This window comes from Esox lucius, chromosome 18 (assembly GCF_011004845.1).
Source record: "Esox lucius isolate fEsoLuc1 chromosome 18, fEsoLuc1.pri, whole genome shotgun sequence".
In the NCBI taxonomy this organism is placed as follows: Eukaryota; Metazoa; Chordata; class Actinopteri; order Esociformes; family Esocidae; genus Esox; species Esox lucius.
The window spans coordinates 273,186-390,803 of record NC_047586.1 but is presented as its reverse complement, the minus strand read 5'-3'; the positions used below and the strand labels follow the sequence as shown (position 1 = coordinate 390,803).

The following is a 117,618-nucleotide window of genomic DNA, read 5'->3' as shown; positions in this document are numbered from 1 at the left end:
GGAGAGTAATTACACAAGAAGGTCTCTCTCTCTCTCTCTCTCCAGTATGTGTACTACAACACCTGGTAGAAGCAAGCCGCTCTGTCGTTAAAAGTGTTTTGTGGAGCCACGCTGTTGGTTGATGTGTTAAATAAACACATCAGTAGCAAGAGGGAGTTTTGTAGTTTTACTGGTATGTATCCTATATTTTGAAATGGTTTGTGCCCCACCAACTTTTTACATAATAAAAACGCCACTGCCCTCATGAACAGATTATTGAGAACAGATTACACAGAGATTTTCTTCTGACAGTTAAACAAGACTGTTAATCAATTGACTGATTCAGTTACTCATTTTCGTATTAAATGATCTTGTACCCCTTCCATATATCTAGCCTGTGGATTAGAAGACACTGTGAATATCCAGAATGGCTGCATATGATGTGTTAGCAAGACTTTTTGGTGAGCTAAAGTGAAGATAATCAGCAATATAATGTCTCTGTCATCATTGCAGGCAGTAAGAGTTGTTGCAAAACAAAGTTCAGCAAGTCAAAACATCTGTTGCAAAACATCTCTAAAACATCCCATCCTTCCAACAGAGGAAATACAGCCCTGGAGTTACGAACAGAATTCCAGAAGAGCAGGTGCGATATACTGGAGTGAATTTAGGATGGAGCATCGGATTCCAAGTCTAAATATATTAAATTGGTCACTGTCGCTCTCTTTCCATAATTCCTCTCTGTCTCTAGTGTGTGTTTATAGGCTTTTAATGCATACGTGATGATACATGTGTTTATATGCTTTACTAATGCATATATCATAGTAAAAAATGCTTTGCTAATGCATACATCATAATACATTAGGCTTTGCTAATGCATGTTACACATATTTAAAGGCTTTGCCAGTGCATATGTTATAATACATTTACATTATGTTTAAAGGCTTTGCCAATGCGTATGATATAATAAATATACAGTATGTTTATAGGCTTTGCCAATGCGTTTGATATAATAAGTAAACAGTATGTTTAAAGGCTTTGCCAGTGCGTATGTTATAATAAATATACAGTATGTTTAAAGGCTTTGCCAATGCGTATGTTATAATAATAAATATACAATGTGTTAGGCTTTGCCATTTGATATGTTATAATAAATAGGTTAGCCTATAGTATGTTTGGCTTTGCTAATGCGTATGTTATAATAAATATACAGTATGTTTATAGGCTTTGCCAATGCACAATGTTATCAAACATGTATATTTTTCCACTACTCGGATGTACTGGGTTGCTTCAGTCTCCGGCACAGGCCGCGGAAAAGTTTTCTGACATCAGAATGTTGTGTGTTTTTGGTTGCTAGGGGCGGAGCGAACAAGCCTTTTTTCAATCAGGCCTGCAGTGTATTTCTATCCACGCTTACGTCTGGGACTTCAAGTTCCGCATTCCAGAGCCCTCCCAGATACCGATCACTATTTAAACGGGCTGATGCAACGACTTTTAGTCTAAAACAGTCAGCACGATTAACAAGTTGGGGTCACATTATATAACCACGGATTTTGGATCCATACAGGTAAATAACCGATTACAATGTCCGGTTTTGGCTATGCAACTCTGACTAAATCGAATCACTGTAGTTTTTTATAGATATTATTAATTGTCATTTGTTTGAAATCAGTTCTGTTTTCCTAATCAATATTATTATTTTACAAGGCTAGTTTAATTTTCAGCTTGCAATGGTTTGATATAGCACCTCCAGCGTAACTTTTTCTCATGGATTTTTATTTGATTGGGTTTGCACAGTAACTCTTTGTTACGTTGTTGGAACTGCACTTTTGTTCTTTATCATTAAATGGATTGGCCAAAACGTAGGCCCGCAGCTTTCTAAACTAGATCGGGATAGATTCGACAGACTGAGAATACATTTTTGCTGTTACATTGTTAGGGAGGTGGACGTTAATGTCATCCACTTGCCAGCTGCCAAGTTCAACGTTATGTAAGGTTCTTACACTAATTACATTGTGATGGACTGTATATTGAGAACATTGAAATGAGTGGACGAAGTTTTTCTGTTTTTTTTTTTTTTTTTACTGATCTGCGAAATGCATCGTGTTTTGTTTCACTTTGAGTTGGGACTTCAGCAGATTGGCGGTCAACTCATGTTTACATGATCAGACACATGTCGCCTTGTAATGTCTCTGTCTCTCACAGAATACTAAAACATACACCGCCTGACATTTTATCTGTCGATCTTGAATTTATGAGACTAATTAACTGAGGCTTAGGCCTCCACATAGTTCCCTCCTTTTAACATGATTAACAATTTTTGTTTTTATTTTTTACCACTTGTACCTGTTACGTTTACTATGAAAACATTCTAATTTACAGCAACAACCTTGGGCTCTATTAGGCGACAGAAGTTTCAACATGCAGTCAGGGATTCAAAAAAGCCACATTTCTCTTCAGATGCTCTGTCTGGAAACCTCCCACCACTGATGGTCTTCTACATCATTTAGAAAGTTAATACTTTTGAGATAATAATTCATATGTATGTTTTTACAGTGTCCAAAATATATTGCATCACCATTGGTAGAAGAGGATCGCAGTTCAATTAAAGTAGGTACCCTATTCCATGTTCATCATCTTTGTCTGGTGTGTACACATTTCTAAACTGGGCATTCTCTTGCTCTCTCTCTCTCTCTCTCTCTCTCTCTCTCTCGCTCTTCCTACTTCAAACCCTCTCTCACCCTGAGAGTTATTAATTCATAGTTCTACATGGTTTGTGTTCCATCAGAAATAAACACCCTCCAGGCAGATATTGCAATGTAGATCATGTAGATAATATTGTTAGTGCAGTCAATTTGCTAATACACCAGGTCCCTATAGGTCTCCTATGGGCTGTGGTCTAAACTAGGGTACTAGGAAGTGAACAGTGGGCCTGTTCTGTAGGCAACTGAGCTGCACTAGGAGGGACTGTCTCTTTAGACTGTATCATGTTCAGCATGTGGGCCAAGCCAAGCTCACATCACCAGACTAATGCTGTACCACCGCAGCTGTGAAGTCTGGTGGAGCTAGTGGATGTGTGTGTTTGAGACCAAAGGGCCAAGAAAAATCACAGATACATATGTGCCTGTCAGATCAATATGTAATTTAATATAATTTACTAAATTAATAAATGCTAAATTGAGGTATAAAAAATTTCTAAAGTTTGTAATTTCTATTTAAAATGTCAAAATAATATTACAATCCACATAACAATTGACATTTCATGTTTCTGAATATATTCCGCTCTGTTAAACTCTAAGTTACGACATCATTTACAGGGTTGCGAAGACCGACTTTCTCTCTGCTTGCTCACTGTTTCTCCTTTTGTATTGCTCTCACTCCTCTCTGTTTATTTTAACTAGAAATGCCTTCCAGTACCTTTTACTCAGGAGAGCTAGGGTGGCTAAACTGGTGTGTCCTCCCTATTCTTTCATCCAGCCTAGACACAGTGCAGTGCACAGGAGGCAGCTAGCCAGCTAACAGCGAGGCCTAGTTAACAGACAGGAGGCAGCTAACAGCGAGGCCTAGTTAACAGACAGGAGGCAGCTAGCCAGCTAACAGCGAGGCCTAGTTAACAGACAGGAGGCAGCTAGCCAGCTAACAGCGAGGCCTAGTTAACAGACAGGAGGCAGCTAACAGCGAGGCCTAGTTAACAGACAGGAGGCAGCTAACAGCGAGGCCTAGTTAACAGACAGGAGGCAGCTAGCCAGCTAACAGCGAGGCCTAGTTAACAGACAGGAGGCAGCTAACAGCGAGGCCTAGTTAACAGACAGGAGGCAGCTAACAGCGAGGCCTAGTTAACAGACAGGAGGCAGCTAACAGCGAGGCCTAGTTAACAGACAGGAGGCAGCTAACAGCGAGGCCTAGTTAACAGACAACATGCAGCTAGCCAGCTAACAGCGAGGCCTAGTTAACAGACAGGAGGCAGCTAACAGCGAGGCCTAGTTAACAGACAACATGCAGCTAGCCAGCTAACAGCGAGGCCTAGTTAACAGACAGCATGCAGCTAGCTAGCCACATAGTAACTAGGTCTAACAGGTGGGAGGCAACTAGCTACAGAAAGCCGCTAGACATCCAACAGTGAGACCTAGTTAACAGGCAGCAGGCATTTAGCTACACAATTGCTAGGCCTTGCTAACAAAAGACAGGAGGCAATTAAACATGCAACAGTGAGGCCTAGCTTACTGGCAGAATGGATGACTCTCATTTGGGACGTATCTTCTAGGGCAGTGGCTCCCTTTTCTCCATTTTCCCCAACAGCACACATTTCTGTTGTAGCCTATTCAACATTTCTGTTGTCCTGGGCTTCAATCAATATGTTCACATTTCGGGGTACTGGAGGACTGGACATGGGATCCACTCCACCCCTGCAGAGCATAAGGGTTTATATGGCTGAAGGGTTCTTTCTCAGTCTCTGAGTCAATCCACATGGTATATATCAACATTGTATAGCTGTTCAGACAGCCTCACCTTGCCTAGACTGTCAGTATGGAAGTGAACACCCAGAAGTTAGAGGGTATAATGAAAAAAAGACTAGGTAGTCATTGGAATAACATCTATATTAGAAGAGTTTTTTTTTTTAAACAAATAGTGACAAAGTCATTGAGGTCATTAAACGCCCAAGACAGCAGTTCTAGAGCTAGATGACTTCCAGATTTCAGAATTTCTTTGTGTCGAAATTCTGGAAGCAAAATGAATAAACTTTGTTCTCCAACAATGACATGTTGTTGGGTTGTTTCATAACTTGTGTGTGTGATCATGGCGTTCTCCCTGGCCAAAGTTACATAATGGACTGATTGCTTAAACAGAGGAAGAGCGAGGGAGACACAGAGGGAGGAAAAAGCAAGAGCATCTGTTTGGCTGTGTTCATTTCAAGCCTTGGTCAAAAGCTGCGTAATGTCATGGACCTAGAGAGATCACCAGGCATTCAGCTCCCGGCTGTCTTCCTGTAGCCTGACAGCTGCTCAGTGACCAGTCACTGCAGTGGGTCTGGCTACTCCAGGCAGGATTTGCATGCAGTCCCTCCTGGCTGCCTGTTGATTTCAGTGCTAAAGAAGATTCAGATGGATGCAAATTTCTAGTTTCTTAATTTGCTCCACCTTGAATCCAGTCTGGTTTCAGACTCTGGTTCTGTAACCTAGGGATTGTTTCACAGGAAACCTGAGATAAAGATGCAGGTCCCCTGACTAAAACCCTGCTTCAGGACCCTTTTTCCTACATAGGGCACTAGTGTTGGCTAAGGGCCTTAGAGAATAGGGGCCCATTTGGAATGCAGGCGTTAGTCTTTTATATGATGAGAACATAATTTCCACTGAAATTAACTCCATATCCTTCTACATTACTGCCACAGAGCCAGGCAGACATGAAGCAAATAATAGCTCACTAATAATGTCCCTAATTACCTGCAGAAACTGATCTCTGGGACTACACTGGGAATGAATAGTCATGACGGGAATGTTTTGTCATATTAAACACGTTTTTGAGAGGTTGCTTTCCCAACACTGGGTCTGCCAGAAGGGGTGTGCCGACAACATGCTCATAAAGCCTGCTGAATCCGTCAGAAAATGAGAAGGAGAACTGAAAGCTGTGGGTTAAGATCCGGTTTTCTGCCAAGAACACTGTTCTCACACGTTTCTATGAGTTAAATGACCCACCATGAACCACAATATTTCAAAGCAGAGAATTGTGAGGCACAACATAGCACAGCCTAACTCCACTAATCCCAGCCCTGTTAGGACCCCTGGGCTGTCATTTTTAGGTAATCACTTGGATGCCTGATGCTTATTCCCTCCAATACATCCGAAACCAAACTAAATGTAATTTTGTGTAGGGCCTCCTAAGGTCTTTGATTGTAGCCAGTGGTCTAGTTTAGTTTTCATGTTCATTAGTTTACCCAGCTTTTATGGAAAATGTATTCTAAGTATAGGAGATAGCAAGCCTGGACACCGGTAGGTCTCTCTCGCTGAGTGAATAGCTGTTGTGTATTGATGGTAGGAGAGTCCGAAGCCAGTCCCCATTGACACCCTATTCCTTAAACACTGGTCTGTTAAAGTATCTACAAAAGGTTTCTAAGGATTTATATCTATTCTTAAAAAGCCTGCTGTTTGGGACACAGTCTGAATTCCTGAGCCTTGGATTGGAGAAGCTAATTGACCTCAGGAATGGTGCAGGAAATGGCCCCATTTGGTGGACCTGAAGACAGATGATGTATGGTGGTGACCAGAGAACTACACACATACACAAAGCCCCAACTCATATGCGATTGGTTTTGGACGTGTGCCAGCTGGCTAGGACCTGCCTAGCCACTTCTGTTTCATAACTAATACTTGACATTTCCTCTCCACCCAGAGCATGAGGCCCGTCAGTCGCCTGCCGCTGTCGACTACCACTACTAGGGCCCCTCAGTCAACTACCACTACTAGGGCCCCTCAGTCGACTGCCGCTGTCAACTACCACTACTAGGGCCCCTCAGTCGACTACCACTACTAGGGCCCCTCAGTCGACTACCACTACTAGGGCCCCTCAGTCGACTACCACTACTAGGGCCCCTCAGTCGACTACCACTACTAGGGCCCCTCAGTCGACTACCACTACTAGGGCCCCTCAGTCGACTGCCCGTTTGTCTGGTCTCAGATACAGGCAGTCCGCTGAATGTGTTCGTGTGTATGAATGTTTGTGTGAGCATGTGAGTTCTGCTTGGTACTGCTGGGTTCCACTTGGTACTGTTGGGTTCTGCTTGACTGTGTGAACACAGGTGCCATTGCATCCTCTGAAATGGATCACTTACCCAGGCAACGCCTGGTGACAAACTCAGTAGAGGAACTTGTCCTGAAAAATAGCTTTGTTCTTCTCATATAGATGCATAGCCAACTGTTGCACTTACAGGTGTGTCTGTGGTTTCTTGTCTGTCGGTTGTTGAAAGTGTTTCAGTCTTTGAGGTGGATGTTTGTTGTGCTTTCCTGTAGGAGGGAGACTAAACAACTCTAACTGCATCTTTCTAACTCCAGTGGTCATCGGTTTGATACACATCTGGATCTAGTTTGAAGGATTTGAATAGTTTGGGATTTCTCATGCTATGCTGTTAACAGTTGAAAGGAGTGCTCCTGTAAAGTCTCTTCTAAGGAATGTAGAGGCATGAAATCTAGTGACGTAGTGAATCAGTTAAGCTGTCCCAGTGATTGGGTGATTCTAAATTCACAAGTGATTCTAAATTCACAAATCCAGATTATTGCAGCAAACCGCTCTAATTAAAAGAGACCACTTCCTTTGTCCTTTTCTTATCAGACCATATTTCACATATCCTTGATGAGTTAACCTGGGAGAAGTGCCTTTAATTGAGACAATTTAAAGACACGCTTCTTTCAACTGAGACAACCTGGAAGTGTATCTTGGCGGCTGTCACTTCATCCCTAAAACCAATCCAGAGTGAGGAGGAACCGAGGGGGGATTGTCTTAGTCAATTAGGCCCTTCATGTTCCTTTTCCTCCACAGAAACAATCTGCATCAGTGCTGCTTGCCAAGGTCCGTCAGGCCTATACAGTAGCCAGAGAGAGAGAGAGAGAGAGAGAGTGTGGGTGAGAGAGGTAGGGCGTTAGTAAAAAAAAGTCTGGATCGGTATGTGAGGAATGGGTGTAGGTGAGGGGTTCTGGAGACTGGATGGGTGTAGGTGAGGGGTTCTGGAGACTGGATGGGTGTAGGTGAGGGGTTCTGGAGACTGGATGGGTGTAGGTGAGGGGTTCTGGAGACTGGATGGGTATGTGAGGAATGGGTGTAGGTGAGGGGTTCTGGAGACTGGATGGGTGTAGGTGAGGGGTTCTGGAGACTGGATGGGTATGTGAGGAATGGGTGTAGGTGAGGGGTTCTGGAGACTGGATGGGTGTAGGTGAGGGGTTCTGGAGACTGGATGGGTATAGGTGAGGGGTTCTGGAGACTGGATGGGTATGTGAGGAATGGGTGTAGGTGAGGGGTTCTGGAGACTGGATGGGTGTAGGTGAGGGGTTCTGGAGACTGGATGGGTATGTGAGGAATGGGTGTAGGTGAGGGGTTCTGGAGACTGGATCGGTATGTGAGGAATGGGTGTAGGTGAGGGGTTCTGGAGACTGGATCGGTATGTGAGGAATGGGCTGAGATGTTCTGCAGCTGGTTTGGTTTGTTTGTTCTCCTGTCTGCTTCTGTGTGGGCATTTGACAGGCTTGGTTACCTGTTTTTAGAAATCATTGATAATTAAATGTTTTAGGGGAAAGGAATCTGACCTCTGTTTATAGAAAACATCATCATCCTCCCCTGAAAAGAGGAATCAGAATGGGTATGCGATCAACAGAACGGTCTTATCATTCAAAGCGTGATGAATTGATCTTGGTCCATTCGTCCAACAGTAACTAATCCCTCCCTGTACATCCTTCATGTCTCCCAAGTAAAACGCTAGTGGGCTGGGTGGAGCCCCTGTGAATAAACCTACATAACTGCTTTTTACTCTCTGCACCCCTTCATCCCCTCTCTTTCTCTCTCTGTGGCTCTCTGTTTTTCTTTCTCTCGTTGTCCCTGTAATAAGATCCTGTTTCTACCATCCACAGTTAAGAGTCTGAGCCCTAGTTATAAACTCTAGAATAAGAGGATCCCCGTCTTCCACTGTAGTTAGGGCCAGGTGGGCTCCCAAATGGCACAATATTCCCCAGATAGTGTACTACTGATTCAATTTTCTCCACAAATTAGGCTTTTCAGGTTTGGATTCCGCCTACACACTGTGTCATGGTGGTCTTCCCTTCTCATATGCCATGGTATTAACTTGCAGATTCAATGGTTGACATTATACATGGTGAACAATAATATTCAGATGGCATAACCCACTGTACAAAAAGTATCCAAATACAGTTCTCCAAAATGGATCTTCCCACAGTCCCTGTAGAATATTTGTATCTACAAAATGGTTCTCCATATAACCTCCAGAAAAGGGACACCTGAACACACTCTTGGGTTCATTTTGTTTGTCTTCGAGTGTCTAGAGAAAATAGAAAAAATTTAACGTGGTAGAGCCTATATATAACCGCAGGTATGCATTTCATCACCAGATAATTTTACTGTACTTTTCCTCTTAAACCCAGTCAGATCTGTTCCTCTGAGAATGCAGGAACGGTGAAAAGGAGAGTAAAAGAGTGAGGTAGAATGAGTGAAAGAGAGCATGCAGAATTCAGATTCTGGTTCTCTGATCCATGTTAAACATTTGTTTTCTATTTGACCATCAGGAGTTTCCCAGAGTCTCACTTCTAACAATCATTAGAGAAATGTCTTAATTCTACAGCTCTTAATAAGCTCTTTTCTTTCTCCTCCCTTTCACTTTCCAAATGTTTCCTTGATTGCAAGAAGTAATGTGGTCTAAGTCTTTAAAGTTGTTGAGAGGAAAGGTTTGGTATGATGACTAACATCTACTGTCTGAAACTACACAGCGAAAATTAACGTTCCACTGTACAATTCGACCAAATCCAGTCTGTCCATTCTTTTAAAAGGTTGTTGTTCTGGTCTAGGGTGCCAGTCTGTCCATTCTTTTAAAAGGTTGTTGTTCTGGTCTAGGGTGACAGGATGTGGAAGGAGAGACACAGGGATAAATCACATATGAATACATATAATGTACATTGAACAAAGTGAGAAATGGCACATTAAACTATTTAATTAAACTCTAATTTAAAGGTCATATAAGACAATCTGCCTTTTGAAATGAATGAAATTGGATGTAATCTATGGATTTGACCCCTGACGTGCCCATGGGTATACAAACATGTTACATTTTATTACTCATGAAACATGGGACCCACATTTTGCATGTTAAGTTTATATTTTTGTTCAGTATAGCTCGATCGGACCAGATCACATTATTGGATCAGTGACTGATTTTAACCTTCCACCTCTTCTCTTGTTCATCTCACCTCCCTCTCTCCTCCCTCACCTCCCTCTCTCCTCCCTCACCTCCCTCCTCTCTCTCCTCTCCCTCCCTAGCTGTGGTGCACGGTGGCTGGGTCTGACATGATGCCCGGCCAGATCCCTGACCCCTCCCTGACGGCTGGATCCTTGCCGAGCCTTGGTCCGCTGGCGGGCATCTCTGCCACAACACTCACCGATCAGCTCAAACTGGCACAGGATTTCCGGAACCTGGGTGCCATGTTGTCGCCTCTGCACTTCCTGGGACGGCTAGGCAAGAGGCCACTTACTGCTATTAAGGGAGAGGTGAGGAAGATGGGAAGGACAGAAGGGGATGGACAACAGGAGGATGTGGTAGATGTTGTCTTTAGTGTTTAGATTCTGTATTCAGCTGTACTATCCTTCTGACTTGTAGCACCACCTACTGGCCACGTTAGGTAGTGCTCATGTTACCCATCTAATCATTTTCATCTAGATGTCATGAGGCTTCATTTCTGGATCCAAGATGGTAAGGCTCTGGTAAATTGGAATGAACAGTTTCCTGAAATTCACTATCAATAATAACATTGGAAAAACATGCTGCACAGAACAGGACAGTGGCATGAAGAACCCAGGGTTGGAATTACAAGGTGAATACAATAAATAGAACATGCTTAGAACCTCTAACCATTCAGTAGCCTGATTAAATAAATTGACTAATTTGTAATATCTATGCCAAATTTGTACTTTGGTAGATCAGGTCCATGACCTTCCATTGTGTCAGTTCCATTCGGCTCTTGGTGGTAGATTCGTATGGACAAATTAAACTGAGAAATGACAGGAAATTGAAGTTTGTCAAGAGAATTTTACTCCAGGGTTAGCACAATAAGTTCCCCATGAGCTCTTTGACGGGCATAATGTTGTTGCCTGGTATTGTGATGCAATCATTTCCGTGGTTGAGTACAGTACGATGTTCAGTAAAACTATAATAACTGATGGAGATCAAAAGGAATGTATTCTTTTGTCATATCAGTTGAGTTGATAAAAAAAAAACCCAGAGCATAAATTGATTTGTTCACTTCCTGCTTTTACTCTGGGTTCAGATTACACATTACACCATCGTTCACTTGAATTGGGAATGCTGTTCCAATTCATTTTTCTAGTTCTATGTTCCCTTCCCAACAATAACGATGTCTGCCTCGAGGAGGGTCACCATTAGCTAATCCCAACACCTGTTGTCCCTACAGATGGACGAGGATGAGGAGAGGCGGAAACGTAGGAGGGACAAAAATAAAGTGGCAGCAGCACGATGTCGGAACAAGAAGAAGGAGAGAACGGACTTCCTTCAAAGGGTCAGAGTTTTACATTTTTACATTTCTTAAATGTTGATCTTATTTATGTTGCCTTTATATCTGACAGACTTCTGTGAGGATAGAAGAATAGCTAGGATGACTGCTGATAATCAATTGAGAAGAATGTATGAAGTGACATAGCATGTTATGATATGTTTTTGTTTAAAATGGTGTCTATTGTAAAACTGAATGTGAAGAATGTGTTTTTGACAATGTAACAGTATTCCCCATCCCATCTGTCTGGCCTCTAGGAGTCGGAGCGCCTGGAGGTGGTGAATTCTGAGCTGAAGGCCCAGATAGAAGAACTGAGGATGGAGAGGCAGCAGCTGATGGTGATGCTGAACCTCCACCGTCCCACCTGCATCGTGCGCACCGACAGCGTCAAGACGCCCGAGAGCGAGGCCGACCCTCTGCTCGAACACTTGGCAGCTGAAAAACTGTCCGCCTCCAAGTGAAAACACGGACGGAAAGTTAAACCAAAATGTGGGCAGGAAGGTTACCGCCAAAAAAAACAACTGTCCTCACCATGAATAGTGGACATTTTGAACAATTTAAAAACGCTGCAGTTTTTCTGTTGAGCACTGAGCTGGAGACTTTTGGAGACTCTTGACCCTCTCTGAGAACCTGTTAGGGTTCATCTCTAACGCCTCAGAAGCTGAGGGAAGGAACTGTAGCAGAAGCCATGTTATCTCTGCATCATGAACCCAGTCAGTGCCTCGGTTACCTTACTGCAGCCAACCAGCCTTAAAATACTGGACAGAGGAAGAAACTATGCAACCATGACATGAGGTCAAGGAGGAAACACTAAGATCAGTCGTTACGGTGCTTTTTACTGGTACTGAGACAAACCAAGGCCTTGTTGTTTTGATATCCTGAACATGTATATGATTCGCTGGGGTCAAGGCACCTGGTGCCGCCAACGTACTGTACACCGTGTTGAAACATGTCGGTCGACTGGTAATCTAGGATCTGTCTATTACATGCATTCAATGTATACCAAGTTGGAACATCAATTTTTGTATTTTATATTATATATTTTTTTTATATACTCTGCCCTGACGATGGCAGCATCCGGTTGATCCGACATGTGGTGACGCTGGCGTCAAAAATAAAAGCACATATAATCTTTATGAAATGTTTACACTCCTGTTATAAATGGACTTGTTACTGCAAGGTCTTTTTTTATTTGTTTTGTACCGCTTTATATATGAATGACATTATGCCCTGTTTGTTGTAATCACTTGAGGTGATTTTGAGTTTTACATCTCAGTCAGTCTGTCAAGTTCGATTGTTCAAAAATAATATTGCGCTGAGGAAATAAAACAATATTTCTCTACAGCTGAGCAATATCTCCCAATGACTTCATATTTCACATACTGGACCAACCTTTACACATTTCATTCTAAACCTTTGAGCATAGTTATGCCCCAAAAATTATAGATGTACCAGACATTTGTTGATGAATGTATTTGGCATTGCTCAGGTATTTGAGGATGTTGCATTGAAGCCAGAAAATTCAGGAAGAGAACTGTGATAACAATTCAATTATTGCAAAATGTCCCTTTATTCATAAGGACTGTTTATTTTAAATTTTTTAGTCTGATTGAGATAAAGACTTAACACATCCCTGCAATGATGTTCTCTACCATGGGGGTAATTATTTATTTTTTCTATGCTTTTTAAAAATTATATTTGTACAGTTTTATACAGGTGCTGTACAGTGGGGAGAACAAGTATTTGATTCACTGCTGATTTTTGCAGGTTTTCCTATTTACAAAGCATGTAGAGGTCTGGTAAGTACTCTTCAGCTGTGAGACACGGAATCTAAAACAAAAATCCAGAAAATCACTATGATTTTTAAATAATTAATTTGCATTTTATTGCATGACATAAGTATTTGATCAACTACCAACCAGTAAGAATTCCGGCTCTCACAGACCTGTTAGTTTTTTTTTTTAAAGAAGCCCTCCTGTTCTCCACTCATTAGCTGTATTAACTGCACCTGTTTGAACTGGTTACCTGTATAACAGACACCTGTCCACACACTCAATTAAACAGACTCCAACCTCTCCACAATGGCCAAGACCAGAGAGCTGTGTAAGGACATCAGGGATAAAATTGTAGACCTGCACAAAGCTGGGATGGGCTACAGGACAATAGGCAAGCAGCTTTGTGAGAAGGCAACAACTGTTGGCGCAAATATTAGAAAATGGAAGAAGTTCAAGATGACGGTCAATCTCCCTCGGTCTGGGGCTCCATGCAAGATCTCACCTCGTGGGGCATCAATGATCATGAGGAAGGTGAGGGATCAGCCCAGAACTACACGGCAGAACCTGGTCAATGACCTGAAGAGAGCTGGGACCACAGTCTCAAAGAAAACCATTAGTTGCACACTACGCCATGATGGATTAAAATCCTGCAGTGCACACAAAGTCCCCCTGCTCAAGCCAGCGCATGTCCAGGCCCATCTGAAGTTTGCTGATGATCCAGAGGAGGAATGGGAGAAGGTCATGTGGTCTGATGAGATAAAAATAGAGCTTTTTGAGGAAGAAGAAGGATGAGTACCATCCCAACCGTGAAGCATGGAGGTGGTAACATCATTCTTTGGGGATGCCTTTCTGTGAAGGGGACAGGACGACTGCACCGTATTGAGGGGAGATACCAAACTGTAACATGACTTAAACTATACCGCTTCCAGTCTTTCTAGTCTATAAACATAAATCAACTGACTCAGCTACATTATAAAATAATACCGTCCACAGTGGCGATACCGCGATGCCCTGCCTCTAGCTGGACAGCTAGAAGGCTAGCTCTCGTCATGGAAACCGCAATGTCGAACCGTGAATTCGGACAATTACCGAAAAATACATCACAAAATATGTTAGTCCATGCTAGCATAGTGCCTCTTCATATCATAAGAACCTAAAATATTTGGATTTTTAGAAATGGGTAATACATTTAGGTTTTCAAATAACCACAAGGACACTACGTGAAAACTGATTTGGCTGTTAGGGTGACCACATTTTCAAAACCCCAAACCGGACCCTTATGTAACCGCGCGTTAATGCACGCGCACATGTATGCGCTTATGCACCCCTTGTTGGTCGTCATGCGTGCTTGTGGTTGGTGGAGCGGGGGGCTCTTTGAGCTTTGATGAGAATTGTTGCTTTGATCCGCAGTTCTACGCAGTTGTTTGTTTGGCTCCGACTCATATGTGGGAACATTACAGTATTGTTATTATTATTATTGTGGTGAAAACCGGAACAATTTGGTAGTGAATCTCGGAAACCGGGAAATGTTTTATAAATATTTGTCGCGACACACAGCTTGAAACGGGGACAGTCCCGGGCAAATCAGGACGTCTGGCCACCCTATTAATAGTGCTTCTTTTGCAGATTTCTCGCTTTGCTTTTACCTGACATAACACACTATACCTAACGAAGTTTGTCACGGAAATACACCATGTTTAGTTGCAAGAAACGATAGCAATTGGAGTTAGTCATAGAATAACTCATGAACGAAAAACTCTAATACAAAATATATACCTGTAAAACCAACACATTCTAACAGTAATCTACCGAAAACGAAACGGTTGCAATGTTATTAATCACCGCGCGAGGGAAGTGCGGACTACAAGATCACTCATATGAAGCGTCTTTTGACGTCATGAATTTAACTTCAAATGCCCTAAAAATCCTCTTGTCTCTCGCCGGGTGCAGTGGCGTGCGCCTGTAATCCAAGTTGCTGGGAGGCTTAGGCTGGCGGATCGTTTGAGCTCAGGAGTTCTGAGCTGCAGCGAACTATGCCGATCGGGTGTCCGCACTAAGTTCGGTATCGATATGGTGCTCCTGGGGGAGCCCGGGACCACCAGGTCGTCTAAGGAGGGGTGCACCGGCCCAGGCCGGAAACGGAGCAGGCCAAAGCCCCCGTGCCGCTCAGTAGTGGGATCGCGCCTGTGAATAGACGCTGTAGTGCAGCCTTAGCAATACAGCGGGACCCAGTCTTTTTGGCAAGTTTTCTTCTGCGTTTATCCATTCTTATTTAAACGTATACAGTATGTTCTCCTTAATATTATGTTATTCTTCTCTGTCCTAGTTCTAGTCGTGAAAAACATTACGAAGATGTGCGCCACGCTACTGCCTGTTTCTGGTCATTTCTTGTAACTACAGATGTTTATTTGAACAGTTCTCGTAGCGATCCTGTAGGCGGCACTATCGTGGGTTATTTCTATTTCTGAATTCATCATTAATATTCTGTAATCATGCAGTGGCTTTTTTGTATTTAATAAAAAAATATATTTGTTAAATAAATTTTTTACTTGTAATTTACTAAAGTAAATGCAAATGTGTGTTCAGAATTATCTTCCTGAATTTGTCAAACATGACAGTGAATAAGGTATACATAGAATGGTGTTAAAACAAATCTATTCACCAGCAGTCCTGTGGGCAAAAACTGCTTGTCAATGAGATAAATAAAATTAGAAGAGTAAGAATCAACCAAACAAGGTCAAATGTAGCACACAATGTTACAGTACAACAGTGATGTGCATCTCAGAACATAGAACTACAAATGTAAAACATGTGAGGAGTGGGAAAACATTGGCTAGGTCAACAAATCCTGGTTCAAGTTTACCTACACAGTCCGTAGACCTCAACGTGCGGACCTGGTGGCTTGGTTAGGTTGTCTAGCTGGTGTCGGGTTGTAAATCATGTTATTCTAAATCTTCCAGTGTCACTTTAATGTTGTAAAGGCCTCTTTTCAATTACACTAATCTACCATGGAAGTAGAAAAAAAACCCACAAAGGTACTTTATGATGGTTTTTGCTTTCTACTATGGTAATATATTAGGAAAATACCATGGGAGTACATGACAAAATACCATAGTAATTTCAGGCCATGGAAGTGTCCAAAAATGAATATATGTATAACCTAGGTATTTGTTTAATTTTATACAACCAAGGAATTTTTCCAGTTGTACTATGATGCACATATTACGTTATTTTCCTACCATACTATATAGAGACCAATGCTTTTCATTGTACTGCCATGGTACTGGTTAAAAAACACCATGGGATTTTCCTGCCATTGTAGAGACCAAAATACCATGAAAGTACCATGGAAGTGTGTCCACTACCATCAATAGGTCTGTAGTAGCAATTATTAAAATCGGTTATCTGTGAAATTAATCACAACAAAAACTATCACTTTACAATCAAAGGAACCACACGTGTGGTTGGTATTATACATCCCATTAGATCTGCCAACTGACCTGGTACCAGTTCTAAAAATCATGTTACACTGATTTATTTTTATGGACAGCAGACACTTCCAAACAAAACTAAATGCATGAGGGATACTGATAAAGTGGATATAAAAAGTCTGCACACCCCTGTTAAAATGCCAGAATTTTGTGATGTAAAAGAACGAAACAAAGATAAATCATGTCAGAACTTTTTCCACTTTTGTGACATATATGTGACATAAATGTGAACAATTCAATTGAAAAACAACCTGAGGGGGGGGAATGACATTTTTTTGAGGGGGGGAAATGAAAAATAAAAACCTTACAATAACCTGGTTGTATAAGTGTGCACAACCTTAAACTCAAACTTTGTTGAAGCACCTTTTGATTTTATTACAGCACTCAGTCTTTTTGGGTAGAAGTATATTAGCATGGCACATCTTGACGTGGCAATATTGGCCCACTCTTCTTTGCAAAAGTCTCCTGTGCACAGCCCTCTTCAGATCACCTACTAACTATATAAGATAATGGAGCAGGGAGTATATAGTAACATGCCGCTTCGGAAAAAATTAAGAGACCGCTGCAACTTTTTCTTTCCTTTCCAAAAAAGTTGAAAAGGAAAGTTTTGAGTGAGGAACAGAAGCGTTCAATTTGCAGTGGTCTCTATTCCTCACTCAAAACCTTCCTTTTTGACTTTTTTGGAAAGGAAAGAAAAAGTTGCAGTGCTCTCTTAACCCTCCTATTATGCTAAAAAAAAATTACATCCATTATGTTATGGGTCAAATTGACCCGCACAGTTTAAACACACTCAAGACAGTCAAATAATTAAGTAAATACAGCAACAACTTTATTTTGTCTTATCAGAAATTTCAGAAAGTAGAAATACAAGACATTTAATTAAAAAAAAAATATTTATGAACTATTTGTTAAACATATTTCCTTTCTCACAAACAAGATTTTTCAGTTTCCCCAAGTAGGCTTTTCCCCCCCTATTGGTCAATATTATCCCTTCAGTCTTTCTCTCCACATGTTGAACACAATATGTGTGTGTGTGCTTTCTGCAGATGTATTTATTGCATTCTACCCAAGTGGTGCTTGTTTTACTGTCTTGTCGAGGGGGGCAGAGCTGGCATCTTTTCCGTTTCTTGCCACTGCCTGTATCCACTGGATCCATTTCTGGTTGATTGGAGGCATGTCTTGATGGTCCAGCTAGAACTTTCTGGATGGCAGATGCAGCTGCTGTTGACCGAGGAGGCCGGACTCTCCTCTGGATCTTGGGAGTGATGAGAGCTTTGCCAAGCTCCTCTAGGAAAAGCCGTCGTCAGTACAATTTGCCACCATTTCATTGCTGGTTGATTTCAGTCCACAGGACATAGGCATTGTAAGCAGACACATCCACAATGTTGTAGAAAATCACCAAAGACCAGCAGGCAGTCATGCGCTGACAACTATATGTTGCTGTGACTTTATCCAAATTGTCAACTCCTCCTTTGGTGGAATTGTAGTCCAGTATGATTTGTGGCTTGATGTCCTCTCTTGCGCTCAGCGATGCATCTTTGTGCATTGTGCTCATTACAAGAACATTCTTGTTCTTCGTTGGGCAGTATGAAACAACAGTTGCGTTTTCAGAGAAAGCTAATTTAGAGGAATGATCCGATCCAGTGGCTTCCAGTTCTCTTGAAACACACGACTCCCCTCCAAGTTGGTCATGTCCAGTACAATCTTCTCTATTGCTAGGGGTAAAAAGAGCTCAAAAGCTGATTGTATGTAATCGACTCAAGTGACAGCAAATCGTGTAGGTCCTGGAACCATATTTATTACATTGGAAGCTGAGTCTACCTTGACTTCGTTGTGGTGACGGTGACCATTCAATATGACCATCTTTAGACTTCCATATCTTCTCTTCTCTTGATGATGGTTGTTGCATGCTCTCTCTCTCATCTGATGGAGGGGATGGTACGGCAGACTCCTCCTCTGAATCCTCTTCACTGAAGACAAAATCTGGATCATCAACAGCATTGTCATCTATTTCTGAAATGTTCTGTCTCTGAAACCTCTTATTTTTCACTGTCAAAGTCCAGAATATGTGATAAGACTTCATTGATTGAAAATCTTTTGGAGGTCATTTTTGAGTGTCTGTGTCAGTGACCTGGTACTCTCACATTGAGGAGAAGCTTGGGAACACCCAAACACAATTCTATAAGTGCAACCAGGACCAGTCAAAACAAAATAAATCAAAGACACTTTTTTTATTTTGCACCTGTGCAAATATATATACACATGAAAGCCTCCGGGTCAAAATGACCCACAACATCATGTTTGTATACAAAATCTACACAGACATTCCACAACACATCAGTGTGTCCACATTTTGCAGTTATGTTCATGACCCTAAATGAGGAAAAGTCATGTAATTTCATGGCAAAAAATTGTGGTTAACTAGTATTTTAGACAACGCAAAAGTGGAAATGGGTCAAATTGACCCGCAACATAATAGGAGGGTTAATTTTCTCAGGAGCTGTATATTGATTTACAGCTGATGTACACTACCGTTCAAATGTTTGGTGTTACTTAAAATGTTCTTGTTTTTTTAATTAAAGCACATTTGTTTCCCATTAAAATAACATAACATTTTTCTGAAATACAGTGTAGCCAATGTTAATGTTATGAATGACTATTGTAGCAGGAAACATCTGATTTGTTATGGAAAATGCCACAAACTGTCTGTCCTACCATCAGGCAGGCGTTACAGGTCTTTTAGTTCCCACACCAGCAGGCTCAGGAACAGTTTATTTCCATGTACTGTAACCCTGCTGAACTCTGTCCCATCACTAACCAGACCCCACGGTGTGTTTGCTAATCAAAGTTAATCATTTGAAAAAGGCTATGTTATCATTAGAAAACAATTTTGCAATTATATTAGCACAGCAGAAAACTGTTATGCTGATTCATAAAACTGGCCTTCTTTAGAGTAGTTGAGTATCTGGAGCATTAGCAATTGTGGGTGCATTTACAGGCTCCAACTGTACAGAAACCAAGAACTTTCTTCTGAAACTCATCAGCCTATTCTTGTTCTGAGAAAGGAAGGCTATTCCATCCGAAAAATTTACAAGAAACTGAAGATCTAGTTTTGACTCTGTGTACTACTCTTTACAGAACAGCACAATCTGACTCTAACCAGAATAGAAAGAAGAGGGGGAGGCCCCGGTGCACAACTGAGCAAGAGGACAAATATATTAGTGTCTAGATTGAGGAACAGTGCCTCACAGAAACATGTTAAACAGCTGTTGACCAGGGTGGGAGGAGTCAGCAGGGTGGAAGGAGTCTACAGGGTGGGAGGGGTTAGCAGGGTGGGAGGGGTGGGAGAAGTAAACAGGGTGGGAGGGGTCAGCATGGTGGGAAGGGTCAACAGGGTTTTAGGAGTCAACCGGGTGGGAGGGGTCAACAGGGTGGGGGGGGTCAGCATGGTAGGAAAGGTCAACGGGTTGGGGGGGGTCAGCAAGGTAGGAGTGGTCAGCAGGGTGGGAGGGGTCATCAGAGTGGGAGTGGCGCAGCAGTGAGCTGGGTGGGAGGGGTCAGCGGTGTGGGAGAGGTCAGCAGTGAGCAGGGTGGGAGGGGTCAGCAGGGTGGGAGGGGTCAGCAGGGTGGGAGTGGTCAGCAGGGTGGGAGGGGTCAACAGGGTGGGAGGGGTTACTCATCACTGTTGGTTATCCGGCCTACAGCTGTGTCATTGTCGGACTGAGCCAGGCAACTGTGGGTGAACAGGAGTACAGCTGGGGTCAGAAGACACTCCTGTGGTGTTGAGACCCAGTATGGAGGAGGTGTTGTTGCCAACCCTCTGCCTGTGATTTGCCCTTCAGGAAGTCTGATGTTCAGTTGCAGAAGGTGTGTTCAGTGCTCTGTGCTTAATGAAGAGTTTGGAGGGAACATTAGAATTGAATTCTGAGCAAAGATCATTGAACAGCATTCTAACAGTGTTCCCCTTATTTTTACTGGGAGCTTCCAAAGTACAAATTAGTGACCAGTTTAAAATACTTCAGGTATTAATGGTGTCATATCTACACATAGAATAAAAACGTTCTTACCTTTTCATGAATTACAACACAAGGCCAACTGACACTAGAGGCCTACAGGAGAATAACCCCACGACACAAAGCTAACTTATGGGAGTGGTTTACAGTGACAACAATGAATGTTCCTCTGTGGTCAAGTTACTGTTTTGAGGTAAATCTAGTGTCCTTACTGATGTTATTAAAGAAACAGTCCAAGGGGAGTCCTTACAGAAGTTATTAAAGAAACAGTCCAAGGGGAGTCCTTACTGAAGTTATTAAAGAAACAGTCCAAGGGGAGTCCTTACTGAAGTTATTAAAGAAACAGTCCAAGGGGAGTCCTTACTGAAGTTATTAAAGAAACAGTCCAAGGGGAGTCCTTACTGATGTTATTAAAGTTAAAAGTCAACATATTTCCTATCTGCAGTTGAAAATGTCATTATCAAGCACGCACTCACTTCATCTTCTCCATCAATCGTCTCTCTGTGTCCAACATATGTGGTTAGGGTTAGAAGTCATTCAGAGCCTTGGGACGAGTGTGACATTAAGTCTGTTTTGATTCTCTGTTAAAACCACAGTCTTCCCAGTTAAGATCTGTTGATAAATTTTACTTGTATTGACATTTTTCATCTAGTTATGGTTAGCTGAGGCGCCTCCCACAACCAAATATGATGGCAGTGCAGCATTATTTTCTCTCACTCACTGAGCATCACATAGTAGAAGTGCAGGTCTACAATCTTTTTTTTACATTATAATGAATAATATTAAATGTACGGAACGGGACCTGGGCTTAGATTAGTAGAGTCTTGTGGGGGTGTATCTACAACCATGCAGTGATGCAGTGATGCAACCTGAAAGTGCATGCTTACTGGTGCAGCTGTAGAGGTTTGTGGGGGTCCTTGGGGATGTACCCAATGTCATCATTCTCCAGACATTGAAGAGGCACAGCTGTAGAGGTTTGTGCAGGTCCTCGGGGATGTACCAATTGTCAGGCTTTTAACCTGGCACCTCCTTATGTTGAGGTGGAATCTGTTAACCTGGAACCTCCTTAGGTTGATGGAAAGGCCATTTACCTGGCACCTCCTTATGTTGAGGGAGAGACTGTTTATCTGGCAACTCCTTATGTTGAGGGAAAGGCTTTTAACCTGGCACCTCCTTACGTTGATGGAAAGGCTGTTAATCTTGCACCTCCTTATGTTCAGGTGGAAGCTTTTAGCATGGGCCTTATGTTGTGAGAGATGTTGTTTAACCATGTCGTAACATGTAATAACAGCGGGCATAACTTGCCTTAACCTCTTATATTCATGCTATAACATTGTGATGACATATATATATATATATATATATATATATATATATATATATAGACTTGTTGTGACAAATATTGTTAATTTATAATAGTTATGACCACTACATTAACCTGTCATAACCCACAAAGGGCTTCAATTGCACTGATGCTTTGGTCTTTCTGTTGAAAAATAACTGCCAAAGGCTCCAAATGCCAATGCAAAGCCTAGAATTAAGGCTAGACACTGTTTTTTGTTCTTGACCTAATGATACAAACATATCTGCATAATAAAAAACAGATCTGAAACCAACTGTCCAATTACTTTTGGCACCGTCAAATTGGGGGACTATGCAGAAAATGTACTGTAATTTGTAAATAGTTCATCCAATGTGGATCAAAATTAAAGCTGACACTGTGCTTTAACCCCATAGACATGATCAAGGGAATACAGAATCATGGAAACAAAACCTTTTCACTTTCCAAATACTTTTGGAGTTAACTGTAGAAATAGGAGAAATGAGACGTCTGTTTGTTTAGGAGAGCAGAAAAGTATTTCAAGCAACTGCCTTTCATCCCAACTGCCACCCTGTTATCTATATAGTACATGAGTTTGAGTCCTCTGGGCCTTATACCACTAACTGGAATAGGGAACCATTTGGGACTCATCTTGTCCAGTTGGTGCCAAGTCCTTCAGAATCCCTGCAGGGCGGACCAGGTTCTGTGTGGGAGGTTCTACTGCTAGCCAGCAGAAGCTGTTTGGGTCTTTTTTTATTTTTTATTTTTGCTTGGCATATAAAGATTTTCTTGATCTTATGCCACCAAATACACCCTTGTTAAACAGTAACAACCAAAATCAACAACAACAACAAACAAAAACATTAACAATAATAAATAGAGGTTATATTTCTGTATTCAGTTAAACCTTCCATGTCAGGTTACACACAGCCACTGGTATAGAAATGTATAGAAATATTTCCCTGTCAGATGATATGCATGGGAACTTAAAGTAACATCTTACAAATATAATGGAACACTGAAACCCAGAAGTAGACATATGCTGCATTCCCCAACCTAGTTCTTACCATCAACCCTAACCACAAACGTCTTACAAATATTTGAAATTAAAAAGATCCCAAATTTGCCTACAAAAATGTCCTGACTTTCATGTTGGTGTTTTCCAGTTAGCGTGCTGCTAGGCCTTCCAGTAAGGCTGAGAGGACTTTCAGATGGTGGGAGGTGGTAAGGATGGTAGACTGGGTCTAACTGGCCCCAGATCCACTTAATGCACTACCTCTGTTGTGCTTTCATACATGGATGGTTGTTAGGTCTCAACCTTGCCCCCCCCCTCCGTACACACACACACACACACATTGGAGAAGTCTGGCGGAAACCCCTGAGCTATCTGCAAATGTGTGAGACCCAGTCACCCGTGGGGAGTTTCAATCTAAATGAAAGTATAATAGGTACATATGTTTTGTCTGTTGTTAGCCTGGTATCAGATCCAGTAGGGGTCAGCCTGGTCTCAGATCCAGTAGGGGTCAGCCTGGTATCAGATCCAGTAGGGGTCAGCCTGTTCTCAGATCCAGTAGGGGTCAGTCTGGTCTCAGATCCAGTAGGGGTCAGCCTGGTCTCAGAACCATTAGGTGTTAGCCTGTTCTCAGATCCAGTAGGGGTCAGTCTGGTCTCAGATCCAGTAGGGGTCAGCCTGGTCTCAGAACCATTAGGTGTTAGTCTGGTCTCAGATCCAGTAGGTGTTAGTCTGGTCTCAGATCCAGTAGGGGTCAGCCTGGTCTCAGATCCAGTAGGGGTCAGCCTGGTATCAGATCCAGTAGGGGTCAGCCTGTTCTCAGATCCAGTAGGGGTCAGCCTGGTCTCAGATTCAGTAGGGGTCAGCCTGGTCTCAGAACCATTAGGTGTTAGTCTGGTCTCAGATCCAGTAGGTGTTAGCCTGGTCTCAGATTCAGTAGGGGTCAGCCTAGTCTTAGAACCAGTAGGGGTCAGTCTGGTCTCAGAACCAGTAGGAGTCAGCCTGGTCTCAGAACCAGTAGGGGTCAGTCTGGTCTCAGAATCAGTAGGGGTCAGCCTGGTCTCAGAACCATTAGGTGTTAGTCTGGTCTCAGATCCAGTAGGTGTTAGTCTGGTCTCAGATTCAGTAGGGGTCAGTCTGGTCTCAGAACCAGTAGGTGTTAGTCTGGTCTCAGAACCAGTAGGTGTTAGTCTGGTCTCAGATCCAGTAGGTGTTAGCCTGGTCTCAGATTCAGTAGGGGTCAGCCTGGTCTCAGAACCAGTAGGGGTCAGTCTGGTATCAGATCCAGTAGGTGTCGGTCTGGTCTCAGATCCAGTAGGGGTTAGTCTGGTCTGAGATCCAGTAGGGGTTAGCCTGGTCTCAGTCAGTAGGGGTTAGCCTGGTCTCAGTCAGTAGGGGTCAGTCTGGTCTCAGATCCAGTAGGGGTTAGTCTGGTCTCAGATTCAGAGTGTCAGCTGTAGCCGCACAACACTTTTTAACCTGCTGCAGAAGAGGGAATAATGGTTTTAAGACCAATTTGCCAACTTACAGACATCCTGTCATTCACACAGGAGTGCAACTGCAAGCTTGTTTTAATCAGATTTCCAGAAATCACCAGCCAATTTTAAAAAGAAATCTTCAACAATCTGACTTGATTAGAAAAACACTTCATAGCCCATCGGGTCATGTCTTATTGTAAAACGTGTTGTATAAGTGTATCTGAGCCTGAGCTCGGTGTATCTGAGCCTGGGCTCAGTGTATCTGAGACTGGGCTCAGTGTATCTGAGCCTGAGCTCAGTGTATCTGAGCCTGGGCTCAGTGTATCTGAGCCTGGGCTCAGTGTATCTGAGCCTGGGCTCAGTGTATCTGAGCCTGAGCTCAGTGTATCTGAGACTGGGCTCAGTGTATCTGAGACTGGGCTCAGTGTATCTGAGACTGGGCTCAGTGTATCTGAAACTGGGCTCAGTGTATCTGAGCCTGGGCTCAGTGTATCTGAGCCTGGGCTCAGTGTATCTGAGCCTGGGCTCAGTGTATCTGAGACTGGGCTCAGTGTATCTGAGACTGGGCTCAGTGTATGGTTGACATGGTATCAGAATGACTGGAAAAAAAAATCCCTTCTATAATTTCCACAGAAAATTGTGTAAAAACATATAATTGAATACCGTTGCACATGTAAAGATGGGTTCAGGAGAGCTGTCTGTGCCATAAATATGTTTTCTAGAAATGCCTGTGGAAATTGTGCAACTGTTTTATGATTTGTTTAACTTCGCAGTTATACATTTTTGGGTGGAAATCATTAAAGTTTTCCATGGTTTGTTTAGCTTTGCAATTATAAAGTTTTGTTTGAGATACATTTCCAGTGAAAATGTCTCAATGCCACTCAGTCCCCGCTGAAACCATTATGTAAGGAATTGACATTGAAAAAGCTGTTTACATGGAATTGTTTCAAATTTTTTGAGCTGTGCCTCAATCCTCCAGTGGACCTCCTGGTATTTAACTGGGGGTTAAGTGCTTTTTTGACAATCAGAAATTCACATTGTAAATATAAACTCGGGCTTTCTGTGGGGTTTATTTGGTGGGAGTCAAGGCCCTATATGTCAACACCGCTATGTAAAGTTTTCATAGGTCATGTGACTTCCTGTCTGGTGTCACTTACCCGTTTTTACCAGAAACCACATCAGACGCCTGCTGCTAATTAGGCACTGAGTTGAGTTAGAGAGAGAGAGAGAGAGAGAGAGATAGAGGGAAGGAAGGAAGGAGGGAGCGAGGGAGAGCTGTATAGAGAGCAAGAGTGTATCTAATAAAGGAGTGAGAAAGAGGGGAAGGGAGGAGAGAGATAAGGGAGAGGAAGACTTCTTACTCATTAAGAGATCAGTCAAGCTGTCATCTAAGCACTCTCTCTTTCAGCTGCGCACCCCAGGCTTACACATCGATACGGACACCCCAGGCTTACACATCGATACGGACACAAACAGAAAGCAGAAGTGAACCATTTCGGGCGGCGTGGTTGGCTATGGCTCACGGATCTGACAGCAACGACTCCAGTTACACCAAGTCACCTTCACCAGCAGGCAGCAGCAGGCAGGTAAGAGTACCCTCTCATCTCATGTAGCTCCCATTTTCCTCTTTCCTCTCTCTTTCCTTTGTCTTTCCTCTCTCTTTCTGTCTTTTTGTATTTTTTATTATCACGGTTGTTGTAATGCGAGTGTGAATATTGGAAGGCTTAGACATGGAAGATGACACTGTCATATCTTTGTATAACAGCCTACTGTAACAACAGGTGATAGAGGGAGCATTTGAATCACATTTTCAGTAACATATTTTAGAGGTATTCATTCATCTCAGCATGTGGTCTGTGTCAGATTATGAGGGAGTATTCTCCTTTACCATCTGTCTGATGGTCTCTCTTTTTCTGTATATTTTTTCTGTCTCTCTGTTTGTCTGTCTCTGTCTTGTCTCTCTCTGTCTGTCTGTGCCTCTCTCTGTTTATCTGTTTGTCTTTCATGCACACACTCATTCAGGACAATTCTAATTCTCCCCTTATGCTTGTTTTCTCTGAATCCATCTGATGGACATGTTCATGTTATTTTATTGTAATGTGTGGTCATATAATCAAGGATCAGCCGTTAGATGAAGGGCTGACTCCACTTGGATGTACTGATTGTGCTGGAAATGGACGGGTCGGGCTGGGTCAGGGTGGGTCTGACACATTAGGTAGCACATCCCTCAGATCGCACCTTGTTTCATGTCAAAAATCAGTTTTTGTAGTACGAGAATGACTCAGCTTTTTTTGAAAAGCTGAGTCAGTCAAGCCATGCACCAATGACACATCGCATCCTAGAACTTTCTCCAAACTGTTAAACTTTTAACGTCTTTGAGGTACTCAAACACTCCACCCATTCCTGTAAGCTATTGTACACAGGAACAGGTTAACTGATAAAACAAATAATCAAGCGTATTTATGTAACTGAGGGACACAAAGGTGTTTCCTTCATTCGATTTTGGCAGTTAGGGTGTCCCCTCTGCAATGGCAGATGATGACTTTTCATTTCTCCTCCGGGCTCCTCAGACAATGTAAAGAAACTAATTTCTCCTCAGAGCTTCTCAGACAATGTAAAGAAACTAATTTCTCCTCAGGGCTCCTCAGACAATGTAAAGAAAGTGATGAGGAGGGAAAAGAACCGCATTGCTGCCCAGAAGAGCAGGATGAGACAGACCCAGAAGGCTGACAGTCTACACCTGGTGAGAATGACTCTCCGCTCAATGCAACCCAGACATCACACTGTCTGGTGAACACCTCTGCTACTGTCAGAATTACTGGTCTGTGTTGGTCTTTATTGGTCTGTACAGATCTACTCGTACAGATCTAGTCTGTGTTTGTCTATTGGTACAGATCTAGTCTGTGTTGGTCTATTGGTCTGTGTTGGTTTTTCTTGGTCTGTGTTGGTCTATTGGCCTGTGTTGGTCTGTGTTGGTCTATAGGTCTGTGTTGGTATATTGGCCTGTGTTTGTCTGTGTTGGTCTATAGGTCTGTGTTGGTTTTTCTTGGTCTGTGTTGGTCTATTGGTTTGTGTTGGTCTGTGTTGGTCTATTGGTCTGTGTTGGTCTGTGTTGGTCTATTGGTCTGTGTTTGACATTATGGACCATGCTGTCTGACCATGTGGTTGTGTCACCAAGATTAACAACTCTCTTAAGGCCTCCCCCTTCTGTATACAGAACACTCATCTGATTCTGTCACCTAGGAGACCTGGTCTATAGACATGCATTCAATATGGAGTAGGGTGACATTTGGGACTTAACTGTGGCCAGATCTCAGTCTGTGTGTTTTTACTCCAGGCCTTGGCGTTCATTATCACATGTGGGCGTCAAAAACCTAGAGACGCTCTAATGATTATTGCACTGAATCTTAATGCTTTTAGTCTGGTTGTTTTTCTTCCCTGATCTGTAAGCTTTGTCTGTCGTTATAGGCCTGTAGCAATCCACTGGTTTACACAAGCTCTGTGCAGGGACCAGCTCTGTGCAGGGATCAACTCTGTGCAGGGATCAGCTCTGTGCAGGGATCAGCTCTGTGCAGGGATCAGCTCTGTGCATGGATCAGCCAGGCATATGGAAAGAAACAGTAGCAAGGCATGTGAGTGTAGGTTTAGTCAAAGTGAAAAGCAGTCACTTTCATTTCAACGTCTCTTTTCATTGGCTGGCTGGCTGGGATCAAGGTTTTAGTCACTGACTTTCACTACTGTTGGTTGCTAGAGACTAGTGCAGAACAGCAATGTATTTCTTATTGCAGCAGCCTAATGCAGCATTGATGGCCACTGGAGAGGTTAGATATACCCGTGTGCAGGAGTACATTAGAAGAAATTCAGCTGAGAAAACATTCTTCACAGAATGTTGATTTAAATGTATATTCACATGACAGGTGATTTCAGAACAAAACAATATATCTGACATATTAATATACACTCAGTGGCAGGTTTGTTTTATACATCTCTCTGTTAAACGGATACATAGAGGCATTCAGATACTATTCGATAGAACAACTTTGTGGGTGGTTTGATTGTCGGTTCAAGCATCGCCAGTCTCAGTATCTAGCACATGGATGCCATCCTGGGTTTTTCCCGCACAACAGACATGCTGTCACCAATATAGGATCTTTGCAGTGTGGGACAACATTATGGAGGCAGGATTTGGCATAACAACAGACACGATGTCACCAACATGCTATCGCAATAATCGTTGATTTCCAACTGTTACAAAAGTCACTCATGGAATGTAGGTTGGTACTAAATGTAAATAAAACCAAATATATGCTATTTTCTAGGTCACAGAACCTATATTACTACCTTAAATGGTTACTTTGTTGAAAGTTTTGCTTCTACGAAATACATCTAACCAGGGAATTGATTAGATGAAAATCTGTTTACTGGGTAAAATTGCTTTTGAATATTTTGCCCCAAAAACCAGTCAGAGCAATCTTCAGTTAAATGTTTTAGTGTCTATAAGACATTTTAAATTTCTTATAGATTATATTGTTATTGTCAATAGCGATTTTTTTTATTTAGTTTTTATTTCCTGTTTGAATGTATTTTTATTGCTGTGTTTTACAAGGCTCAGCTCTAAAAGAGATGTTGGTCTCAGTCGATTTCTCAGTATAAATAAAGGAATATAAATAAATAGATGTTCTAAGAGAAGCTTCCCCAAACCAAAACCCTGCTGCCTCCAGTGTGGGCCATGAACAACTGACAGTCTGTTGTTATGCCAAATCCTGCCTCCGTAATGTTGTCCCAGTCTGCAACAATGTCTGTTGTTATGCCAAATCCTGCCTTGGTAATTTTGTCCCACTTAACAACAATCCTATTAGCAACGCAGCTTAATTTCTCATCTGAGGCTTTGACAGTATGATTTACACTATTAGTTAGGTATAGTTGCACCAAAAATATCTCTTGATAAAAAAAATCTAAAATTTGAATTCCACAGCGTATCTGAACATGTCCTGGTTCATCCCTCCAGGTCACTTCACTTCCTGTTGGATCATGTGCCATGTCACAGGAATCCAGTTTGACCGCAGGTTCAGTCTGAGGGTTCTCAGCTGTCCCCAGGGTTCAACGCAAGGGGGTATATTTGGGATGAGTAGCATGATTGTACCGACTTCCAGTCGTCGGCATGAATCAACATTCCTGTTGAAAATCAAACCTTGTTGAATCCTTGCTCTATGAAATTCAAGGTATTCTGGAGGGGTCCATCCTGGTACCTAATAAACTGGCCACTGAGGGAAATGCTTCCATGTCTGCAGCATCAAGTATATTGTGAGGCTGCAATGCTGAAAGTAATGGTACAGCCATTAAATCGACTCCCAGCACCCAGAACTCCAACAAGAGCCTTGTTAAAGTACAAGCGTAATTAAGTTCCATAACTAATCATCGATAGGAAAAAGCTAAGAAATGTTCAGATCTGTTTTCACACAGTCCCAGTCCCCTCATCTTCTGAACATCAGATGGTTGTGCTCAGTGTCACGGTCAACGGCCTGTGTGTGGAAACCCAGCATGTAGGTGTACTGTCGGCTCAGCGTATTCTGTGGTTTTATGGTTTCTTCAACTCACTTGATAAACAGGAAGTTGAATTTTCCCTCACTGTGACCCGTTTCCTGATTAGTATTCGTTCAGAAGATTCTGTCTCTCTTTCTCTTTTCTGTGTAAATAAGCTTTAGTAGTAATCCGTGGGCAGAAGGGAGAAGCGTCTGTCATTTCTGGTAAAGGACCTGTGGGTTGAGAAGCCCAGTGACGTGAGGTCTGGGGTTTACCCAGGCGTGTCTCTGACAGTAAGGCCAAACGGTGTTATCTTCCCTCCTCATACCCTGGTTCTGTCTCGACCTTTAGAGGAACCAACAAGCGGAACATTTCTGTCTAACCCGTTTAGTTTCCCACACCTATGGGAGTAAAAGGCCACCATCACCCACAAGCACACAGAGCTTAGATTTCAGGCACTGATTATCATGCTGATACATTTTATCATTTTTTATTTTAGTTAATTCTTTATTAAATTTGTAATTTGGATGGCTCATAAGTATACTAGAACACTATAACACAAGAACTATAACAAAGGACATTACAGAAGAATGTCTGGGTATGCAAGTGCATTGGTATTAGTGTGTGTGTCTGTGTGTGTATTGCAAGTTTTTGTGTGTACCAGTGAATGTGTTACCATACCGTTAGTACCAGTGAGTGTGGGTGTGTGTGTTATCATTGTGTGTGAACAATGTTCTCTGTCTACTTACTGAGTAAAATAAGGTAAAAATTAATTTTAAATATGCTTTGATAGAGTCCCATATAGTCTGTTAATGTGCTCATTTACTGTTATAACCCATTTTATGTAATTCCTGCCTAACCATCTAGTTCCTAATGCTTTGTTTTCAGGAGAGTGAGAACCTTGAGAAGGAGAATGCAGCTCTGAGGAAGGAAGTGAAGAGATTAACAGAAGAGGCCAAGTATCTCTCCTCTGTCCTGACTACCCATGAACCCCTCTGCACTGGCCTGGCCTCTCAGACGACCCCTGACCTTCTCTACTCTCCCCACCACCACCCTGTTTCCCCGCATCACGGCGCCTTCCACCACCAGCACAGCATAGCTGTGTCGCACTACCAACACTGACCATCTCTGACCAAAAGGTGGTGCTGAAGAGAAGCTAAATAAGTTCACTGACCTTGTTGTGGCTGAAAAAGTAGTGCATTGCAAATGCCCATCATATTCCTTTTATATTCAACTACCTTTGACCCTCTGGGTTTTAGTCAAAAGTCATGCACCACATAGGGTAGCTTGCACAGAATGTGTAGAGAAGCAAGTAAAGACTGGTGTTTGAAATAGCTAAGAACAAGCAGTGAATGATTTCCTAGTTTACGAATCGAAGCCTTGGCAATGCATGAAGTTCTTTCTACAACAGGACAGAAAATCAACATTATCTAAGACACCAGAACAATGTTTTATGGAAATGTATCTTTTACTGTATTTATACGATGATGAATGATGAAAATGTTCTTCTCATACCACAAGACATGTAGAATACAAATGGCTTTTCTTTGAGATTTGCGCTGTAGTTTTCTTAAGTTGTTGATGTTTCACTGAACTGTATGACTGTTTCTAAAGTTTCAACAGTTGTTTATGTGTGTACATTAGGTAAAATCCTTTATATTACAAAAAATACTCAGGATTAAATAACAAGCTTGTGAAGAGGTGGAATAAGGAACAAATTGACTCAGTGATGTGGAAAATATTGTCGCCAAAACAAACAATGCTGCTTTTATAGTTTCATACAAACAAATGTATTCTCTGCATCATGTAAATACAACTTTGATAACTAAATCATAGTTTTGGTCTACAGGTACAGTACATTGTTAATCTATATGGTCACTGGGTGGCGCTGTGTACCTGTGAGTAATGTTAGGTACAGTATGCATCGTATGCTCCTATTTGAATGTTTTTCAACTTGCACTGAGACGTGACTTTCACTCTTTAATTTACCATAAGAAGTATTCTGATTTTGATAAATATTGTATTAAAAGTATGTATTTTTAAATGTTCTCTTTAAATGTGTCAAATACGTTTAAAGGCAGAAATTGTTTTGAAATGCTTCATGAATTCTGGCTGGAAGCCTCAAGCCTCAAACATTTTCCAATATGCTATCTATTGTATTTTAATTCCAGAGAAAAATTGTATTTGTATTATATTCTGTCCTACTCTGTACTGGTCAGTCGATAGTGAATATGCATGTTATAACATTGACATAACATTGGCCAGGGGCTTTTTTTCAGCCTCAGACCCAAATTATAATTGTTCCTGTGACTGGAGCTCATGAAACCATGCAACAACACAAATACATCGCTAACTGTCCTTATATCTAAAAGATATGCACTATAGAATAAATAGAAAAATCTATTAAATTAAACCAATATAGATTTATTAATGTTTCTGCCCATTATAAACACTGTTAACAAATGTTAAATAAATGTTTTTATTCTGAATGGACAATTGATTTTCATTTCAGACTAGAAAACATGCTTAATCACACAATCTAACAGACACAGTCTTCTTTTTTTCTTATAATGGCGGTCTGCCAAAGGTACATGTCGCCACCTACTGTGCAGGTTGTAAATACAAAGATTTGAAAAATATGAAATATTTCTGTTCACCAAAAAATAGGGGCATGCTAAATATTGACTTTCGTCTGTCCCAGATTTTTGAATTTCAAATTGTATACTTCTTTGTACATATATAAGTTCTTGAAAAGCTAACATCTAAATTAAAGGGTCCAAAAAAGTTTTTGGGGAATCCACAATCCCTTTCCTGTCCAACAATAGATTAACTAAAGAAACCAGTGACAAGTCAACTAACTCATGGCTCAAAAAAAACTGCGGGGAGGACATGGAAACAACCAATGAGACAGCTGGAGTCTCTGACTAAGAACCTGGTAAAGTTAATGAAAAACAGGTTGTGGGAGATAAGGATTACCTTTACCTCTCTTGTCAGGTAAAATATTCCTGATGAAATCAGTGTCTTGAAAGCAGTCATGTCTAACAAAGATGATTAAAGCATTTGGTTCTCAGCTGAAATTCTCGGACATATTGTGGCAATCAGGAGAAATGGAACAAAATTATTTTAGAAGTCTGTGAAAAGACTGCCAGGAACAATATAATATATGAAATGGTTCACACCCCAATGCAATTTACTAAGATTTTTGTTGTCCTGCGTTGACAGATATTTGAAGATTCTTTATTAATGCCGTCCATTTTCCTTGGTTTGAGCCCAACAACTATCTCATTAAACTAGAATTGACCATTGGACAATTGTTATTCAATTATAATTAGGAAGAAATTACATAATTTCAGCGTGAGCTCATTAAGTAGTTGAATATATTCATTTAGAAACAAATTCTCTTAGAACATTATAGAAAGACAATTTTGAGTTTTCTGCTTTGCTAACATAATTGCAAAAGGGTTTTCAAATGATCAATTGGTCTTTTGAAATGATTAACTTGGATTACCAAACACAACATGCCATTGGAACACAGGACTCAATCAATCAATCAAATGTATTTATAAAGCCCTTTTTAAATAAGCAGATGTCACAAAGTGCTTCTACAAAACACCTGGCCTTAAACCCCAAGGAGCAAACAACAGTAGCGTTAATTTTCAGTGGCTAGGAAAAACTCCCTAAGAAGGCCGAAATTTAGGAAGAAACCTAGAGAGGACCCAGGCTAAGAGGGGTGACCAGTGTGATGGCAATTCCATCGATAGACACTCTTAAAAGAGTAAGAAACAGAGACAAAATTCTCTTGGCGCAATTTAACCATGTTATTATTATTTGCAAATAAGAGAGACGCGTCAACCGCTTACCAACATAATCGTACGAGGAGTCTCTGACTCCATACATGAACAGTCCGTATTTATTACAGTGAAAATGAATGTGGTAAGATGCTGTCCTGTGTCAATAAAACACATTCCCTTTATGTTACTACCTAAGCTTCACCCAAAGACAAGCTCTCCTTCCCCCTATAGGTAACTTCTTCAATTCTAAGAGTTCTTACAGCATCTGGACAGACAATAGATGCCCCCTAGGCAAATACCAGATCCCCCACATTCCTTTTCTAATTTGAATAAGGGGCTCTCAGTCCTTTAATCAGTGAGAATACATTGGTTAGAGAAATGTCCACAACACCAGTCCTCTTCTGGCTGTGCCAGGTGAACATATTAAGATTACAATTGTAATAATTAATAAATGTGTGTGGGCTGAGGACTGGTGGTTGCTGATAATGGGCCTCTGTATGCCAATGTAAGTACTCCATTAAACATCAGCCGTTTCCAGCAACAATAGTCATTTACAACATTTACAATGTCTAAACTGTCTACACTACACTAATCCACAAGCAAACAAGACACATGTTTCAAAATTAAGTGTTGAAAATAATCGGTTACAGTATGTTACAAATTGTTCACATTAGGCAAAACTTCACACATTAAACACAACTAATTACAGTTGATGGAAATAATTTCAATTTCCAAATATTTTTCTAAAATTCCTATTACACAAATGTCTTCATACTTTCAAAACACTATGCAGACTCTATTAAAAATGTGGAGCACATCTCAGAAGGCGGAGTCTCAAGCTATCAATCTCAACAATTTAAAACAAAATAATCTAATGCCTCAAGTGTTTCGTATCTTTCTGAGGCGCAGTGTGTTAACAGATGTTTGCATGTTGGGTTCCACCAGTGAAGCATGGAGGAGGAGGTGTGATGGTGTGGGAGTGCTTTATTGGACACAATGTTTTTGATTTATTTAGAATTCAAGGCACACAGAACTAGCATAGCTACCACAGCATTCTGCAGCAATAAGTCATCCCAACTGGTTTGTGCATACTGGGACTATCATTTCAAAAATTTTCAACAGGACAAATACCTACACCTCCAGGCTGTGTAAGGGCTGTTTGACCAAGAAGGAGAGTGATGATGCTGTAGTAGATGACCTGGCCTCCACAATCATCCGACCTCAACCTCATTGAGATAGTTTTGGATGAGTTGGACCGCATAGTGGAAAATAGGCAATTAGTGCTCAGCATATGTGGAAACGCCTCCAAGACCTTAAGGAAAGCATTCCAAGGGACCACCTCTTGAAGCAGGTTGAGAAAATGCCTAGTGTGAAAGCAATCATCAAGGCAAAGTGTGGCTGCTTTGAAGAATCTAAAATATAGATATTTTGATTTGTTTAACACATTTCTGGTTACTACATGATTCCATGTGTTATTTCATATTTTGATGTCTTCACTAATATTATACAATGTGGAAAATACTACAACTAAATAAACACACTTGAATAAGTAGGTGTCCATAGGTAAATATTTTGCGTATGGTTGTTTGTTCCATAAAAAATTAAAACGAACTACTACGAAAAAAACAGACAAGTCGGATGTTTGCTTGCAAATGTAGCTCCTCCCCGTGGAAAATTACGTTTCGCAATGATGATCCTCACCTCTTCAAACTAACATAAAACAGATATCTTATCCTAGTTTTAGAAGTATTATGTTTTAAAACAGGAAACAAGCTTAGCATTGGGCATATTCTGAACTTATTTGGGCGAGAGTTAAACCACTCGACCTCGTCTTCCCAATCAGTCCCAAATTGCAACATAACGGGGGCAAGGGTTCATTGTTAGAGGAGCGCGCCACGTGGTGACGTGTACCTGCTGGTACTTGGGGCGGCGCTGACTGACATGGACATACGTTATTTCCAGTCTCAGTTAGGGGAAGTTAAAATATATGTTGGCTGTTCAACTGTTTTATTTGGTTTTGTCTGTCGAAGCTAAAAAGGAACCGTGTGCTATAATGTGAGGATATGAAGTCTAACAACTTGTAATCAAGCAGCGTTATGACTTATTGTGTTGTCGAAAACCATTGGACTAAATTCGAATTATTTAATGGCTAACTGACTTATATTAATGTATTTGCTTAAACAGCAGGCTATTCTTAAGAAATGGAATGTGGTGTCGGTTGTAGTCTAAGTCTCATTTGCAGACACGTTAGTGGGTTAGAGGTCGTGTAGTTTGCTTTATTTGTGTCCTTAACGAGCTGCGGATGACGTGAATATCGTTGGGAATCAACTGGCAATCAGATCTGATCATAGTAGCCTACTCTAATTAAATAATAAGTGACATTCGTTTCTATTGTAGGTAAGTTTAGTCACTAGCACGTATTTGAATGCATACACTTAAACATGACCGGCGAAAAAGAAAACGACAATGTGGCGGATCTGGAAAAAAATAAAATATATACTGGGAACAGCGAGAAGGTGCGCATAGAGCCCAACAAACAACTCGACTCGAACGGCAACGATACAACAATCAAACTTTACAAGCGGCGATGGTTCATTGTGTTACTATTCAGCTCGTATTCACTCTGCAACTCCTTCCAATGGATCCAGTACGGAATTATCAACAACATTTTCATGAAGTTCTACGGCGTGGATTCTTTCACCATAGACTGGATGTCTATGATATATATGTTGACTTACATTCCCTTCATATTCCCTGTCACCTGGGTGCTGGATAAAAAGGGTCTTCGCGTGATAGCGTTGGTGGCTACGGCACTAAATTGCGCTGGGACTTGGATCAAAGTAGCCAGCGTGAGACCCGATCTGTTCGCGGTGACCATGCTGGGACAGTTCTGCTGCTCGCTGGCACAGGTGTTTATCCTCGGGATGCCGTCTAAGATTGCATCCGTATGGTTCGGATCCGAGGAGGTGTCAACCGCTTGCTCCATCGGTGTCTTTGGAAATCAGGTATGTTCAAGCCTACAGTATGTAGGTTCAATGTCTCTAGATCTAAAATAATGCAATTATGTTTTTAACATGCCTTGTTCTTCACAATACCATAAACCATTTATTGGAATGATTCAGATTGATCCGTCCATTTGGCCCAGTTGGAATATATGGTACACTTCCAATTTACTCCCTCGATTTCCATATTATGGGATTAGGTGTTGAGGACTACATTCAAACTTGATACTTCCTATTTTCAACACCTGTAAGTGCAGATTAAGTGGTTTTCATCTTTATCCGGCACATACTTCAGCCCTAAAAAATAATTAGGCCTGGGATGAGAGAATCATAACATCTTTTGTCAAACAATATAAATTAGAGAGGGTGGTGCACAGGTAAGTCTCAACCTTTGCAGAGCGCATAACCCTTTGCAATCTAGTGCTAGTGATGGGACGCTTGAAGCAACGCTTTGTTACGTGCCTCAAGGTTTTCTAGCGAGACCGGTCGTAATGTAGGTTGAGCTGAACTCAAAGATCTAAGACTTTCTCTATGTACAGGGCCTATATATGTACAGGGCCTATTTCTCTTAAATATTGTTCACAAATGTCTAAATCTGTGTGAGATTTAATAAAATTCCTCCCTAAAATGTGCACTTTCACTGTATTGGGGGGTCCGAAAACCAGTCAGTATCTGGTGGGACCACCATTTGCCTCACACAGTGCAACACATCTCCTTCGCATGGAGTTGATCAGGTTGTTGATTTTGGCCTGTGAAATGTTGGTCCTCTCCTCTTCAATGGCTGTGCGAAGTTGCTGGATATTGGCAGGACCTGGAACACAGTCATATACGCCGATCCAGAGCATCCCAAACATGCTCAATGGGTTACATGTCCGGTGAGTATGCTGGCCATGCAAGAACTGGTATGTTTTCAGCTTCCAGGAATTGTGTACAGATCCTTGCAACATGGGGCCGTGCATTATCATGCTGCACCATGAGGTGATGGTCGTGGATGATGGCACAATAATGGGCCTCAGGATCTCATCACGGTATCTCTGTGCATTCAAAATGCCATCTAAAAAATGCACCTGTATTCATTGTCCTTAACACACCTGCCCATACCATAACCCCACCGCCACCATAGGCCACTCGATTCACAACGTTGACATCAGCAAACTGCTCACCCACCCGACGCCATACACCCTGTCTGCCATCTGCCCTGTACAGTGAAAACCGGGATTCATCCATGAAGAAAACTCCTCTCCAAAGTGCCAGACGCCATCAAATGTGAGCATTTGCCCACTCAAGTCGGTCACGACAACGAACTGCAGTCAGGTCGAGACCCTGACAAGACGACGAGCATGCAGATGAGTTTCCCTGAGATCTTTTCTGACAGTTTGTGCAGAAATTCTTCGGTTATGCAAACTGATTGTTGCAGCAGCTGTCCAGGTGGCTGGTCTCAGACGATCTTGGAGGTGAAGATGCTGGATGTGGAGGTCCTGGGCTGGTGTGATTACACATGGTCTGCGGTTTTGAGGCCGGTTGGATGTACTGCCAAATTCTCTGAAACGCCTTTGGTGACGGCTTATGGTAGAGAAATGAACATTCAATTCACTGGCAACAGCTCTGGTGGACATTCCTGCAGTCAGCATGCCAATTGCACACTCCCTCAACATGCAACATCTGTGGCATTAGTTCTGTGTGATGGAACTGCACATTTTAGAGTGGCCTTTTATTGTGGCCAGCCTAAGGCACACCTGTGCAATAATCATGCTGTCTTATCCGCATCTTGATGTGCCATACTTGTGAGGTGGATGGATTACCTCGGAAAAGGTGAATGCTCACTAACAAAGATTTGTGAACAATATTTGAGAGAAATGGGCCTTTTGTGTACATAGAGAAAGTCTTAGATCTTTGAGTTCAGCTCATGATAAATTGGGGCAAAAACAGAAGTGTTGCATTTATAATTTGGTTCAGTGTATATTGACTTTGCATTGCGAGGTATGTGACTGATGTGAGCCCTTATTGAAGTCCATTGAGCCAATGCAACATCATTGGGGTAATCATTATTTGACCTGTTATTAATTATTTCAACCAGTAGGTGTGATCAGTAAATGCTGTCTAGACGAGGCTTTGAGAAACGAGCCTTTTAGCGAAGCAATGTGCTGGAACGCTTAATCGATTCAACAAGGCCTCGTTTGGGCATCACTGCCAAGAGCCCTTTCCATTTGACGTGTTCACACTGACGGGCATGTCTAGTCTGTCTTTCACGCATCATTCCCTCCAAAACATTCTGTCCGTGTGAGCCGACAACTGTCCCCTTTTAAAAATTCAGCACATGCCCTTCAGAAGGTCTGTGCACGGTATTGGGTGTGCCAGTTAAGTTTAGATCTGAATTAATCCAAAACATGCAGCGAGAGGTGTAAACAATAGTTGGCTCATAGCTTCTCCCCTCTAACACAGAATTGGAGCACTTGGTCGCTGACTGTGGGCCGTAGGGCGGGGTTGAGTCGTAGGGCGGGGTTGAGTCGTCTGGTTATTGGTCTCCCCCCACCAATGACATTTGATAGAATGTTGGGAAATAACATTAAAACCCAATGTTAAGTCACTGTGAAAACAGCATTGGCGACCCCAATCGTATACCATATACATTTTATGTGGTAGATGTGTCTTGCGTGTTTGAAAGTTTGCTTTCTCTTAGCACTGTTCACAGTGGATGTCACTAGCCGTCAGCCTTTGCCATGGTCCATTACCATTAAAGTTTACTGCAGTACTGATTCAACACTATAATACAGCACTTAAAGCTGCTTTCAAACCAAAGACTGGAAAAGTTTCTAACTGATATTAATGATGTTAATTATTCAAGATAAGCCAACTATAAGAAGTTGCCTTGTCTCCTAGCAGCCATTAGAAAAAAACATAGCTCTGGAGTTGCAGGCCGGCACTAGAACAAACGTGTTGGACGGGCATTTGTTTTCCATGGGTGGACACGTTAATCCTGGGTTAGGGTTAAGTACAGGGTTAGGGTTAAGTACAGGGTTAGGGTTAAGTACAGTATTGGGAAGCATCTTACCCAAACTATTTTTAGGGGGCAAAGCATTCCCCCAATGTCCCCTGGGCCTGAGGTGTTGGTAGAAAACAAAAAATAGCTTTCCTAAACTTTTTCTTTATGTCCAGTAAATGTTATGCCTTACATATGAGGTTTTCTTTAGCAGGTATATTGGAAATGCAAATGTTTTTAAAGGTAAACATTTCCCATTCGAACTTTAAATGTGGGAGCTTTTGCATGCTATGTCCGGCTACCTGTCATATAAAATGTCTTTGTCCACTTTATTTTCAAAACTAACTGTTGAGACAGTATGGAAGAGCAGACAGTGCATTAGAGCTACTTCTTCTCCAGTTCTGTTACTCTTTCAGTCCAATCTGACACCCTCCTCTCAGAGCCCAATTGTTGAACGGCAGCACATACTCTACGAGCAGAAACGCTGCATTCTTGAGGCAATGATGATAATCTTACAAAATGTTCTTTCAAAAATAAAATGTTCACTGAAATGTCCTGGAGTCCACCTAGCAGGATTTGGGCGAACCAGGGAATTTGTCTATTTGTGCACCTATGGAAGTTATTTCCTGGTACTCTCCCTTCTCCTGTATAGCCAATGGCTTGTTGTTGTAACTCTTCTATTTACATAAAACACTAACATTGACTTCATTGAATGTGTATACAGCAGTTCTATTATTATCACTTATTTTTTAATCAACAAGAAGTCATGACCCCCCCCCCCCCCCCCCCCAGTATTACAGACAGGTAAATGTGACCTGGGGGGTTTTGCTAATGACTCATTGTGTCCTAATTGAGTTACTTGGTTTAGTAATGAAGGACCTACTTTGCATCAGCCACAGTGACTCAACGACAAACAAGTCATTCATAAGAATGCAACAGATGGCACCTTTATTCATACATTTATTCATATTCTTGTTTCTAAGTAATTAATAATTTGATTGTTAATTATAAAAATAAAACGTCATGGTATGCAAAATCATGATTCTGTTACCCTAACCGAACTCCGACACAGCGGTTACAAATATATAGTACAACTATTGAAAGAGTAAAACATTTTAAATTCTTGAGGCTGTGGTTGGATGAAAGGCTGACATGGAAAAAGCATGGCTGGGTCTGATTGGGGGGCTGATAGTGACACGATGATGATGATATATAGAGCAATGATAAGATCAACTATTGATTATGGGTGTATGGTATATGGGGCAGCAGCCCCTTCAGTGATTGGTCAACTTGATATAGTCCAAGCAAAAGCTCTTAGAGTGTGTAGTGGGGCGTTTCGTACAACTCCAATACAAGCGCTATTAATAGAATCAGGGGAGATGCCATAGGCTATAAGACGACGTAAACTAGGGTTGAAGTATTTAATGAAACTAAAAGGACCTACTGGAAAATTACCAACAAAAACTCTGAGTTAGCATTGGGAGTTTATGGGAACAGCAAGATTGGTCAAAACAAACACTCAAATCTATGGCAGATGACATTGGTATTGGGAATTTAAATGTATGTCCGCCAATATGTTGTTCAGATGTACCTTTGTGGTTGATTCCAGGTCCCATTGTTGATTTATATTTTTAGAAAACTAGCAAAAGAAAGATGTCAGAGGAGTTAGTGGAGGAGATAAGAGCTCGGCAGGGTCAAATATGGGGTGGCTGCCTACAAATTTATACTGACGGGTCGAAGGATCCTGAGAGTGGAAAAGTGGCTTTTGGTATTAGCATACCTGAAATCAGCTATAAAAAAGGTTGTAGGATTCCAGATCACTTATCCGTGTTTACTGCAGAGTTGGTGGCAGTTCTATGTGCAGTAAGGTAACGATAACGAGCAGGAACATTCTGTCATATGTAGTGACTCAGGAGCATCCCTAATTGCAATTAAAGGTATTAAAACTCAAGTCAAGGCCTGATGTGCTTGTGGAAATTTTGCAGGTGTTGTATAGAATACATAAAGCAGGGAATGAGGTGGGGTTTCTGTGGGTTCCAGCACACATGGGTGTGGAGGGTAATGAATAGGCAGATGAGGTGGCAAAGAAAGCAGTGCAGGAGCAAAGAGTTCAAATTAATGTGCAGTATGGGTTACCAGACTACACTGAAATAATCAATAGGTCAGTAAAAGAAATGTGGCAAAATTCATGGGATTGTGAAAGGAAGGGGAGAACTTATTATGTAATAAGTATGGTAGAAAAAGAAAGATGTGTTTATAGATGTAAGAGAAGAGAAGCAGTAGTTTTATCCAGATTGAGGCTTGGGCATTGTGGGCTGGCTCTGATTAGTAATCTTGAAGATTAACCGTCATCTTGAACTTCTTCCATTTTCTAATAATTGCGCCAACAGTTGTTGCCTTCTCACCAGGCTGCTTGCCTATTGTCCTGTAGCCCATCCCAGCCTTGTGCAGGTCTACAATTCTATCCCTGATGTCCTTACACAGCTCTCTGGTCTTGGCCATTGTGGAGAGGTTGGAGTCTGTTTGATTCACTGTGTGGACAGGTGTCTTTTATACAGGTAACGAGTTCAAACAGGTGCAGTTAATACAGGTAATGAGTGGAGAACAGGAGGGCTTCTTAAAGAAAAACTAACAGGTCTGTGAGAGCCGGAATTCTTACTGGTTGGTAGGTGATCAAATACTTATGTCATGCAATAAAATGCAAATTAATTATGTTAATTATGTTATTTTCTGGATTTTTGTTTTTGATTCCGTCACTCACAGTTAAAGAGTACCTATTGTAAAAATGACAGACTTGTACATGCTTTGTAAGTTGGAAAACCTGCAAAATCGGCAGTGTATCTAATACTTGTTCTCCCCACTGTAACATGGTTCTACAAAATAACCAGCCGATCAGAGCTATTTCATACGTCGGTCTCGGGCACATCATTTATTGGTTGTTTTTAAATGTTTGTAATTATGCGACTGGCTTTTGTATGCTACTTTTTGCATGCTTTATCTACTACAAAATAATGTATATTGCATATACATTCACTGTACTACACTCACACGCATCAGTAAGAAGTCAGTATACACTGCCCGCTGACAGAAAAGTGGGTTTACCTGAGTATATCCTCCACCAAACCACTGGTAAGAAGTGAGTGTACGCTAAAGCAGCTGTCAAAAAAGTGGGTATACGGCGTACCCTCACGGCATATACCTGCATATACCCTCCACTACACCACTGGTGCTAACCATTAATTAAATAACCCTCTCAGTGGTCTCATTCACTAACCCTTTTACTGCTAGCATCTAGTACTCCAACATACATATTCAATATACCTCAGTGTGTTGGTTTAAAACTTGTGTTTAGGATTTTGGATTATTGTTCTTCCTCAGAGTTAGATTAACTAGTGGGAAAGATCTGCAGGATCAAGGTGAGTTTTCGATAGGGATTGTTCATATTTAGGGATAATTCTGATTAGACCCTTTATTCACACAATTTGTTTTACTGGTGTAGTTCAGAGGTAATTATGTGCAAAAGTTTTAATCTTGTCTTATTTGTAATGCTGGTAATTTAAAATTACAAGAGATTGATGTCCTCTCCATAATAGTTTCGTCCAAATTAAAATATTTTTGTTTTGATAGAAAGAACAGTGATTAACATCTGTCATTCATTTGGCAAAAAGTCTGTAATTTATTGGGAAGGAATGTGTTTTATGCCAATGTGGCTTCAAAAACCTGACCCTGTAGGCTTAATTAAATATTCACATATTTTTGGGTCAAGTTGTGTCTGGGAAGTCCTTTCAATTCCTCGATGGGCAACTGTACCATCAGTGGGCACAATGGTAACATTGCAGCTATTGAACTAAATGTCAGAAATCCTTTGGAAACATCTATGGGAGCTAACACTGTTCCTGTCTGTTCCAGCTGGGGATTGCTATTGGATTCCTGGTTCCTCCGATACTGGTGCCCAACGTTGAGGACATGGATGAGCTGGCCAGTCACATCCGCCTTATGTTTTACATCACAGCCGGGGTGGCCACACTGCTCTTTATGCTGGTGATTTTTGGTAACTAAACTGTTTGATATTATGAACCATGATTTAGCCTGTAGCTTAGTAGTTTAATGTTAGCTATGTTGTACATAGCTATTTATTACATGGTAACATGAACCCTAGTGTTACCATGTAATATGTAGCTTAGTTTTACCATATAGTTGTTCTGTATGCACTAATTCTTTACAGTCTAAGGTTTCTTTAGATTATGCTGCTTCAGCCTTCTTACTTCCCCTCTTCAGAGCCTGGCTTGGGTTGGTTTTTGTGGGACATTCTCAGTAGCCACAGACTTGTCACGAGTAGTAGGACTGGGATTATCCTAAAAAGACATTGTGTAAGAGAACAATTTGAACTGAATTTCTCCCATGTAATAATAATAATTATTATTATTATTAAGACCTGAGTGTTCCTATTCAGGAGACTGAATAATGTTTCGGAGAGAATGCAAGTGGATAATGTATTTCGCTTTAGGGTTAGGGGTAAGTATTTAACCAGTTGATAATGTATTTCACTTTAGGGTTTGGGGTAAGTATTTAACCAGTGTTTTAGCTGTCAACACCATGAGGAGGTTTTAGATTAACAGTCAAAATGATGTACACTAACCCACCAATCCATAAATAATGATGTTCTACACTAACAGTCCGTAAATAATAATGTTGTACACTAACAAACAGTCCGTAAATAATAATGTTGTACACTAACAAACAGTCCGTAAATAATAATGCTGTACACTGATGCACCAATCCAAAAATGTTGTACACTGACACCAATCCATAAATAATAATGATGTTGTACACTGACACCAATCCATAAATAATAATGATGTTTTACACTAACACACCAATCCATAAATAATAATGATGTTGTACACTAACACACCAATCCATAGATAATAATGATGTTGTACACTAACACACCAATCCATAAATAATAATGATGTTGTACACTAACACACCAATCTCCACCCTACACTGAAGGATTGGCACTATTTCACTCTCCCTGTTGCATTTAAATGCACTGAATGAGTGCAAATGGGGATAGAAAAGGATAGACGGACGAGTTAAGACAGCGGGATAAAGGGTGGAGTGGTGTTCAGAAGGAACTTATAGGTTTTTGGTCAGGTTCTCTCTTGGAAAGAAATGAAGTAACATTAAATGAACTTCCTCCACCCATTTACTGTTTATTTTGTCTCTGTCTGTCGGCTTTTCTCTATCAGAACAAGCATAGACATGCAAATTATTACTGTGATTTTTTTTTTGCTGACACAGAAGTGTCCACTGGCTGCAGGGAGTGATGTCATCAATGTGCACCATGTATTTTACCCCCTCAGAGGGCACTGCGCCAGGTCAAGAGAGTGGGAGGGAAGAGGGAGACAAAAGGACATTTGTAGTGCGATTCTGCAGTGGTGGTACTGTAGTGAGGTTGGCACCAAATGACTGTCTTTATTGTTTGTATGGTTAACTCTTCCTGTAGACCTATTCAGGAACAGACTGAGACCAGCCCATATATACGGAGCATTGTCCGTAGATGCAAAGCGTTGTTCGTAGGCACTGGTGTGGTACAACTGCTGTTGAAGAAGATTAATCGGACTAAAACAATGTAATTCCCCTTTTAATATGACTATTTCTGCTGTTGATAGTGTGACAGTCATGTTGCTCTTGAGGCTGGTGCATAGCGGTGATTCTATTGAACCACAAACCAGATTGTGTGGGTGGGTGTGGGTCTGGTTGGGTGGGGGTCTGGGTGTCTGGTTGGGTGGGTGTCTGGTTGGGTGGGTGTCTGGTTGGGTGGGTGTCTGGTTGGGTTGGTGTGGGTGGGTGTCTGGTTGGGTGGGTGAGGGTGGGTGGGTTCCAGATGTAGAATGTCGTGTGTAGACGTAGAAACCGTTGTCAACATGAGTTTGGCAGTTTTTGTCTTTACTAATGTGTGGAGTCTGCCTCAAGTCAATGATGAGTACTTTGGTTTTCTATCTTTGTCAGACTCTGAAGAACAACAATGTGAATATAAATATGAGTTATTTGGTTTATTGCCCTTCAAAGTCAATCCCAGACTGATTGGTACCAACTTATTTGTAAGTGACTTAAAAGCCCCGCCGTGCTAGTTTGACCGCCCCGCCGTGCTAGTTTGACCGCCCCGCTGTGCTAGTTCAAAAATAAAATAAACAAGTTGATATCTTACAACCACAACTCTTAATCCCCCATACAGTGCCTGTCTGGGCATGTCCCACTGTTTTAATTTAATTTTTGTTTGTCTATATTTCTTTTTATCTTACATTATGTTGTTCTGTGTACTGTTTTGCATTTAAATGCCTTTGGCCAGGTACTTGAAAATGAGAATTGGTTCTCAAGTCATTTACCTGGTTAATTTACTTTAAAATAAAATAAACATCAGTCCCTCTCCATCTGTCTCTCCATCTGACCATGTCTCTCCATCTGTCACTAGTGTTCCAGGAGCGTCCTGTTTTTCCACCCACACGGGCCCAGGCCACTGCTCGCCTCGTCCCTCTAGAACAGTACTCATACTCAGCCTCCATCCTCAGGTTGCTCCGAAACAAACCCTTTATCCTCCTCATCATCACATATGGTTAGTAATATTACATACTTGCAATATCGAGTTTTCAAAACTGCAAGACTGTGACCTTTGAAATGGAAAATGTTCTGTCCACCCCATCTGCTAACAAAAGCTATGAAATGTGATTTTAAAAACTGCAAAACATTCTACAACTCATGGAAACATTTGTAGAATTTAATTAAAGAAGAATCTACATTTGGGATGCACTGATCCAATACTGGCTACAAAATATGGGATGGGAAATGGACGACAGTCTGTGTAATGAGCCAATGCCACAAATCCGATAGTACTAACAATGTGTGGGTTAGTACATGGGGACAGCATCTCTCATTGGCTGTCCCCAAACAGACTGGGGACAGCATCTCTCATTGGCTGTCACCAAACAGACTGGGGACAGCATCTCTCATTGGCTGTCCCCAAACAGACTGGGGACAGCAGCTCTCATTGGCTGTCCCCAAACAGACTGGGGACAGCAGCTCTCATTGGCTGTCCCCAAACAGACTGGGGACAGCAGCTCTCATTGGCTGTCACCAAACAGAACAGGAAGGGTGTTATGCTTCAGTGTGAAAGGGAAAACAATGTTTGGCCTATGCGTGTCTCCCTTTCATAAATTCTAATCTAATCACAGTCTCATAAATCATAAGTCAGGCTTATTACCCGTTTAACAGACACGTTAGGTGTTTTTGCCTCCAAATGATTGAATGGTTTTAGATTACCAAACTGCTAAATATCTGTAATCGATCTGTCTCTCTGTGTCTCTTTTTCAGTGTCCATCTGTCTCTGTTGCTCTCTGTTTAATCTAAGTCTCAATTGGCTGATCTGTGAGTGTGTTGAGTTCCCATTGGCTGTGTCTTCCACAGGACTGAACGTGGGCTGCTTCTATGCTGTGGGCACGCTACTCAACCGCATGATCATCGACCATTACCCTGTGAGTCATGACGCAGGCACGCACGCACTGAAATACACTGACTCATGACCCTCTTACTGACAAACACACACACTGAAATACACTGACTCATGACCCTCTTACTGACAAACACACACACTAAAATACACTGACTCATGACCCTCTCACTGACAAACACACACACTGAAATACACCCATACTCAAATTATAAATACTGTCTTATTTGGATGTTGTCCTTTTTCTTTTTACGGTATTGTGTAGGTATGTCACGAGAACTGATACTTGGGTACCAAGTCGATGCCATAATTCTGAAAACATGATGGTACTGGTTTTTATACAGTACCGTAGGTTACCGTAGGTTACCGTAGGTACCGGGGATCCAAAATGTGACAGATGACAGCAAGTGCAGCTGCAGCTCCGCCACGACTCGTTGAACGGTGCCCTCACTTTCGTGACTGAAGGAGGAAACACTTGTAACTTAGCGAAGCACCTCGAAACACAGACATGCAGATTTATTACAAAAATTCAAGATGAGTGTGTTTCAATTCATGTCACATTAACAACGTATCCAAAGTATTATGCTTGTTATATCCGTATCCTGAAATACACGGTCCAATTATTTTTGAATAAAATATGTGCACTCACAATTACGTTTCAGGACGGTATGGGCACAGAGTTCAGACCCGCCCCCCTCTGTACCTGTATCAGTCTTCATCCCCACCTCAGTGGTGTTAGGGTCACACTGACAACATCTATAAAGCATGTCAATAAAACAATATAAAAGCAAAGATATTCATAAAACCATTCTTCACTGGTAAAAGTCTGGTAAAATTAACTTTAGCCAGTAAAACACTAACAGTTGAGACGTTATAAGTGAGTCCACTTCTCTTCAGGTAAATTGTCCGTCTGTCCTCATCCTCACAGGGTGAAGAGCTGAATGCAGGGAGGATTGGTCTAACTATCGTTATTGCTGGCATGGTGGGATCATTGATCTGTGGCATCTGGCTCGACAGATCTAAAACCTACAAGTAAGATATCTTTTGTGTTCTAAATGGTAGCTTTTTAATTTCATAAATAGTTTATTTTAATATTTAGATTCAAGTTGCACATTATATTGTGTATCAAGTAAAACACAAGAACAACTGAGTGAAAATCCAAAGGACCAAGTCCTCTCTTAAAGACCTATGAAACAATGAACAACCCCAATGGGTATTTGATTATATTGTCAAATATTTACCAAGGAAGTGATTTGATCTTCAGTGTTTATATTTTTTCTTTGGTTATGATTTTCAATAGCGTTTTATTCTGTGATTTAGTTAAATACTTAATTAGGAACTGAATTTACAGTGCCTTTAGAAATGTAGCTACCTTGATTACTTTTTTTTCTTGGTTATATTTTTTTGTTTAAATCAGGATTTCATTCTACTCATCTACATACCATTCTCCACAGCTGTATTGGGACTTTTTATTATTATTGTAGAATATTTAAAGCATATTTAAAAGTAATTTTTTAATATTAACTATCTATTTGATGTGTCTATACTTGACACACTTCGATTTGGTCGTTTATGACAATTCTCTTTATATCTGTAAAGGTCCTTTGGGGAGTGTCATGTGACCAGATTTCGATTGAATTTGTGGTCAGGTTTCTGACTGGGTTATACAAGGATTCTGTAGCCACTACTTTATTTTTGGCTGTGATTTGTCATTTTCTAGCTGAAAGGTGAAACCTCTGACCTACTGTCAGCTTTCTTGTAGATTAAAATGTTTTCCTCAAGGACATTTCTGTACATTTGTCCATTAATTTCTCCTACATGTGCCTGACAATGAGAAACATCCCCATACCATGATGATGCCACCACTGCACTCAAATTATGTTCTTTGGGTTGGGCTGTGTTGGGTTACCACAAAATGTTACACTTTGCATTAAACTTTTTGCAGACCAGCAAAGTCTTTCTACATGGTTTCTGTGCTTGATCCATGGTGGTCAGTAATGTCTTCCTTTCTGCCACTCAACACTACTGGCAAGATTTGTGGAGTGCTGTTTATATTGTTGTGACAGCCACACTTTGATCAGTCTTTGCCTAGATAGCCTGTAGCTCTCTTAAAGTGGCAGTTGGCAATGAGAATTGGGGAGTCATGACAGACCCAATCATGATGTTTTGGATTAATATTTTTAGAACACAACTCTCACACACAGTCTGTGTCACTTGCAATATAAAAAAGATTTAATAGCAACAACGGTACAAAGACCTTGATCAAGTTATTTGAAGTCTTAGTACCGAAACGTTGTTGCTATTAAATCTGTTTATTTTGCAAGTGGCGCAGACTGTGTGTGAGAGTTGTGTTCTAAAAATTAGGAGTTTTTTGTCCTACTTTAGTCGACCCTGGGTCTTCTCCGACTCACCGGTCGATCTGCAGGAGGGAAAAGGTTTTGGTTTTCTTTAAATTTCTATTTTTAAAAGTAAGCTAATTTCATAATCAGAACATTTGCTGTGTGGAGTATGGTGGATAGATGAATGGATCAATCTTAAATGTTTGGTGGATTTAGTTTAATGTCTTCATGTCCTCCAGACAACACATGAATGAATGACTGACTAACTGACTGACTCGCTAATTACTGACAAACAGCTAAACGATTACTCGTGACTGACGGATGACCGGTTGACTGACTGGTTGTTGTCTTGTTGGTTCTTCCAGACAGACTACCCTGGCAGTCTACCTCATGTCCTTCATAGGGATGTTGGTGTACTCCTACACTCTGGATCTGGGTCATCTCTGGGTTGTCTTCCTGACCGCTGGAGCTCTGGGGTAAGACCACCTGTTTTACCTGTTGTCTCTTTCTGTGTCTCTCATGTTGGTGGCAGCATCATGCTGTGGGGATGCTTTATTTATCTGCAGGGACTGGGTATTTTGTTCAAAGTGAAGAACGGATAGTGCAAAATATAGTGAAAACACTTTGAAAAGAACTGCCACCTTAACGTGGTGGAGGGGTTTGAGTACCCGAGTGACCCTAGGAGCTATGTTGTCTGGGGCTATATGCCCCTGGTAGGGTCTCCCAAGGCAAACAGGTCTTAGGCGACGGGTCAGACTAAGAGCGGTTCAAAACCCCTTAATGAACAATACAATTTTGAGTACCGTGACGTCGCCCGGTATGGCGCAGCCGGGGCCCCACCCCGGAGCCAGGCCCGGGGTTGGGGCTCGAATGCGAGCGCCTGGTGGCCGGGCCTTCCCCCATGGGGCCCGGCCGGGCTCAGCCCGAACGGGTGACGTGGGGCCGCCCTCCCGTGGGCTCACCACCCACAGGAGGGACCATAAGGGGCCGGTGCAAAGAGGATCGGGCGGCAGTCGAAGGCAGGGGCCTAGACAACCCGATCTCTGGACACAGAAACTGGCTCTAGGGACGTGGAATGTCACCTCGCTGGCGGGGAAGGAGCCTGAGTTAGTGCGTGAGGTTGAGAGGTTCCGATTAGAGGTAGTCTGGATCACCTCTACGCACGGCTTGGGCTCTGGAACCACACTCCTTGAGAGAGGATGGACTCTTCACCACTCTGGAGTTGCCCATGGTGAGAGGCGGCGGGCTGGTGTGGGTTTGCTCATAGCTCCCCAGCTCTGCCGCCATGTGTTGGAGTTTACCCCGGTGAACGAGAGGGTCGTTTCCCTGCGCCTACGGGTCGGGGATAGGTCTCTCACTGTTGTTTGTGCCTACGGGCCGAACGGCAGTGCAGAGTACCCGACCTTCTTGGAGTCTCTGGGAGGGGTGCTGGAAAGTGCTCCGACTGGGGACTCTATTGTTCTACTGGGGGACTTCAACGCCCACGTGGGCAACGACAGTGACACCTGGAAGGGCGTGATTGGGAGGAACGGCCCCCCTGATCTGAACCCGAGTGGTGTTCAGTTCTTGGACTTCTGTGCTAGTCACAGTTTGTCCATAACGAACACCATGTTCAAGCATAAGGGTGTCCATCAGTGCACGTGGCACCAGGACACCCTAGGCCGCAGGTCGATGATCGACTTTGTTGTCGTCTCATCTGACCTGCGGCCGTATGTCTTGGACACTCGGGTGAAGAGAGGGGCGGAGCTGTCAACTGATCACCACCTGGTGGTGAGTTGGATCCGATTGCGGGGGAGGAAGCTGGACAGACTCGGCAGGCCCAAGCGTACTGTAAGGGTCTGCTGGGAACGTCTGGCCGAGTCTCCTGTCAGAGAGATCTTTAACTCCCACCTCCGGCAGAGCTTCGACTGGATCCCGAGGGAGGCTGGAGATATTGAGTCCGAGTGGACCATGTTCTCCACCGCCATTGTCGAAGCGGCCGCTCGGAGCTGTGGCCGTAAGGTCTCCGGTGCCTGTCGAGGCGGCAATCCCCGAACCCGGTGGTGGACACCGGAAGTAAGGGATGCCGTCAAGCTGAAGAAGGAGTCCTATCAGGCCTGGTTGGCTTGTGGGACTCCTGAGGCAGCTGACGGGTACCGAGAGGCCAAGCGGGCTGCAGCCCGGGTGGTTGTGGAGGCAAAAACTCGGGCCTGGGAGGAGTTCGGTGAGGCCATGGAGAAGGACTATCGGCTGGCCTCGAAGAGATTCTGGCAAACCATCCGGCGCCTCAGGAGAGGGAAACAGTGCCCTACCAACGCTGTTTACAGTAGAGGTGGGCAGCTGTTGACCTCAACTGAGGATGTCGTCGGGCGGTGGAAGGAGTACTTCGAGGATCTCCTCAATCCCGCTGACATGTCTTCCATTGAGGAAGCAGAGGATGAGGGCTCAGTGGTGGACTCGTCCATCACCCGGGCTGAAGTCACTGAGGTGGTCAAGAAACTCCTCGGTGGCAAGGCACCGGGGGTGGATGAGATCCGCCCTGAGTACCTCAAGTCTCTGGATGTTGTGGGGCTGTCTTGGTTGACACGCCTGTGCAACATCGCGTGGCGGTCGGGGACAGTGCCTCTGGGATGGCAGACCGGGGTGGTGGTCCCTCTTTTTAAGAAGGGGGACCGGACTATGTGTTCCAACTATAGGGGGATCACACTTCTCAGCCTCCCCGGGAAAGTCTATGCCAGGGTTCTGGAGAGGAGAATACGGCCGATAGTAGAACCTCGGATTCAGGAGGAACAGTGTGGTTTTCGTCCGGGCCGTGGAACACTGGACCAGCTCTATACCCTCTACGGGGTGTTGGAGGGTTCATGGGAGTTTGCCCAACCAATCCACATGTGTTTTGTGGATTTGGAGAAGGCATTCGACTGTGTCCCTTGCGGCATCTTGTGGAGGGTGTTTGGGGAATATGGGGTCTTGGGTCCTTTGCTAAGGGCTGTCAGGTCCCTATACAACCGAAGCAGGAGCTTGGTCCGCATTGCCGGCAGTAAGTCAGACTTGTTCCCAGTGCATGTTGGACTCCGGCAGGGCTGCCCTTTGTCACCGGTTCTGTTTGTAATTTTTATGGACAGAATTTCTAGGCACAGCCAGGGGCCGGAGGGTGTCAGGTTTGGGGACCACACGATTTCGTCTCTGCTCTTTGCGGATGATGTTGTCATGTTGGCCCCTTCAAGCCAGGACCTTCAGCATGCACTGGGACGGTTTGCAGCCGAGTGTGAAGCGGTGGGGATGAAATTCAGTACCTCCAAATCCGAGGCCATGGTCCTCAGTCGGAAAAGGGTGGCTTGCCCACTTCAGGTTGGTGGAGAGTGCCTGCCTCAAGTGGAGGAGTTTAAGTATCTAGGGGTCTTGTTCACGAGTGAGGGAAGGATGGAACGGGAGATTGACAGACGGATCGGTGCAGCTTCTGCAGTAATGCAGTCGATGTATCGGTCTGTCGTGGTGAAGAAAGAGCTGAGCCGCAAGGCGAAGCTCTCGATTTACCAGTCAATCTACGTTCCTACTCTCACCTATGGTCATGAGCTTTGGGTCATGACCGAAAGGACAAGATCCCGGATACAGGCGGCCGAAATGAGTTTTCTCCGCAGGGTGTCTGGGCGATCCCTTAGAGATAGGGTGAGAAGCTCGGTCACCCGGGAGGAGCTCAGAGTAGAGCCGCTGCTCCTCCACATCGAGAGGGGTCAGCTGAGGTGGCTTGGGCATCTTTTTCGGATGCCTCCGGAACGCCTTCCTGGGAAGGTGTTCCGGTCCCGTCCCACCGGGAGGAGACCCCGGGGAAGACCTAGGACACGCTGGAGGGACTATGTCTCCCGGCTGGCCTGGGAACGCCTCGGTGTCCCCCCGGAAGAGCTAGAGGAAGTGTCTGGGGAGAGGGAAGTCTGGGCATCCCTGCTTAGACTGCTGCCCCCGCGACCCGGCCCCGGATAAGCGGAAGAAGATGGATGGATGGATGGATGTTATTGCAGCAATAGGTGGCTATGCCAAATATTTATGTGTGGGCTCAAATACACTCTATGCTTGCAACATATTATTACACAATAATAGATTTTGCCAGTGTTTTAACATTATTTATGAAACAGAACATGTAATTTCAACGTACCATTGATAATGCCGTAATGTGGGAAAATTAGTAAGGGGTTTGAATAATTTTGGAACTCGCTGTGTAAATTACAAGACTGTGTGTAGATTCTTCATGACAGGCTATCTGCCCCTGTCTAAATTACAAGACTGTGTGTAGGTTCTTCATGACAGGCTATCTCCCCCTGGGTTTTGAGTTTGGTGTGGAGCTGACCTACCCAGAGGGTGAAGGCACCTCTTCAGGTCTGCTCAACTGCTCTGCGCAGGTAAACTTGCACTGAAAACTTTGGAATCACAATTTACCTCCATTACATTTTGAAGTGAATTACCTAAACCTTAACCCTAACAAATAAAACCCCTTTATAACCATAAGCTTAATCCCAAGCCTAAAAAAGCAATTTATGTAAATGAGGACTGTTCAACTGTCCTCAGGATTGATGATACTGATTGATTTAAACCTGTAATAGACATCTGGACATGACAGGTATGGTAGTACACACTCAAACTAACATGAACACAGAGACACACACACACAGAGGGATTAGATGGCTAAACAATGGGGACTGATTATTTTTATATTGATGTTAATTGCATTATTTAAACATGTCTGTCCTATCACTACAACCTGTTCATCACCATCTGTCTGGGAAAGATCATGATTATATTTCTCATCCTTTTTCGTCTCTCACCCCTTCTCTCCTTTACCCTCACCCCTTCTCTCCTTTACCCTCACCCCTTCTCTCTTTTACCCTGTCTTTCTGTTTCCTCTATCAAGGTGTTTGGTATCATCTTCACTATCTCTCAGGGGAAGATCATGGATAACTATGGAACACTGTCTGGAAACATCTTCCTCTGTGTGTTCCTCTTCATTGGTTCTGTTATGACAGGTACAGACTGCTTATTTAATGTATGAATGGAAAATAATATTAGGAAGATTACGAAAGTATCAAGGGACAGTAAATGTGTTGAGATTTTGCATGAGGCAGTGAGACCTACATAAATATGTCCCAAATGCCATCGCTCTGGGTCATATAGATGTAACCTGTAAGCACCACCTCCTTGTCTATATGAACTCTCCCTACATTTAAATGTAGCCTGTTATAGCGCCACCTCCTAGTCCATATGAATTCACCCCTAGTGTTTGTACCAAATGTTAACGTGATTATTCTTGATCGATATATACAACTATGTTTAAAGTTAATTTGTTGTAGTAAGGAGATATTGAAGGAGATAAGGAGAATGCCTTGGGTTACCATTGATATATTTTTGGTGTTAGACTGCCCTTTACTGGAAACTCTGCCTTACTGCCCCTGCAGAAGGATTGTCCCCAATGCATTTACTTTTAGGTAATTTAACTTATCCAGAGAGAATTACAGAGTGCATGGTGTCTCATACTTTTCCCCTCATACTGGCCACTCTGGTTGATCGAACCCACAACCCTGGAGTTGCAAGCTCCATGCTCTACCAACTAAACTACAAGGAACCCCCTTTCAGTAGCAAGGCATTTCCTTTTCCAGTGGAATCACATGTTCAGCTAATCTGAATAAAGGAGTTTAATTTGTTGTAGTAAGGTGTCAACAGGACTCCCATGCAGGACACCCATCTTATATTAAACTTAACCATGTTCACTTTCTAAGAAAAGTATTTCTTCTCACCAGGATTCATCAAGCCAGAACTGCGGAGACAGAAAGCTAACCAGATGGCCAGGGCCACTGTGAGTCTGTCTGTCTGGAAATTAGTCTGGGTTCTGTCTGGAAATTAGTCTGGGTTCTGTCTGGAAATTAGTCTGGGGTCTGTCTGGAAATTAGTCTGGGGTCTGTCTGGAAATTAGTCTGGGGTCTGTCTGGAAATTAGTCTGGGGTCTGTCTGGAAATTAGTCTGGGGTCTGTCTGGAAATTAGTCTGGGGTCTGTCTGGAAATTAGTCTGGGGTCTGTCTGGAAATTAGTCTGGGGTCTGTCTGGAAATTAGTCTGGGGTCTGTCTGGAAATTAGTCTGGGGTCTGTCTGGAAATTAGTCTGGGGTCTGTCTGGAAATTAGTCTGGGGTCTGTCTGGAAATTAGTCTGGGGTCTGTCTGGAAATTAGTCTGGGGTCTCTCTGGAAATTAGTCTGGGGTCTCTCTGGAAATTAGTCTGGGGTCCGTCTAGAAATTAGTCTGGGGTCCGTCTAGAAATTAGTCTGGGGTCTCTCTGGAAATTAGTCTGGGGTCTCTCTGGAAATTAGTCTGGGGTCTGTCTGTCTGGGTGTAAGTGTGGATTCTGTCTGGGTGTATAATAACTAGTAATAATAATAACTTTTTGTATAGTACTTTTCTAGTACAATTGGTGTTTTACACTCAATAAAAATAGAAATAAATTAAAATAATAATATAAAAACATATATATGACATTCTGTGGTAGGCTGTTCCAGAGTCTAGGGGCCCGTATAGCAAAGGCCCGGTTCTCTTTTGTTTTCAGTCTAGACTCCAGAATAGCCAGCATTTATTTTTCAGATGATCTTAGAGGCCCAACAGTACAGTATGGGTTTAGCATGTCACTAATGTAATCAGGTGCCAGACCATGTAGTGCCTTCAATTTTATAAGTAGAATATTAAAATCTACTCTGAAATTCACCGGTAACTAATGTAGAGCTGCCAACACTGGGGTTATATGAGACCTTGATTTAGCTTTTGTAAGAAGTTTGGCAGCTGAATTCTGCAGTTTACTTGTAATTTACTTAGGGTGTTCTTGTTTAGGCATGTAAACATGCTGAAACATCTGTGTCCTCAAAAGATAAAACCAATCTATTTTGGCAATGTTGGTAGAAGTGTGACTGGCTAAGTTTTTTGTTATATTCAAATTTTAAGTCTGGATCAAAGAAAACTCCCAGATTTCTGGCGTTTTTTTTGTTTAACTGAAGAAAATTATTAGACATCCAGTTTGTAACGTCTTCCAGGCAATTATGAACACACTTTCTCAAGTAATTTGGCTTAACCGACAAACACAACTGCATATCATCTGCATAACAATGAAAAGAAATGTCATGCTGCCGAATTATACCACCTAATGGAAGCATAGACAGAGAAAACAGTATTGGCCCCAGGATGGAACCCTGAGGAACACCACATATAACAGGAACAGAGGAAGACATGTAATTGTAAATGGACACTACAAATGCTCCATTTGACAGATTAAACCTGAACCAGTCTAGTGCAATCCCAGAGATCCCAACCCAATTTCCAAAGTCTGTCAATTTAAAATGTTGTGGTTTATGGTGTTGAAAGCTGTACTAGAATCCAGTAACAATAAGATAAAACATTCTCCGTCAGCTTTCAACAATAAGTCATTTGTAACCTTAACAAGAGCAGTTTCAGTACTGTGTTTCTGACGAAAGCCTGACTGGAATTTCTCAAAAATAAGAATGTGTTCCACCATTAGTAAAAGTAGCTTTGCTGCAAATTTTCTAACATTTTGGATGAGAAGGGCAGCTTGGAAATTGATCTGTAGTTATTAAAAACAGATGTCAAGATTAGATTTTTTAGGAAGAGACAGAACACATGCTGACTTATAATAGTCAGGGACACAACCTGTACAGAGAGAACTGTTTATAATGGAGAGTAGTTCAGGGCCTACTGTTCCAATAATTTCTTCAAGCAGTCTGAGTGGTATAATGTTTTAAATGAGATATGATATCTAATAGGTCTTCTAAAACAATTGGAGTAAAAGAGTGCGTGCGTGTTGTCAAATCAGTTTTCTTGTTGCTGCATATGTAGGCAATACTGTGTTGTTGCCAAACATAGTTTTTTAAGTTGTCAATTTTGGACAGAGAACTTTGGGTTGGTCCAGGTGGACTCTGGCAAAGTTAGTGTCCATTTCTGATAGATTTATATTTAGGTGACATTTTGCTCACCCTGAATTGTTCTTGAAGGCCCATGTAGTCATTTATTTTATTTTTAACAAAAAAACAATTATTCACCTCCTGTCTCAGCCTGGAATTAGCATTATAAGCTTTGTCCAAATTAATGTATTGAAACTGTGCATCACGAGCAACAATAGCTGCATTTCAAGTGGAAACCTAGTCCCAAACTCATCCAAATATTACCCCAAAGGCACTGGTGACCCAGGGCCCTGACCTGCATAACAAAAATTAAGCTAGACCTGTATAAAACAAATAATAAAAAAAAACCTTGAGGGTGAGAAAAACCTGCATGTTGACAGCCCCTGAGATTTGAATGCCAGGTAAAGGAATCCCGTGAAGTAAGCTACATAACACATCCTCCTCCCCTTCCAGCCGATAAGGGGGCTAAATAGTCTCAAAATCCCTGAATGTGGCAACATTGGCCTTTGCGTACCTTGCGTGCATTACGCCATTACGCTGCTTTAAAAATTGCTAATCATTATGCTTTGATAGACGACCGTTGACATGAGTAACATAAATATGCAAGCGGTGCTCAAAAGCACATTGATTACGTCCTAATTTAGACAAGCCAGAGAGGAAGCAGTCAACATCTCGACAGATGAAACACTACCACCGCCGGAAGCTAGCAGCAGCACGTCTTCACCAGCAACCAGCTTCCCAGCACGACATCTGAGTTAATTTCATCAAATGTAGACCGCCATCAGTCTATTGACGTAGGAGGCAGTGGTATATGCTGTATTTATAGGTAGACCGTCATCAGTATTGATGTAGGAGGCAGTGGTATATGTTATATTTAAAGGTAGACCGTCATCAGTATTGATGTAGGAGGCAGTGGTATATGGTATATTTATAGGTAGACCGTCATCAGTATTGATTTAGGAGGCAGTGGTATATGGTATATTTAAAGGTAGACCGTCATCAGTATTGATGTAGGAGGCAGTGGTATATGCTATATTTAAAGGTAGACCGTCATCAGTATTGATGTAGGAGGCAGTGGTATATGCTGTATTTATAGGTAGACCGTCATCAGTATAGATGTAGGAGGCAGTGGTATATGGTATATTTATAGGTAGACCGTCATCAGTATTGATGTAGGAGGCAGTGGTATATGGTATATTTATAGGTAGACCGTCATCAGTATTGATGTAGGAGGCAGTGGTATATGGTATATTTATAGGTAGACCGTCATCAGTATTGATGTAGGAGGCAGTGGTATATGGTATATTTATAGGTAGACCGTCATCAGTATTGATGAAGGAGGCAGTGGTATATGGTATATTTATAGGTAGACCGTCATCAGTATTGATTTAGGAGGCAGTGGTATATGGTATATTTATAGGTAGACCGTCATCAGTATTGATGTAGGAGGCAGTGGTATATGGTATATTTATAGGTAGACCGTCATCAGTATTGATGTAGGAGGCAGTGGTATATGCTATATTTAAAGGTAGACCGTCATCAGTATTGATGTAGGAGGCAGTGGTATATGCTATATTTAAAGGTAGACCGTCATCAGTATTGATGTAGGAGGCAGTGGTATATGCTGTATTTATAGGTAGACCGTCATCAGTATAGATGTAGGAGGCAGTGGTATATGGTATATTTATAGGTAGACCGTCATCAGTATTGATGTAGGAGGCAGTGGTATATGGTATATTTATAGGTAGACCGTCATCAGTATTGATGTAGGAGGCAGTGGTATATGGTATATTTATAGGTAGACCGTCATCAGTATTGATGTAGGAGGCAGTGGTATATGGTATATTTATAGGTAGACCGTCATCAGTATTGATTTAGGAGGCAGTGGTATATGGTATATTTATAGGTAGACCGTCATCAGTATTGATGTAGGAGGCAGTGGTATATGGTATATTTATAGGTAGACCGTCATCAGTATTGATGTAGGAGGCAGTGGTATATGGTATATTTATAGGTAGACCGTCATCAGTATTGATGTAGGAGGCAGTGGTATATGCTGTATTTATAGGTAGACCGTCATCAGTATAGATGTAGGAGGCAGTGGTATATGGTATATTTATAGGTAGACCGTCATCAGTATTGATGTAGGAGGCAGTGGTATATGGTATATTTATAGGTAGACCGTCATCAGTATTGATGTAGGAGGCAGTGGTATATGCTGTATTTAAAGGTAGACCGTCACTTATTTTTGCACATTCACTTATACCTTTTTAATTTTTGTACTACATGCATGATTTCCTCTTAACAAACATGTGGATTTGGCAACGAAAACCTTATGTCAGATAAAAAGACAACTACAAACGTTATGTCAGATTAAAAAAGACTGATTAAATAAGACTTTATGGTGAACACGAAAACAAAGATTGTATAAAAAGTGTTTCACATATTTTCTAGCAACAGCATCTTCTGTTAAGCTATATCACTTGGTTGGGGGCACTTTTTGTCCAGGTGAATGGATTGTAATTTTTTAGATAAGATAAAACAGTGTAATTTAAAACAAGCTGTGTGTTCCAGGCGGATGGACAGCTTTCTGGTCAACAGCTGGACTATGGCACTACTGCTCTAATCAAGAAGCTGGACAGCCGTTCTGCTTCTGCTCAGGACTGATCATTATACCCTAACCTTATCCCACACCCCTTAATCCCTACCCCCTCTACCCACCCCCTTAAACCCTACCCCCTATTCCAGACCCCTTAATCCCTACCCCCTATATCCGCCCCCTATACCCACCACCTTAAACCCTGCCCCCTATTCCTGACCCCTTAAACCCTACCCCCTATTCCAGACCCCTTAATCCCTACCCCCTATATCCGCCCCCTATACCCACCACCTTAAACCCTGCCCCCTATTCCTGACCCCTTAAACCCTACCCCCTATTCTAGACCCCTTAATCCCTACCCCCTATATCCGCTCCCTATACCCGACCGCTTAAACCCTACCCCCTACACGCTTAGCTCGAGCCTCAGATGAGTCAAGGTATGGGCACAGACAACCAACCATCACTACACACTTTTCTTGTCCATGATTCTCTATCGGCTAAATTGTGCTTACTCTATTATTCTATTAAACTCACCCCTGATTTTCCACACTTTTCATTTCAATTGTCTTTGCTGCAAACTCTCCACCACACACTCCAAATTGCATGATTAGCCACCACTTCATGATAATTTTTCAGATTTTTCAGATTTTCGATGTTTATAATTAACTCAGGTTAAATGTCTAGTGTTGTGATAATGTCTATATCATTTTATGTATTTATCTTTTATGGCTTTTCAGTTGAGTAATGGAAAAAGTTTGACAATTTGAATTCAATGATGCTTAAACATAAATGCAATGTTGTGTCACATGATGGAATGCTACATTGTGGCTGGTGTCTGACATCTGATGAGGTTAGTTTATTGCAGGTTATTGCTAACCTGTTTCAGGTTGTCTGATGTTACCAGCAAAGTGTACCTTTCTTTCGTCAACATTTGGCTGAAGAATAAACTTTTTTCTCATGTACACGTGTATGTTTATTTGTGCTTTAGGTACTTAACCATTGGGTTGTGCCAAGCATACTAAAACAATAATTGTGCTTGTTTTTCAAATCACTGTTTTAATTATCAGGATAACAATTTAGAAATTCTGAGGAACAAATATTTAGGGTTACTGGAACGGTAAATCTCAAGTAGATGTTGTTTTATTGACAGGTACCAGAGGATGGAAGCTTCCTTGTCCCCTCAGTTCTTCATGGAACCTGGTTTTAGATATGGACAAACTTCAGGACACTAACATACTAACACAGTCCAACACAATCCTCTCCCATTCTTGTGATGTGAAGTTCAGGGGAGACGCACAATCAGGATCTCATTATTTAGATTTTACTGGTGAAAATTAGCACAATGGTATTTTGGTCAGGCGTTTGAATCCTGTTAGTGGCATTCCAACACAGCCTGTGGGCCTAGCAGAGGGTGATGCAAAATTCTCAGTGCTGATTGGGTTGGACAGGCCTGCTTGTCTGTCATTGTGGTTGGTCGGCTCATGTCAGCTCAATCTTAGTTGTTGTTATTCAGGGAATGTGTTTACCTTCAGTATCCTGGTTGACCAACAATGTGTAAAGAAGCAGAACACTTGGTGAGGTTTGCATGTTTGAGGACAATCCTAGATCTTCAAATGATCTCGATCCTTTCCTGGCCTACTGTGAAGTTGTTTCAACGACGCAAGGAATGAAAACCAATAATATTCTAATATTTGAAAGCCTGTCGTTCTTAATGCATGATGTATTTCTAAAATGACCACACTAACATGAAAATCTGTTTTAAATATGTATCCATTAAGTTTTCATTTTTGCAAAAAAAAATTGTTATTGAATAACGTTTTGTATTAATTTTATAACAGCAGCACAAATCTACTTGGAGAAACACTGATTTACTGTAACAAGATTATATAAAAATATTTTATGGTTGTCTTGCAAGTTCATGACAACCATAATATTGTGGTTGTGTATTTTTGTAAGATCATTTTAAACTGCCTGTACACAGTATCGATGAACCATTAGTTTCCTTGATAACAAATTTGTTTTCTATAATGTCCATGTTGTTCTGAAAACAATTGCCTGTTGATTTGATGTCTAACGTTTGTTAAAATAAAGTTCCGAGTGAAAACTATTGAGAACAAGCTGTGTCTGTATTCTCCAAGGCCATGAATAAAAAACTAAATTTTCGGCTAAATATAACACCTCCAAACAATTCACTTAATTTTTACCTATCATCCTCTCCCAATCTCTTAAAGAGACAGTAGTCAAGCTCTATATTATAGAAAATAAGGCATATACACTCACCTAAAGGATTGTTAGGAACACCATACTAATACTGTGTTTGACCCCCTTTCGCCTTCAGAACTGCCTTAATTCTACGTGGCATTGATTCAAGGTGCTGAAAGCATTCTTTAGAAATGTTGGCCCATATTGATAGGATAGCATCTTGCAGTTGATGGAGATTTGTGGGATGCACATCCAGGGCACGAAGCTCCCGTTCCACCACATCCCAAAGATGCTCTATTGGGTTGAGATCTGGTGACTGTGGGGGCCATTTCAGTACAGTGAACTCATTGTCATGTTCAAGAAACCAATTTGAAATAATTTGAGCTTTGTGACATGGTGCATTATTCTGCTGGAAGTAGCCATCAGAGGATGGGTACATGGTGGTCATAAAGGGATGGACATGGTCAGAAACAATGCTCAGGTAGGCCGTGGCATTTAAACGATGCCCAATTGGCACTAAGGGGCCTAAAGTGTGCCAAGAAAACATCCCCCACACCATTACACCACCAGCCTGCACAGTGGTAACAAGGCATGATGGATCCATGTTCTCATTCATCATCATCTTCCGCTTATCCGCGGGGGCAGCAGTCTAAGCAGAGATGCCCAGACTTCCCTCTCCCCAGACACTTCCTCCAGCTCTTCCGGGGGGACACAGAGGCGTTCCCAGGCCAGCCGGGAGACATAGTCCCTCCATCATGTCCTAGGTATTCCCCGGGGTCTCCTCCCGGTGGGACGGGACCGGAACACCTTCCCAGGAAGGCGTTCCGGAGGCATCCGAAACAGATGCCCAAGCCACCTCAGCTGACCCCTCTCGATGTGGAGGAGCAGCAGCTCTACTCTGAGCTCCTCCCGGGTGACCGAGCTTCTCACCCTATCTCTAAGGGATCGCCCAGCCACCCTGCGGAGAAAGCTCATTTCGGCCGCCTGTATCCGGGATCTTGTCCGTTCGGTCATGATCCAAAGCTCATGACCATAGGTGAGAGTAGGAACGTAGATTGACCGGTAAATCGAGAGCTTCGCCTTGCGACTCAGCTCTTTCTTCACCACGACAGACCGATACATCAACCGCATTACTGCAGAAGCTGCACCGATCCGTCTGTCAATCTCCCGTTCCATCCTTCCCTCACTCGTGAACAAGACCCCTAGATACTTAAACTCCTCCACTTGAGACAGGCACTCTCCACCAACCTGAAATGGGCAAGCCACCCTTTTTCCGACTGAGGACCATGGCCTCGGATTTGGAGGTAATGATTCTCATCCCCACCGCTTCACACTCGGCTGCAAACCGTCCCAGTGAATGCTGAAGGTCCTGGTTTGAAGGGGCCAACACGACAACATAATCCGCAAAGAGCAGAGTCGAAATCGTGTGGTCCCCAAACCTGACACCCTCTGGCCCCTGGCTGTGCCTAGAAATTCTGTCCATAAAAATTACGAACAGAACCGGCGACAAAGAGTCCAACATGCACTGGGAACAAGTCTGACTTACTGTTGGCAATGCGGATCAAGCTCCTGCTTCGATCGTACAGGGACCTGACAGCCCTTAGCAAAGGACCCAGGATCCCATATTCCCGAAGCACTCTCCACAGGATGCTGCGAGGGACACAGTCAAATGCCTTCTCCAAATCCACAAAACACATGTGGATTGGTTGGGCAAACTCCCATGAACCCTCCAACACCCCGTAGAGGGTATAGAGCTGGTCAAGTGTTCCACGGCCCGGACGAAAATCACACTGTTCCTCCTGAATCCGAGGTTCTACTATCGGCCGTATTCTCCTCTCCAGAACCCTTTCCCGGGGAGGCTGAGAAATGTGATCCCCCTATAGTTGGAACACACCCTCCGGTCCCCTTTCTTAATAAGAGGGACCACCACCCCGGTCTGCCATCCCAAAGGCACTGTCCCCGACTGCCACGCGATGTTGCACGGGCGTGTCAACCAAGACAGCCCCACAACATCCAGAGACTTGAGGTACTCAGGGCGGATCTCATCCACCCCCGGTGCCTTGCCACCGAGGAGTTTCTTGACTACCTCTGTGACTTCAGCCCGGGTGATGGACGAGTCCACCTCTGAGCCCTCATCCTCTGCATCCTCAATGGAAGACGAGACGGCGGGATTGAGGAGATCCTCGAAGTACTCCTTCCACCGCCTGACGACATCCCCAGTTGAGGTCAACAGCTGCCCACCTCTACTGTAAACAGCGTTGGTAGGGCACTGTTTCCCTCTCCTGAGGCGCCGGACGGTTTGCCAGAATCTCTTCGAGGCTAGCCGATAGTCCTTCTCCATGGCCTCACTGAACTCCTCCCAGGCCCGAGTTTTTGCCTCCACAACCACCCGGGCTGCAGTCCGCTTGGCCTGTCGGTACCCGTCAGCTGCCTCAGGAGTCCCACAAGCCAACCAGGCCTGATAGGACTCCTTCTTCAGCTTGACGGCATCCCTTACTTCTGGTGTCCACCATCGGATTCTGGGATTGCCGCCTCGACAGGCACCGGAGATCTTACGGCCACAGCTCCGAGCGGCCGCTTCGACAATGGTGATGGAGAACATGGTCCACTCGGACTCAATATCTCCAGCCTCCCTCGGGATCCAGTCGAAGCTCTGCCGGAGGTAGAAGTTAAAGATCTCTCTGACAGGAGACTCGGCCAGACGTTCCCAGCAGACCCTTACAGTACGCTTGGGTCTGTCCAGCTTCCTCCCCCGCCATCGGATCGAACTCACCACCAGGTGGTGATCAGTTGACAGCTCCGCCCCTCTCTTCACCCGAGTGTCCAAGACATACGGCCACAGGTCAGATGAAATGACAACAAAGTCGATCATCGACCTGCGGCCTAGGGTGTCCTGGTGCCACGTGCACTGATGGACACCCTTATGCTTGAACATGGTGTTCGTTATGGACAAACTGTGACTAGCACAGAAGTCCAAGAACTGAACACCACTCGGGTTCCTCCCAATCACGCCCCTCCAGGTGTCACTGTCGTTGCCCACATGGGCGTTGAAGTCCCCCAGTAGAACGATAGAGTCCCCAGTCGGAGCACTTTCCAGCACCCCTCTCAGAGACTCCAAGAAGGTCGGGTACTCTGCACTGCCGTTCGGCCCGTAGGCACAAACAACAGTGAGAGACCTATCCCCGACCCGTAGGCGCAGGGAAACGACCCTCTCGTTCACCGGGGTAAACTCCAACACATGGTGGCAGAGCTGGGGAGCTATAATCAAACCCACACCAGCCCGCTGCCTCTCACCATAGGCAACTCCAGAGTGGTGAAGAGTCCATCCTCTCTCAAGGAGTGTGGTTCCAGAGCCCAAGCCGTGCGTAGAGGTGATCCCGACTACCTCTAGTCGGGACCTCTCAACCTCACGCACGATCTCAGGCTCCTTCCCCGCCAGCGAGGTGAAGTTCCATGTCCCTAAAACTAGTTTCCGTGTCCTGGGATCGGGTTGTCTAGGCCCCCGCCTTCGACTGCCGCCCGATCCTTTCCACACCTGCCCCTTACGGTCCCTCCTGTGGGTGGTGAGCCCACGGGAAGGCGGCCCCACGTCGCTCTTTCGGGCTGAGCCTGGCCGGGCCCCATGGGGAAAGGCCCGGACACCAGGCGCTCGCGTACGAGCCCCAACCCCAGGCCTGGCTCCAGGGTGGGGCCCCGGCTGCGCCATACCGGGTGGTCACGGACCTCAAAATATTTCTCATCATTAAGGGGTTTTGAACCGCTCTTAGTCTGACCCGTCGCCTAGGACCTGTTTGCCTTGGGAAACCCTACCAGGGGCATATAGCCCCAGACAACATAGCTCCTAGGGTCACTCGGGTACTCAAACCCTTCCACCACGTTAAGGTGGCAGTTCATGGAGGGGGTGTTCTCATTCTGTTTATGCCAAATTCTGACTCTACCATCTGAATGTCTCAACTGAAATCGAGACTCATCAGACCAGGCAACATTCTTCCAGTTTTCAACTGTCCAATTTTGGTGAGCTTGTGCAAATTGTAGCCTCTTTTTCCTATTTGTAGTGGAGATGAGTGGTACCCGGTGGGGTCTTCTGCTGTTGTAGCCCATCCGCCTCAAGGTTGTGCTTTGCTGCATACCTTGGTTGTAACGAGTGGTTATTTCATTTATTTCCATTTAGTTTTCTTTACTTTTGTTTGACAAGACATAGGAACAGTGGGATTCTGTAGGAGGCAGTAGCATAGGCGGAAATCCCGGGGGGGAAAGGAAAACTTTGATTTGTTCCCCCCACTCCACCCCTTTTCTAAAATAACAAAGGATATTTTAGAAATGTCTTTACTTTTACCGCTCAATACAATAAAACACATTTATAACCCTCACCAGCCTGCATTGAATTACATGTTACACTTTGTTAGCTAGCCATTAGCTAACGTTTACTAGCTAGCTGCATTAACATCAACCAGTGTTTGTATCTGTTTGATTTTGAATCAGTTAGATTAGATTCAACTTTATTGTCATTGAACAAGTACAGTACAACGAAATGCAGTTAGCATCTTAGAACAGGGCAGAACATTTACAACAATTAAGTATATATATATATTACAAGTGAAATGTGTAGATGTGAAATGAAGGCAAATGCAGTACAAATGGCAATACTATATGCAATGAGAGGAGCTTACAATGGAATGTAGTGATCCTTAGCTGGCAAGGTGACAGTGTTCGTGTCTACCGTATGAAAGGCATTTAATGCACCTAGCTAACATCGAGTAAGTATGTTTTATGTTGGTAGGGTTCACACACAATACCTGAATTTGCAGAGCTACAGTACCGAGCAAACCGACGGCGCAAACTTAAACAGCATCACTGCACTACGTTTAGTGTCCCAATCAGGAATAGCTCTTGAGAAAATGTAATGTAATTGTCCCCTCCAAATTGTCCCCCTGGGCAGTGGTAAAGGCATGTAGGAACAGTGGGAGCCAATAGGGGGCAGTGGTAAAGACATGTAGGAACAGTGGGAGCCAATAGGGGGCAGTGGTAAAGACATGAAGGAACAGTGGGATTCTGTAGGGGGCAGTGGTAAAGACATGTAGGAACAGTGGGATTCTGTAGGGGGCAGTGGTAAAGACATGTAGGAACAGTGGGATTCTATAGGGGGCAGTGGTAAAGACATGTAGGAACAGTGGGGGCCAGTAGGGGGCAGTGGTAAAGACATGGAGGAACAGTGGGATTCTGTAGAGGGCAGTGGTAAAGACATGTAGGAACAGTGGGATTCTGTAGAGGGCAGCGGTAAAGACATGTAGGAACAGTGAGATTCTGTAGGGGGCAGTGGTTATGGTCACTGCATTGCTGCATCATTGTGGCCATTTTAAATCAAACCAAAATGCACAGGGACCTCATGTCTGGATTGTGGTCTGGATGTGTGGTCTAAACCAATGAACCAAGGAAGCCTGCAATACATTCTGACATTGAGATCAACAGAAGATTATGCCGATATTTATTCACTTTTATTTAATCCCAAGGGTTATTTAGATCTGCACAGGTGTAACCAATCATAAACAGTGTATGGTATATACTTAACCAACATTGTACATACTATTAACCTCCGGTAGCCTTAGACTCCATGATTTCAGTCTAGTTACTAATTTTACTGAGTGAACAACAGAATACCATTGAAGTTGCTGAAATGTGAATGATTGTCGAAGAGCAATGAATCCACCCATAGACGTACATAGACCTGATCTCCCACCTCCAACTGAACTGTGATACCATTAGAGGCCATTCCATAGTTTTTCTCACAAGCAATAGATGAAATGACCATCCCATTTTTATTCAGTGATGCTTGACATCTGTTGATGGTCAAATGGTGATGATAGAATGTGAAGTGGTAGACTCCACGTACTGGTGCTGTAAAGATACCTGCAGAAGTAGAAGAACAAGGAGAGGTTAATACAGAGTTATAGACATGCAGTTGTGCTCAAAAGTTTGCATACACTCTGAGAATTAGTCAAATATAACACATTTTATTTCTTACGGGATTCATGTTCAAATGTAGGTCATAACAGAATCAGAATACTGTGATGGCCACTCCAGAACCTTCACCTTTTTCTGCTGTAACCACTGGAGGGTCAACTAGGCCTTTTGCTTAGGGTCATTGTTGTGCTGGAAAGTCCAAGAGTGTCCCATGCGCAACTTTCATGCAGAAGAATGCATATTGTCTGTCAGTATTTTCTGATAACATGCTGCATTCATCTTGCCATCAATTTTCACAAGATTCCCCATGCCTTTAGAGCTCAAACACCCCAAAACATCAGTGAATCACCACCATGCTTCACAGTGGGGATGATATTCTGTTCACTTTAGGCCTTGTCGACCCGTCTCCAAACATAGCGCTTATGGTTGTGACGATAAAGCTCTGTTTTGGTCTTGTCACTCCAAATTACAGTGTGCCAGAAGCTACGAGCTGTGTCAAGGTGTTCTCTGGCATATTGTAACCAGGCTTTTTTATGGCATTGGTGCAGTAAAGGCTTCTTTCTGGCGACAATGCATCTAATTTTTGTTCAAGTATCGTAGTTTTGTGCTCCTTAAAACAACCACACCGTCTTTTTCCAGAGAAGCCTGTATTTCTCCTGAGGTTACCTGTGGGTTTTTCTTTGTTTCCCAAACAATTCTTCTGGCAGTTTTGGCTGAAATCTTTCTTGGTCTACCTGACCTTGGCTTGGTATCAAGAGTGACCCAAATTTTCCACTTCTTAATTAGTGATTGAACAGTACTGACTGGCATTTGAAAGGCTTTGGATATCTTTTTATAATCCTTTTCCATCTTTATAACGTTCCATTACCTTTTTATGTAGGTCATTGGACAGTTCTTTTCTGCTCCCCATGGCTCAGTTTCTAGCCTGCTCAGTGCATCCACATGAGAGCTAACAAACTCATTGACTATTTATACACAGACACTAATTGCAATTTAAAAGCCACAGATGTGGGAAATTCACTTTTAATTGCCATTTTCACCTGTGTGTCACCTTGTGTGTCTGTAACAAGGCCACATATTCAAGGGTATGTAAACGTTCTTTCTGTTATCATTATGATTTAAAAAGGAGCCAAACAACTATGTGATAATAAATGCCTAAATATGATCACTATCCTGAAATATAATACATATAATTCTTTCAGTGCCAAAATGTCACAGTTTCTGCCAGGGTATGCAAACTTATTAACACTACTGTACATATTATGAGACATATTATAGCTAAACACACTAATACAGGAAGAAATTATAGTTATATACATAGAAAGGGGAGATATGACCACTTAAATGTGTGATCAAAGTTCCTACTATATAGATGTACTGTATGTCATCTGTATCATAGTTCCTACTATATTGATGTATTGTATGTCATATGTATCATAATTCCTACTATATAGATGTACTGTATGTCATCTGTATCATAGTTCCTACTATATAGATGTACTGTATGTCATCTGTATCATAGTTCCTACTATATAGATGTACTGTATGTCATCTGTATCATAGTTCCTACTATATAGATGTACTGTATGTCATCTGTATCATAGTTCCTACTATATAGATGTACTGTATGTCATCTGTATCATAGTTCCTACTATATAGGTGTACTGTATGTCACCTGTATCATAGTTCCTACTATATAGATGTACTGTATGTCATCTGTATCATAGTTCCTACTATATAGATGTACTGTATGTCATCTGTATCATAGTTCCTACTATATAGATGTACTGTATGTCATCTGTATCATAGTTCCTACTATATAGATTTACTGTATGTCATATGTATCATAGTTCCTAATATAGATGTACTGTATGTCATATGTATCATAGTTCCTACTAATTTATAGATGTACTGTATGTCATATGTATCATAGTTCCTACTATATATATGTACTGTATGTCATATGGATCATAGTTCCTACTATATAGATGTATTGTATCATAGTTCCTACTATATAGATGTACTGTATGTCATCTGTATCATAGTTCCTACTATATAGATGTACTGTATGTCATATGTATCATAGTTCCTACTATATAGATGTACTTCATGTCATCTGTATCATAGTTCCTACTATATAGATGTACTGTATGTCATCTGTATCATATAGATGTACTGTATGTCATCTGTATCATAGTTCCTATTATATAGATTTACTGTATGTCATATGTATCATAGTTCCTACTATATAGATGTACTGTATATCATCTGTATCATAGTTCCTACTATATAGATGTACTGTATGTCATATGTATCATAGTTCCTACTATATAGATGTACTGTATGTCATCTGTATCATAGTTCCTACTATATAGATGTACTGTATGTCATCTGTATCATAGTTCCTATTATATAGATTTACTGTATGTCATATGTATCATAGTTCCTACTATATAGATGTACTGTATGTCATCTGTATCATAGTTCCTACTATATAGATGTACTGTATGTCATCTGTATCATAGTTCCTACTATATAGATGTACTGTATGTCATCTGTATCATAGTTCCTATTATATAGATTTACTGTATGTCATATGTATCATAGTTCCTACTATATAGATGTACTGTATGTCATCTGTATCATAGTTCCTACTATATAGATGTACTGTATGTCATCTGTATCATAGTTCCTACTATATAGATGTACTGTATGTCATATGTATCATAGTTCCTAATATAGATGTACTGTATGTCATATGTATCATAGTTCCTACTAATTTATAGATGTACTTATGTCATATGTATCATAGTTCCTACTAATTTATAGATGTACTGTATGTCATATGTATCATAGTTCCTACTATATATATGTACTGTATGTCATATGGATCATAGTTCCTACTATATAGATGTACTGTATCATAGTTCCTACTATATAGATGTACTGTATGTCATCTGTATCATAGTTCCTACTATATAGATGTACTGTATGTCATATGTATCATAGTTCCTACTATATAGATGTACTTCATGTCATCTGTATCATAGTTCCTACTATATAGATGTACTGTATGTCATCTGTATCATATAGATGTACTGTATGTCATCTGTATCATAGTTCCTATTATATAGATTTACTGTATGTCATATGTATCATAGTTCCTACTATATAGATGTACTGTATATCATCTGTATCATAGTTCCTACTATATAGATGTACTGTATGTCATATGTATCATAGTTCCTACTATATAGATGTACTGTATGTCATCTGTATCATAGTTCCTACTATATAGATGTACTGTATGTCATCTGTATCATAGTTCCTACTATATAGATGTACTGTATGTCATCTGTATCATAGTTCCTATGATATAGATGTACTGTATGTCATATGTATCATAGTTCCTACTATATAGATGTACTGTATGTCATCAGTATCATAGTTCCTACTATATAGATGTACTGTATGTCATCTGTATCATAGTTCCTACTATATAGATGTGCTGTATGTCATCTGTATCATAGTTCCTACTATATAGATGTACTGTATGTCATCTGTATCATAGTTCCTACTATATAGATGTACTGTATGTCATCTGTATCATAGTTCCTACTGTATAGATGTACTGTATGTCATCTGTATCATAGTTCTTATTATATAGATTTACTGTATGTCATATGGATCATAGTTCCTACTATATAGATGTACTGTATCATAGTTCCTACTATATAGATGTACTGTATGTCATCTGTATCATAGTTCCTACTATATAGATGTATTGTATGTCATCTGTATCATAGTTCCTACTATATAGATGTACTGTATGTCATATGTATCATAGTTCCTACTATATAGATGTACTGTATGTCAACTGTATCATAGTTCCTACTATAAATATGTACTGTATGTCATATGTATCATAGTTCCTACTATATAGATGTACTGTATGTCATATGTATCAATATTCCTACTATATAGATTTACTGTATGTCATATGTATCATAGTTCCTAATATAGATGTACTGTATGTCATATGTATCATAGTTCCTACTAATTTATAGATGTACTTATGTCATATGTATCATAGTTCCTACTAATTTATAGATGTAATGTATGTCATATGTATCATAGTTCCTACTATATATATGTACTGTATGTCATATGGATCATAGTTCCTACTATATAGATGTACTGTATCATAGTTCCTACTATATAGATGTACTGTATGTCATCTGTATCATAGTTCCTACTATATAGATGTACTGTATGTCATATGTATCATAGTTCCTACTATATAGATGTACTTCATGTCATCTGTATCATAGTTCCTACTATATAGATGTACTGTATGTCATCTGTATCATATAGATGTACTGTATGTCATCTGTATCATAGTTCCTATTATATAGATTTACTGTATGTCATATGTATCATAGTTCCTACTATATAGATGTACTGTATGTCATCTGTATCATAGTTCCTACTATATAGATGTACTGTATGTCATATGTATCATAGTTCCTACTATATAGATGTACTGTATGTCATCTGTATCATAGTTCCTACTATATAGATGTACTGTATGTCATATGTATCATAGTTCCTACTATATAGATGTACTGTATGTCATCTGTATCATAGTTCCTACTATATAGATGTACTGTATGTCATCTGTATCATAGTTCCTACTATATAGATGTACTGTATGTCATCTGTATCATAGTTCCTATTATATAGATGTACTGTATGTCATATGTATCATAGTTCCTACTATATAGATGTACTGTATGTCATCTGTATCATAGTTCCTACTATATAGATGTACTGTATGTCATCTGTATCATAGTTCCTACTATATAGATGTGCTGTATGTCATCTGTATCATAGTTCCTACTATATAGATGTACTGTATGTCATCTGTATCATAGTTCCTACTATATAGATGTACTGTATGTCATCTGTATCATAGTTCCTACTGTATAGATGTACTGTATGTCATCTGTATCATAGTTCTTATTATATAGATTTACTGTATGTCATATGGATCATAGTTCCTACTATATAGATGTACTGTATCATAGTTCCTACTATATAGATGTACTGTATGTCATCTGTATCATAGTTCCTACTATATAGATGTATTGTATGTCATCTGTATCATAGTTCCTACTATATAGATGTACTGTATGTCATATGTATCATAGTTCCTACTATATAGATGTACTGTATGTCAACTGTATCATAGTTCCTACTATAAATATGTACTGTATGTCATATGTATCATAGTTCCTACTATATAGATGTACTGTATGTCATATGTATCATAGTTCCTACTATATAGATGTACTGTATCATAGTTCCTACTATATAGATGTACTGTACGTCATCTGTATCATAGTTCCTACTATATAGATGTACTGTATGTCATATGTATCATAGTTCCTACAAATTTATAGATGTACTGTATGTCATATGTATCATAGTTCCTACTATATTGATATACTGTATGTCATATGTATCCTGTCATATGAATCATAGTTCCTACTATATAGATGTACTATATGTCATATGTATCATAGTTCTTACTATATAGATGTACTGTATTTCATCTGTATCATAGTTCCTACTAATTTATAGATGTACTATATGTCATTTGTATCATAGTTCCTACTATATAGATGTACTGTACGTCATCTGTATCATAGTTCCTACTATATAGATGTACTGTATGTCATATGTATCATAGTTCCTACTATATAGATGTACTGTATGTCCTCTGTATCATTGTTCCTACTATATAGATGTACTGTATGTCATATGTATCATAGTTCCTACTATATAGATGTACTGTATGTCATCTGTATCATAGTTCCTACTATATAGATGTACTGTATGTCATATGTATCATAGTTCCTACTATACTGATGTACTGTATGACATCTGTATCATAGTTCCTACTATAAATATGTATTGTATGTCATATGTATCATAGTTCCTACTATATAGATGTACTGTATGTCATATGTATCATAGTTCCTACTATATAGATATACTGTATGTCATATGTATCATAGTTCCGACTATATAAATTTACAGTATGTCATATGGATCATAGTTCCTACTATATAGATGTACTGTATCATAGTTCCTACTATATAGATGTACTGTACGTCATCTGTATCATAGTTCCTACTATATAGATGTACTGTATGTCATATGTATCATAGTTCCTACAAATCTATAGATGTACTGTATGTCATATGTATCATAGTTCCTACTATATTGATATACTGTATGTCATATGTATCCTGTCATGTGAATCATAGTTCCTACTATATAGATGCACTGTATGTCATATGAATTTTAGTTCCTATTATATAGATGTACTGTATGTCATATGTATCACAGTTCCTATTAATTTATAGATGTACTGTATGTCATATGAATTTTAGTTCCTACTATATAGATGTACTGTATGTCATATGTATCATAGTTCCTACTAATTTATAGATGTACTATATGTCATATGTATCATAGTTCTTACTATATAGATGTACTGTATTTCATCTGTATCATAGTTCCTACTAATTTATAGATGTACTATATGTCATTTGTATCATAGTTCCTACTATATAGATGTACTGTACGTCATCTGTATCATAGTTCCTACTATATAGATGTACTGTATGTCATATGTATCATAGTTCCTACAAATTTATAGATGTACTGTATGTCATATGTATCATAGTTCCTACTATATTGATATACTGTATGTCATATGTATCCTGTCATATGAATCATAGTTCCTACTATATAGATGCACTGTATGTCATATGAATTTTAGTTCCTACTATATAGATGTACTGTATGTCATATGTATCATAGTTCCTATTAATTTATAGATGTACTGTATGTCATATGAATTTTAGTTCCTACTATATAGATGTACTGTATGTCATATGTATCATAGTTCCTACTAATGTATATATGCACTGTATGTCATATGTATCATAGTTCCTACTATATAGATGTACTGTATTAGCTTCTACTATCGATCAGGTGTCTGCATTCCTCAGCATGTAGAGTACCTGTTATCTTGTTGTAACCGAATTTTAGTTCCTACTATATAGATGTACTGTATGTCATATGTATCATAGTTCCTACTAATTTATAGATGTACTATATGTCATATTTATCATAGTTCTTACTATATAGATGTACTGTATTTCATCTGTATCATAGTTCCTACTAATTTATAGATGTACTATATGTCATTTGTATCATAGTTCCTACTATATAGATGTACTGTACGTCATCTGTATCATAGTTCCTACTATATAGATGTACTGTATGTCATATGTATCATAGTTCCTACAAATTTATAGATGTACTGTATGTCATATGTATCATAGTTCCTACTATATTGATATACTGTATGTCATATGTATCCTGTCATATGAATCATAGTTCCTACTATATAGATGTACTATATGTCATATGTATCATAGTTCTTACTATATAGATGTACTGTATTTCATCTGTATCATAGTTCCTACTAATTTATAGATGTACTATATGTCATTTGTATCATAGTTCCTACTATATAGATGTACTGTATGTCATATGTATCATAGTTCCTACTAATGTATATATGCACTGTATGTCATATGTATCATAGTTCCTACTATATAGATGTACTGTATTAGCTTCTACTCTAGATCAGGTGTCTGCATTCCTCAGCATGTAGAGTACCTGTTATCTTGTTGTAACCGTTGCCAATGTTGATGAAGACCTTTTTGTAGACCAGGGTTATCTCAGTGTTGAAGTGTCCGTAGTTACCATCAAATCCAAATCCAGCTGAGAAGACCACCTGTTCTTTGACTGATACATGGAGAGGAAGTGTGTTTCATACTTCTAAGATGCAATTATTATCTGTAAAATATTATCTTTAACAGAGAGGGGCAAAAAACGGAAGGTCTCTGGTGGGTTTGAGTAAAATAAATATTTTATGATTTACACTTTTCTGCGATATTTGTTGTCTTCCACACCGCAGTTCTTAGATTTTAATTGTGTAAAAATGAAGGAAAATCCATACTGATTGAGCATAGAATGCCTCCATATAAGGAAATAAATAAAGATGAGATGGTGGTGTGTGTGATCCAGGTCAGATAGATACCCAAAGGTTTGTTGGGGTTTGGTTCTAGGAAAAACTTACAATTGTGTGTAGTGTTAGAATTGTTCTTAATTTATGTTTATGCATTACCTGTAAGGTTATGTCTCTGCAGTATATCAGACGTAAACAAATACAGTCATATTATTAGGCACGCTTGTTGATTCTTTTGAGAGGATTTGTGATCATTTAAAAATAATGCCGTCCCTTATGGGATTCCACTTCGCTCTATCGTTGCAGACTATAGAGCGAAGTGGAAGGGGCCAGTTCAGTGTCTAATTAGCCCACTACGCCCCTTGGTCATTTTCACTCCCCCAGACCCCTGACATTCTATCATAGTACTGAATTATATATGGTACATTGGCATTTCACTGTTGAAGGATCATAGGTGACTGTGAATATGAAGGAAAATGAAGATCAAAGTGCATTATAGAGTTACAGATAAAGTAATAAAGTTACAGATAAAGTAATAAAGATGCAATTATAAGGAACATTTTACATAATAATAATAAGTGTTTGGATACGCCAGTTCTCAAAATAGGTTCATAAAAAAATTATCTTACAAATATTTCACCACAGTTAACCAGTATTCCTTCCAATAATTGATTTTGAGTTAGTGATTTTGAGTTTCAGTGTTCTTTACGAAAGTATGAAATAGAACATAATGTCAGTGTACCGTTTTAGTTCAGTAATCTGAGAGACTTGGCAGGGGTCTGAATATTTGGGAAGGCGGATTTGTATTTTATTACATCTGAGTAGTGAAATGGGTGTTGTTTTTGCTGGATGCAGAAGGATCTGTCATCACTCTTATTATCTTTAAAATATCAGAATAACGGATTCAATAAATGAGGACAATGTTACCTGCATTCTCCTTCAGTTCTTCCACCTGCTTCTCACTGGTGCTCAGTCTCGTCTCAGTGTTTCTCAGCTCAATCTCTGTGGTGGTCAGTCTGGTCTCAGTGTTTCTCAGTTGCAATGCAAGACCTGTAGATGTAAATAAAAAGCTGTCAGACTCTTATTTTCAGAATGTTTTCTGATCAATTGTGAACCACATGCTTAATTAAACAATCACACATCCCCAACATGTCTTCTATTTTCTCATTAAATGGATTACATTATATTTTTAGTAAACTGTTACCTTGATTCATGGTGTGTAGTGTATCCACTTTAGATTCACTAGCTGTCATCCTGGCCTCCATGGCACCAATCTTCATCAGTAAATTACACATGTCAGGCTGGCAGCTTCCCCATGAGTCTCCTTGGAATTCACTCGTATTTCTTTGTACCTCCATATGTTGTATATCTGGACTAATTTCACTGTCTGTGACTATGCTCTGCTTCTCTGGACTAATGTCACTGCCTGTGACTAGGCTCTGTCCCAGTGAACTAATTTCATTTTCTGTGACTATGTTCTGTTTTTCTGGACTAATTTCATTTTCATTGACTATGTTCTGTACATCTGCCTCAGTCAGACCTAGGAGCAGCAACATAAGCAGTGCTGTGATAGCCCTCATTCTTCACCCAAATGATCTGTATGTTGTTGTGTTTCTAGACTAGAGCACCTCTGCTGGGGCACTTATATATATATTTCCATTTTTGCCATTTGATTATATTGTCAAATATTTACAGAGGATCTGATGTGATGTTCAGTGTTTATACCATGTCATCACTGGTTAATCTTTTATCTATTGTTTGAGATAATTATTAATTTTGTGATTTAGTGAAACATATACCAAGGAACTGATTTGGCAGTGCCTTCATAAACTCTGCATTTCCTTGTTTGGTTGTTTTTCATACATTAAAATCAGGATTTCGTTCCAATCTACACATTTTGCTCAACAGTTATGTTTGGATTTTTTGTACTGTTATTGTGGAATGCACATTAAAAACACAAAAAATACAAAAAATTATCTCTTACATGTGCCTGATAATGAGAAACATCTCCACGATATCATGCTGCCACCACTACAGCCAACAATTATGTTCTTTGAGTAATGCTGAGTTGGATTCATGCCAAATGTTACACAGCTCATTTAGGCTAAAAATAAAAAAATTATGTTTGTCAGACCAAACAAATATAGAGGACCAAAAGGGTCAAAATGTCCATCCATCCATCTTCTTCCGCTTATCCGGGGCCGGGTCGCGGGGGCAGCAGTCTAAGCAGGGATGCCCAGACTTCCCTCTCCCCAGACACTTCCTCTAGCTCTTCCGGGGGGACACAGAGGCGTTCCCAGGCCAGCCGGGAGACATAGTCCCTCCAGCGTGTCCTAGGTCTTCCCTGGGGTCTCCTCCCAGTGGGACGGGACCGGAACACCTTCCCAGGAAGGCGTTCCGGAGGCATCCGAAACAGATGCCCAAGCCACCTCAGCTGACCCCTCTCAATGTGGAGGAGCAGCGGCTCTACTCTGAGCTCCTCTCTAAGGGATCGCCCGGCCACCCTGCGGAGAAAGCTCATTTCGCCCGCCTGTATCCGGGATCTTGTCCTTTCGGTCATGACCCAAAGCTCATGACCATAGGTGAGAGTAGGAACGTAGATTGACTGGTAAATCGAGAGCTTCACCTTGCGGCTCAGCTCTTTCTTCACCACGACAGACCGATACATCGACTGCATCGACTGGGTCAAAATGTAATTATTAAATATATACAATATAAATTAAATAAATATATTATTTTAAGTTGCACATTATTATGAAATCCTTTTTATAAAGCCCCCATGAATATTTATATGATGCCCCTTTTTAAAAGAATGGTATGATATTTCTTAGTAATGCATACAATTATTAAATACACCATCATATTATGAAATAGGTCAAGATATTATAAAATAAATGGAAAAACCAATTTGATGAAAAACCCCATTTGTAAATGCAATGCATTATTATGTAATATCATCCAATTATTTTAAAAAGGGCATCATATAAATATTTCATTTTCATTGAAAGATCTTCACACTTGCCAGAGAGCTGGTCTTCGTTTATGCCCATTCAGCATAGAATATGGGCCTAATAGAATATGGACATGAGAAACTTAACACAATGCATAAATGCTGACTAACGCTGAACAAAGGACACTAGATAAGATGTGGTGGCAGTTATAGATAGGCCCCACACACCCTGTCCACACCTCCAGCTAGAAACTGTCCATATGACTCATAGATTCTATTTATCAACCCATGAACTATAGGGTAAGGATAAACATTTCTTATTGGAGGATAATGGACTGTGTTATGGTTGGCTACGATCACCGACCGCCTCCTTTGTGTATTGGCATAAAAGATTGTGTTAACTTTATAATTATTGGGGAACATGCTAAATAAAGATTCTCCCCTGACTACTGGTTGCATTAATTTTGTTCATGGATCAAAAGTGGACAGAATCTAACAGGCCTTAACCCCACCCAGCTATTTAAGTATTCAAATGGGGACACTCTTGCCTTGTGCTAAAGGGGTCTGATTGGTCTCTAATAAACACATACTACATCAAACCAAATGAAATAAAATGTACGTTTTTTCGCATGCTCAGGTATAAACAGTACAGTGGAAGTTAAAGTGGCTTAGTATTGAGGACCAAACCTGCCAAAATTTGAAATAAATGAACACACAAATGAATATATTTATACATAAAAAAATTATAATAAATGTATTGATCAATAATATTGCCCTATTTATTTAATTCCTTGATAATTTATTTCTGTCTTTTTCATTTCCATAATATTATATTTCTGTATATATTTATTTCTGTATTTATTTATTTCAGTTTTTATTTTATTTCCATATTCTTTGATTACTGTAATCATTTATTTCCGTATTTCCTTAAGCTAATAAGAGGGCAGGACTAATAGTCAGACGTAACAATCAAGCCCAGAGCTGCAGATAGAATCAGACACTGAAGAAGGAGTGCTGTTTTAGATCCTTGGCGCATCCCCATTTTGCCAATCACTATTCCTCATTAAGCACATGCATTGTTTGAGCGTACAGTGGATATAAAAGTCTACACACCCCTGTTAAACAGGTTTTTGTGATGAAAAAGAATGAGACAAAGATAAATCATGTCAGACATTTTTCCACTTTTAATGTGACCTATAATGCGAACAATTCAGTTGAAAGACAAACTGAAATCTTCACGGGGGAAAAATAAAAAATAAAAACCCTCTTATAGCTGGGGATGTGGCTGTGTTCAGAATTAACCAATCACATTCAAACTCTTCTTAAATAGAGGTCTATTCTTCCTATGAATGGGCTATGGGGTAGGGTGGCAAGACGGAAGCCTTTTCTTCCAAAGAAAATGGCTGATTGGCCTCAATTTGGACATTTTCACTTAGGGGTGTACTCACTTTTGTTGCCAGCGGTTTATATTTTGAGGTGACAGCTAATTTACACTGTTATACAAGCTGTACACTCACTACTTTACATTGTAGCAAAGTGTCATTTCAGTGTTGTCACATGAAAAGATAAAATCAAATATTCACAAAAATGTGTGGGGTGTACTCACTTTTGTGAGATACTGTATATGTAGCCCATGTAGATCTGAATAGAAGGTTGCTAGTCCCATGCAGTAATTTATTAATCTCATATTGTTCTCTTAAGGTACCAAGTACAACAACTGCTACGTCCATCTACAGTATAAAAACCAGAAACATTCTTATCTGGAGAGCTGTAGAGTGGCTGAGCATTTGATCCAACACAGTATCACACATAAGCTTTTCAAGGTACATATACACTGGCTTTTGAATTAACCCATTTACTCATAAATATTTACCATTTTTGGAGCCCATTCAAATGGGGAAAAGGATTATGTATTTTTCGAAAAACCCTTTCTATAGCCTATTCATATTACTTGTCTATGGCCAAATGGTTTAGCTACAAGTGCTCCTTTACAGAGTGCTCCTTTACAGAGTGCTCCTGTACAGAGTGCTCCTTTACAGACTGCTCCTTTATGGTCTGCTTTTACCTAGAACAGCCACCAGATGGCCACATTGTAAAGAGAACCAACTATTTGTTTCCTCAGCCTAAACTGATTATAAAACCACATCACTAATATCATTCATTAAGTCAGGCAAGGAGAATTGGGACACTGTCATCCACTGTGACAAAAGACAAAATGAGTTTGGGTTAAGGTAGAGTTTTCCATGTGTACCATATCAAAATCTGGTCCCTGACATCTAACTCCTTAATCATAGTGTTTCCCAAACCATCATCTGAGCTGTAGAGCCCCTCCCCCTTTAACTCCCTCTCCACTTTTAAAATCTCCCCCCCTGTTTAACTCTTCCTCCCCATCAGACTCTATCCAATCCCCTCCCCCCTTTAACGCCCCCTCTTCCTTTTACTCCCCCTCTTTAACTCCCCCTCCACATCAGACTCCACCCAACCCCCCAATATATTGACCACCATAATGTGTTCTTTGGAGACCAGTAAAAGCATTGTGCGCAGTGTGACTGAATTGATTTATTTCCTGCCCTTTTTACATCAGCAGATGATTCAGATACGCAGGAAGATGAGGGAGGATAACATGGTGCGGAGGAGAGATGTAGTGGAAGTTCATGTTGCAGCACAATAAAATAGCTTTTTTTAAAGACAGGTGCAATTTGAGTGTAGCAGATCTTAAATCCGTCAATTGTTGGAATTATAGGCCACTATCAAACCTCCCGTACCTCTCAATCGAATTCTAAATTAAATTCTTTGACATCTGCATTACCAACAAACTCATTTGGTCAACACACTATAACAGTGAACAGACTGCTCTGGAGGCTCTACCACCCCATAGACCATGAACCAACTCATGGTAGTGATACCAAGGCCCCCAAAAGTCAGTTATCATCACCTAAATTAATAGTTATCGTAATTAATGGCATCAATGACATTCACAAATGGCTGATTAGCTGTTAAACGGCCAGTGGCAAAAGCCATACAATGCTATTTGTGGTGGAGGTAAACTTAATAAGAAATGTTAGTCAGTAAAGAAAAAAAACTATGTACAAACAAGGAAGAGGAGGAGTTACCCTGCCCGGAGGAAGCCCGGGGGCCCTCGTCTGGAGCCAGGCCCAGAGGGAGGGCTCGCCGGCGAGCGCCTTTTGGCTGGGTTTGCCACGGAGCCTGGTCGGACACAGCCTGAGAAAGCAACCATCACTCATGGGAGGAACCGCTGGGGTCGGGTGCGCTGCCAAATGGGTGGCAGTGAAGGCCAGGGGCCTCTACGGACCAGACCCGGGCGGCAGGGACTGGCTCTGGGGACGTGGAATGTCACCTCTCTGTGGGGGAAGGAGCCGGAACTTGTGAGGGAGGTGGAGCGCTATCAGTTTGATTTGGTGTGGCTTACATCCACACACATTCTCTGTTCTGGAACCTTACTCCTGGATAGGGGATGGACTTTATTCTTCTCTGGAGTTGCCCAGGGTGTGAGGCACCGGGTGGGGGTTGGGTGGGGGAATCTCTGACTGTTGTTTGTGCATATGCCCCGACCAGCAGTTCGGAGTACTTGGCCTTCTTGGAGACCCTGAATGGAGTCCTGTATGGGGCTCCAGTAGGGGACTCCATAATTCTGCTGGGGGACTTCAACGCACACGTGGGCAGTAATGGAGACACCTGGAGAGGCGTGATAGGGAGGAACGGCCTCCCTGATCTGAACTCAAGTGGTCGTTTGTTGTTAGAGTTCTGTGCTAGTCATGGATTATCTATAACGAACACCATGTTCGAACATAAGGATGCTCATAAGTGTACGTGGTACCAGAGCACCCTAGGTCGAAGGTCGATGATTGATTTTGTGATCGTGTCATCAGATCTGAGACCGCATGTTTTGGACACTCGGGTAAAGAGAGGGGCGGGGCTGTCAACCAATCACCATCGGGTGGTGAGTTGGGTCAGGGGGTGGGGGAAGACTCTGGACAGACCGGGAAAACCCAAACGGGTAGTGCGGGTGAACTGGGAACATCTGGAGGAGGCCCCCGTCCGAAAGATATTCAACTCACACCTCCGCCTGAGCTTTTCTGGCATCCCTGTGGAGGTTGGGGGCATTGAACCTGAGTGGTCGATGTTCAAAGCCTCCATTGCCGAAGCTGCAGGGAGCTGTGGCCTAAAGGTCTTAGGTGCATCAAGGGGCGGTTGAAGGTAACTAATCAGGAATTGTTAGATCGGGTGGATGACCTCGAAAACAGAGCATGCAGTTCGAACCTGCGAATTGTGAACATTCCAACATTCTAAAAACAAAAATCCAGAAAATCACAAGCCAGGCCCATCTGAAGTTTGCCAATGACCATCTGGATGATCCAGAGGAGGAATAGGAGGAGGTCATGTGGTCTGATGAGACAAAAATAGAGCTTTTTGGTCTAAACTCCACTCGCCGTGTTTGGAGGAAGAAGAAGGATGAGTACAACCCCAAGAACACCATCCCAACCGTGAAGCATGGAGGTGGAAACATCATTCTTTGGGGATGATTTTCTGCAAAGGGGACTGGACGACTGAACCGTATTGAGGGGAGGATGGATGGGGCCATGTATCGCAAGATCTTGGCCAACAACCTCCTTCCCTCAGTAAGAGCATTGAAGATGGGTCGTGGCTGGGTCTTCCAGCATGACAACGACTCGAAACACACAGCCAGGGCAACTAAGGAGTGGCTCCGTAAGAAGCATCTCAAGGTCCTGGAGTGGCCTAGCCAGTCTCCAGACCTGAACCCAATAGAACATCTTTGGGGAAGGAGCTGAAAGTCCGTATTGCCCAGCGACAGCCCCGAAACCTGAAGGATCTGGAGAAGGTCTGTATGGAGGAGTGGGCCAAAATCCCTGCTGCAGTGTGTGCAAACCTGGTCAAGAACTACAGGAAACGTATGATCTCTGTAATTGCAAACAAAGGTTTCTGTACCAAATATTGAGTTCTGCTTTTCTGATGTATCAAATACTTATGTCATGCAATAAAATGCAAATTATTTACTTAAAAATCATACAATGTGATTTTCTGGATTTTCGTTTTAGAATCCATCACTCACTGTTGAAGAGTACCTATGATAAAGATTACAGACTTCTAAATGCAAAATCAGCAGTGTATCAAATACTTGTTCTCCCCACTGTACATTAGACTGACCTGGGTTCTGTTTAAATATAAATTAATTACTAAGAAATGTAACCACTCTGAAATAACATTTTCCAGCCTTTTAAGCCACCCAGGTACAGTATCTCATATGTTTCAAACTGAGAGCCACTGGGTTGAAATACAAATGCCATATTGTGGCTTTAAGTTAATCCATGTTTGTTGTGGCCAGGGTGATTAGCTACTGCTGTTAGGGCTTAATTTGTTCCAGCTTTGTGGCAAGGCTTACCACGTGTCGTTTTTAGAGTTTTTATTTTATGGTGAGAAGGAAAAAAGTGAGTGGAGCCTCCGGCAGCTAGGCTAAGTCTGTAAAAGGGGAAAAATCGCTTTATAATGTTTTGACGCAAACTATCGTTTTGGCTTTTAGTTTGGAGCTGATACCCACACATCGATATATTGGTTTGTCACTCCATCCACCTTTTAAACTATTTCTGAAGGCATACATGCCCATTTAGAGGTTACTAAATGCTTGGTCCCTACATTAAACGATTAGTTCACTGCACAGTATGTTGGGACTAATTGAAACAGGAGGTACAGGGTTATATAAGGTTATATAAGGTTCTGACCTTATATAACCTTATATGACCTAGAAGCCACACTACAGCCATTCAGCTATGATACAAGCATTAAGAAAGGCCTCCTCTTAAATAAATTACAGCTGATATGATACAAGCATTAAGGAAGGCCTCCTCTGAAATAAATTACAGGTAATATGAAGATCACATTAAGGAAGGCCTCATGTGAAATAAATGACAGCTGATATGATACAAGCATTAAGGAAGGCCTCTCTGAAATAAATTACAGCTGATATGATACAAGCATTAAGAAATAAATCACTTGTATTGCGTCACGAAAATTGGCAAGCTTCACAAAACAAAGGAGAGGATTACAATAGGAAGAAAGAGACATTGATTTTGAGGGGTTTCTGGTGTAGCAAGTACAATCTCGTTTCCAAAAAAATTGAGACACTGCGTAAAATGAAATGTTGAAACTGAGAAATTGTATTGTTTCTTGAAAAATGTATGCACTCTTTTTGAATTTGATGCCAGCAACATGTTTCAATGCAGCTGGGACAAGGGCAACAAAAGACTAGAAATGTAGTGTAATGCTAAAAAAAAACTGGTGAAGCATCTCACAGCTAATTAGGTTAATTGGCAACATGTCAGTAACATGATTGGTATAAAACAATCACAGAGAGGATGAGTCTTTCAGAAGTAAAGATGAGAAGGGGTGAACCCTTAGGCACAGGCAAATATTGCAACAATTTAAGAATAATGTTTCTCAGTGTAAAATTGCAAAGACTTTGGGGATCTCATTATCTACAGTACATAATATCATTAAAATCTCTGTAGATGAGGGACAAGGCTGACATTTTTCTCCCTGAATTTCTCAACAAGTTCACTAAATTAGTACCATACCATACCATCCATCTTCTTCCGCTTATCCGGGGCCGGGTCGCGGGGGCAGCAGTCTAAGCAGGGATGCCCAGACTTCCCTCTCCCCAGACACTTCCTCCAGCTCTTCCGGGGGACACCGAGGCGTTCCCAGGCCAGCCGGGAGACATAGTCCCTCCAGCGTGTCCTAGGTCTTCCCCGGGGTCTCCTCCCGGTGGGACGGGACCGGAACACCCTCCCAGGAAGGCGTTCCGGAGGCATCCGAAACAGATGCCCAAGCCACCTCAGCTGACCCCTCTCGATGTGGAGGAGCAGCGGCTCTACTCTGAGCTCCTCCCGGGTGACCGAGCTTCTCACCCTATCTCTAAGGGATCACCCAGCCACCCTGCGGAGAAAACTCATTTCGGCCGCCTGTATCCGGGATCTTGTCCTTTCGGTCATGACCCAAAGCTCATGACCATAGGTGAGAGTAGGAACGTAGATTGACCGGTAAATCGAGAGCTTCGCCTTGCGGCTCAGCTCTTTCTTCACCACGACAGACCGATACATCAACCGCATTACTGCAGAAGCTGCACCGATCCGTCTGTCAATCTCCCGTTCCTTCCTTCCCTCACTCGTGAACAGGACCCCTAGATACTTAAACTCCTCCACTTGAGGCAGGCACTCTCCACCAACCTGAAGTGGGCAAGCCACCCTTTTCCGACTGAGGACCATGGCCTCGGATTTGGAGGTACTGATTTTCATCCCCACCGCTTCACACTCGGCTGCAAACCGTCCAAGTGCATGCTGAAGGTCCTGGCTTGAAGGGGCCAACACGACAACATCAGCCGCAAAGAGCAGAGACAAAATCGTGTGGTCCCCACACCTGACACCCTCCGGCCCCTGGCTGCACCTAGAAATTCTGTCCATAAAAATTACGAACAGAACCGGTGACAAAGGGCAGCCCTGCCGGAGTCCAACATGCACAGGGAACAAGTCTGACTTACTGCCGGCAATGCGGACCAAGCTCCTGCTTCGGTCGTACAGGGACCTGACAGCCCTTAGCAAGGGACCCAGGACCCCATATTCCCGAAGCACCCTCCACAGGATGCCGCGAGGGACACAGTCGAATGCCTTCTCCAAATCCACAAAACACATGTGGATTGGTTGGGCAAACTCCCATGAACCCTCCATCACTCTGTAGAGGGTATAGAGCTGGTCCAGTGTTCCACGGCCTGGACAAAAACCACACTGTTCCTCCTGAATCCGAGGTTCTACTATCGGCCGTATTCTCCTCTCCAGAACCCTGGCATAGACTTTCCCGGGGAGGCTGAGAAGTGTGATCCCCCTATAGTTGGAACACACCCTCCGGTCCCCCTTCTTAAAAAGTGGGACCACCACCCCGGTCTGCCATCCCAGAGGCACTGTCCCCGACTGCCACGCGATGTTGCACAGGCGTGTCAGCCAAGAAAGCCCCACAACATCCAGAGACTTGAGGTACTCAGGGCGGATCTCATCCACCCCCGGTGCCTTGCCACCGAGGAGTTTCTTAACCACCTCTGTGACTTCAGCCCGGGTGATGGACGAGTCCACCTCTGAACCCTCATCCTCTGCTTCCTCAATGGAAGACGTGACGGCGGGATTGAGGAGATCCTCGAAGTACTCCTTCCACCGCCCGACGACATCCCCAGTTGAGGTCAACAGCTGCCCACCTCTACTGTAAACAGCGTTGGTAGGGCACTGTTTCCCTCTCCTGAGGCGCCGGATGGTTTGCCAGAATCTCTTCGAGGCCAGCCGATAGTCCTTCTCCATGGCCTCACCGAACTCCTCCCAGGCCCGAGTTTTTGCCTCCACAACCACCCGGGCTGCAGTCCGCTTGGCCTGTCGGTACCCGTCAGCTGCCTCAGGAGTCCCACAAGCCAACCAGGCCTGATAGGACTCCTTCTTCAGCTTGACTGCATCCCTTACTTCCGGTGTCCACCACCGGGTTCGGGGATTGCCGCCTCGACAGGCACCGGAGACCTTACGGCCACAGCTCCGAGCGGCCGCTTCGACAATGGCGGTGGAGAACATGGTCCACTCGGACTCAATATCTCCAGCCTCCCTCGGGATCCAGTTGAAGCTCTGCCGGAGGTGGGAGTTAAAGATCTCTCTGATAGGAGACTCGGCCAGACGTTCCCAGCAGACCCTTACAGTACGCTTGGGCCTGCCGAGTCTGTCCAGCTTCCTCCCCCGCCATCGGATCCAACTCACAACCAGGTGGTGATCAGTTGACAGCTCCGCCCCTCTCTTTACCCGAGTGTCCAAGACATACGGCCGCAGGTCAGATGAAACGACAACAAAGTCGATCATCGACCTGCGGCCTAGGGTGTCCTGGTGCCACGTGCACTGATGGACACCCTTATGCTTGAACATGGTGTTCGTTATGGACAAACTGTGACTAGCACAGAAGTCCCAGAACTGAACACCGCTCGGGTTCAGATCAGGGGGGCCGTTCCTCCCAATCACGCCCCTCCAGGTGTCACTGTCGTTGCCCACGTGGGCGTTGAAGTCCCCCAGTAGAACGATAGAGTCCCCAGTCGGAGCACTTTCCAGCACCCCTCACAGAGACTCCAAGAAGGTCAGGTACTCTGCACTGCCGTTCGGCCCGTAGGCACAAACAACAGTGAGAGACCTATCCCCAACCCGTAGGCGCAGGGAAACGACCCTCTCGTTCACCGGGGTAAACTCCAACACATGGCGGCAGAGCTGGGGAGCAAACCCACACCAGCCCGCCGCCTTTCACCATAGTAATGAGTTCTAAACCCACAAATTGTCAACTAGACCCAATTCCAACACAACTACTTAAAGACCTACTTCCTGTGCTAGGTCAGCCAGTGTTGAACGTAATTAATTGATCCCTTTCCTCCGGATGTGTACTAAACTCACAAAAAATAGGGGAAATAAAGCCTATTCTGAAAAAAATCTAATCAGGATCCAGATATGTCATATGTTCTTGGGCCTAACCAAACTGCTTCGAGAATTCTAGGACTCAGGGACTCCAAGTCTGGTCGCTTAGACTCACTTATGTGTGTGTAATTAACAGTAGCCCTACAAGCTTGAGTATGGACATTAACAAGGAATGCCATAGTAAACTATATTCCAAAGTAACACAATTTATTAGAATTGAGTAATAAAGTTACAAAACGTAGTTACATACCAACATGATTCAACATCTTCCCAACTAGCCTAATGGCCTACTAATTATACCATAAGTATTAAGACACAAAGTTATGCTTGGAGCTTCTGTAAAAGATAGACTCCCAGAACCAAGTCAAACTTCCCTAATTCTCCCACCCAGACAGGCAGATTCCACCTCACACAGCTCACTGGATCTATAATATGATCACCACACCTTGGCTAAAACAATGAAAACAAAGAAACTGGGATTCCTACATTTGCATATATTCAATAAGCACCATCCAAAGCAATACACATGGTCTTGCAGGAATCCTCATCTCTTAACAATAACCTGTAACAAGTGATACATAACATGTACAGCACTGAAACCTATTGGAGATTTCATCCCTTTATGGGACACACATTCCTCAAGGTTCGGTCTTGGGCCCTTTATTGTTTTCACTATATATGCTGCCTCTGGATGAGGTCATCTGGAATCAGAATGTCAATTTTCACTCTTGTGCTGATGACATCCATCCATCCATCTTCTTCCGCTTATCTGGGGCCGGGTCGCGGGGGCAGCAGTCTAAGCAGAGATGCCCAGACTTCCCTCTCCCTAGACACTTCCTCCAGCTCTTCCGGGGGGACACAGAGGCATTCCCAGGCCAGCCAGGAGACATAGTCCCTCCAGCGTGTCCTAGGTCTTCCCCGGGGTCTCCTCCCAGTGGGACGTGCCCGGAACACCTTCCCGGGAAGGCGTTCAGAAGGCATCCGAAACAGATGCCCAAGCCACCTCAGCTGACCCCTCTCGATGTGGAGGAGCAGCGGCTCTACTCTGAGCTCCTCCCGGGTGATCTCTAAGGGATCGCCCAGCCACCCTGTGGAGAAAGCTCATTTCGGCCGCCTGTATCCGGGATCTTGTCCTTTCGCTCATGACCATAGGTGAGAGTAGGAACGTAGATTGACCGGTAAATCTTTCTTCACCATGACAGACCGATACATTGACCGCATTACTGCACCGATCCGTCAGTCAATCTCCCGTTCCAAGACCCCTAGATACTTAAACTCCTCTACTTGAGGCAAGAACTCTCCACCAACCTGAAGTGGGCAAGCAACCCTTTTCTGACTGAGGACCATGGACCATCCGAGGCCATGGTCCTCAGTGCTGATGACATACAGTTGTATATTTGGATGTAACAAATTTGATAGTTAGTAAGCATACTAGGAAGTGGATAACAGAGAACTTCTTAACTCAAGAAAAACAGAAATGCTTGTTTTAGGACCCAAGAAACAGAGTTTCTTGTGAATCTTGTATGGCCACATCTAATGCAGAACAACGTATCCATGCTTTTATAATTTCTAGATTTGATTACTGCAATGCTCTTCTCTCCGGTTACCCTGATAAATGAATAAATACATTAAAATAGTGCTGAACATGGCTGCTAGCCTCTTTATAGTGGCTGCCTGGTAGGGTTAAGGTTTTATTGTTAACCTATAAAGCAATACATGGACTTGCTCCAATACCTCACTGAAATGATCCAGCCATACATACCTACACATAACCTTACATTGCAAAATGCAGGCCTTTTAATTGTACCTAGAATTTCTAAACAAACAGCCGGAGGCAGGGCCTTTTCTCATAGAGCTCCATTACTGTAGAATGATCTGCCAATTAAGGTTTCGAAATGCAGACTCAGTGTAAACTTTCAAGTGTCTACTAAAGACTCATCTCTTCAGCACTGCAGTCTGGCCCAGGGGTGTGAAGGTCCACCCTTGCTGTCTTGCTAGCTGGGCTCTCATCGCCACTGGAATGCCCTTCCTCCAATGCCATTCGGGGCCGGAGTCACAGGCTTGTTGTTGTCTCTCCGTTGTGCCCATTGTGCAATTGGTCTGAACTCTGCTGGCAATACTCAGCCCTCATTTTAGGGTGGTTGTGGTTGGTGGGTGTCCCTTTGGTTGATGCTTGGCAATGTGGGTGGAATGATTTCATTCCTGTTGGGCCCTGTCTGGGCCCCTCCCGGATAGGGCCACAGTGTCACTGGACCCCCCTGTCTCAGCCCCAAGGTCTTACTCTGCTATATTACTGTTTTGGGGGAGTAGAGTCAGTTCTCCTTCTCCATTGTAAATCCTTGTAAACCTAAGGAATGCACTCTTTAAATTTTCCTTGTCTTCTTCCTTGTCTTCTAACAGTTTCGTCCACCATAAATTTCACTACTTCTTCGAGGTTTGCATTTTCTTATTGATGCCTAGTAGTAGTTGAATACATCACTAGCAATATTATACACTCACCTTAAGGATTATTAGGAACACCTGATCAATTTCTCATTAATGCAATTATCTAATCAACCAATCACATGGCAGATGCTTCAATGCATTTAGGGGTGTGGTCCTGGTCAAGACAATCTCCTGAACTCCAAACTGAATGTCAGAATGGGAAAGAAAGGTGATTTAAGCAATTTTGAGTGTGGCATGGTTGTTGGTGCCAGATGGGCCGGTCTGAGTATTTCACAATCTGCTTAGTTACTGGGATTTTTACACACAACCATTTCTAGGGTTTACAAAGAATGGTGTGAGAAGGGAAAAACATCCAGTATGCGGCAGTCCTGTGGGCGAAAATGCCTTGTTGATGCTAGAGGTCAGAGGAGAATGGGCCGACTGATTCAAGCTGATAGAAGAGCAACTTGGACTGAAATAACCACTTGTTACAACCGAGGTATGCAGCAAAGCATTTGTGAAGCCACAACACGCACAACCTTGAGGCGGATGGGCTACAACACCAGAAGACCCCACCGAGTACCACTCATCTCCACTACAAATAGGAAAAAAAGAGGCTACAATTTGCATGAGCTCACCAAAATTGGACAGTTGAAGACTGGAAGAATGTTGCCTGGTCTGATGAGCCTCGATTTCTGTTGAGACATTCAGATGGTAGAGTCAGAATTTGGCGTAAACAGAATGAGAACATGGATCCATCATGCCTTGTTACCACTGTGCAGGCTGGTGGTGGGGGATGTTTTCTTGGCACACTTTAGGCCCCTTAGTGCCAATTGGACATGGTTTAAATGCCACGGCCTACCTGAGCATTGTTTCTGACCATGTCCATCCCTTTATAACCACCATGTACCCATCCTCTGATGGTTACTTCCAGCAGGATAATGCACCATGTCACAAAGCTCAAATCATTTCAAATTGGTTTCTTGAACATGACAATGAGTTCACTGTACTGAAATGGCCCCCACAGTCACCAGATCTCAACCCAATAGAGCATCTTTGGGATGTGCTGGAACAGGAGCTTCGTGCCCTGGATGTGCATCCCACACATCTCCATCAACTGCAAGATGCTATCCTATCAATATGGGCCAACATTTCTAAAGAATGCTTTCAGCACCTTGTTGAATCAATGCCACGCAGAATTAAGGCAGTTCTGAAGGCGAAAGGGGGTCAAACACAGTATTAGTATGGTGTTCCTAATAATCCTTTAGGTGAGTGTATGCTTCTGATAAGTAAGCAAGCTCTATCGAAATGCAATAGGCTATATTTCAAAATGTATTCATGGCATAATTCCATTCCAAGCCCCATTCCAAACGGCCGGAACGTGGCCCTTACAATGGACTTTATAAAGAGCGACCTACATGGTGGTTTGACAAACAGGCGTAGCTCCATCATAGCAAAGTCCATCTTAAGGCTACGTGTATCGTTAAACTATGGTTATGTATGTTAACTTTTTGTTGTTGAAATACCTGTCAATAATTACTATGATTATAATATTCTGTTGAAGCTAGAATACACACAGCTCATTACTGTAAAAAGAGACATTTACCTCCGCAGGGATACCTCAAAATACACACAGCTCATTACTGTAAAAAGACACATTTACCTCCGCAGGGATACCTCAAAATACACACAGCTCATTACTGTAAAAAGACACATTTACATCCGCAGGGATACCTCAAAATACACATAGCTCATTACTGTAAAAAGACCCATTTACCTCTGCAGGGATACCTCAAAAGAAACACAGCTCATTACTGTAAAAAGAACCATTTACCTCCGCAGGGATACCTCAAAATAGAGTCCACTCAGTAACACCTGACATTGCTGTAAATGTCTCAGCTTATTCACTTTATTGAGGGTTTTTTCGAAAGAAAGTACTAAAGTTAATTCGATTTATCCTTCCCCTTGTCTTGTGAATATAAGCAAGTGTCTGACCTAGCATCCCAACAAAACCTGAACTTTCAGAATTGGGTTTTCCAGGTGTCTCAGATTTCAAAGCTGGCTGTGTGATTAGTCTGAAAGCTGGGAGAGGATCCTTCTGTGGATGACCCTTTGAGGTACCAGGTTAACCTGCTCCATGATTCCTGCTCCATCAATACACAAGGTCAAATCTACTCCCTTATGCATGAATAGACATTTTATCCTACAGCTTGCTTCAGTAGCTGCTCCTTTTTGGTGATCACATTTACATTAAACATGGCCTGATCGCCATGCCCCATGATGCAATTTTGCTAAAGAAAGAAATGGGCCCAAAACCTGTTTAATGGATCTCTGTGCCAAGTACATTACTTACAACCTGGAAAGGGCTTCATCTGTTCCATCCATCATTTAAATATATGACGCTTAGCATCCTGGTCCTGCTTTGGTAGCACACCTCAGGCCCTCACATAGATGTTCCTTTCAGATGTTTTATTTCCATGTACTTCATCTTCCTTGTGTTACTGCTTGTAAATATCCTCTGTACATGCTTGCCCTTTCCCTTTTAAATTAGTAAAACCAAATGCATCAACTAGTTGGAAAGGTGTGTTTTGAAGCATTAAGAGGGATTTGCCTTTGTTTTTGTAAGAGGGTCATTTGTGATTTTTGTGGTGGGGTAAGACTCAATGGTCTGGACAAACCAGTTGGTTGTCGAGGAGGGTCTGGTCTATCTGATTGGTCAGGAATCAGGAGGGGCTGGTCTATCTGATTGGTCAGGAATTAGGAGGGTCTGATCTATCTGATTGGTCAAAAGTCCCCTAGTCCCTTGGGGAAAGTAGGGGCAATTTGCCCTTTTGGGTAAAACCTATGTATTGTTGACATAGGATAGCTGATGCTGCATCTTACCACATCTCTTTGACTGTATAAGTACTGATGATTGTTCTCTGTTACTTTAGAGATGTTTCACAGTTTGCTCTGTAAGCTTTATTGTCTCTCTCTATTTGCAAATAAACTGCTAATTGTGCCAAGATAATTTTGTCTCTTCCTCAACAGTTCTAATTGATGGAATTGTCATCCTAAGGAGCTGATTCATCTGATTGGTCAGGAGTCAGGAGGGGGTGATTCAACTGATTGGTCAGGAGTCAGGAGGGGATGCTCTATTTGATTGGTCAGGAGTCAGGAGGGGCTGATCTATCGGTCTGGTCACATTGTGTTTGTACACAGGGAACACCAGGCAGGCAGTACACTCAGTTAAATGACTTTATTATTAGGCTTCTGCCAAGCAGAGCTCGGAAAATACACAGAATCCCCAGCGCCAAGTCCCTCTTGCTTGGAAAATCCTCCCCAGAAGCATCCAAGCAGAGGCCTGGCTTCAATCACCCCCCTAGGCATTACTTTCTCTTCCATCTTGGGATAAATATATTACATATGACCAAACTAAACCAATGTGATCTGACATTCTCTACCCGTACCCCAGAACCATTTGAAAGGTACTTTTGTCAACAGTATGTAATTGGTTTGAAAAGTAATATGGAAATGATGGATAATGGTTAACAGCAACTGTGGCAAACTGTATAGAGTTTGGCAACATTATTGTACCTTGAACAACAGTAAATAGTAATTCAAATAAAGCATATTTGGTTTATAATTTGATTTCTCCCACTCAATTCCCTATCGAGCCATGGTGCCTAAAACCAAAGCAAGACGCTGAGCTTTACCTAAATGTAAACTGACATCTGAACCCAGTGAACTAGAAGAAAGTGATACACTGGAACCAACCCAAACAGGGTAGGAATCCAGTCCGTTTCTGTCACTGTGCATCTTTCACTATTCCATTTGTTCACAGGCTCACTAGGAAATTCAATAGTAGAAGCACTTAGTCATTTTTAGGGTCAGAGTACTCGGGAACTAGAAACCAGCTGTGAGGGTGCAGCTCTGAGGTGAACAGAGCTCCTGGTATGATTTATGATGAACAGAGCTCCTGGTATACTTTATGATGAACAGAGCTCCTTGCACTTTATGCTTTATGATGAACAGAGCTCCAGGCACTTTGTGCTTTAGGATGAAGAGAGCTCCAGGCATTTTATGCTTCATGATGAACAGAGCTCCTGGCACTTTGTGCTTTATGATGATCAGAGCAGTACATGTCCCTTGTTTTGGTCCTGCTCTAGAATGCACTATTAATTATGCATTTTATTTGCATAAGTAATACGTAAATACGGAATGTAAAAGTGCATGTTTAATCAGTGAGTAAAGAAATAAAGAGAGACAACATTTGTGTGTGCTTTTACATTTGTTTTGAACTGGCAACTGAGCTTTTGTAACTGGACTGTGTGAGAAGAACAGTGCTTTTGTAACAGGGAAATATCTTATGAATTTTTATTTAGGAACACATTTTTTTTTCTAGATGGGTTCATTCCAAAAATCTCACCCGTAACAATATCTATATTCAGTCATCAAACAACTTTCGACCAATCAAGGAAATGAACAGTGTTTCACTTTCTTATAAACTCAAACTGGACTCAAGACCAAAAGCGAGCACATCAGGTTGTACAGTGCAGAAACAAAGCTTCATATGTCATCTAACATTCGTTTTCTTTTATCTGAAACGGGTACTGAAGCTTGGTTACGACCTGTCTCGCTAGAAAATCTCAAGATGCGTACCAACCCCTGCTGCCACGCCCACCCCTGCTGCCACGCCCAGCCCCTGCTGCCACGCCCAGCCCCTGCTGCCACGTCCAGCCCCTGCTCCGTGGCCTGCCGGTGCGCCTAGCAATGGGGTCCTCTACGGGGCCCTCCAAGGGGGCCCAAGCCAGAGGGGGTCCCCGAGGAGCTACTGCTGCCACTAGCAACTGCCACTGGCTCCTGGTCCTCCTGATCCTCTGCCTGCTCCTGGTCCTCCTGATCCTCCGCCGGCTCCTGGTCCTCCTGATCTTCCGCCGGCTCCTGGTCCTCCTGATCTTCAGCCGGCTCCTGGTCCTCCTGGTCCTCCGCCAGCTCTATCTCCTGGTCCTCCTGGTCCCCCGCCGGTTCAGTCTCCTGGTCCTCCGCCGGTTCCGTCTCCTGGTCCTCCGCCAACTCCATCTCCTGGTCCTCCTGGTCCTCCGCTGGCTCCATCTCCTGGTCCTCCTCGTCCTCAGCAGGCTCCGTCTCTTGTTCCTCCGCTGGCTATGTCTCCTGGTCCTCCGCCAGTTCCGTCTCCTGGTCCTTTGCCTCAGTTTAAGCGACCCCTGACACATCGTGACAACATGGCTTGCTGATCAAAACTGATGAGTTGATTCTCAGTGAAATTGTCACTTCAATACTTCCTCTTGTGAGCAGTCACATGCAAAATTATCCATTCAATGATCAAAATCTCTGGAAATATTTGGACACCCAATTTTCATAATTTTGGCTCGGTAGCCACAATAATGGATTTAAAATGAAACAAATGAGATGCAATTGAAGTGCAGACTTTCAGTTTTAATTCAAGGGGGTGAACAAAAATATTGTATGAAACGTTTAGGAATTGCAACCATTTTCATACACACTCCCCTTATTTCACAGGCTCAAATGTAATTGGACAAAATAACACCATCATAAATACATTTTTAATACTTTGTTGAGAATCCTTTGCAGGTAATGACTGCTTGAAGTCCAGAACGCATGGACATCACCAAACGCTGGGTTTCCTTTTTTTGTTATGCTTTGCCAGGCCTTTATTGCAGCTGTCTTCAGTTTGTTTGTGGGTCTTTGTGCCTTAAATTTTGTCTTCACCAAGTGAAATGCATGCTTGATCGGCTTGATATCAGGTGATTGCCTCGGCCATTGCAGAATATTACACTTCTTTGCCTTAAAAAACTCCTGGGTTGCTTTCATGTTTCACTTGTATTGAGCTCCTTTGACTGCATGTTGGTCACAGCAACATCTTCCAAATGCAAACGCCACACCTGGAATCAACTCCAGACCTTTTACCTGCTTAATTGATGAAGAAATAATGAAGGAATAGCCCACACCTCTCCATGAAACAGCTGGAGTCAATTGTCTTATTACTTTTGGTCCCTTGAAAAAAAGCAGCCTAGATATTAAAGAGCAGTAATTCCTAAACCCTTCTTCGATTTCGGATGTGAATACCCTCATATTAAAGCAGAGAGACTCCACTTTAAGCCCATATACGTTATTTAACCAAACCAGCCAAAACAACAAAACTTGTGTAAGTGTCCAATTACTTCCGGACCTAACTGTAAACTCCATTAATATCTACGACATGAAAAGTTTGCGATGTCTGCTAAATTGGCAAATTACCTGCCAGATGAAATAGTAATGAAATAGGCATCACATTTTTTCCCTTGTGCATTGCAAGGGAAATGACATGGATGTAATTTTGTGGTGAATTTTTAGCTCACTATCTATGAGAAATATGTAAAAATTGACATCCAAATGTGAGTTTTCTGTTTACATGTAACACATTGCTAAATATACTTTGTACATACAAATGTGCATATCCTTTTTTGGTGTAATACAGTATTGTACAGTATTGACATTTCCCAGTAAACTTTTACTTACTGTTGAAACTTGTTTCTAAAATGCTCAGTGTGATACTCAATAGCATTCAAGTAGACAAATCTGTCATACTTGTGTAGTACAGTTACCAGTCATTAAAAAAGTAAAACAAAACTGTCATTTCTATATACCAAACATTTCCAGGGTTGACTGCCATGGTCAAAAAACATCTAAAAATGTTGACCAGTATGATTCATACAATGACAAAAAAAAAATCAGTTTGATGCCATTGGCAAATTTTCTGACACAATAAGTAGGTTTTGAAGCATGAATTAAATGTTTTGCGTGAGTTACTGTACTACATTTTGCAGACATGCCATAGAGTTGTGATGTCCCCTCAAACAGTTGTGACGATTGCACAGTTTAGAGAATGTTAAGACTGTTACAAAAAATTAGCCAAAGCGATTGAGCAGTATAATCATCTTTAAGGGCATATTTAAAATACATTGGGATATGATGGGATAACGATCTACACCTGCCTCCAATTAGGGAGACCAAAATGGATAGAGATGCCTAGAGGCACCACCTTCTGTCTGTCCTGACTATGGCCCCAGCCCAGCGCAGAGATGGCTGGGGCATAGCCAGGAAATGACAGTAGGTTACTTTTAAATGTAATCCGTTACAGTTATAAGTTACCTGTCCACATTTGTAATCAGTAACTTAACTTTTTGATTACTCAAACTCAGTAATCCGATTACTTTGAATTACTTTTAGATTACTTTCATATTAAAAGGCATTAGAAAACAACCAATTTAACAACTTTTGGGGGATCAATCAATGTTAGAGTTGACATATTTTGCGTTTTATCTTATGGGTGATGTACAGTGCCTTTGGAAAGGATATCTAAACCATTGCTTTCTACTTCAATATGATTGGGCTACATCGCTACATTACACGCTAAAGGTCTGTCAAGATATTTTATCTGAACATAACCCAACATATTATCAGCCTATTCTGTTAATTGTGTTTCATTCATGATTTTAATTGCCTCAAAACATTGTTGAAAAATAAATTGCAATTTCTCTAAAAGGGTATTGACATTATTGTATATAAAATAAAGATATCCATAGCATTTCGCGCGTTCACTAAATCTGCAGTAGTCTGATGTTTTGCTCCACAACCACCAACATTGTCAAAACGTTGCAGAAACCCCTGGCAAGCAAATGCCTGTTCGCAATCTTGAACACAAATACATTTTACCTGCCCAAACGTTTCCTGCGTTTATTATGGCCACCAGCGATGGACTTTCAAAACTCAAATGAAAGAAATAAACTGTGATTATACACCTGCACTCTTAGCTTAAAGTCAATGACGTCAGCAGCCAATGATAACCAATGAATGCAATTTTCTGAGATGCAAAGCAAACAGAATCACATATCCTACCTGTATGGACGGAGTTGATGTGACCACTAAATGCAAATCATCATCCTTTGGCAGAGTGCTTTCCAGCACCTTTTCTCTTCATGTATCGTGATAAATTCCATATAATGTTTTATCTTGAAGGCAACGCCATGTTACAGCTATATAACAAATAGTTGCCTAATCTTCTAAACAATTCCTGTCTGAGTTGTTCGTTGCAACTCTTCCTGGCTGTGTTCGGTGCTATAACCTTGAAACTGGTGACATCAAAATAGGCACATATTTTGGGAAACCATTTGATGGTATCATCACCCAAATGGTACTATCCTCTTGGGGACAGGAGTATTACAGTTTAATTTGCATCAGTGCCAATGTTAATATAATCTCTAAGTAGGAGTGCTGGTCTAGGATCAGTTCTATATTAGGAAATATGGTTTTATGTATAGGTGGGACCTGAACCTGGATCAGCATTCCTACCCGAACAATTTATGAATAGAGGCCCAGATTACTGAGTCATGTCCTGACATGCATGAAATAATTTTTGTCCAGGATTGTCCAACCAGACCATTTCAACAACAAAAGGTAACCAAAAAAAACATGGGTCAAACAGTCCAGATGAAAATCTGTGATTGGTTACACCAGCAGAGTGAGAAGAAATGCTGAAGAGCTGGAAGGGATATCTTGAAGGTGAAAGGAACAACTGTGATTGCAATTGTTGGGAGCGACAGGGAACTGATGTCATTTAAATCAAAATGGCTGCCAGCTCTGCGAGTTATGTGCTATCGTGGCTCTAATGGTTTCACTAAGCTGCATATGTGTGAGTGTTTGTGTTTGAGTGTGTGTATGCATATAACATGGCTTTGGCTCAGATGGGACAGCTACTGAACCCACTCCTCTAAGCCTTGGATTTATAGTGGGGAGTTCCTGAGCGGGACATATTCCCGCCCCACCCTATGGTAGCTAGTTATAGCACGCACAGTGTTTTTTGACCTATTCTACAATACAGTACAGAAGGCAGCATACTGTATGTTATGGAGTGTGTGTGTCTCTGTGTATAGTTGTGTTTTTGTGTATGTATTTGTGTGTTTGTGTTTGCATGTGGTGCATAAATGTTTGTTGTTCTGTTGTGTGTTTGTGGTTGTTAGACTTTAATAATACTACATATTATTAATTATTCCATTACCAAATGACAAGTGATCTCCCTCTGTTTCTTCAAAAGATCAGTAGTGATTTATAATATTTATAGAAAAGGGGTTATATGAAGGAGTGAGTAATAATATTTATAGTGAAGGAGAATATGAAGGAGTGAGTAATAATAGTTATAGTTAAGGAGCATATGAAGGAGTGAGTAATAATAGTTATAGTGAAGGAGAATATGAAGGAGTAATAATATTTATAGTGAAGGAGAAGATGAAGGAGTGAGTAATAATAGTTATAGTGAAGGAGAAGATGAATGAGTGAGTAGTAATATTTATAGTGAAGGAGAAGATGAAGGAGTGAGTAATATTATTTATAGTGAAGGAGCATATGAAGAAGTAATAATATTTATAGTGAAGGAGAAGATGAACGAGTGAGTAATACTAGTTATAGTGAAGGAGCATATGAAGGAGTAATAATATTTATAGTGAAGGAGAAGATGAAGGAGTGAGTAATACTAGTTATAGTGAAGGAGCATATGAAGGAGTGAGTCTATATGGGAGAGAGCCTGTGTGTGTGTAGGGGGGGTCTGTGTGTGTGTGGGTGTGTCTGTGTGGGAGAGAGCGTGTGTCTGGTTGTGTGTGTCTGTGTGTGTGTGTGAGAGAGCGCGTGTATGTGTGTGTTGGGGAGAAGGTCTGTGTGTGGGCGTGTATGTGTGTTTGAGTTGGAGAGTCAATGTGTTCTCTCTCATTTCTTTCTCATTTCTCTCTTAACTTCTGGAACTGTAGGACTGGCACCTGCTTTATACGGGAGAGAAATGGTTACCCTCACAGGTGCCATAGGTTGTGTCTGGACCAACTGTCCTGACTGGTGGGTCTTCTGTCTGAGTGTGCCCTCTCTGACCAACTGTCCTGACCAGTATGTCTTTTCAACTCTGTCTTTTCAAGCCTCTATTTAGGCTTCAACACAAATTACTCAGGCCCGATCCTTTTGGCATATATGTTCTTTGCGCTGCTACAGCCTTCAACAATGTGATACAGGTCTGGCCGATTCATTTGCCGCCCCAAAACAACCCAACATTTGTTCTGGCACCCTTTCAGGCTGCTGTTTGTTTGGTGTTGTTTTTTCTGCTGGAAGACCTTACATTCATTTAAACACAGTTTCTGGATCTAACAACTCCAAATCAACCTAATATTCCAGCACACATTCACTGCCCCCCATTGCAGAAGCAACAAAGCAACATCGCAGCTTTAGTGACCCTTGACATAATTGATTCTAGGCATGTTATTCTTTTATCTGCACACTTCAATTGGTTTAGAGCAAAAGAGAGAGAGGGACAGAGAGAAACGAAGAGAGAATTTGCTGATCTCTGCATGAACTAAAGAAAACCTAACAGCACTGCACTTGTTGATTTGATCCTACTTTACACCTCAAAGTACAAAATGGATTCCTGGTGTGTGTATTTGTGTGCAGTACCTGGTCATAGGTAGGATTATTTCCATTCTTCTATTCATTATATCTGTTTCGTGTGTTTATCTGAGCCAGTAGGTTTATAGAAACAAACCACAAACACATTCACACACACACACACCACAAACAAAACATACACACACCAGAGTGTTTCTATTATATCGGTTGGTATGGTAACCTGCCGGGTGAAGCTTCAATGTGGGTCAGGTCTTCACACCTTGTTTTGATTGTTGCCATTTACAGCCTGCATCTTCTATTTACAGCCTGCATCTTCTCTTAGGTGAGAAGCTCATTTGACTTATTTGATCATTTGTGTCTTTGTGTTCTCTCTAATGCCCAAATTCTTCTGTGAGTTCAAAGTAAGGACCCTAATCCTTTAATGAATGTCTCCTGTTGGTTTGTTGCTCCGTTTCACATGGGGGCACATTCCAAACTCAGTCTGCTGCACCCAACAGCTGCTGTGGGTGTCTGTTTGGCCTGAAAGCGATTCAAGTTCAACCCACATTGTCAAGTTTAACCAGCATTTTGACGTCAGGATGCCTTTGTTCATTTTGGTGTGATTGTGTAAAACACTAGCATGAATCCCATCTCTCAGCATCCTCTGTTGCTGATATTGTAAAATAAAGTCAGACCAGGAATCCTGTCCTACTATGATGGAGGGAAAGGAACTGGCCAGAAATATCAATCAAGGATCAGTGTAAAAGTATAAATGTAGAAGTAGTATGATCCATAAAAATGTAGGATTCACCTAATAAAACCAAACATGACTACATTTATTATCTCTCTAACCCTTCAGTAAACATTGTGACATACTAGGGGGTTGTTTGGTGACCAAAAACATTCCCACGTTCCTCCTGCCCATTTATGTGTGAAAAATCTCACTGATCTGAAAGTCCCTCAGACATGATGCACACCGCCAAATGTACCCCCAGGATACAGCTCCCCTCTACTTCGGTCATGAGTGGAAGTATACAGCTTCCCTCTACTTCGGTCATGAGTGGAAGTATACAGCTCCCCTCTACTTCGGTCATGAGTAGAAGTATACAGCTTCCCTCTACTTTGGTTGTTACTTGGAGGATACAGCTCCGTGACTTGAAGGATGAAGTGCCTCTCTATTTCGGTCATGACTAGAAGGATACATTGACTCTCCACTCCCCTCTATATCCGTGGTGAACAGAAGGTTAAAACTCCACTCAATCATGGCAAGAAGGATAAAGCTTCACTCTACTTTGGTTGTAAATAGAAGGATACAGCTCCACTCCACATAATTTGTGACGAGAAGGATACACCTCCACTCTACTTCAGTTGTGACTAGAAGGGTAAAGCTCAACTGTTCTTTGGTTCTTAATTGAAGGATATCTCTAAGTCTATGCCAGGGTTCTGGAGAGGAGAATACGGCCGATAGTAGAACCTCGGATTCAGGAGGAACAGTGTGGTTTTCGTCCAGGCCGTGGAACACTGGACCAGCTCTATACCCTCTACAGGGTGATGGAGGGTTCATGGGAGTTTGCCCAACCAGTCCACATGTGTTTTGTGGATTTGGAGAAGGCATTCGACTGTGTCCCTCGCGGCATCCTGTGGAGAGTGCTTCGGGAATATGGGGTCCTGGGTCCTTTGCGAAGGGCTGTCAGGTCCCTGTACGACCGAAGCAGGAGCTTGGTCCGCATTGCCGGCAGTAAGTCAGACTTGTTCCCTGTGCATGTTGGACTCCGGCAGGGCTGCCCTTTGTCACCGGTTCTGTTCGTAATTTTTATGGACAGAATTTCTAGGCGCAGCCAGGGGCCGGAGGGTGTCAGGTTTGGGGACCACACGATTTCGTCTCTGCTCTTTGCGGATGATGTTGTCGTGTTGGCCCCTTCAAGCCAGGACCTTCAGCATGCACTTGGACGGTTTGCAGCCGAGTGTGAAGCGGTGGGGATGAAAATCAGTACCTCCAAATCCGAGGCCATGGTCCTCAGTCGGAAAAGGGTGGCTTGCCCACTTCAGGTTGGTGGAGAGTGCCTGCCTCAAGTGGAGGAGTTTAAGTATCTAGGGGTCCTGTTCACGAGTGAGGGAAGGATGGAACGGGAGATTGACAGACGGATCGGTGCAGCTTCTGCAGTAATGCGGTCGATGTATCGGTCTGTCGTGGTGAAGAAAGAGCTGAGCCGCAAGGCGAAGCTCTCGATTTACCGGTCAATCTACGTTCCTACTCTCACCTATGGTCATGAGCTTTGGGTCATGACCGAAAGGACAAGATCCCGGATAAAGGCGGCCGAAATGAGCCTTCTCCGCAGGGTGGCTGGGCGATCCCTTAGAGATAGGGTGAGAAGCTCGGTCACCCGGGAGGAGCTCAGAGTAGAGCCGCTGCTCCTCCACATCGAGAGGGGTCAGCTGAGGTGGCTTGGGCATCTGTTTCGGATGCCTCCGGAACGCCTTCCTGGGAGGGTGTTCCGGTCCCGTCCCACCGGGAGGAGACCCCGGGGAAGACCTAGGACACGCTGGAGGGACTATGTCTCCCGGCTGGCCTGGGAACGCCTCGGTGTCCCCCCGGAAGAGCTGGAGGAAGTGTCTGGGGAGAGGGAAGTCTGGGCATCCCTGCTTAGACTGCTGCCCCCGCGACCCGGCCCCGGATAAGCGGAAGATGATGCTATGCTATGCTCTACTTCAGTCTTAACCAGAAGGGTAAAGCTCCCCTCGATTTTGGTTGATACTAGAGAGATACATTGCCTCTCTACTTCAGTAGTGACTTGAAAGACACAGTACCTCTCTATTTTGGTCGTGACTTGAAAGATTCATTACCTGTCTACTTCGGTCATGATTAAAAAGATCCATTGCCTCTGTACTTCTGCCGTGTCTCCAAGGATACAGTGCTTCTCTATTTCAGTTGTGACTAAAAGGATACATTGTCCCTCTACTTCCTTCATGACTAGAAGGATGCAGCTCCCCTTTACTTCGGTTGTGAATTGAAGGATACAGCTCCACTCTGCTTTGGTCGTGACTAGAAGGATACAGTGCCTCTCTTTTTCAGTCGAGGCTAGAGCTCCACTACAGCTCCACTTTACGTCGGTCATGACTAGAGGGATGCTGCTTGCCTTAACTCATTGTAATTAGAAAGATACAGTGCCTCTCTATTTGAGTGACTAGAAGGATACAGTCCTCATTACTTCAGTCGTGACTAGAAGGATACAGTGTTTCTCTACTGTTCGGGACTTGAAGGATACAGTTCCCCTTTACTGCGGTCGTGACTTGAAGGATGAAGTGCCTCTCTATTCGGTCTTGACTAGAAGGACACAGTGCCTCTCTACTTTGGTCGTGACTAGAAGGATACACTGCTTCTCTATTTTGGTTGTGACTAGAAGGATACATTGACTCTCCCCTTCAGTTGTAACTAGTAGGATACAGCTCCCCTCAACTTCAGGTGTTAGTAGAACGATACAGCTCCCTTCTTATTCGGTCATAAACAGAAGTATACAGCTCCCGTCAACTACAATCATGATTGGGATACAGCTCCCGCTTTTTTGATTGTGTCTCCACTCTACATTGGTTGTGGCAAGATGGAGAGCGCTCCGCTCTACTTCAGTTGTGACTAGAAGGATACAGGTCCCCTGTACTTGGGTTCATACTAGAAGGATGCAGCTCCCTTCTAATTCCGTTGTAACCAGAAGGATACTGCTCCCGTTTACTTCGGTCGTGACTAAAAAGATACAGCTCCCCTCTAATTTGATTGTGACTTGAAGGATATATTGCCTCTCTACTTCGGTCGTGACTAAAAGGATACAGCTCCACTATATTTCGGTCATGCCTCGAAGGATACTTCTCTATTTTGGTTGTGACTAGAAGGATGAAGTGCCTTTTTATTTCGGTTGTGAGTAGAAAGATGCAGCTTCCCTCCACTTCGGTCTTCAATTGAAGGATACAGCTCCGCTGTACATTGGTCAGGGCAAGAAGGATACAGCTCCACTTAAATTTGGTCGTTACTTGAAAGATACAGTGCCTCTCTATTTCGGTTGTGACCAGAAGGATACATTTTCTCTCTACTTCTGTCATTACTCAAAGGATACAACTCCCCTCTTCCCTCGGTTGTTACTAGAAGGATATAGCTCCCCCCTACTTTGGTCGTATCCAGAATGATACAGCTCCACTCTACTTCAGTTGTGACTGGAATACAGCTACCTCTATTTTGGTCAAGACTAGAAGGATACATTGCCACTCTACTTTGGTTGTGATTGGAAAAATACAGCTCCACTCTACTTCGGTTGTGACAAGAAGGATACTGCTTCCCTCTACTTTGGTTCTTACTAGAAGGATGCAGCTCCCCTCTTTCGGCCATGACTAAAAGGATACAACTCCACTCTGTTTTGGTGACTAAAGGATACACTGTATCCTTTCCCTAAGGATACAATGCTTCTCTATTTTGATCGTATCTAAAAGGATACAGCTCCACTCCACTCTGGTTTTATTAATCGCATTTTAGGAAAACCTATGGTTCTACAACTCCATATACAATTGCTCAATGATCCATCCCTACCAAGGTTGCCGCAAGGTTATGGATAAATGGGGACCATGAGCTGAACGCACATCTGGGCCCGATGCTACCTGAGGGTTATACACCCTACATTTCAGCAGTAAGAAGTCGACATATTTTCTCCAGCATCTCTTTGTCTCCTTCTGTTTTTCTTTCCTTATCTCTCCCTTGAAAGACGAGGAGTGCATCTTTTGTGTGTGTTTGTAAGCGGTTCTTCAACATCCTCAATGCTAACTCTACAACCATTAAAGTTGATATTTAGTTAGAAGGAATCATTATAATCTGGTATTTGATAGATTTGAAGAAAATTGTGATTAAAGCTGTACTTTTTTACCTTTGTGGCTTTTCCCCCATAGCAGAAATCCCTCTGTAGCATCAGACCAAATTAAAATGAACAGTAGCTTTAGCATTTGTCAATAGGTGCAGTCTATACAGTGCCCTGAAAAGTCATAAACCAAACTGATCTCTCAGTGTAATGGCCAGAGAAGGCCTGTGCGTGTTCTGTGTGTTTTATTTTCTAGCTTCCCTGTTACTATCTTTAGTCCAGTAATTGGTTTGTCTGTAGCACAAACCGTGTTACAATCAGTGTTACAAATGGATAGTGATCAGTTGGACAGAGCTTTGTTCAGGGCCGATCCCTGTAATGTTTTTTATAAAGGTTTCATAAGGAAGGTTTCTTTGGGCTCACATCCACAAGTGTGAATATGATTCAATCTATCTGCACGCTGCACTTATTTATGTAATGTTACTGTAAATATATCTTCCTCAATGGCTCAAGCCTGATCATCTCCCCCGGCCAAAGTTCTCTTTGCTTTCAGGAAGTCAGCCAATGAAATGCTGACCCATGCCAGTTTGTTGCTAGGACTAGGCAAACACTTAACGACCACATCAACACACACTGATTTTGCATCAAAACAAGTTATTGAACTTGGTGAACTTGTCTTGTGTATTTGATCCCTTTGGGGGATGAAGATGGACCAAGACTTGCTTGATTGTCATCATATTATGCAAGTGCTCCGTAGCATTACATCTTGGAGTAAATAAAATCATTTTGGTTCCTTTGACCAGAAACCAGAAATAGTGTGCCCTGTAAGTAGGGAGTAGGGTGACATTGGAGGACACACAAAAACACTGTCCACTCCCTGAAGAATCCCTATCAAAAGTTGTGGTAACTTTAGAGTTAGTAGTACATTCAGTATTAATTGGGGGGAAAAAACTATGAGGCGATCAGTTTTCACTGGACTGAATTCTGCTGTTGTTTTTATGAGTACTTAGTTTGGTCTAGTGGGTTTTGATCAATTAAACTTCAGTGTGGGTGTAATACTCTTTGAATATGTTTTTAGAAACAAAACTGTATTATATTATTTGGAAAAGGAAGAGGGTATAATCACTGACAGCAGTGTTTGCAAGGTTTCTTTACATGTCTTCCTTTAAAAATATTTTTGTTTATCAATTTAGACATCCTTTGCTCTTAACAGGGTTAAACACATTGGTTGTTGCTGAGAAAATACTTTGTCATGGAGATTCAGGATACTAAGCTGATAGCAGTATGTTACATAGGAGGTTGGGGGTGATAGGAGGACAGTTACGAGGACAGTTGGAGAAAAGCGAGGAGGACAGCTTGGAGGAAGATAGGAATAAAGAATGATGATGCTTGGAGGACAACTAGAAAGACAAAAGGACAACAAATAGGACAGTATGAAGACGCAGGTAGGAAGACAGTAGGACAGATAGGCAAATAGATAAGAGGACAGTAGAAGGACAGCTAGAAGGACAGTAGAAGAACAGCTAGAAGGACAGTAGAAGGAGAGTAGGATGTCAACTAGAAGGACAGTAGAAGGACAGCTAGATGGACAGTAGAAGGAAAATAGGAGGTCAGCTAGAAGGACAGTAGAAGGACAGTAGGAGGTCAGCTAGAAGGACAGTAGAAGGACAGTAGGAGGTCAGCTAGAACGACAGTAGAAGGTCCGCTAGAAGGACAGTAGAAGGACAGTAGGAGGTCAGCTAGAAGGACAGTAGAATAACAGTAGGTAGGGCTAGGAGGACATATGATAGGATAGGACTACTATCCTATCATATGTAGGTAGGGCTAGGAGGACATATGATATGATGACAGCTAGGAGGACATATGATAGGATAGCAGGACCATAGGCAGCAGGACCATAGGAGGACCGCAAAGAGGACAATTGAAGGAAAGTAGGAGGTCAGCTAGAAGGGCAGTAGGAGGTCAGCTAGAATGACAGTAGGGGGACAGCAAAGAGGACAATTGAAGGACAGAAGGAGGTCAGATAGAAGGACAGTAGGAGGTCAGTTTGAACGACAGTAGAAGGACAGTAGGATGTTAGCTAGAATGACAGTAGGAGAACAGATAGAAGGTTCATCAGTTGGATGTCAGCTGGAAGGACAGTAGAATGACAATAGGAGAAGTAGGTGGACAGTTAAAAACGAGGAGGACAGCTTGGAGAAAGATAGTAATGAAGAATGATGCTTGGAGGGATAGATAAAAGGGCAGTAAGAGAACAGATAAGGCAGTAGAACATCTATGATGACAGCTAGGAGGACATATGATAGGATAGCAGGACCATAGGAGGACCTCAAAGAGGACAATTGAAGGATAGTAGGAGTTCAGCTAGAAGGACAGTAGGAGGACAGCATAGAGGACAATTGAAGAACAGTAGGAAGTCAGCTAGAACTACAGTGGAAGGACAGTCAGAGGTCAGCTAGAAGGACAGTAGAAGGTCAGTAGGAGGTCAGCTGGAAGGACAGTAGAAGGTCAGTAGGAGGTCAGCTGGAAGGATAGTAGAAGGTCAGCTGGAAGGACAGTAGGAGGTCAGCTAGGAAACTAGCTGTGTAGTTTTTGGCTATTGCTGTGTGGATACAGACCTTGGGTATAGCTGGGGTATATTTGCAATATACAAACCATAAAACATGGTGGCCTATTATAAACAGGTTACCAATGTAACTTTACAAATTACCTTTTGTCATATTATAGTGTTCAGTCTCATTAACATTGGCTTTCAACCATGGCATTTGTAATGGTCCCTTCCTGAAGGGGCCATTCCACTTCGTGTTTTCTGTGTTTCCTTGTCTTGTCCTTGTATGGTCTTTCCTGTTCTTGTTTCTGTTAAACGGTCTATTCAGTTCACCTGTGTTTTAGCCCCCACCTGTTTCTGTTCTCCTCGTTTCTCAGTGTATTTAGTTCAGCCCTTTTCTCCTTGTCCTGGTTGGTCATTGTGTGTGTATATGTTATGTACACCTGTCGTGCTCCTGTGCTCCTGTGCCCCTGTGCGCCCCTGTGCGCCCCTGTGCGCCCCTGTGCGCCCCTGTGCGCCCCTGTGCGCCCCTGTGCGCCCCTGTGCGCCCCTGTGCGCCCCTGTGCGCCCCTGTGCGCCTGCCCCATTGGACTTATCGTAGTGCCCGGCACTCAGTTTAGTTTCTTTGTTATTTTTTGTTTAATAAAAGGGGTAAACCCTCGAGCTTCTGCACTTGCCTCCGTCTCCATATCTAACAACGTGTCAGAATGACCAACCCACCAAAAAGGAGGCAGCAGAAGTGGACGGTAGGGGAACTCCTCGGATGGCCGGATTCAGACTCCGAGGAGGAGGACCCCTACCGTCACCCCCTGGACCGCTGGATCCCCCGGTGGCCTTCACCGAGCGCAGGCCCGCGTCAGCCACGGCAAAGCCGACGCAGAGAACTGACCACCAGAGATACATTCCGGTCGGCACCCGGTCTCATTCCCCAGGTTCCCAGAGCGGGCTGGCGTGGTAGCAGGCTGGCCATTCGGCGCACCCCGCTACCCACTCCTGTCCCGCGGCCAGTCCCGGTCCCTCCTCCTGTCCTGTGGCCTGCCCCGGTCCCTACTCCTGTCCCGCGGCCTGCCCCGGTCTCTACTCCTGTCCCGCGGCCTGCCCCGGTCCCTACTCCTGTCCCGCAGCCTGCCCCAGTCCCTGCTCCAGCTCCGCCGGCCACCGACCCTCCGTCGGCTCTCCCGGCCTCTGACCCTCCGCCGGCCACCGACCCTCCGTCGGCTCTCCCGGCCTCTGTCCCTCCGCCGGCCACCGACCCTCCGTCGGCTCTCCCGGCCTCTGGCCCTCCGCCGGCCACCGACCCTCCGTCAGCTCTCCCGGCCTCTGACCCTCCGCCGGCCACCGACCCTCTGTCAACTCTTCCGGCTCCTGGCCCTCAGCCGGCTCTCCTGGCTCCAGACCCTCAGCCGGCTCTCCTGGCTCCAGACCCTCAGCCGGCTCTCCTGGCTCCTGACACCCCGCCGGTCACCCCGGCTCCTGACACCCCGCCGGTCACCCCGGCTCCTGACACCCCGCCGGTCACCCCGGCTCCTGAACCTCCGCCGGTCACCCCGGCTCCTGAACCTCCGCCGGTCACCCCGGCTCCTGAACCTCCGCCGGTCACCCCGGCTCCTGAACCTCCGCCGGTCACCCCGGCTCCTGAACCTCCGCCGGTCACCCCGGCTCCTGAACCTCCGCCGGTCTCCCCGGCTCCCGATACTCCGCCGGCCTCCCCGGCTCCCGAACCCCCCCCGGTCCCCCCGGTTCCCGACGCCCCGCATGGTCCCGGCCCGCCTCCGACACTCCCTGGTCCCGGCTCTCCCTGCTCCCGCCTCCCGGCTGTCCCTGCTCCTGACCGGCCACCGGCTGTCCCGGCTGGGGCTCCTGGGTCCTTGGGGCCGCCGGATCGGGGCTCTGCTGGGGGTCTCCCTTGTGTTTCGGTCCCTGGTCCCCGTCCTGGGGCCGTGTCTCCGCCTTGGTGCCCTGCCCGTCCCCCCCTTTGGGCGTTTGGGCGCGTCCAGGGGTCCACGCCAGGGTACTGTAATGGTCCCTTCCTGAAGGGGCCATTCCACTTCGTGTTTTCTGTGTTTCCTTGTCTTGTCCTTGTATGGTCTTTCCTGTTCTTGTTTCTGTTAAACGGTCTATTCAGTTCACCTGTGTTTTAGCCCCCACCTGTTTCTGTTCTCCTCGTTTCTCAGTGTATTTAGTTCAGCCCTTTTCTCCTTGTCCTGGTTGGTCATTGTGTGTGTATATGTTATGTACACCTGTCGTGCTCCTGTGCTCCTGTGCTCCTGTGCCCCTGCCCCATTGGACTTATCGTAGTGCCCGGCACTCAGTTTAGTTTCTTCGTTATTTTTTGTTTAATAAAAGGGTTAAACCCTCGAGCTTCTGCACTTGCCTCCGTCTCCATATCTAACAACGTGACAGCATTCAGTTTTCCAGTTTATAGTAGACCTAAATCAATGGCAATACCTGCACACCTGTCACTTTTACATTGCACTACGGTTGTATAGTTGTATATTTATTATTATTGATGTGTGTTTTTGTATGGTGTTATTACTGATTGTGTTATGTTGTTTTTTTTTATTATAATTACTGTTACTTTTTAAAACTGTACTGTCGAAAGTAGGAACACCAAGCATTTCATTGCCGTAACTTGTTATTGCAAATTACTTCTTTTTTAGATTGTCACATTTTCAGTGTTTCAAAACATGTTTTCACATATTTTAATGTGACTTGAATGTGATAACATGCAAAGGAAAATGTGATAATATGGTAGGCTTAAGTCAAACCTTGAAAGCATGAATTGTTCAATAAATACATTTTCAGAGGGCAAAGTATGTGTCCAGTGATCTGAGATTGACAGTATTTATGACTGTTTGGCCTGGGCGTCTCATTCTGTGTTCCTCGTTCAGCCTTTTCATGCTTTACTCAATGTAAGAGACTTTCAGAAAATGACAGGAATATCTGTCTCAACAAGCTTTTATACAATTTTTTAAATTCTTCTAACAGGTAGCATCCTGTGAAAATTAATCAGCATGAAGATCAAAACTCATCCTTCATGTCCAGACTGGAAGAACCAGTTACCGTACAGAACAAATTATTGTTCTGTATATGGTGTAATGCTCTATAATAGTATTATAGAGCATTATATAATATATATAATATATAATAGACTTCAGTAAACCATTCACCCCTCAATCCTTACTTCAAGTTCGCAACAGATTCTTCCTTTATCATTTTCTGTTTCATTCGATCCACTGCATGCATTGTATCAACTAATCATCCTGAAGGAGACAGAGAGATAATTCATCTTTGTTTCAGACTCTTTACTGGGTAATTTCCTATGAACAGATATGGGCCAAACATACTGAAACTCTTAACAAAACTTAAGTGGCTCTTGGGAGAGGGTTTCAAGGGGGGGTAAGAGGAGATGGGGGAGGGGAGGTGGGCAGGGGGAGATGGGGAGGGAAGGAGAGAATGAGGAGATGGGGGAGAGAAATGGAGATGGAAAGGGTTGTGGAGGGAAGGAGAGATGGGGAATCAGAGATTGAACAAGAAATCTGAAGGAAGGGATATGGGGGAGGGCAGGTCAGGCAGGGTGGAGGGGGGAAGTCAGAATCACCTTTAATAGAATTACCTCAGCAAGAATTAAGAATTACCCCAGCCAGAATTAAGAATTACCCCAGCCAGAATTAAGAATTACCCCAGCAAGAATTAAGAATTACCCCAGCCAGATTTAAGAATTACCCCAGCAAGAATTAAGAATTACCCCAGCCAGAATTAAGAATTACCCCAGCCAGAATTAAGAATTAAACCAGCAAGAATTAAGAATTATCCCAGCCAGAATTAAGAATTACCCCAGCCAGAATTAAGAATTACCCCAGCCAGACTTAAGAATTACCCCAGCCAGAATTAAGAATTACCCCAGCCAGACTTAAGAATTACCCCAGCCAGAATTGTGTGTGTGTGTGTCTGTGTGTGTGTGTGTGTGCAGGGCCGGTCCTAGACATAAACCACATATGCAATAATTTAGCCTTCTGATATTTAATTGTATCCGTAGGGCTCCAACATGGCGTGACATACAGGACTGTACCAGTGTTATTTTTATGTTGGTGTTTGACCATTATAAGACAATGTACCAGTGTTGTTCTTTAAGTTGGTGTTTGACCATTATAAGACAATGTACCAGTGTTGTTCTTTAAGTTGGTGTTTGACCATTATAAGACAATGTGCCAGTGTTGTTCTTTAAGTTGGTGTTTGACCATTATAAGACAATGTGCCAGTGTTGTTCTATAACTGTTGTTAATTATCATGAGATGATTACCTTAAGCTACCTTACACCTTTTCCTGAAATGTCTGCATCAAGGTCAGGAAAATATAACACATAATAAAATATAATTTTTAGCTACAACAAATATGTTCGTAATGCATACATTTTGAATTATAATGCGCTTGTGTGTATAGATCATGGAAAGTATTTTCAATTTTCAAGTATTTTAATGACCAGTAAAGATGAAAGCTATGTTGTCAAACTGAATATTTTTCCTCAACTTTTTCTAAATACTTGTCACATACATGTTTAAATAAATAAATTAGTTAGGTGTAATTTAATCATAATTTAATGCATATTTAAATCAATTGAATCTTCAGTTTACAGTATAAAGGGCATCTTGACCATCAATGAGATGTCAGAGAAGCAGTATGCTAAGAGGTAAAAGGAGATATAACAGCGGAAAGGTAACAGAGAAAACAGAAATACATCAGAAATAATAAATGCCTTCCCTCTTTCCCTTCGGTTTTCTTGAGGTTTTTTGATGAACCTAAACCAGAACCAGATGAGGTTTGTCAGCACCCGGCCAGAGGTACAAATTACTCCCTATTTAGTGCACTACTCATGACCACTAGTTTTGGTCTAGGCCCTGGCTATGGAGAGTGATAGGTGCATTTGTACACTGTTGAAAAGTATTCAGTATAAGGAATATTATATAGGGTGCCATTTGGGACATGGGCTAGCCCAAATGTAAAACCGTGTCTTAGAGTGTGTGCTAATGAGAGCCCTGGGACACACATATACACAGCACACTCACACAACAGTCTTACAACACACATACACACATGATAAATATGCTGGGACAAGGTGTACTGGGGGCTTCCAGCAGTCAGGGCTTGCCTCTGGACAAAATTAACTCCTTGTCTACCAAGGACCCTGTCATCACCCAAGAATACAGGGAGGAAGCAGTTATGTCTTTCTGCTCTGCAGTCCTCTGTTCTTTGTCTTCTACTCTCCCTTGCTCTCTATATATACATCTTTCTCTTGCTCTTTCTTTTTACTTTCTCTTTTCTCTTTCTTTACTGCGCTGTGCATTTCTCTGTTTTTACTTTCTAGTTTTCTGTTTCCAAATGAGATTACGATGGAATGATTGACATCCATAAACCCAGATGTGTTAATAAATGTTAATGCAATCAAATATGTTAACCAGGTATGTTGATAAACCCGGACATGTTAATACAACCAGATATGTTAACCAGGTATGTTGATAAACCCGGACATGTTAATACAATCAGATTTGTTAACCAGGTATGTTGATAAATCCGGACATGTTAATGCAACCATGTATGTTAACCAGGTATGTTGATAAACCCGGACATGTTAATACAATCAGATTTGTTAACCAGGTATGTTGATAAATCCGGACATGTTAATGCAACCAGGTATGTTAACCAGGTATGTTGATAAACCCAGACATGTTAATTTACCCAGACATGATAATACACTCAGAGGCCTATACTACTAAGCAGGATTTGGGTTTAGCAAGCTAACTTCAGGTTGAACCCTCAGTTTTCCGTGTCACGCCAGTGGTTCACTTGTTATCGGGTTACATCGCCATGGTTACTTATACTGCACACCTGACCTGCTCATTCGAAATAACTGATCAACACAAAACCACTCCCTACTGACCAATCAATTCTTGATTGAAAATGAGGTCACCATTCTTAGAAGAACCCGTGAAGCTCAGAGCGTGGATAGTGAGAGGGTCTCTTAGAAAAGCAAGAACATTTAGAGACAGGGATGTCGCTAGGCCTATTTAAGGGGGGCTTTTGTATCTTGTATAGATATTCTGATCGATTGAGGGAAGGTCTCCAAGGCGGCAACACATCTCTCCCCATCCGTATGTCTGTGTGATTGTCTATTTTTCCCTCTGAGAAGTTACTGGTCAACTGGTCGCGCATAAACTAAATCTGCAGTAGTCTGATGATTTGCTCAACAACCAACATTGTCAAAATTTTGCAATAGTGCCGGCACGCGAATGCACGTTTGCTATCGTGAACACCCACATAGAAATAGAATGTACCCGCGTGAACATAACCTGCGATTATTATGGCCACCAGTGACAGATGTTCAAAACGCAAATGAAAGAAATAAACTGTGATTATAAACCTGCACTCTTAGCTTAAAGTAAATGATGTCAGAAGCCAATGATAACCAATGAACACAATTTTCAAAGCAAGCAGAATCACATGGCCTACCTGTATGGACGGAGTTGATGTGGCCGCGTCAAAAGCAAATAATCATCCTTTGGCAGAGTGCTTCCCAACACACCGTTTCTCCTCAAATGTCATGGTAAATTCCATATAATATTTTATTTTGAAGGCAGTGCCATGTTACAGCTATCTAACAAATAGTTGCCTAATCTATTAAACAATTCCTGTAAAGGTTATTCGGTGCAACTCGTCCTGGCTGTGTTGTTTATTTGACAAAGTTTATTTGACAAGTAAACCTTGATACTTGAAAAAGATGTAACACCAGGTAGGCCTATTGCTATCATTGTTCTGAGAATGATGCGTCGAGTAGATAACTAAATAACATTTTATATGACTCGGCTAATATTATAGAAGATATACTCTGTTTTTACCAGCATTAATCAGAATAAGAATACTGGGCCCAACCATATCAAAAACATATAAAAAAAACAAGAGGGAATGGTATCCAGGGGACAGTTTGTGGGGTGCATGGTACGAACTACCTTTGTTAATAATGAAAGTGATACAGGCTCAAACTGAAAAAGTAGAGGGAGCAGAAGGTTCTAGGGCGGAGGAAGTCGGTAATTTTTTAGAGCAGCAATCTTTCCAATGAAAAATTCCAGCCACGCTACTGGGGTTTATTAGAGAGTTAAGAGAGTTGAAGAGAACCTGAGTCTATGATTATTGTTGAAAACAAGGTTTGATATAAATTGTGCGTTTGCAGCTTTAACAGCTCTCTGATTGTTAGTACAACAGTCACATAGCATTCCTAGGGAAACCTGGAGTTTATTCTTCATCCATTTTCTTTCAGCTCGTCTAAGGGAATGTCTGAGAGTGCGGGTACTGTCATTTAGCCAAGGCTCTAAAGATGGCTTTTTGCGTTTAGATTTGAACGGCGCAACAGAGTAGGTGATCTGATATACAAATATCACAAATGTCAGTGACATGGACACACAAACCATAAGTCAACACAAGGTCCAGTGTGTGCCCTTTATCATGTGTCGGACCAGTCACTGACTGAACGAGATTGAAGGAGTCTGTAAGATTAATAAAATTGTTGACCAAAGGCCCATTTTCAGAGCAAACATGTATATTAAAATCACTAACAATTAAAAAACGATTGTAATCCAAAATAATTGCCACCAAAAAGTCAGCGAAGTCAGTCAACAAATCCTTATTGACTTTAGGTGGACGATACACCACCGCGCACAAAACGGGAAAAGGATGGTTGAACTCCAACAGTTGCAGTTCAAAACTAACGAAACTATCAGAAGGAGTCTGCCGGCATTTGAAAGTGGAATTGAATACAGATGCTAGCCCTCCACCCCTGCCAGTAGTCCTATGGGAGCTGAAGAAATTACACGCCAGAGGAAGAAGTTCTGAGGGAGGAGTAAACTTCAGACGTCATCAATCACATGGTATTACACCGATGCAAGCCTCGGCCCTTTCACATGGATTAGAATGGGTTCAAATTTTGCAGCAAGCCCCAATCAGAGAATTTGGTTCAATCTCCCGATTAACAATAGTTAAAATAATTTGCATCCTTTGTATTATTGAGGCTGCGGAAGACTAATTAAGAACTTATATGAAAATCAAATTATTTAAATAAGTATGCTGTCACATAAAACTTAAACTAATCTATTATTCAATCAATTAATCAAATGTATATATAAAGCCCTTTTAACATCAGCAGTTGTCACAAAGTGCTTTTACAAAACACGCAGCCTTAAACCCCAAGGAGCAAATAACAGTAGTGTTGAATTTCAGGGTCTTGGAAAAACTCCCTAAGAAGGCCGAAACTCAGGAAGAAACCTAGAGAGGACCCAGGCTCAGAGAGGTGACCCGTCCTCTTCTGGCGGTGAACATATTAAGAGTACAAATTGTAATAATTTATAAATGCATGTGGCCTGAATCCAGAGTCTATTTTAACTTAGTCCAGGTCGGAAGCATGACTAGATGGACAAGGACAGGGACAACACGGGGGAGGGGGAGGTTTCAGTACAGTGGCAGCTGAAATCATCAGGTATCGTCTTGATCTGCAACACAACCAGGAGGACTTTGGACAGGGACAGCAATGGGTCTTTCAAGCCAGGTGCTCCTCAGGTGTGGGCCAGGACCTCATGTCCTCCTGAGTTTAAAATG

At 42.4% G+C, this 117,618-nt stretch overlaps 4 protein-coding genes across 5 annotated transcripts; 3 read left to right on the top strand and 1 right to left on the bottom strand.

Moving 5' to 3' along the window:
- Positions 1–1,427: 1,427 nt before the first annotated feature.
- Positions 1,428–12,794, top strand: jdp2b (Jun dimerization protein 2b). Its single transcript, XM_010864207.5, has 5 exons — positions 1,428–1,543; positions 2,533–2,586; positions 10,006–10,233; positions 11,154–11,258; positions 11,510–12,794. The coding sequence occupies exons 3-5, from the start codon at positions 10,033–10,035 to the stop codon at positions 11,711–11,713; spliced, it is 510 nt and encodes a 169-aa protein (XP_010862509.1). The 5' UTR covers positions 1,428–1,543; positions 2,533–2,586; positions 10,006–10,032; the 3' UTR covers positions 11,714–12,794.
- Positions 12,795–25,580: 12,786 nt separating this feature from the next.
- On the top strand, positions 25,581–32,345 carry batf (basic leucine zipper transcription factor, ATF-like). Its single transcript, XM_010864205.4, has 3 exons — positions 25,581–25,928; positions 26,981–27,085; positions 30,754–32,345. Exons 1-3 carry the CDS (start codon positions 25,857–25,859, stop codon positions 30,985–30,987), a joined length of 411 nt encoding a protein of 136 aa, XP_010862507.1. The 5' UTR covers positions 25,581–25,856; the 3' UTR covers positions 30,988–32,345.
- A 3,088-nt stretch (positions 32,346–35,433) lies between these two features.
- flvcr2b (FLVCR heme transporter 2b) lies at positions 35,434–62,115 on the top strand. Of its 2 annotated transcripts, XM_034287828.1 has the most exons (11): positions 35,438–36,661; positions 43,548–43,689; positions 46,117–46,257; positions 47,106–47,173; positions 48,077–48,180; positions 49,853–49,963; positions 53,755–53,860; positions 54,370–54,481; positions 55,253–55,308; positions 59,984–60,445; positions 61,159–62,115. In XM_034287828.1, exons 1-10 carry the CDS (start codon positions 36,098–36,100, stop codon positions 60,074–60,076), a joined length of 1,497 nt encoding a protein of 498 aa, XP_034143719.1. In that variant the 5' UTR covers positions 35,438–36,097; the 3' UTR covers positions 60,077–60,445; positions 61,159–62,115. The 2 variants fall into 2 exon arrangements, with proteins under 2 accessions (XP_019911943.1, XP_034143719.1); XM_020056384.3 differs by lacking the exon at positions 59,984–60,445 and having other exon boundaries at positions 35,434–36,661.
- A 5,231-nt stretch (positions 62,116–67,346) lies between these two features.
- LOC105024896 lies at positions 67,347–77,618 on the bottom strand. Its single transcript, XM_013138497.4, has 5 exons — positions 77,486–77,618; positions 77,209–77,331; positions 75,930–76,058; positions 67,930–68,117; positions 67,347–67,430 (listed from the first exon to the last, which is right to left on the bottom strand). Exons 1-5 carry the CDS (start codon positions 77,574–77,576, stop codon positions 67,347–67,349), a joined length of 615 nt encoding a protein of 204 aa, XP_012993951.3. The 5' UTR covers positions 77,577–77,618.
- Between the last annotated feature and the right edge of the window lie 40,000 nt (positions 77,619–117,618).

Bases quoted from the DNA above. Each gene is read 5' to 3' on its own strand.
- jdp2b (XM_010864207.5), top strand. From the start codon at position 10,033: ATGATGCCCGGCCAGATCCCTGACCCCTCCCTGACGGCTGGATCCTTG. The intron at 10,234-11,153 runs GTGAGGAAGATG...TTGTCCCTACAG, and splicing joins TTACTGCTATTAAGGGAGAG to ATGGACGAGGATGAGGAGAG. The intron at 11,259-11,509 runs GTCAGAGTTTTA...TCTGGCCTCTAG, and splicing joins GAACGGACTTCCTTCAAAGG to GAGTCGGAGCGCCTGGAGGT.
- batf (XM_010864205.4), top strand. From the start codon at position 25,857: ATGGCTCACGGATCTGACAGCAACGACTCCAGTTACACCAAGTCACCT. The intron at 25,929-26,980 runs GTAAGAGTACCC...ATTTCTCCTCAG, and splicing joins CAGCAGGCAGCAGCAGGCAG to GGCTCCTCAGACAATGTAAA. The intron at 27,086-30,753 runs GTGAGAATGACT...CTTTGTTTTCAG, and splicing joins AGGCTGACAGTCTACACCTG to GAGAGTGAGAACCTTGAGAA.
- flvcr2b (XM_034287828.1), top strand. From the start codon at position 36,098: ATGACCGGCGAAAAAGAAAACGACAATGTGGCGGATCTGGAAAAAAAT. The intron at 47,174-48,076 runs GTGAGTCATGAC...TCATCCTCACAG, and splicing joins TGATCATCGACCATTACCCT to GGTGAAGAGCTGAATGCAGG. The intron at 53,861-54,369 runs GTAAACTTGCAC...TCCTCTATCAAG, and splicing joins TGCTCAACTGCTCTGCGCAG to GTGTTTGGTATCATCTTCAC.
- LOC105024896 (XM_013138497.4), bottom strand. From the start codon at position 77,576: ATGTGTAATTTACTGATGAAGATTGGTGCCATGGAGGCCAGGATGACA. The intron at 77,332-77,485 runs GTAACAGTTTAC...TTACATCTACAG, and splicing joins ACTACACACCATGAATCAAG to GTCTTGCATTGCAACTGAGA. The intron at 68,118-75,929 runs GTACTCTACATG...CTACTTCTGCAG, and splicing joins CGGTTACAACAAGATAACAG to GTATCTTTACAGCACCAGTA.